At 37.4% G+C, this 144179-nt stretch overlaps 1 protein-coding gene, 2 non-coding genes and 1 pseudogene across 4 annotated transcripts; 2 read left to right on the top strand and 2 right to left on the bottom strand.

Annotated features, from left to right (window-relative positions):
- The first annotated feature begins 39654 nt into the window (after positions 1-39654).
- On the top strand, positions 39655-142007 carry SLC12A2 (solute carrier family 12 member 2). 2 transcript variants are annotated; one of them, XM_043912196.1, is made up of 27 exons: positions 39655-40513; positions 64024-64143; positions 65383-65458; positions 65767-65862; positions 78843-78982; positions 80655-80765; positions 81369-81477; positions 91522-91649; positions 91746-91830; positions 93741-93892; positions 98459-98566; positions 99592-99715; positions 100734-100835; positions 102154-102309; positions 103601-103700; positions 107909-108020; positions 109554-109694; positions 121559-121665; positions 125367-125446; positions 127698-127823; positions 130238-130285; positions 131707-131829; positions 133321-133432; positions 134650-134736; positions 136052-136187; positions 136495-136562; positions 139131-142007. In XM_043912196.1, the coding sequence occupies exons 1-27, from the start codon at positions 39791-39793 to the stop codon at positions 139264-139266; spliced, it is 3606 nt and encodes a 1201-aa protein (XP_043768131.1). In that variant the 5' UTR covers positions 39655-39790; the 3' UTR covers positions 139267-142007. The 2 variants fall into 2 exon arrangements, with proteins under 2 accessions (XP_043768131.1, XP_043768132.1); XM_043912197.1 differs by lacking the exon at positions 130238-130285.
- Positions 95292-95363, bottom strand: LOC122701169. The gene has a single exon (XR_006343006.1). It is a non-coding gene; the product is annotated as a small nucleolar RNA U2-30 (small nucleolar RNA).
- Positions 95513-95592, bottom strand: LOC122701170. The gene has a single exon (XR_006343007.1). It is a non-coding gene; the product is annotated as a small nucleolar RNA U2-19 (small nucleolar RNA).
- On the top strand, positions 109714-116539 carry LOC122699809 (annotated as a pseudogene).
- Positions 142008-144179: the final 2172 nt, after the last annotated feature.

Raw genomic sequence — 144179 nt, 5'->3', positions numbered from 1 at the left:
ATGAGGGATCCCTCGTGACTTAACAAAGAGCCTGTGTGCTGCAGCTAAGACCAGACACAGCCAAATAAATACATAAGTATTTAAAAAATACATATTTTTTAGTATTTTTTTAAGTGAAGATGAGTCCCATGTTTGTAAAACCAAATTCTTTTTGACCTTAAGGAAATGAAACTAGCTTGTTTTCTGATAATAGTTTTTCTATAGTTTTGCTGAGGTTATTGATATTAACCTCATAGTTTTACTATGCAGTCAAGAGTTTATGAAAGGAGAGAGGATATCCTTTGAGTTGAGACTTTAAAAAAAAGTAATAGGTCTGACACAGGAGGCCAGGAGGGGATGGATAATGGTACCATTAGGACTAGTTCTGTGTGACTACCTGATGCTCGTGATAGCAGAATTCAACCTTGGTCCTACGTCCCTGGCACTAGCTTGTTTAGCTGAAATTCTGCCTTGGTCCTGGTTCTCATTCTGCTCCAATACCCCCGAGAGAAATAAGAATCAAGTCCAGCCTGTGCCAGGCTCCTTTACTGAGGTTTGGTATCACCTTTTCCCTTAAAAATGGCAGATCAAAAAGGAAGCCCATTATTTAGGGACAAACCATGCAGATGGTATTTCTGGTTTGTCTCCCAAGGTCAGCTAGCTGCTTTACCTAGAATCCATGTTAAACAGTCTTTACATCAAATCTTCTATACCAAGATGGCGGATCATCAGTCGCTGAGAAGTCAGGCCTCTTCCTAACTTCTCTGCCTTCTGAATAATCTGTTTTATCCCAGTCCTGAGAAGGCCAAATTGTTCAGTTAACAGGACAGGTTTTCAGACTACCCATTGGTTAGCTGGAGAAAATAATATGATATGGGATGAATGGTCAATAGCATAATATAAGAAACTGAGAGTAATCAATATCTTTAAGATCCTATCAAGAAGGAAAATTATATGCAAAATAGCTTCAAACACTGATCAGTAGTAGTTTTCAATTAGAGGCACCTCTGTTTTAAGTTGACTTTTTCAAAATATCTTAAAATTAGGGAGTTAGAGTTACCAAGTTATTTGAATTGTACTGTAAATCACTGGGAAAATTCAGTCTAATTGACTGTAAAACTCCTCAATTATCTTGGTAATTTAGAAAAATTAGTGCTTCCAATCCTGATTTACCCAAATAAGTATGCCCAAATAAGTATGCTTATTGACCTGAATTACTATCTTTTTATTGTAAGTAACATTCTGGTTTGGATTGGCAATCTTTTAAGTGACATTTTAAGGCTTAACCTCTTTATTAGGAGAAAGAAAACTTAAGAAAGAGAACTTTTTAAATCCCTTGCTTTGTAATAGTTGCTAATAAATCAGAAAAAAATCCACAACCACAAAAACTGAGTCTAAAGTTGAGTTTATTCTGACATTTCAATGACAAAATTCTAATTTTCTAGTATGAAAAGATCTAATCAAATGCAAACAAATTGATTTTAAAAGAAGGTAATAATTTATTTAATCAAAAATACTGAAATTATTTGTTTATAATCAAATTTCCCAGCACTGCCAAACTAGCTTTTTTCTTATGAATTTTGTCAGGCTGTTTAGTCAACTAAATGGATATAGGACTTTCCAGGTAGCACTAGTGGTGAAGAACCTGCCTGTCAATGCAGAAAAAGTAAGAAACACAGGTTTGATGCCTGGGTCGGGAAGATCCCCTAGAGGAGGAAATGGCAACCCAATCCAGTATTCTTGCCTGGAGAATCCCACAGACAGAGGAGCCTGGCAGGCTTCAGTTCCAGGGTTGCAAAGAGTCAAACACAACTGGGTGACTGAGCACACACGCACAGAATCTCTGAGGGGTTCTTAACTCTAGAATTCACTCCCCCTGGTGGTCTAACAAATTGTAAACTTACTAGCCTTCAGGGAATGGCATTAAATACTTTCTCCTTGACAACTATGAACACAAAACTAAATAATACTTGCATGTCAAATGACCAACTATAGTTAATTTAAATGCATTTTCATAAATAAGATACAATATTTATTTTTAGAAACTAGTAAATAATTCTAGTTAATATACTTATGAAGTGAAATGAAGTGAAATGGGTAACCTATCCCTTCACCAGGGTATCTTCCTAACCAGGGATCAAACCCAGGTCTCCCACATTACAGGCAGATTCTTTACCAGCTAAGCCATGAGGGAATTGTGTATATTCACAAGGGAATTGTGTATATTCACAAGGGAATTGTAAGCCACAAGGGAATTGTGGTATACTTATACTAATTGTTTAATATCATAATAAATAAAACTTTTATCGACAAATAAAATAGCAATTATCAATTTACAGTAGTAAGTTAATAAGCCTGTTTATACTCCATTGCATTTGTATAGAGAACACCTAACATATTTCTATTGTCATAATGCTTTCCCAAGCAAAGTGAAAAAAATATTTATTTGGTGAATTTAGGTAGCAGAAGAGAACATTTGCAATTTATATGTTTCAAGCCAATTTGAGGAGAAATTACATACCTCCTTCAAGCAATACAACCTAATTTCCAAATCTTCTAACCTATCCTAAACTTAACAAGAATCTTTGTTCCATAGACTTTGTGTGAAAGTTCAGATCATTATCAAATGGCAAAGAGATGATTCTATACTATGCATTCTAAATGCATTTTTCCAACTAACTCATGGGGTGCTATAAATGCTAAGCATTTATAAACAATCAATGACATGAGAGGATTACAAAAACAAAGATAACATTTTTCTGTTTCTCCTCTGAGGGCCAAAAAGCCAAATGAAATGAGAAACATACAGGTCAAAAACAAAACCCTCAAAAACTCCACCTTGATTGACATCCCAGAACATCCATGGGAAACCAGGTAGAAAGTAGGAAAGATAGGGACAGATTTTAGCAGACGTTAATATTTTTGAGTTATCCAATTATTTAGAACAATTGCAATTAATTCCAAGGCAAGTTTAGTACTCAAGAAGAAATTGATTTGGAAAAGGTAGGTTGTGAGTTTAATTGAATATGAGCAAAAATGAATTAAACATCTATATAAGAAATGCTTATCCAGGAATTAAGCAAACTATCTGAGACCTATTAAATGGTTCTGTCTTCCCATAATTTCTCATCTGCTGCTGTTGTCAAGACAGAAAGACTAATTTTCAAATGTTGATAATAACAGCAAATATTTTGGGATGCAAAGAACTTCAGCAGATTAACCTGTTATTCTCACAGTAACCTATTGAGACCTATTCAGACCCCTGGAGTTAGTAAGAAGATAATTTTAAACTAAAGACATTTGAGATTTAACAGATGCAGAAAGAAGCCTGTTCAGAGCTTCTCTTATCGAAAAAAAGGCAGAAATTTCTGGAAGAGAGGTAGCCATAAATCCCCTGTCCATGGGGAGATTTACTGCCCAGAAAAAAGATGGAGAAGACCACCTGCATCAACAAACTTTGTCACAAACTTCCTTACTTCCCCTTTGTCCCCCTAAAAGCCCATTTGTTCTTCCCATAAAGCCTCTTCTCCCCCTTCCCATCCTTATTAACGGTTGGGAAAATCTCATTTTTCTTTATGCTCCCATGTACATAGTTGATTAAAAGCTCTCTTTTCCCTTGGTAATCTGACTTTTATCACTTTAATTCAAATATCCCCAATTATCAAACCCAGGAGGGTAGAGGAAATGTTTCCCTCTGACAAATCCTGTAATGTAAGTAACTTCATCTTCATTGTAGACATCAGAAAACTTAGGGCTCAGGGAGATGAGGAAACTTGCTGAAGTTTGCTGAGCTAAAGGAATCAAGAGTTTAAATACAAGATTATTGCTTCAGAGTACTTATGCTAGTTATCATTTCATTTAATTATTCCTATCGGGTCCAAAGACTCTACCAACCTAAACAAACTGTCAAAACTTAAAAACAATTCTTCCAAAACCCTACCATTGATGTCTTAATTCTGAGTGTTTCAGTATTTACCAGGAGGGACATTATTTGGATGACTGCAAATTTACTCAAATTATGTGGTAAAAATAAAGTACATAAAGCAATTATCTTAATTTTACTTCCTTCACAAGTTTCTAAAATTGGTATGCTTAATTCACGGGAAGAAATTCTTTACATACAATTGGAAAACTGACTCAAGGTGAAAAAATCTAGCAAAAGCAAGACTCCATTGGTCATACGTTACAAGGAGGAAATTGAACGGACAATACACAGGACCTAGAGCAGTCAGAGACCAATGTCTCTGAGGCCCTAGACATGCCCCAACTTTGCAAAGATGAGGAATCTGCCCTAGGGCAGCCATTACTAACAACCATAAAGAAAGGCAGCTAGCCTGGTCACAGAGAAAAAACAGTGGCTCAGAGAATGAGGATTAAAGGAGGTATAACCTGGGGATGTCCCAGGGTTGGGAAAATCCCCTGGAAAAGGAAATGGCAACCCACTCCAGTATATTCTTGCCTGGAAAAACCCATGGACAGAGAAACCTGGTGGGCTATAGTCCACGGAGTTGCAAATACTTAGTGACTTAGTGACTAAACAATAACAAACCTGGGGTGAGAGTCAAAAGGAAGTAGGAAGCCCTGCATCATACAGCAAATTCCCATTGTCTATTTATTTTACATATGGGAACGTATATGTTTCAGTGCTGTTATCTCAGAGGTGCAAAGGCAGAAAGAAAGTTCCTGCAATGGACACAGAAAAGCAAGTAGCCTGCAAAGCACTGAAGCCGATAGCCCCACAGAGCTAATTATGTTACGACAAGCCAGAATAAATATTACTATCTTCCTCCAGTGAAAACAATTGGGATGAACATGGATAGAGTTTCAGGATATTTTTAAGAAAAAAATCAAGTAACAAAACACTATGTACAATATGACACTGTTTCTGTTTTTAAAAATCCATAAAGCATCCAAAGAAGACATATAGGTGGCCAATAGACACATGAAAAGGTGCTCAACAACACTAGTTAGTAGAGAAATGCAAATCAAAACTGCAACTATACCACCTCACACCAATCAAAATGTCTTAAAATAGCAAATGTTGAAGATGTTGTGGAGAAAAGGGAACCCTCCTACACTGTTGGTTGGAATGTAAGTTGGTGCAGCCACTATGGAAAACAGTATGGGGTTCCTCAGAAAACTAAAAATAGAATTACCATATGATCCAGCAATCCCACTCCTGGGCATGTATCCAGGCAAAACTTTAACTAGATATGTGCATTCCTATTTTCACAGCAGTGCTATTCATAATAGCCAAAACATGGAAAACTAAAAGCCCATCAACAGATGAACAGATAAAGAAAATACGGCACATATATACAATGGAATATTATTCAGCCATAAAAAGAGCAAAATAATGCATTTTCAGCAACATGGATGCAGTTAGAGATTATCATACTAAGTAAAGTAAGTCAGAAAGAGAAAGACAAATGCCATTTGACATCACTTACATGTGGAATCTAAAATATGGCACAAATGAACCTGTCTACAAAACACACTCACAGACATAGAGATCAGATGTGTGGTTGCCAAGGGGGCTGGGAGGAGGGGGAGGGATGGACTGGCAGTTTGGGGTTGATAGATGCAAACTATTACATTTAGAATGGATAAACAACAAGGTCCTACTCTTTAACACAGGGAACTGTATCCAATCTCCTGGGGTAAACCATAATGGAAAGGAATATAAAAAAGAGTATATATATATATATGTAAATATGTGGGTGTGGGTGTGTGTATAACCGAGTCAGTTTGCTGTATGACAGAGATTGGCAAAACATTGTAAATGAATTATACTTCAATTTTAAAAAATCTATAAAGTGGTATATATTTCCCAAGCATACATATGAATATCCATCTGTAAAGGCATAATAAAAAGACTGGAAAACTACTGTGGAAATAAACAAATGAGAGTAATCAAAGGATATGTATGCAGGGCTTGCTATATTGAGGGAGTCATTCACCATCACTAATGTTTGGCAGAGGCTGAAAGACAGGCAGGGGAGTGGTAAAAAGAAGTGCTATAGTGGGAAACAGGAAGGCTTTGGGTATTCTGTGATTGGAAGTTGTTGGCATGGAAAGCTAGAGACTGGCTAGCCAGAAGCAGGGGTATCTTAAGTGACTGCTTTAGGGAGCATGTTTTCCTCTTTCTGGTTGGTCCTGAGTTGGAAACTGGCAATCATTGACCTAACTTGCTGAGCTTGTGGTTTGACTTACCAGCTTGGGTGCTAGAGAGAGTGTGTGTCAGTGTTCTGTTGATATATGTGGTCTGGCTCTTGTTCATTCATATATTCAGTCCCTCATTATGCACTAAACTGATATTTTTGGTTACCATTAGCAAGGTGGGAAAGGGGTATGGTCATCAAAGACTAAATTCCTTATCTGTAATGTTTTACTTTTTTTATTAAAAAAATTACTTATTTTTATCTGTATAATTTTTTTAAATCCTGAAGCAAAATGGCAGAAGGACAGTAGCTGTCATTTCTAATGTTTACAACAGCATCGAAGGATTGATGCTTTTGAACTGTGGTGCTGGAGAAAACTCTTGAGAGTCCCTTGGACAGCAAGGAGATCAAACCAGTCACTACTAAAGGAAATCAATCCTGAATATTCATTGGAAGGACTAATGCTGAAGCTGAAGCTCCAATACTTTGGCCACCTGATGTGAAGAACTGACTCATTGGAAAAGACTGAGGCTGGGAAAGATTGAGGGCAAGAGGAGGAAGGGGCAATAGAGGATGAGATGGTTGAATGGCATCACTGACTCAGTGGACATGAGTCTGAGCAAACTCCAAGAGAGAGTGAAGGACAGAGAATCCTGGCATGCTGCCATCCATGGGGTTGCAAAGAGTCAGACACTACTGAATGGCTCAACAACAACAACAGTGGAAGATGGAGCCCATTGATATTGTACTATTGAGAATACTAAGGCACTAGGAAGTTAATTTGCCCAAGATCATACAGTTGATAAATAGCAGAATTTAATTCCACATATATCTGATCCTAAAAGCTACTTTCCATTATGCCATTCTGCTGTTTATGAAAGTAGTTATTCTATCATTAAAAGAGAGAATGGTCATTTAAACCAGCTAGAAAGGGTAAGCATAAGACATGTTGGATTAACACAATATTAGCATCTATGAGTATATTAGACTCTGTCTACCAATATGATATTAGAACTAAGAAATTATTGCTATTCTTTTTAAATTGAATTTATAAGCCTATCATATAACAGCCCTGAATGAATTAACACAAGTCTGATCCTTTGTATTTCCAGAAAGGTAGCTTTGGCTTTTGAAAGAGATAGCATCTAAAATGCAGTTATGGGGGAGGAGCCAAGATGGCAGAGGAATAGGACGGAGAGACCATTTTCTCCCCTACAAATTCATCAAAAGAACAATTGAACGCTGAGCAAACTTCACAAAACAACTTCTGATCGCTAGCTGAGGACATCAGGCGCCCAGAAAAGCAGCCCATTGTCTTTGAAAGGAGGTAGGACAAAATATAAAAGATAAAAAGAGAGACAAAAGAGCTAGGGACGGAGACCCATCCCGGGAAGGGAGTCTTAATAGAGGAAGTTTCCAAACACCAGGAAACCCTCGCACTGGCGGGTCTAGGGGAAGTTTTTGAATCTCGGAGGGCAACCTAACTGGGAGGAAAAATAAATAAAACCCACAGATAATGTGCCTAAAAGCAACTCCCAGCAGAAGAGTACCCCAGACACCCGCATCTGCCACCAGCAAGTGGGGGCGAAATGGAGAGGAGCGGGCGGCATTGCTTAGGGTAAGGACCAGGCCTGAGTGCCCTGAGGACAATCAGAGGGAGCTTTTGTGAGATAGCTACTTAAACTGTGGGATAGCAAAAGAGAGAGAGAAAATTAACCAGCCCAAACACACGAACGCCGGCCGTTCGCGGAACAAAGGGTCTGAGCAAGTCCAGAGAAGAGCTAGCCAGCTGCCGACCGGCCCAGCCCTGCTGGAGGCAGGAGGCAGGGGGGAGGGGAAAGGGGCAAACTTGGCCCCAGAGACGGCATCCCCTACCGCACTGCAAACAGGCCCCCAGTTTCTAATCAAAGACTTCCTGAGATTCTGGATGGTTGACACCGGGAGGGTCGTGGCTAAACACAAGGCGCACGCACCCGACTGTTGCGGGCGGAAACTGAGGCTGGGGCCGCAGAGGAGAGAAGGCACACCACACCCGGGGAGAGTGCGCCCGTCAAGCTCCTGGCTGCCTGAGCTGCTTGGGCCGGGGAAGGCACGAAATGCATGCCCAACCGAGTCCGCGCTTTTGTGGAACACCCGAAAACTGGAACCACACGCAACGCAGGGCACGCTCCATATAGAGCAGCCGGGAGCCTGAGCAGTGTGGACAGGGAAAGCAGTGCCCCTCCCTCCCTGCAGCGTGATGGAACTAGCAAACTTGAACAAGAGACCACCTCTGCCCGCCTGTGTCAGGGCAGAAATTAGGCACTGAAGAGACCGGCAAACAGAAGCCAAATAAACAAAGGGAACCGCTTCAGAAGGGACCGGTGCAACAGATTAAAATCCCTGTAGATAACACTGACTACACCGGAAGGGGCCTATAGATATCGAGAAGTGTAAGCTGGAACGAGGAGCTATCTGAAACTGAACCAAACCCACACTGACCGCAACAGCTCCAGAGAAATTCCTAGATATATTTTTACCTTTTTTTTAATTAAAAAAAAACTTTTTTTCTATTCTTTTCTTTTTTATTTTTTCTCTTTTATTTTCTTTTAAAATTCCCTATTACTCCCCCATTACTCCTTAACTTTCATTTTCATATATTTTTATAATTTTTTTAATTAGGAAAAAATTTTTTTTCTTGTTTTTTTTTCTTTTCTTTTCTTTTTTCTTTCTCTTATTTTCTTTTAAACTCCTCTATTACTCCTCTACTACTCCTTAGTTTTCATCTTCATTTCACTATAACCTTGCAAAAACAAAAAAAAAAAAGAGAAGCCCTATTTTTAAACAGAACTTCATATATATTTCTAAAATTTTTTGTGTTTTTGTTTTTGTTTTTAATATTGTATTTTTAAGAGTCTAACCTCTACTCTGGATTTTTAGTCTTTGTTTTTCAGTACGTGATATAAATTTTGGACATTTAAGAATCCAATATTCAGTTCCCCTTTTTATTCAGGAGTGTGTTGATTACTCTCTCCCACTTTTGACTCTCCGTTTTCTACCTCAGAACACCTCTATTTCCTCCTTTCCCCTTCTCTTCCCAATCCAATTCTGTGAATCTTTGTGGGTGTCTGGGCTATGGAGAACACTTTGGGAACAGACAACTGCGTAGATCTGTCTCTCTCCTCTTGAGTCCCCCTTTTTCTCCTCCTGCTCATCTCTATCTCCCTCCTCCCTCTCCTCTTTTTCATGTAACTCTGTGAACCTCTCTGGGTGTCCCTCACGGTGGAGAATCTTTTCACCATTAACCTAGAAGTTTTATTATCAGTGCGGTATAGTTGGAGAAGTCTTGCGACTACTGGAAGAATAAAACTGAAATCCAGAGGCAGGAGACTTAGGCCCAAAACCTGAGAACACCAGAAAACTCCTGACTACATGGAACATTAAGTAATAAGAGACCATCCAAAAGCCTCTATACCTACACTGAAACCAACCACCACCCAAGAGCCAGTAAGTTTCAGAGCAAGATATACCACGCAAATTCTCCAGCAACGCAGGAACATAGCCCTGAGCGTCAACATACAGGCTGCCCAAAGTCACACCTAACACACAGACCCATCTCAAAACTCATTACTGGACACTCCATTGCACTCCAGAGAGAAGAAATCCAGTTCCACGCACCAGAACAACGACGCAAGCTTCTCTAACCAGGAAACCTTGAAAAGCCAGTCATCCAACACCACCGACTGGGTGAAACCTCCACAATAAAAAGGAACCACAGACCTCCAGAATACAGAAAGCCCACTCCAGACACAGCAATCTAAACAAGATGAAAAGGCAGAGAAATACCCAACAGGTAAAGGAACATGAAAAATGCCCACCAAGTCAAACAAAAGAGGAGGAGATAGGGAATCTACCTGAAAAATAATTTAGAATGATGATGATAATAAAAATGATCCAAAATCTTGAAAACAAAATGGAGTTACAGATAAATAGCCTGGAGACAAATATTGAGAAGATGCAAGAAATGTTTGATAAAGACCTAGAAGAAATAAAAAAGAGTCAATTAAAAATGAATAATGCAATAAATGAGATCAAAAACACTCTGGAGGGAACCAAGAGTAGAATAACAGAGACAGAAGATAGGATAAGTGAGGTAGAAGATAAAATGGTGGAAATAAATGAAGCAGAGAGGAAAAAAGAAAAAAGAATCAAAAGAAATGAGGACAACCTCAGGGACCTCTGGGACAATGTGAAACGCCCCAACATTTGAATCATAGGAGTCCCAGAAGAAGAAGACAAAAGAAAGCCCATGAGAAAATACTCGAGGAGATAATAGCTGAAAACTTCCCTAAAATGGGGAAGGAAATAGCCACCCAAGTCCAAGAAACCCAGAGAGTCCCAAACAGGATAAACCCAAGGCGAAACACCCCAAGACACATATTAATCAAATTAACAAAGATCAAACACAAAGAACAAATACTAAAAGCAGCAAGGGAGAAACAACAAATAACACACAAAGGGATTCCCATAAGGATAACAGCTGATCTATCAATAGAAACCCTCCAGGCCAGAAGGGAATGGCAGGACATACTGAAAGTAATGAAAGAGAATAACCTACAACCTAGATTACTGTACCCAGCAAGGATCTCATTCAGATATGAAGGAGAATTCAAAAGCTTTACAGATAAGCAAAAGCTGAGAGAATTCAGCACCACCAAACCAGCTCTTCAACAAATGCTAAAGGATCTTCTCTAGACAGGAAACACAGAAAGGTTGTATAAACGTGAACCCAAAACAACAAAGTAAATGGCAACACGACCATACCTATCAATAATTACCTTAAATGTAAATGGGTTGAATGCCCCAACCAAAAGACAAAGACTGGCTGAATGGATACAAAAACAAGACCCCTATATATGCTGTCTACAAGAGACCCACCTCAAAACAATGGACACATACAGACTAAAAGTGAAGGACTGGAAAAAAATATTTCACACAAACGGAGACCAAAAGAAAGGAGGAGTCGCAATACTCATATCAGATAAAACAGACTTTCAAATAAAGGCTGTGAAAAGAGACAAAGAAGGACACTACATAATGATCAAAGGATCAATCCAAGAAGAAGATATTACAATTATAAATATATATGCACCCAACATAGGAGCACCACAATATGTAAGGCAAACGCTAACAAGTATGAAAGAGGAAATTAATAGTAACACAATAATAATGGCAGACTTTAATATCCCTCTCACAACTATGGATAGATCAACTAAACAGAAAATTAACACGGAAACACAAACTTTAAATGACACAATGGACCAGCTAGACCTAATTGATATCTATAGGACATTTCACCCCAAAACAATCAACTTCACCTTTTTCTCAAGTGCACACAGAACCTTCTCCAGAATAGATCACATCCTGGGCCATAAATCTAGTCTTGGTAAATTCAAAAAAACTGAAATCATTCCAGTCATCTTTTCTGACCACAGTGCAGTAAGATTAGATCTCAATTAAAGGAAAAAAATTATTAAAAATTCAAACATATGGAGGCTAAATAACCTTCTGAATAACCAACAAATCATAGAAGAAATCAAAAAAGAAATCAAAATATGCATAGAAATGAATGAAGATGAAAACACAACAACCCAAAACCTATGGGACACTGTAAAAGCAGTGCTAAGGGGAAGGTTCATAGCATTACAGGCTTACCTCAAGAAACAAGAAAAAAGTCAAATAAATAGCCTAAGTCTACACCTAAAGCAACTAAAGAAGGAAGAAATGAAGAACCCCAGGGTTAGTAGAAGGAAAGAAATCTTAAAAATGAGGGCAGAAATAAATGCAAAAGAAACTAAAGAGACCATAGCAAAAATCAACAAAGCTAAAAGCTGGTTTTTTGAAAAAATAAACAAACTTGACAAACCATTAGCAAGACTCATTAAGAAACAAAGGGAGAAGAACCAAATTAACAAAATTAGAAATGAAAATGGAGAGATCACAACAGACAACACTGAAATACAAAGGATCATAGGAGACTACTACCAGCAGCTCTATGACAATAAAATGGACAACTTGGAAGAAATGGACAAATTCTTAGAAAAGTATAATTTTCCAAAACTGAACCAGAAAGAAATAGAAGATCTTAACAGACCCATCACAAGCAAGGAAATCGAAACTGTCATCAAAAATCTTCCAGCAAACAAAAGCCCAGGACCAGATGGCTTCACAGCTGAATTCTACCAAAAATTTAGAGAAGAGCTAACACCTATCTTACTCAAACTCGTCCAGAAAATTGCAGAAGAAGGTAAACTTCCAAACTCATTCTATGAGGCTACCATCACCCTAATTCCAAAACCAGACAAAGATGCCACAAAAAAAGAAAACTACAGGCCAATATCACTGATGAACATAGATGCAAAAATCCTTAACAAAATTCTAGCAAACAGAATCCAACAACATATTAAAACAATCATACACCATGACCAAGTGGGCTTTATCCCAGGAATGCAAGGGTTCTTTAATATCCGCAAATCAATCAATGTAATACACCACATTAACAAATTGAAAGATAAAAACCATATGATTATCTCAATAGATGCAGAGAAAGCCTTTGACAAAATTCAACACCCATTTATGATTAAAACTCTCCAGAAAGCAGGAATAGAAGGAACATACCTCAACATAATAAAAGCTATATATGACAAACCCACAGGAAGCATTACCCTCAATGGTGAAAAATTGAAAGCATTTCCCCTAAAATCAGGAACAAGACAAGGGTGCCCACTCTCACCACTACTATTCAACATAGTGTTGGAAGTTTTGGCCACAGCAATCAGAGCAGAGAAAGAAGTAAAAGGAATCCAGATAGGAAAAGAAGAAGTGAAACTCTCACTGTTTGCAGATGACATGATCCTCTACATAGAAAACCCTAAAGACTCTACCAGAAAATTACTAGAGCTAATCAACGAATATAGTAAAGTTGCAGGATATAAAATTAACACACAGAAATCCCTTGCATTCCTATACACTAACAATGAGAAAACAGAAAGAGAAATTATGGAAACAATACCATTCACCATTGCAACAAAAAGAATAAAATACTTAGGAGTATATCTACCTAAAGAAACAAAAGACCTATACATAGAAAACAATAAAACACTGATGAAGGAAATCTGACACAAACAGATGGAGAAACATACCGTGTTCATGGATTGGAAGAATCAATATTGTCAAAATGGCTATTCTACCCAAAGCAATCTATAGATTCAATGCAATCCCTATCAAGCTACCAATGGTATTTTTCACAGAACTAGAACAAATAATTTCACAATTTGTATGGAAATACAAAAAACCTCAAATAGCCAAAGTAATCTTGAGAAAGAAGAATGGAACTGGAGGAATCAACCTGCCTGACTTCAGACTCTACTACAAAGCCACAGTCATCAAGACAGTATGTTACTGGCACAAAGACAGAAGTATAGATCAATGGAACAGAATAGAAAGCCCAGAGATAAATCCACGAACCTATGGACACCTTATCTTCGACAAAGGAGGCAAGGATATACAATGGAAAAAAGACAACCTCTTTAACAAGTGGTGCTGGGAAAACTGGTCAACCACTTGTAAAAGAATGAAACTAGAACACTTTCTAACACCATACACAAAAATAAACTCAAAATGGATTAAAGATCTAAATGTAAGACCAGAAACTACAAAACTCCTAGAGGGGAACATAGGCAAAACACTCTCCGACATATCACAGCAGGATCCTCTATGACCCACCTCCAAGAATATTGGAAATAAAAGCAAAAATAAACAAATGGGACCTAATGAAACTTAAAAGCTTTTGCACAACAAAGGAAACTATAAGTAAGAAAAGACAACCCTCAGATTGGGAGAAAATAATAGCAAACGAAGAAACAGACAAAGGATTAATCTCAAAAATATACAACTAACTCCTGCAGCTCAATTCCAGAAAAATAAATGACCCAATCTAAAAAATGGGCCAAAGAACTAAACAGACATTTCTCCAAAGAAGACATGCAGATGGCTAACAAACACATGAAAAGATGCTCAACATCACTCATTATCAGAGAAATGCAAATCAAAACCTCAATGAGGTACCATTACATGCCAGTCAGGATGGCTGCTATCCAAAAGTCTACAAGCAATAAATGCTGGAGAGGGTGTGGAGAAAAGGGAACCCTCTTACACTGTTGGTGGGAATGCAAACTAGTACAGCCGCTATGGAGAACAGTGTGGAGATTTCTTAAAAAACTGGAAATAGAACTGCCATATGACCTAGCAATCCCACTTCTGGGCATACACACCGAGGAAACCAGATCTGAAAGAGATACGTGCACCCCAGTGTTCATCGCAGCACTGTTTATAATAGCCAGGACATGGAAGCAACCTAGATGCCCATCAGCAGATGAATGGATAAGGAAGCTGTGGTACATATACACCATGGAATATTACTTAGCCATTAAAAAGAATGCATTTGAATCAGTCCTAATGAGATGGATGAAGCTGGAGCCCATTATACAGAGTGAAGTAAGCCAGAAAGATAAAGAACATTACAGCATACTAACACATATATATGGAATTTAGAAAGATGGTAATGATAACCCTATATGCAAAACAGAAAAAGAGACATAGATGTACAGAACAGACTTTTGGACTCTGTGGGAGAAGGCGAGGGTGGGATGTTTCAAGAGAACAGCATCGAAACATGTATATTATCTATGATGAAACAGATCACCAGCCCAGGTTGGATGCGTGAAATAAGTGCTTGGGCCTGGTGCACTGGGAAGACCCAGAGGGATCAGGTAGAGAGGGAGGTGGGAGGGGGGATCAGGATGGGGGATACATGTAAATCCATGGCTGATTCATGTCAATGTATGACAAAAACCACTACAATATTGTAAAGTAATTAGCCTCCAACTAATAAAAATAAATGAAAAAAAAAAAAAAAGAGGAAAACAACATCCTGTTTTTCCATCATCTCTTTTGGTTACAATGGAACTCACTTAGCCAACAACAAAAAAGTAAGTTGAAAAAAAAAAAAAGTAAGTTGAATGAAAAATAAATAAATAAAATGCAGTTATAACTAGGGAAAATATAGGATGGGATAGTATGAGGCTTTTATATCTTCAGAGAATTGCATTCAGAGCAAACCTTATCACCTCTATTGCTGCTAAAATGGCATATGCCCATTTCTCCTCTAGGAGATGCTAATGATTCCACTTCCTATAGGTTTAAAGCAGAATGTGAACCAGTTGACTGTTTTTCAATGCTAATGTAGCTAACCTAACTTCATCAAGTTGATTTAGAGCTATAATTATAAATGTGTTATATTTACCTCTGGCTGAAGGAGTGCCAAGGGCTTCTTCAGTGGTTCAGCAGGTAAAGAATCTGGGTGCAGTGCCAGAGACACAGGAGATGCACGTTCATTCACTGGGTTGGGAAGATCCCCCGGAGGAGGAAACAGCAACCCACTCCAGTGTTCTTGCATGTGACTGAGCACATAAGGAGTGCAAACTAAACCGAACTCTTCTTTTTCTTTAAATCTTATTGGGATCACAGGTTATGATGACCTATGAATATTTAAAGTAATTTTTATATCAAGTAACTATAGTACTCACATGAGACTACAGATGTGTAAGTATTTTTGCTATTTTTCTGCCTTGAATATTACCTCAATGATTTACACAATAATCTAGTAGTTTTACATTGAAAAGCACATTGCAATCATCTGAAGAGCTTAAAAAACAATATCACTGCCTCGCTCCTCTACATCACCACCTCTTACCCAAGAAATTCTGATTGAATTGGTAGCCTGGCTGGCTACAGTCCTTAGGATCGCAAAGAGTTGGGCATGACTGAGCAACCAACACTTCACTTCAGGGTATCTGCATAGCTATTTTTTTAAAACTCAACAAGCAATTCTAACCTGCAGCATGAGTTGAAAAGCACTGCTATAGACTGTGAAAATTAATAAATAGAAAACATAATTAAAATAGTCAGGAGGCCAGAAGAGGGAGCTCTCTGAGCCACCAGGGAAGTCTCCTAGGAAGCTAGCAGAGACCAACTCTTCCCGCCTGGCAGGAGCCCAGCCAATGAGAGACTGTCACAACTCAGCCATTAAAAAGTCACTATACTTTCAACTCTCAGTTCCTCCAGCAGACCCTTTGTTCACAACAACCCTTCCAACTTTCTTTCTCCGCTTAAAAGAATTCCCCTCTCCTTGTACTTGTGTAGAGCATACCAAGGTCATAGACCTCAAATAGAAATTCTTTTGCTGATCCCAAATAAAGCCATTCTTGCTGGAGAAGTAACGGGCAGTTTGTTTTAGGTCAGTAAGACCAAGACTGTTGTAATGCAAAGGATTTCATGATGCAGTTGTTCAGTGTGTTCGTCAGCATCCATCCCTTTGGGGAATGATAGTCTCCTCTGATATGAGGTCCTAGCAAGTTTGACTTTACCCCTATCCACCCACAGCAGTCCTAGTGATGTGCATACAACCCAGTTCAAAGTGATCCAGCCCATGTCGGAGACCACCCTAAAAAGTTAATGTCAGTAGGTAAGAAATGTCAATATTGGAAAGGGAGTATATCAAGGCTGTACATTGTCACCCTGCTTCATTCAGTTCAGTTCAGTCACTCAGTTGTGTCTGACTCTTTGCAACCCCATGGACTGCAGCACACCAGAGCTCCCTGTTCATCACCAACTCCCGGAGTTTACCCAAACTCATGTCTATTGAGTTGGTGATGCCTTGCAACCACCTCATCCTCTGTCATCCCTTTCTCCTCCTGCCTTCAATCTTTCCCAGCATCAGGGTCTTTTCCAATGAGTCAGTTATTCCCATCAGGTGGCCAAAGTGTTGGAGCTTCCACTTCAGCATCAGTCCTTCCAATGAATATTCAGGATTGATTTCCTTTAGTATTGACTAGTTTGATATCCTTGCAGTCCAAGGGACTCTCAAGAGTTTTCTCCAGCACCACAGTTCAAAAGCATCAATTTTTCGGTGCTCAGCTTTCTTTATAGTCCAACTCTCACATCCATACATGACTACTGGAAAAACTATAGCTTTGACTGGACAGACCTTTGTTGGCAAAGTAATGTCTCTGCTTTTTAATATGCACTCTAGGTTTCTCGTAGCTTTTCTCTCAAGTAGCAAACATCTAATTTCATGGCTGTAGTCACCATCTGCAGTGATTTTGGAGCCCCCCAAAATAAAGTCTGTCACTGTTTCCATTGTTTCCCCATCTACCTACCAGGAAGTGAAGGGACTAGATGCCACAATTGTAGTTTTTTGAATGTTGAGTTCTAAGCCAGCTTTTTCACTCTCCTCTTTCACTTTCATCAAAAGGCTCTTTAGTTCCTCTTCACTTTCTGCCACAAGAGTGATGTCACCTGCTTATCTGAGGTTATTGATATTTCTCCCGGCAATCCCGATTCCAGCTTGTGCTTCATCCAGCCCGGCATTTTGCATGATGTACTATACACATAAGTTAAGCAGGGTGACAATATACAGCCTTGACATACTCCTTTCCCAATTTGGAACCAGTCTGTTGTTCCATGTTGTTCCATGTTGAGTTCTAATTGTTTCTTCTTGACCTGTATATAGATTTCTCAGGAGGCAGGTCAGGTGGTCTGGTATTCCCATCTCGAAGAATTTTCCACAGTTTGTTGTGATCCACACAGTCAAAAGTTTTGGAGTAGTCAATAAAGCAGAAGTAGATTTTTTTTCTGGAATTCTCTTGCTTTTTCTATGATCCAACAGATGTTGGCAATTTGATCTCTGGTTCCTCTGCCTTTCCTAAGTCACACTGCTTACTTAACTTGTATGCAGATTACATCATGCAAGATCCTGGACTGGATGAATCACAAGCTGGAATCAAGATTGTAAAGAGAAATATCAACAACCTCAGATATGCAGATGACACCACTCAAATGGCATAAAGCGAAGAACTACAGTGCCTCTTGATGAAGGTGAAAGAGGAGAGTAAAAAAGCTGACTAAATGGCAGAAAGTGAAGAAGAAGCAAAGACCGTCTTGATGAAGATGAAAGAGGAGTGAAAAACCTGGCTTAAAACTCAACATTCAAAAAACTAAGATTATGGCATCTGGTCCCATCAATTCATGGAAAATGGATGGGGAAAAAATGGAAATACTGGCAGATTTTATTTTCTTGGGCTCTAAAATCACTGTAGAGGGTGACTGCAGTCATGAAATTAAAACACTTGCTCCTTCGAAGAAAAGCTACAACAAACTGAGACAGAGTATTAAAAAGCAGAGACATCACTTTGCTGACAAAGGTCCATAAAGTCAAAGCTATGGTTTTTCCAGTAGTCATGTACGGATGTGAGAGCTGAACCACAGAAAAGGCTGAGTGCTGAAGAATTGATGCTTTTGAACTGTGGTGCTGGAGAAGACTCTTGAGATTCCTTAGACTGCAAGGAGATCAAGCCAGTCAATCCTAAAGGAAAACAACCCTGAAACTGAAGCTCCAATACTTTGGCCACTTGATTTGAAGAGCCAACTGATTGGAAAAAACCCTGATGCTGGGAAAGATAAATGGCAGGAAGAGTAAGGGGTGACAGGGGACAAGACAGATGGTTGGATGCCATCACCAACTCAATGAATATGAGTTTGAGCAAACTCCGGGAGACAGGGAAGGACAGGGAAGCCAAGTGTTCTGCAGTCCATGGGGTCTCAGAGTCAAACACAACCTAGATACTGAACAACAAAAAGAGTAACAACGGGAAAGGTGTTTTTCCTCTACTCACCTTAGGTTTAATGGCTGCAGTTTAACTGACAAAAGGGAGATTAACAAGAGGAAAACAAACAGAAGTTTATTAACACATGCATTGCACATACTTCCGAGAGTTCAGTGATTAAAAAAAAAATGACTTCAGAGGGGTGTTTAAAAGTGGGGCACTTATATCTCCTTAAAAAAAAATTTTTTTATAGAGAAATGACAGGACAAAGGAAAGGGTTTTCAGCTTCTAAAGGGAGCAAGTGTTGGAAGGTAAGTATTAATATTAGGAGGAAACTAATGCTGCCAAGCCTTGACTAGATGGACCTTTGTTGGCAAAGTAATGTCTCTGCTTTTTAATATGCTATCTAGGTTGGTCATAACTTTCCTTCCAAGGAGTAAGCGTCTTTTAATTTCATGGCTGCAATCACCATCTGCAGCGATTTTGGAGCCCCCAAAAATAAAGTCAGCCACTGTTTCCACTGTTTCCCCATCTATTTGCCATGAAGTGATGAGACCAGATGCCATGATCTTAGTTTTCTGAATGTTAAGCAAACTTTTTCCCTCTCCTCTTTCACTTTCATCAAGAGGCCTTTAGTTCCTCTTCACTTTCTGCCATAAGGGTGGTGTCATCTGCATATCTGAGGTTATTGATATTTCTCCCAGCAATCTTGATTCCAGCTTGGGCTTCTTTCAGCTCAGCATTTCTCATGATGTACCCTGCATATAAGTTAAATAAGCAGGGTGACAATAAGTTAAATAAACAGCCTTGAGGTACTCCTTTTCCTATTTGGAACCAGTGTGTTGTTCAATGTCCAGTTCTAACTGTTGCTTCCTGACCTGCATATAGGTTTCTCAAGAGTGAGAGTTGGACAGTGAACAAAGCTGAGCGCCAAAGAATTGATGCTTTTAAACTGTGGTGTTGGAGAAAACTCTTGAGAGTCCCTTGGACTGCAAGGAGATCCAACCAGTCCATCCTAAAGGAGATCAGTCCTGGGTGTTCACTGGAAGGACTGATGCTGAAGCTGAAACTCCAATACTTTGGCCACCTCATGCGAAGAGTTGACTCATTGGAAAAGACCCTGATACTGGGAGGGATTGGGGGCAGGAGGAGAAGGGGACGACAGAGGATGAGATGGCTGAATGGCATCACCGGCTCAACGGACATGAGTTTGAGTAAACTCTGGGAGTCGGTGATGGACAGGGAGGCCTGGCATTCTGCGATTCATGGGGTCACAAAGAGTCGGACACAACTGAGCGACTGAACTGAACTGAACTGACCGCTGCCAAGCAGGGCCCTGTGGGACTCCTGGGCACAGCAGCCTTTTTGTCCCCCATTTCTAAACCTCCATGACCCTCTCTCAGTTCCATAGGGCAGTTCAGTTGCTAATAAAAGGAGGAACAGAAACAAAACCAAGATTAAAGAACCAGAGAGGCTCATCAAAATTAGGAAACTAGACCACCTAAGACCCTGCACACATCCTAATCTTGTCAGCAACCCCACCCTTATGAAACTTTGCAGAAGAAAGAGTCTTATTGTCATACTCCTGTTTATTATAACCTTTCTCTGCTCACCAGTGAGGGGGGCAGAGCTCTTGAGGCGCTAGCCTACTGTATTTCCCCTTTGACTGGTAAAGCAATAAAGCCACTCTTTCCTTCTCCTCCATAATGGTCTCCATGTTTCTGTTCTGGTGCAGAGAGAACCAAGATTTTGGCAACACTAATGGAAGATAAGGGCCAGTTGGTAAGGAATGTTATGTAGGTTCCTCTGGTGCCATCCCAGGGCTGATTGGAGTCTAGAGTTATTTCCAATGACTAAGAATTGTTCTGCCCTTTGTGTTATAGACCAGGAACCATGTGTCTGTTTTTTCTCAATTACTTTCAGCTCAAAATAATCCACATGCCAGAGTGGCACATTTTAGGGTGGTACACTCTGAACCCTTTCAGAAATCCTCTTCTGTGACTCTAGTTGTAAGGACAACCTCAGGAATGATTCATACCATCTTTATTACTGCATGGAAGTAATCATTCACCAATAGAAGAGAAGTGACGCTAACATACAAAGAGAAAAAAATATAGAGGTGAAGAAAGCACTTTTTCTTTTAGTAAATATTTACTTATTATGCTATTGGCTGGTTGTGAAAATGAGCAAGGACCCCAAGGTCCTTGCTTCCTGTGTCCTCCGTCTGCCTTTTGTCTGTGGAAAAACTTTAACCAATGAGTAAGTTTAATCAGAGAAGTGAGAAAATGAAGAGACAGAGGGAAACAGTTCAGGAGGATTAAATTATAATAGTTTGGTTATTAAGCATGGCCTTCCTGGGTAGCTCAGCTGGTAAAGAATCATCCTACAATGCAGGAGATCTCGGTTCCATTCCTGAGTTGAAAAGTTCCCCTGGAAAAGGAATAGGCCACTCACTCCAGTATTTTGGGGTTTCCCTGGTGGCTCAGATGGTAAAGAATATGCCTGCAATGCAGGAGACCTGGGTTCGATCCCTGGATTGGGAAGACCCCCTGGAGGAGGGCATGGCAACTCACTCCAATATTTTTGCCTGGAGAATCTTCATGGACAGAGGAGCCTGGCCAGAGGGTACAGTCCACGGGGTCACAAAGAGTCGGACATGATTGAGCAACTAAGCATAGCACAGCACAGTTATTAAGCATAGTTAATGATCTTTAGTTCCTTCTCAAGGGCTTCAGATAATATTCTGAGCCATATCCTGTGAGCTGTTTTCTGGATACTAAAACCCCCACCAAGTGGAAGATATTAACTACATGATGACCACACTAGCCATGACATTAGCTGCCACAATTCCAGGAACTGGCCTCAAGGAAATGGGAAAAAACTGACTTTGGAACTAAAGATTAATTGTACTTAAAACAATCAACAAGACAGGGGTCAGACCACTGGTGACTAATTTTAAGATGAGTGTCAGGGATTTCCCTGGTGGTCCAGTAGTTAAGACTCCACACTCCTAATGCCTAGTGCATGGGTTTGATCCCTGGTCAGGGAACTAAAATCCAATATGCAGCATGACATGGCCAAAAGAAAAGATGACAATCAGAGTTGACCATGCTGTTTCTGCATGTAGCCCCCTCCCTCTGTCTATAAAAGCTCTTGCCTGCTGCTTGTCAGTGGTGAGGAGTCAGCCTTTGGACAGGAGTCTGCCCTCCCTGCCAGTTGCTGGATTCCAAAATAAAGAAAACTTTCCTTTCCACCAACCTTGCCTCTTTATTGCCTTTCGAAAAGCAAGCAGCCAGACTCCACTTCTGATTACAGGGATAGGTGACTGATAATAAGCTCCTGGATCCATCATTAGAGTTTCTATTAAATGTTCTATAGAATTAACTTATTTCATGCCAGTTTGAGTTGACAGTCTATTGCTTGAAACCAAAACTGCTTCCCCCCAATATAATATGCAGTTAACATTTTTGCAACATCAGAACCATATTTTGAAGTCATGGAATAGATGACTCCCCTCCTCTGACTTCCAATCATGGTTTTAAAATCTTTTTGTGTGTGAAACAGAACAGCCTTATTGCTGATTGTAGAAAGTTTTAGTGCTCTGGATAGAGGATCTGATCAGTCATAATAACATTCCCTTGAGCCAAAGCCTAATTCAGAGCAATGCCCTGCTACTGCTGCTAAGTCACGTCAGTCGTGTCCGACTCTGTGCGACCCCATAGACGGCAGCCCACCAGGCTCCCCCGTCCCCAGGATTCTCCAGGCAAGAATACTGGAGTGGGTTGCCATTTCCTTCTCCAATGCATGAAAGTGAAAAATGAAAGTGAAGTCGCTCAGTCGTGTCCGACTCCATGGACTGCAACCTACCAGGCACCTCCGTCCATGGGATTTTCCAGGCAAGAGTACTGGAGTGGGGTGTCATTGCCTTCTCCGGAGCAATGCCCTAACTCTCTTCAAATCCATAAAGGCTGGAAAAGGTGAGGAAGCTGCTGCAGGAAAAAAGTTTGAAGCTAGCAGAGGTTGGTTCATGGGGTTTAAACTTAGAAGCTGTCTCCATAACATCAAAGTGCAAGGTGAAGCAACCAGTGCAGGTGTATTAACAGAAGCTACAGTATGTTAACCAGAAGATCTAGCTAAGATAATGACACTTGGCTACACTACACAACAGATTTTCATTGCAGAAGATGCCAGCTAGGACTCTTATAGCTAGAGAGGGGACGTCAATACCTGACTTCAAAGTTTCAGAGGATAGGCTGACTGCTGCCAGCGCCTAATATGTGACCTAAGTGGAAGCCAGGGCTCATTGACCATCCTGAAAACCCTAGGGCCTCTAAGAATAGGAAAATATTTGTAACACATAACAGACAAAAAGTTAATTTCTTTAACATAGTTAGTTTTACAAATCACTAATGAAATCAAGCATGATCATATGGGGACTGCCTGGACACAAAAGCCTTCCCTTTTTCCTCTTTTTCTCATTTATAGGAAAAAAGATCTGAACTGACTGTGGCTCAGATCATGAATTCCTTACTGCAAAATTCAGACTCAAAGAAAGTAGAAAAAACCACTAGGCTGTTCAGACATGACCTAAATCAAATCCCTTACGATTATACATTGGAAATTACAAATAGATTCAAGGGATTAGATCTGATAGAGAGATTTGTAACACTGTATAGGAGGTGGTGAGCAAAACCACCCCCAAGAAAAAGAAATGCACAAAGGCAAAATGGCTGTCTGAGGAGGCCTTACAAAAGCTGAGGGAAGAAGAGAAGTGAAAGGCAAAGGAGAAAAGGAAAGATATACTCATCTGAAAGCAAAGTTCCAAAGAATAGCAAGGAGAGAATAGAAAGCCTTCCTAAGGGAACAATAAAAAGAAATAGAAAACAATAGAGTGGGAGAGACTAGAGATCTCTTCAAGAAAATTAGAGATACCAAGGGAAGATTTACTGCAAAGATGGGCACAATAAAAGACAGAAATGGTATGGACCTAACAGAAGCAGAAGATACTAAGAAGAGGTGGCAAGAATACAGAGAAGAACTGTATGAAAAAGATCTTCACGACCCAGATAACCACCTGGAGCCAGACATCCTGGAATCAGGATGTCAAGTGGGCCTTAGGAAGCATCACTATGAACAAACCTAGTGGAGGTGATGGAAATCCAGCTGAGTTACTTCAGATTCTAAGATGATGCTGTGAAAGTGCTACACTCAATATCGCAGCAAATTTGGAAAACTCAGCAGTGGGCACAGGACTGGAAAAGTTCAGTTTTCCAGTCCCAAAGCATGCTCAAACTACCACACAATTGCGCTCATTTCACATGCTAGCAAGGTCATGCTCAAAATCCTTCAAGCTAGGTTTCAATGGAAGCTTCAGAGGCAGCTGCGCGGTACTGAAGTGGCAGCTATGCGGCGCTGGAGCTGCTATGAGGAGATACCCTACATCCAAGGTCAAAGGAGAAGCCCCAGCAAGATGATAGAAGGGGCGAATTCGCGTTTAGAATCACACCCCATTCCCACCAGAGATGCTCAGAGGGCTCAAACAAATCTTGTGCACACCAGAGACCCTACAGACACTGAGGCAGACTGCATTTGAGTGTCTCCTGTGGAGGTACGGGTCAGCAGTGGACTGCCGCAGGGCCAGGAGCTCTGGTTGCGGCAGACTTGAGTATGACATACGCCCTTTTTGAGGTCGCCATTAACCCCACCACAGAACTGCCAGAACTTACACAGGACTGGGAAATAGACTCTTGGAGGGCACAAGCAGAGGCTTGTGTGCACCAGGACCCAGGAGAAAGGGACAGTGACCCCACAAGGGACTGACCCAGACTTGCCTGGGAGTGTCCAGGCGCCTCCAGTGGAGGTGTGGGTCAGCGGCGGCCCGCGGCAGGGCTGGGGGTGCTGAATGTAGCAGTACATGCATGGGGCCTTTTGAAGGAGGCAGCCATTATCTTCACTACCTCCACCATAGTTATGACCTTCCCTGGTGGCTCAGACGGTAAAGTGTCTGTCTACCATGCAGGAGACCCGGATTTGATCCTTGGGTTGGGAAGATCCCCTGGAGAAGGAAATGGCAGCCCACTCCAGTACTCTTGCCTGGAAAATCCCATGGATGGAGGAGCCTGGTGGGCTACAGTCCATGGGGTCGCAAAGAGTCGGACATGACTGAGCGACTCCACCACCACCAAGTAACAGGGAGGGAACAAAACTTCACCCATCAACAGAATATTGGATTGAAGATTTACTGAGCATGGCCCAGCCCATCAGAACAAGACCCAGTTTCCCCCTCAGTCAGTCTCCCCCATCAGGAAGCTTTCATAAGCCTCTTAGCCTTCTCCATCAGAGGGCAGACAGACTAAAAACCTCAATCACAGAAAACTAACCAATCTGATCCCATGGACCACAGCTTTGTCTAACTCAATGAAACTATGAGCCATGCCATGTAGGGCCACCCAAGACGGACTGGTCATGGTGGAGAGTTCTGACAAAATGTGGTCCACTGGAGAAGGGAATGGCAAACTACTTCAGTATTCTTGTCTTGAGAACCCCATGAGCAGTATGAAAAGACAAAAAGATATGGCACTGAAAGATGAACACCCCAGGTTGGGAGGTGCCCAATATGCTACTGGAGATCAGTGGAGAAATAACTCCAGAAAGAATGAAGAGACGGAGCCAAAGCAAAAACAACACCCAGTTGTGGATGTGACTGGTAATAGAAGCAAAGTTGGATGCTGTAAAGAGCAATATTGCATAGGAACCTGGAATGTTAGGTCCATGAATCAAGGCAAATTGGAAGTGGTCAAACAGGAGATGGCAAGAGTGAACATCGACATTTTAGGAATCAGTGAACTAAAATGGACTGGAATGGATGAATTTACCTCAGATGACCATTATATCTACTACTGTGGGCAAGAATCCCTTAGAAGAAATTGAGTAACCATCATAGTCAGCGAAAGAGTCTGAAATGCAGTACTTGGATGCAATCTCAAAAACAACAGAATGATCTCTGTTCATTTCCAAGGCAAACCATTCAATATCACAGTAATCCAAGTCTATGCCCCAACCAGTAACACTGAAGAAGCTAAAGTTGAACGATTCTATGAAAACTTACAAGACGTTCTAGAATTAACACCCCAAAAAGATGTTCTTTTCATTATAGGGGACTGGAATGCAAAAGTAGGAAGTCAAGAAACACCTGGAATAACAGGCAAATTTGGCCTTGGAGTACAGAATGAAGCAGGGCAAAGGCTAATCGAGTTTTGCCAAGAGAATGCACTGGTCATAGCTCATCTCATGGACTGCAGCACACCAGGCTTCCCTGTCCATCACCAGTTTCCAGAGTTTACTCAAACTCACATTCATTGAGACGGTGATGCCATCCAACCATCTCATCCTCTGTCATCCCCTTCTACTCCCACCTTCAGTCTTCTCTAGCATCAGGGTCTTTTCTAATGAGTCAGTTTTACTCATCAGGTGGCCAAAGTATTGGAGTTTCAGCTTCAGTATCAGTCCTTCCAATGACTATTCAGGATGGACTGGTTGGATCTCCTTGCAGTCCAAGGACTCTCAAGAGTCTTCTCCAACACCACAGTTCAAAAGCATCAATTCTTTGGTGCTCAGCTTTCTTCCAACTCTCACATCCATACATGACTACTAGAAAAGCCATAGCTTTAACTAGACGGATCTTTATTGGTAAAGTAATGTCTCTGCTTTTTAACATGCTATCTCGGTTGGTTATAGCTTTTCTTCCAAGGGGCAAGCATCTTTTAATTTCATGGTTGTAGTCACCATCTGTCTGTAGTCACAGATGTAGTCACATCTGTAGTCACAATCAGTCACAGTGATTTTGGAGCCCCCAAAAACAGTCTCTCACTGTTTCCATTGTTCCCCCATCTATTTGCCATGAAGTGATGGGACCTGATGCCATGATCTTAGTTTTCTGAATGTTGAGTTTTGAGCCAACTTTTTCACTCTCCTCTTTCACTTTCATTAAAAGACTCTTCTTCTTTGAAGTTCTTCGCTTTCTGCCATAAGTGTGGTATCATCTGCATATCTGAGGTTATTGATATTTCTCCCAGCAATCTTGATTCCAGCTTGTGCTTCATCCAGTCCAGCATTTCTCATGACGTACTCTGCATATACAAACAAAGCTAGTGGAGGTGATGGAATTCCAGCTGAGCTCTTTCAAATCCTAAAAGATGATGCTGTGAAAGTGTTGCACTTAATATGCCAGCAAATTTGGAAAACTCAGCACTGGCCACAGGATTAGAAAAGGTCAGTTTTCATTCCAATCCCAAAGACAGGCAATGCCAAAGAATGCTCAAACTACTGCACAATTGCACTCATCTCACACGCTAGGAAAGTAATGCTCAAAATTCTCCAAGCCAGGCTTCAACAGTACATGAATCGTGAATTTCCAGATGCTCAAGCTGAATTTAGAAAAGGTAGAGGAACCAGAGATCAATTGCCAACATCCGCTGGATCACTGAAAAAGCGAGACAGTTCCAGAAAAACATCTACTTCTGCTTTATTGACTATGCTAAAGCCTTTGACTGTGTGGATCACAACAAACTGTGGAAAATTCTTCAAGAGATGAGAATAACAAACCACCTGACCCGCCTCCTGAGAAATCTGTATGCAGGTCAAGAAGCAACAGTTAGAACTCTGCACGGAACAACAGATTGGTTCCAAATCGGGAAAGGAGTACTTAATAAACCTTTCTCTGCTCCAAATGAAAACGTTCCCATTTTTTGGCCTCACAGTGCATTGGGCACAGGAACTTGTGCTCAGCAATACTAAGAGAAAAAAAAAAAAAATGCAGCTATCTAATACAAAAACAGGCAAAGGATATTAACAGGCAGTTGAAAGAAAAACAAACAGGATCATGTGCTTAACTTCACTCATAATTAAGTAAATGCACACCAAAACAAATTATGCTTTTCGATGACCAGAAAAGCAAGCATAAATTATTCTGCTAATGCACAAGGCTGGCAAATAACAGGTGATGGAAACGTAAATTGATACAACATTTGGAGGGCAATTTTGCAACATCTATCAGAATTTAAAATGCTTGTACACTGTGAAGTGTAAGTCTACAGCTAAGATTTCATCCAGTGAGCAAATTCTCAAAAATTACAAAGCATATGTTTCCATATGTTTACTGATCCATCACTGGTAATAATAAAAACCTGGGGACTTCCCTGGTGGTCCAGAGGTTAACACTCTGTGCTTTCAACTCAGGGGGCTCCAGTTCAATCACTGGTCAGGGAACTAAGATTCCTCATGCCACACAGCATGGCCAAAAGAAAAAGAAACCCTGCACATGACCTAAATACCCATCCATTAGTCTGCCTGGTTAAATACATTATTATATACCCAATCAGTTCAACATTATTTAGTACTGCAAATTAAGAATTATATAATACGTGCTGTTAAAAGAATGGAATCATGCATGCTGTTAAATAAATAAAGTGAACAAAAACAAAGAACACCATGTGCATTATCATCCATATATATAAGGAGAAATATATTCAAACATTTTCCCAGGAAGCATACAAAAGAAACTGTTAATTAGGCAGTCAGTTAAGGCAGAACTTTAGGGAGAGGAATTGGTAGAGACTTCTTCATTTTATGACTTTTGCTTAATTTAAACTTTTATTTTACCATATATATTAACCTACATTATAGATTTATGCTATATTATATAGTGTATTTGATATTTATTTATACATTATATTATACATTACATGAATTTATCATTGATAAATTATATATTGTATATTAATACTAGATAATTTATAATACAATAAATATTTTATATAACATATTATCCATATTGAGATACCTTTCAAAATCATGACTGAGAAAGGATGGGTTTCCATCCTTTCTAGATGGTATTTTAAAATTTATTTTATAGTAAAATACAATACCATAATCAGCTTGTTTTCGTCTCTCAAGAAACTTTTAGCAAACATATGAAGATATGATAAAGAATCTTAAAAATAATACCATTCTTTGTACAAGAACTTGGAAAACAGTCTGCCATTTATGGTTTGTCACCATCTACTGAAGATGAAGGACACACCCTTTGAATGAGCAATAGTCTCCTAAATACAGACTCTACAGAAATATATACACATATTCACCAAAACACATGTACTAAGATGTTCACAAGAAAAATGTTCCCAATAGCAAAAACAGAAACTGACCTAGAAACCACCAAAATATTCATTAACAGTGGAATGGCTACATCAGTTGTGATAAAGCCATTTAAGGCAAAGCTGTAATGTTGTGAAAATAAATGCACCACAACCCATCAGCAAGGATCAACTGTACAAACAAAGGATGAAAAGGGCTGAGATACAAAAGCAACATGCAGTGTGACTCCATTTATACTATGCTTAGGGTGTACACAGACAGGAAAACCAAGGAAGCCGTCTGGGAGCGGGACAGAAGGCTTGTAAGCTGGAAGGGGCACACTTGGGGGCTTCTGGAGACCTGACAGTGTTGTGTGACCTAGACTGTGATTTATACAGATATTTGCTTTGTCATCTTTATCAAAACTTACACATGTGCTTAAATGCTTCCCCATATCTATGTTATATACCATAATACAAACTACAAAAATTAAACAAAGCACCTGATAGCATTCTGCGTCAAAGCCATAGTTTACACAAACCAATATTCTATCTATGATACCAAAGGGTATATTATGCTAGTTTCCAAGGAGTCATCTTTTGGGCTAGCAGGATGAGTTCTAAGATTTGGGCATTTGTAACCCCAAAATAAAGTACAGAGAAACAGGATATCAAACTGTGTCCAAACCATATAGTAAAAATCAGCTCCAGTACTGAGTATATTTAGAATAAATGAGAAGATGGAACTTCAGACCATTTTTCATTGTTAGATCTTTAATAGTTATTCCTATCTATACAGACCATTACTTTTCAAGAATATAGTATTTCTTGAAGAATTTACTACATAAATTTCAAGTCCTCTTAAATAATACTATTAATATATTCTTCCTATCATCATCGCTCATATCTACCTACCCTGCAAAAAAGGAATCTGACAGCTGAACAAAAGAAGTATATGAGGCATGTCAAGAGGCTTAAAGTCATCTAACTGAAAGAAAATCTCTTTTCTACTTAAGCTCCACATTCAAACACCTGTTGGTGGTGATGGTGAAGGAAGAGGAAGATAAGCTTTGAATTGCTATGGTACACACAGACACACACACACACACAATCTCACACACACCACCATTTTCTATGGGGAACCCCCGCACAAAATGTTAGTGGTATATTTCATTTTCACTTAATATTTGTTGGTACATTTTCAGTTCCATGTTCAACATAATTACTATTCTAATAGGGTGTTTTACAAGCCTGCAAAATGCAGATTTCTACCCACTGGCAGGACTCGTCATCACAGGGAATTCCAGCTCCATGGGTTTTTAGCTGACCACATCGATTGCCCAGTAAATGGTGACATTTTCTAACCTCCTATGCAGAGCCAAGTGTCTAAATTTTGGCCAATAAGATGCAAACATGTGAGTATGTGTGTATTAGTGTGTGTGTGTGTTTAAGGAAGTTGCTTGTTTTCCACTCTCTTGTTCTCTCTTCACACTGAATAGAAAAAAGCAAGAGAAGAAGTAACTGCCTCTGACCCAGAGATGACAGTTCCTGATGAGAATGGCAGAGCTACCTGATCATCTTGAGACACATTTCTGGACTGTTGTCTGAGTAAAAGCTAAATGTTTATCTTATTTCTGCACTGTAATTTGAGGATACTGTTAAAGTAGATTTTAATATAAAAGCCAAAATAAATTATTTGTAGTGGTGCAGGGTAAAGCATCTGCCTACAGTGTAGGAGACAAAGGTTCAATCCCTGGGTTGGGAAGATCCCCTGGAGAAGGGCATGGCACCCCACTCCCATATTCTTGCCAGGAGAATTCCATGGACAGAGGAGCCTGGTGGGCTACAGTCCATGGCGTTACAAGAGTTGGACACACCTGAGCCTGCACAGGCTAAATGAATATGAATTTCACTTTAGACACATCTGGCAACATGCTAACTGGTAAGAATAACAAAAATTAGGCAGTATAAATTAAATCACTGCCTTATATCAAACAAAAATAAATGTGATAAGGAGAGCAAACATAAAACTTTAACCTGAAACATATTTACATATTAATTTTATGTACATGGTCTGGTAATGGCAAGTTTCTCTCTAAGTGTTATAAAAAAGGTAAAAATCACAGAGGAAGAAATTGAGATACTTAACTCCAGCCAATTTTAAAAATAATTCCACGTCAACACTAGGTTGAACAAAACTACAATGCAACTGATAAACTGAAGAGAACCAAGTTAGTTTAAGGTATGTGTCTGTGATATCTAAAAACTCCTAAAATCGGTAAGTAAAAGACATTGGGAAAATGGCAAGGAACATTGTATTAATACTGATTCTTGTTTGCAAGCCATGGGAACCAACACTGGTTAACTTAAAAGAGTTCATTACTGGGAGGACATAGGAAAACTAAAAGGAAAGAGAATTGGATGCAGAAAGGACAAGAGAAGCAGTTCCAGAGGAACTACAACAGTCTTCTCTGAGTGCTATCACTGGAATAAAAGGACAGCTCCCTGGAGACATTTTGAGATGGAAGATGATGGTTTCCTGGTGACTGCTTTCAGGAGATAACGCCTGAAAGGAAATGAGGTGAGATTGGGCAGAGGGAGAAGCCAACTCAAGCTGCGGATGCAGCTGAAGCCTCAGCCAACCCCACGGGGTGCCCCTGAGAGGAGCCCCAAGGAGAGGCAAGGGCCTTTGTTTGGCCCTTTCCTCCAGTCCAGCCTCGGGCTGTCCACAGGTAAGGCAGTTGTGTATAGTTAAGGAGGCAGTGACGTACGAGCAGCTACTAGACACAGCAGCGGACTTATTTTCTGACTTTGCACCACACCACACAAAATTCAAAACTCTTAGAAGAAACAGACTGGCACACTTGGTCATGTGCTCACAGTTTGACTGGAGCAGTCAAGGTCCTCTAATACTCTGCCCTTCTAAAACTGCACAGAGAGGCCACACAACCCCCCACCAAAAAAGCCATTTGTACGCTCTTACCAAAACAAGGCAGAGTGGAAGACAGACTCCCAGGATACAGCCACCGTCTGTTATAGATATCAATGGGCAATTCAGGAATAATGATATATAAATGACTGGTAGGTTTTAAAAAGTTCACCCTCACTAGCAACTGATGATCTGAAAATTAAGCCTTGCAAATGACAGTGATAGGGCTTCCCAGGTGGCTTTATTCGTAAAGAACCTGCCGGCCAATGCAGAAGACATGAGAGATGCAGGTTCGATTCCTGGGTTGGGAAGATCCACTGCAAGAGGGCATGGCAACCTACTCCAGTATTCTTGCCTGGAGAATTCCACGGACAGAGGAGCCTGGCAGGCTATAGTCCATGGGGTCACAGAGTTGGACACCACTGAAGCAACTTAGCACAACGAGAGTGACAAAGATTAAAAAGGAGCTTTCTCAGAATTTCTAAGGGTGGTGGGAGACAGGCATTCAAATACAATGCTAACAGAAGAATAAAACTGTATAACCTTCCTGAAAATCAATTTTGCAATGGATGCCAAAAATTTTTAAAAATGCATCTATTCTGCAATTGCACTTCTAGGAATTTAGCCTAAGGAAATAACCAATTATAAAAAAAGTTAAATGCACAAAAAGATATTTAATGCAGCACTGCTTGCTATATGTATGAAGGAAGTAAACTAAACATTTAGAATAGGTTGTAGAGTCAGTAAATTATGGAAAATCCAAATGATGCAATATGATGAAGCCATTAGGAATCAATTGGTTGTGAGATAATTATATATACAGAGAGATGGTCAGGTTATGGTAAGTTTTAAAAATTACAAAACAAAATACATAATAAATCTTCTTGTAGTATCAAAAACCAAAAGGTAAATGCTATTTTAGTGTGATGGCATTACAGATATTATTTCCCAAATCTGTAACAGAAAAAGACAGCTTACATGACACTCAAAAATTATTTAAAAGCCTCTCAAAATCAAAACAAAAAGCAAAATTTAAAAACTGAAGTAGGACACACCCTCCAAAAAAGATACAATTGAAAAGTTTAGCCTTGGAACCATTTTTTAAATTTCAATAAAACATTAAATGTTTCAAATATTTAATGTTTATACATATTAGGACTTACAATGTATCAGGCACTGTCCTATAAACCTTCTAGATAGTCATTCACATAATCCTCATAACTCTATGAGTTAGGTACCATTATTATCCATATTTTACAGATGAAGAAACTGAGGCACACACATCCCACTAGCTACAGGACTAGCAACTAGTGAAGATGAGACTCAAATCCAGGTAGTCTGACTATGGAGACCATTATTGTAATCACTTGGCTATTTTGTAAAAGTATTTACTTGAGAAATTTTAATATTTGATAGCAATCTTGTACTCTTTTGCAAATGTTCACTGCCTGAAGCATTCGAGGTAAATCACTGCAGACAAACAGCTTTTCAACAGAAAATCTGAGTGAAGGTGATGTCCTTGATTAGTTTTATGACAAACACATGTGTAGATGGACATAAGGAAGGAGAAAAGACAGATTACGTTTATTTTAAATGAACTTATCAGGAATTTACTGTTTGGATAAGAAAAACATAAAAGATTTCAATTCAATAAAATCTTGGGCTACCTTTTTTGAAAGATATAATTTACAAATACTAATTTAAATGTTATTGAGATAAAAAGCACAGTCAGATTTTGATTGATGTTTAACTCTATCACTGCCTTTAAGATCTTAATATATATTTGGACTTCCCTGGTGGTCCAGTGGATCAGGGATCTGCATGCCAATGCAGGGGAAACAGGTTAGATCCCTGCTTTGAGAAGGTATCACATGCCTTGAGGCAACTAAGCTCGTGTGCCGTAACTACTGAATGCACGTCCTGCAACTACTGAAGCCCACGTGTCCAAAGCCAATGCTCCGCAGCAAGACAAGCCACTGACACGAGAGGTCAATCACCACAATGAAGAGAAGCCGCCTCTCGCTGCAGCTAGAGAAAGCCCGCGCAGCAATGAAGACACAGTACAGCCAAAAATAAATAAATACAATTTTTAAAAAAATTCTATATTTTTAAAAAAGAACATCATTGGACTTACATAAGAAAATTGTAACACAGCATGCACAAGCTTCTCTAGGAAGCCTTTTTCCATAATAATCACTTTATTTCTCAAGAAAAATACTATTGACCTAATCTGTATGTTGATTGCTAGCTAGTAAAAAAGGGAAATCATAACCAGGCAAAATGTGAACACAACTAGCTAAAACTCACTCTTAAAAAAAAAGAAAAAAGATAAATAAAACGGTGACTTTAAAGGCTCTACATGGTTTTATACCTTACATCTTCTGTTGCTGTAAGATATGAAGAGTTGTAGGTCTAACATAATTTTTATCTCCTTCCAGGACATTTTAGCAGTTGTGAAATGAGAGGCTTGGAACAACATCCTAAGTTCCTTCTAGTCCTAAAATTCGAAGTACATTCAATATACAGTTCTAAAGACATTTATACATACCTTGGCCAGACTGACTTGCTGGTGAAAGGGGAAGATGAACAAAATGCCTTGGTTATTCCTCCATCATGGTCCTTACAACGAGTTTGTTCTCAGTTAGTCTCTAAATTGACAACCAGTATATCTCATAAATGTTTGCGAACAGCAAACTACAGAAGACCTCTCCTGACAATGTCTCTACATGTTTCACATGCATACTTTGATTCTATCTCCTGGAGGCCTTGCTCCCTCTCTCATCACCCCCTCATCATGTTGGCTAACACGTCACTAAATTCAATGTATAATTCACCTTTAACCTTTCTCCACCTCATGGCCCATTTAACACAGCTGATCCTACTTTGAAAATCCGGTTTTCTTTTCATGTCTTAGGTCACTTCTCCTTTAAGTTAGTCATCAAATGTTGGAATCACACAAGTCTGGGCCTTGGGCCTTCTTTTAAACTTTATATCTATGCTGTTTTATATGGAAGGCACTAGGCCATGCGACTATTTAATAAACTAAAGTTAATAAAACAAAAAATTCAATTCTTTAGTTGCCCGAGGCATTTCAAGGGCTCAAAAACCACAAGTGGCTCATTGTATTGGGAGACACTGAAATAGAATGTTTCTGATATTCTATCACACAGTGTTGCTCTATACCATCTCCCTGAGTGGCTGTATTTATGCCCATGTTGTCAGTTACTATCATCTATTTGCAGAAAAATCTTCACATTTATACTCTTGTACAAACTTCTTTTTTGAGCAAAAGACCAACGTGGCCAAACACTTCCTTAATTTTCCACTTGGATATCTCAAAGCCCAAAATGCCCCAGACCAGATTTCTCAAGTTCATCTTCAAACCTAGCTTTAGAATGTTCTTCCTAATGTCACTGCCATCTAATTCCAGGTGAACTAGTTTGAAAACTCAAGCTATCCTCTATTTTTCCTCATTCCTTCAATCCATTTCCAAGTCCTCTGCATTATCTCTTAAGTACCATATCTCTCAAAATTTCCCCCTTCCTCGTTTTTCTGCACCCCTCCATAGTCCTTACTCCTATAGCTTGACTAGTGGAGACATTTCCCTGAATTTAAATCTTGACTGAGTGACCTCAGGCAAATTTCTTAAACTCCTCCTTAACCAAGTTCTTCATCTGTAAAAATACGGATAATACTATGATATTCTTCATAGTGTTGTTGTAAGGATTGAATAAGATTATGAATGTAGATCTTAGCATAGTATACAGGACATAAATTGTATCCTGTCTTTCCATACTTACTCTTGCTCCTCTCCAATCTTCTGCCCACAATATAACTAGAGAGACTTTTAGTAAATGTAAACCTGATCATTTGCCCCCTCAATCTCCCTGGAAATCCAGTTGATAGGTTTTATAGGTCTTTTGGAATAGACCTCTTTTATCACACTTGTCCCTTAATCCCTTTGCTTTGACCAAAGTGGTCATATTCATTCCAAGAAGGCTTTTGCTCATGATATTTCCCTTTTCTGAAACCGCCATGAAAGTTAAAATTTTATTCTAATCATCCTTCAGACCTCACTGAACAGCCACTCCTACTTAAGTTTGATCCCTCTCTTTTGCATTCTCATTATACCATATTTCTCTCTGTCCCAAAACTTCTCAGTTTGCAATCACACATTTATATGAGTGGCTACTATTTATTATTACTATACATTTCTTTGTTTGCTTCATCAGACATGTTATATTGAACTTCTGATATCCTCCAACTCAAGTCTGCTACATTCACCATCTTCTTCATCTCAGAAAATCGCAACACCATTTTTCTAGTTGCTCAGGCCAAAAGTCTTGAACTCTCTTCACTACTTCATATCCATCAGTATATTCTATTGCCTCCACACAGTCTGACCCCTTTCCTCCCATTCCCACTGCTCCACACAGTGGCCAAAACCACAATATAACTTCCTGGATTGTAGCAATATCTCTTAACATTCGCCTACTGCTCAGTCACTCAGTTGTGTCCAGCTCTTTGCGACCCCTATGGACTGTATAACCCGCCAGGCTCCTCTGTCCATGGGATTCTCCAAGCAAGAATACTGGAGTGGGTTGCCATTTCCTCCTCCAGGGGATCTTCCTGACCCAGGGATCAAACTCAACTCTCTCACATCTCCTGCATAGGCAGGTGGGGTTTTTACCACTAGTGCCACCCACACGTGACCATATTGAAGATACTGCGTTAAGGAGGTGATTAATGTTAAAATGAGTCATAAGGGTGGAGCTCTGCTCAGATAGAAATGGTGCCCTATAGAAGAAGCAACACCAGAGTTCTCTTCCTCTTCCTATGTCTTCACTGAGGTCATAGTGAAAAGGCAGCCCAAACTAACATACCATTCCACTCAAAGTTAAAGTCAAAGAGGTGCTATACAATCCGGTCTTCATGTCCCCAATCCCTAAACTCTGATTTAAATCTCCTTTGATTCTCCTTAACCCTTAAATGGCTTCAGCCACATCCACCTACATGCAATTCCATCAACACTTTGGGCATGCTTTCACCTTCCAACCTTTGCTTCTCCTCTGCCTGGAACACTCTTCTCAAATGTTTGCATCGTTCATCTCCACAGGCAAATGTCACCTTCTCACTGGTGCCATCCTATGAAAAATTTGGTACTCATCTTACACACATATCCTACCCCCTATTTCAGTTCAGTTCACTTGCTCAGCCGTGTCTTGACTCTTTGCAACCCCATGGACTGCAGCATGCCAGGCTTCCCTGTCCATCACCAACTCCCAGAACTTGCTCAAACTCATGTCCGTTGAGTTAATGATGCCATCCAACCATTTCATCCTCTGTCAGTGGTCCCCTTCTCCTTCTGCCTTCAATCTTTCCCAGCATCAGGGTCTTTTCCAGTGAGTAAATTCTTCACATCAGGAGGCCAACTTATTGGAGTTTCTGCTTCAGCATCATAGTAGTATCATAGTAAGCACATAGTAGGTGCTTACTATTTGCTTAAATCAATGAATGCTGAATTCCCATAGCCACCAAATTAGCTCTTTAGCTAAAAGGTACCACAAACACCAGCTACTAAGGCAGCAATCCTGTTGTGGAAACTGTACTGGCACTTGATTGCTCTGGCCTCTGCTAATTTTCTGGTCTTCCCTTGTGGCTCAACTGGTAAAGAATCTGCCTGCAATGTGGGAGACCTGGGTTCAATCCCTGGGTTGTGAAGATCCTCTGGAGAAGGGAAAGGCTACTCACTCCAGTATTCTGGCCTGGAGAATTCCATGAACTATACAGTCCATGGAGTCGCAAAGAGTTGGACACAACTGAGGGATTTTCAGCTTCACTTTCACATAGGTGGCACTAGTGGTAAAGAACCTGCCTGCCAATCCAAGACATAAGAGGCACAGGTTCGAGCCCTGGGTCAGGAAGATCCCCTGGAGAAGACATGGCAATCCACTCCAGTATTCTTGCCTGGAGAATCCCACGGACAGAAGAGCCTGATGTGTTACAGTCCATAGAGTTACAAAGAGTTGGACCTGAAGTTTTCTGCCAATATAACTAAAGCTCATGAGGGATTTAAATTGTGGCTACATGATCCAAGAGTGGTTCCTTCCTCTCTTCCATCTTCACGATAAAGATAATAAACTAAGATGAAAAGTAAATGTCAAATAAAATCATTGATAGGACAATTTTTTGAAAATTGCCTGGTTGCAGCCTTCTTCACAGTATTTCCAAATAGTTCCACAAACTCTGTCTCTCTGATCATGCTTCCAGGATTCAGCAAAGAATGCTTTTTATCTACATAAATAAAATTTTAAATGACATAAAGACACATGAGGAAGAAGTCATTCATGGTTATCTGTTTTTATGTAGGGCTGTGGATAGAATTCATGTTAAAAATGGATTCTCTCTACTGCTAAGAAAGTTATAAAGTTCCCCTACTTTTGACAGAAGAAAAAAATAGGCCTGGACAGGAGAGAGGTACCTTTCTATTTTACTTGAAATAGAATTCTTCATAACCCAAAGCACGTCGAAACTTCCAGGCGAGTGCTCCCGTTAGTTTTTGCTCTCAGTATGTTCATTAAAAAAAAAAACAAAAACTTCAAGTTAAAAATCGTCTTGAAACAATCAGTTATCACAACTAGGCTATCAACTATCACAACAATAAGTTATCACGACGGAGACGAGGCTCCGTTCCCGTCTTGAAACATCACAGCTTTTAAAATGAAGGTGTCATCGTAAGAGTGAACACACCCACTGCATCACCACAGGAATTAGTAACCGATTATGCAAATTAACGCTGCCTGGGGGTAAACGCCTCAAAGACCGTACAGAGGAAATCCTTCCTCCCCCTAGGCTCAGGCCTGGAGTGAGTGAGGGGAGTGGCGGCGGGCCAGATCTCCACGCAGGCCTCGCCCCCGGCACATTTTGCCTAAAACTCCGGAAGCACCTGCGGGATGGACGAGAAAACCGGCCGCATCACCCGCAGGCGCGCTGGGCGGTCAGCGGCTCCAGCATCGCTTCGGGTACCAAGCGCCGCAGGGTAATCAGCCCAGTAGCCCTGCAGCATCTCGCGAGATCTCGCCTTCTGAGCCCCGTACTGCGAGCTCAGAACTTAAAAAAAAAAAAAAAGGCGAGCGGGCGACAGGCCCCGGAGCCGCCTCCGTGGTGGCAGCTGGCGCCTGAGCATCAGCGATCGGCGTGCGCCGAGGCAGGGCCCGCGCGCCCCTTCTCCAGCCGGCTCGGGCTGGGCGCCGTCCGCAGCTGGTCCGCCGTGGCCTGGGTGCCGGCCCACTGACGCGCGGCCCCAGGGGCGGGGAGAAAGGGAGGAGGCCGGGGGCCAGCTCCTCTCCGCCGTAGAGTGGGGCGGGGGAAGGAGGAGGAGGGCGACGGAAGAGGAGGTAGCCGCGCAGAGATCTTCCCGGCGACGGCGGCGGGCGGCCGCTCCCCGATCGCGCTGCTCGTGCTGCCGGAGGCCCGCCTCGGACTGGCCGGACGCGATTCCTGCGTGGAGCCGCGCAGAAGCCGGGACCGGCCGGGAACCGAGGGAGCCTCTGCCGCGCGCCTCTGCCGGTCCGCGGGTGGGCGGGCTGAGGGGCGGAGGAGCCGGGGGCCCCGCCTCCCGCGTGCTGCAGCCGGAGCCGCCACCGCCGCGGCCCCGCCGAGGCTTTAAACAGCGGGGCCCGCCCCGCGCCCGCCACACTCGCGCGCAGACTCGGCCGCCGGAGGCGTTCGTGCCGGCTCGGGCTAGCGGCGGCGAGCGCGCGGCTGGGAGAGCGACTCCCCCACCTGGCGTTGCGGCCGCTACCACCGCCGGCCGCGGGCGCGGAGGGCGTGCAGCCCGCGAGGTCCCCCAGGCTCTCCGGGTCCGCCGGGGGTCGGGCGGCGATGGAACCGGGGCCCACGGCGCCCTCCTCCGGCGCCCCGAGGCTGTCCGGGGTTGGGGAGACGCCTCCAGCCGCCCCGCTGGCCGCCGCCAGGATGGACCTGCCCGGCACAGCCGTGCCCTCAGTGCCGGAGGATGCTGCGGCTGTGAGCCGTGGCGGCGGTGGGGTCCGCGGGGAGGGCGGCCCGGCGGCCGGCGACGGGCTGGGCAGACCCCTGGGGCCCACCCCGAGCCAGAGCCGCTTCCAGGTGGATCTGGTTTCCGAGAATGCCGGGCGGGCGGCGGCTAGCGCTGGAGCGGGAGGCAAGGAGACCCCCGCGGAAGGGAAAGCCAGCGTCGAAAGCGGGCAGGCTAAGGCCAGCGAGGAAGCCAAGGGCCGCTTCCGCGTGAACTTCGTGGACCCGGCTGCCTCTTCGTCGGCGGACGAGAGCGTGTCGGATGCGGCAGGGATCGGAGGCGACGGGCCCAACGTGAGCTTCCAGAACGGCGGGGACACGGTGCTGAGCGAGGGGAGCAGCCTGCACTCGGGCGGCGGCGGCGGCGGCAGTGGGCACCACCAGCATTACTACTATGACACCCACACCAACACCTACTACCTGCGCACCTTCGGCCACAACACTATGGACGCCGTGCCCAGGATCGACCACTATCGGCACACGGCAGCGCAGCTAGGCGAGAAGCTGCTCCGGCCCAGCCTGGCGGAGCTCCACGATGAGTTGGAGAAGGTGAGCTCTCCCGGCCCTCTCTGCAGCCCTCCCCTCCTCCCCAGCCGCTGGTTCGCGCTGACCGCCGGACACAGCCGCCGGCTCTCCACGCGTAAGGCGGCGGGAATGGACGTGCACGACTCGCTGGCATCTCTGGATTCAGCTGTCAAGGGAGAAATTGCAGAGGAATGTAACTTAATCTCTTGAAAGTTTGCAGCGGGTTAGGCTAGTTACGTGATACAGGAGAGGCTGCTTTTAACAACCTTCCCTATCCAGTTTTATATCTAGTTATGCTTTTTTTTTTCTTACCCATACCCACGCTTTAACAATTACCATCCCTCTGAATGACAGTTGTGCTTTTAGGTCCGGAGAAGGGAATGTGCGGGAGGTTTAGTTGAGGACATCTCTCAGCAGAGAATGGAAAGAACCTGCCATCCGTGTCGTTTTTTAAAGGTTGTGTTGTATGGCTTCTGGAGCCCATTAGAGCTCCCAAGAGTAGGAACGTTAGTGTTTGAAGGGAAAGCCTTAGCAGCGTGTGTTTGTGGTCTCTGAATTATTAAAGCTCAGCTCCTGCAGTCTTGAATATGCAAAGATCATAGAAATCTTAAATCTTGGGACAAGCTGTTCCTGATAATGGCATAAATCCACCTTTTATAATGTAAACCTTTTGGAAGAGGGTCACATCAGAAGGGGGGTGGAGTGGGCAGAGTCTAAAAGAGGGAGACGGAGAGAGAAACAGGAGAATTGTTTTTTCTGTGGAGGATGTCTATCTAAAAAACTACAAGGCCTTCTGGGGTCTTGCGTAAGTAGTTACACTTTGTGAACAGAAAGCCATCCCTATAAACTATTGATTTCTGTAATTCTATTTTTTATGACCCCATAAGACTTTTTATTTCTTCAGGGTACAAAATCGTTCTTTTGAGATAACATTAATGCTTTTGAGATTTGATTCATAATTAACTTTTTTTATAACTTGAATTACTTGGAAGTCTGCCTTTACAAGTGTATAATGACTACATTGATGGAATTTGTGAATGCTAAGAGTTAGTAGTACCATGTAGGTTGATGTGATCATAGTGTCGAAAAGTTGAAATGGAAATACAGAAAGTATGTAATTTCTTTTGGATATGATTATTTGATCTCATACAGTCATTTTATATAAGATTTCACCTGTCCCAGTGTTTGAAAATGTGGCCTAACATTCATTGAAATAGTTACTGAGGTCCCAACCCTTACAGTGTATCGATTGTTTAAAAGCCTGGCATCATTTAACTTTGGGTGATACTACCCCTTTCATTCTGTTATGGTGTTTTGTCATTTCAGAAGAAAACATTTTTTCAAAAACACTTATTTTATTCATATTTCTGTTGTTTCTCTCAAATCTATTCTTTTTTTCAAAATTCCTTATGTAGTCCTTATAAAGTAGATTATGTAGCTGGTTTATGAAGCTGGTAATTTACCTTTTCTTAGAGCATTTTTATTATTGAAAATATTATATAGATATTTTCAGGTTTATTTCATCAAAGCCCTTAGTTGAGTAGTAAAACAGTCTATATTTATGCATAAGTCTTACAGGCTTTTTTTTTTTTAATTGAAGGATATTATTAATATACCTTGATCTTGTATGCTTCCTGGGAAAGTTTTTGTTGTTTTAAATTAAATTCTCTAAATAGCAAAGCACTTGTAGTTTTCCCAAAGTTTCAGGGTTTTGTTGAGTGTTTTTGGTCAGCTCACAATGTATGAGAAAGAACACCTGCGTTGTTTAGATGTATAGTAGTTGAAGAAGTAGTTGAAGAAGCCACCTAGCCTGTCAGCCTCAGCTTCCTCATCTTTCAGAGTTATTTTGAAGATTAGAGAAAAAAATGTACACAAAGGCCCTTGCTCGGTACCAGAAAAATAATGATTAGTGCAGTTACTATTTCAGTCTTATATTGGCCCTTCGTAAAGTAAATAGTTAGGAACTTCCCTGGTGGTCCAGTGGTTAGGACTCTGGACTTCCAATGCAGGGGGCAGGACTTCAGTCCCTGGTCAGGGACCTAAGATCCCATATGCTGTGTGCTGCAACAAAAAAATAATAATAATAATAAAAAAATTAAAGTACATAGTTAAACTTTAGGATTTCACTTTTAAGATTCTCTTAATCTCTACAATTTTCGATGAATGTAGTAACTAAAATGTTACGTTCAGAGTTTCATTTGTGCAGCATGTGGTGTAATAAGTTCTTTGTAGTTTTTTACCTTTTACTATTCAGGTTCTTTATGGGCAATGAAAAAGGTTTATTAGGTTAAGTAAGTATAGAACCTCATCTTGAAGATAATTTTGTTTAGAAATTAGCAAATGGATTAAAGAGATTGTCATGTTAAGGAGTACCAATCTGGCCGTAGATAAACCTCTATGGAAGGAGCAGGGTGAGGCAGGGTGAGGCTGATAGTACAGGTTGGCAAGATTCCCAAATGTTGTTCTTCACTTTTTAGATTGACTTTTACTCATTAAAATCTTTTCTACTGCTTGTAGCCCTGGATGAAATCATAGCGCTCAGAATTCTATAGCATTTAATCCTAGCTCTTGATTGACTGTCATGGAGTCTGCTCAGATCACTGAGCTCTTCATTATCTACCATGGATCTAAGTCTGTGCTGGGAACTATGGAAGAATAAAAAAAAGTAAAAGAAAAGCACTCCAGGAACTTGTTAGGGGGAAAGGACTACACTGTCTTCCTATTCTTGAGTTCCTTTCTTTGCCTAGCACTGTGACTTTTTAAAGCATTTTGCCTAAAAATTCAGCTGAAGAGGAATAAATAATCAAGGTGCATCTTGAGTCCTCCATTTACCAAATATTTATTAGGGAGAAGAGTTTCTTAGGCGTAGGTCACATGACTGTGGCACTATGGAACGATGCAGTGATTAGCAAAATAGATACTGACTCTCATACTCTAGTAGGCATACATTAACCAAACAAATAATGTAATTAAATCCCACCCCCGTCGGGTGCTGTGAAAGAGGAGTATAGAACGTTGATGAAGATATAATAGGTCCTAATTTTAGTTAGGTTTGGGGAGGCCTTTTTCACAAAGTTTGACACTGAAGCTGAAACTTAAAGGCTAAGCTGATGATAGAGCAGAACAACATGCCGGGTCAAAGGAACAAAATCTGAAGACAGTGAGAGTGGTGTGTTCAAAGAACTGTAAGGAGGCCAATATAAGATTTATTTATAAAGGTAGTGGAAAGTGATTTTGTGTGACGTAGCAACGTGAACTGTTCTAACATCTTTGGATTGCTGGATGAAGACGGGATTGGCAGGAGGGACAACAGAAGCAGCTTTTGCTGTGGTCTCACCATATATGATAAGGGTTGGGGGCAGAATGAGTGGGATGTACGTGGATTGGATATGGGCATGAAAGAGAAGCTGACTCCTCGGTGTTGGACCTGAGCAGCTGAATACATGGTACTTTGCTTAAGATGGGAAAAGACTGGAGAAGGAACATTGATTTGGGGAGGAAAGAAAGAATGCTTTTTGAGTAGCTTGTAAGACATCTTAGTCCAAGAGTCATTTTGAGGGAGAAGGGGCAGAATATATATGTATATGAAATATATGTGTGTGTGTATGTATACATATGTATGTGTATATGTATTGATGGTCTAAAGTCGTGTATGAAGTTACTTGGGGAAAGTGGGTAGATAAGAGAACAGAAACATGGTCTGACCTTCGACTTGGAGAATGCCTAGAGGTCTACTGGAGATTGTGGAGACACTGGCAAAGGAAATAAAGAAGGAGCTCTTAGGCTGGTGAGAAACAGCCGGGAGAGCATTGTCAGGGAAGCTGAGAGAAAATAATTTTAAAGAGGACAGAAAGTCTTAAAAGCTGATAACAGTAATTGATTTTTTTCAAAAAAGAATAAAACTGACTTAGTGATTCCTGCCCCTACAAAAAGAAATTAAAAACTAGATGGTAAACAAATAAGTATTTGATAGACAGTTTCAGCGTGTATGATAGAAAACATCAAATGTGGAAAAATGTCTCATGTTTCATTAAGCATGTTGGTTTAATGCCTAAGAAATAAGTCTTAGACACATTTTACTCATGATAAAGTATGCTCATAGAACCTGAAGAAATTCCTTAATACCACTGTCATAGAAAGTGGTACAAATGAAATTCACACCCAGGTTTTTTTGACTGTTGCCAGGACATAGTAGCTCCTCTTTCTTATTGTTTCCTCTTCCTCTGTATTCCCTGGACCTGATCTGAGATGGCAGGGATGTTGAGGGGGACATGCTGGGGGTTGCCAACATCACTCTTCTATCTTGACCTGAGAGTGGAATGGTTACATAACTGAAAGAAGAGAGGGGGAATTATTGACTAATGTGACTGTCTCTTTCACTAGGACCTGAGCTCATTCATCTCTGGACAGAGAATAGGCAGTTAATAAAGATTTGTTTGCTGAGTGTATCAGGGTGATCAGTTCCTCCCACTTAATAAGGACTTTAAACAAGTGTAGCTACCACTCTGAAGTGGGGTATGTTGAGTCTTGGACAAAAAATTCCACACACTGCTAATCATATCAGTACAGAGCTTGAGTTTTGGAAGATCACCCAGGAAGAAAAAGAATGGGTCAAATCCCTGGGGATAAGGAGGAGAGTAAGTCCAGGAATGAGTAGAGGTGGGCCCTTGATCAGAAATATTTGTGTGTGGCACAAACTTGGACTGTTTCATGATTTTGGCAGGGGCCCCACCTTATAAGGGCTTCCCTTGTGGCTCAGCTGGTAAAGAATCCGCCTGCAATGTGGGAGACCTGGGTTCGGTCTCTGGGTTGGGAAGATCCCCTGAAGAAGGGAAAGGATACCCACTCCAGTATTCTGGCCTGGAGAATTCAACTGAGCAACTTTTAGTTAGTGACTTAGTGAAGTCACTCAGTCATGTCTGACTCTTTGCAACCCCATGGACTATAGTCTACCAGGCTCCTCCATCCATGGAATTTTCTAGGCAAGAGTACTGGAGTGGGTTGCCATTTCCTTCTCCAGGGGATCTTCCTGACCCAGGGATTGAACCCAGGTCTCCCACATTGCAGGCAGACGCTTTAACCTCTGAGCCACCAGGGACCAGAGCCACCAGAGCTGAAGTCTGGTTTACCCATAAACTGTACACATTCTCCAAGTATACACCAACTGACTGCCTGGGAAGAAGGAAAGATAAATTTAGGGTTTAAAATGTGGCAAAAAATCTGTATACTGCTTTTGTAATCAATGTCTTCATGTGTCTGTGTTCACACATACATTCCTGGTCTTGTTAGGCCAGAGTTTAAAGGACCAAAAGAGAGTTTGTTGGTTCTTATGTGTTGAGTGTGTTCATTTTCACTAATTTTTTTATTACATGTTTCATCTGTGTTTCTAAAGTCTGTGGTACTAATTAGATTGGCTCCATGCTGAAGTGAAGTGAATATGAATTTTTTAGTTATTCCAAGTCTTGATTGAGCACCAGTAATAGCCCTGTTCTGAGTGCTGGGGATACAGCAGTGGGCACAAAAGAACTGTAGAGCTTTCATCTTAGTGGGAGGAGAAGTAAGCCAGTAAGTCCGATGTAACTGCTGTGAAGAAAATGAAAGGTAGATAGATGGTAATGGCTGGGGTGGTGCTGTTTTAGGGGAGTTAGAGAAGCCCTTTCTGACTCATAAGCAGTCACTAGACAGGAGCTAAAGATCAGCCCATGCAAATACCTTGGGTGAAGAGTCGGCAGAGGACTACAAACACCAGGACCTTGAGATAGGCGTGTGCCTGGGGTGTGCTTGACTTGACTGAGAAATAAGGGGACCAACATGACTGGGGTCACTAGCAGGGGCGTGATAGGGGAGGTTGGAACAGTAGTGAGGAGCAACAATGTAGAACCTGGTAGATGGTGATGAAGACTTAGACTTTTACCCTGAGTGATGTAGGAAGTCATGGAAAGCGTTGAGCACAGACTTGACATGATCTGACTTACATTTGTAAAACATCACTCTCATTGCTGTGTGGGGTGTATCCCATAAGCACATAAGAGTGGAAGCTGGGAAACCAGTTAGCAGTGTTTTAGTTACGATGATGATGACTGTTATGAAGGTGATCGTGTTTGATATGGTGACAGGTGTTTAAACGCTGATTATGTTTAAAAGGTGAAATTGTTGAGATTAGCAACTGTTTGAGGAGTTTTCACTTGTTGAGGATTGAGTCAATGTTTATGAAGAGGTGAGAGACTGGTAGGAGCAAGTTTGGTAAGTGGACTCAAGAGTTGGGTTTCATCCTACAAGTTAGTTCTATAATGGGGCAAACACGTAAAATTGCAGCTACTGGTTTGTGAAGTAACAGAACCTAAGAAAATGGGTTTTAATTTCTAGCATAAAAATGTGTTTTTATGAGAACTGGTAGTTTTTCAGAGTATAAGGGAGTGGGGAACTAGTGAGTTGATTCAGCAAAATGAAGGAGTGAGGGATGGACAAGGAAAGCTACTTAACTACCGAAGTTAAAAACATATCAATGGTTTCCCATTAAATATTAAACTTATCATCTGCCATTGGCTTTATTATTCTTCCATTTTCCACTAGAACCTGTAATAGTGCTTTCCTAAAACTATTCAGAAAGATCCATACAGTCAAAGCTATGGTTTTTCCAGTAGTCATGTATGGATGTGAGAATTGGACCATAAAGAAGGGTGAGCCCAAAGAATTGATTCTTTTTGACCTTTGGTGTTGGAGAAGGCTCTTGAGAGCCCCCTGGGCTGCAAGGAGATCAAACCAGTCAATCCCAAAGGAAATCAGTCTTGAATATTCATTGGAAGGACTGATGCTGAAGCTCCAGTACTTTGGCCACCTGATGCAAAGAGCTGACTCATTAGAAAAGACGCTGAAGCCGGGAAAGATTGAAGGCAGGAGCAGAAGGGGATGACCGACAGGATGAAATGGTTGGATGGCGTCACTGACTCAATGGACATGAGTTTGAGCAAGTTCCAGGAGATGGTGAAGGACAGCAAAACCTGGGGTGCTGCTCCCCATGGGGTGGCAAAGAGTCAGACACAACTGAGGGACTGAACAACAACAAAGCTATTCTGGTAAAGAATCTGCCTGCCAAGGTAGGAGACATAAGAGACATGGCTTTGATCCCTGGGTCAGGGAGATCCCCTGGAGAAGGGCATGGACAGAGGAAATTAGAAAATCCCATGGACAGGGGAGCCTGGCAGGCTGTAGTCCATAGGGTCGCACAGAGTCGGACATGACTGAAGCAACTTAGCACAAAGCTGTTATGAAACCTTAAAGCCCAAAGAGAGCTTGGGGACTTCTGATTAGAAGAAGAGGGAGGCCTGAAAAGCGAATGTAGCTTAGTGGAATCTCATCTCTGTGTAGAAGCTGGTTGTGGCTGGTGTAGTCATAGTACCCTTGGACTCAGAAATTTCTCTGCCTGAAATTTTCTCTATGCTGTTCCTGAACACTGACAAACTAGCTGTTTATCTAGAGTAAGCATATTGGAAACCTCTGGGTGGTTCTTTGTTGGGTCGGTGTGAATTGGTGCCTTCAGTGATGTAGTTTCTAACAGAGTTTAGTATGTGCGTCATTTCAGAGCTGTATTGCAGGTAGGTGGCTTGACTGTGCTTTATTAGAGCGAGACTTAAAGGAACTATGAGGATCCTAGCCATCTGCTGTGACATGACTTTTACCCCATCATTTCACCTAAATAGTTCTTGTTAAAAGTCACTGGTGACCTCCTTCATCCTTATCATTAATTGCAGCAAACCCTTTTTCTTAGTAGCATTCAGCCTTCCAGCAGCATTTGATATTCTTGTGAAGTCTTCTTGACACTTCCTTGGCTTCGATAACATCACTCTCTTAATTTTCCTTCTCCCTCTTTGGCTTTTTCAACGCAGAGTCTTCTGCAGTCTCCTTTGTCTCTAAAGTGGCCATCCTTTAGGCTTGGTTCTGGCTTTCTTTCTTCCTTTGTCGTCGTCTCTCTGTATATCACCTTTCTGTATCACCTGTAGGCTAATTACTCCCCAGATTCTGTCTCTAACTAATAATACGCACTTTCTGAGTCCTGGGCATCCAGTGCCTGCTAGACATTTTTGCTTCATGTCTAAAGACAGCCCACGCTCACAAACTTATTTCTCTCCCTCAGCCTCCCAAAACAAAACCACCCAGGCCCTCTTCCAGCGTGTCCTGTGTTTCTGAATGGTACTACCATTTCTCATATTGCACAACTGAGAAGACAGTCATCCCTGACACTTTCCCTTATCTCTCTCTATCCAGGTCATCACCAAGTTCTTTGCATCATCTTTATTTTCTAAATATGATTTTCATCCTCGCTGCTGCCATCCTAGACAACTGCAGCATGTCCCTCTCTGGCAACCTTTTATGGCTTCCTCTTAGTCACTGTGCCGTATCCTTATTGTGCCCAGAGTGATCCTTTTAAAACAAAATTGAGCATGTTATTCCTTGGCTTAAAACTAGCCCTTCATTGTCTAGCTCTGGGCTACATCCTCTTAAATGTTTCAGTTCTTAACAGCAGTATTTTCTTTGGCCATTGGGCCTTTGTAGTATGGAATACGATCCAGGAAATCTTCCTCCTTTCTCCCCCACACCACACTGATAAAACTTTTCAGTCTTAAAGTTTCACTTCAGTCCTTATTTCCTGGGAGAGGAAGCCTTTAACCTCCAGTCTAGGACAAATCTCTTTTCTCTTGGAGCACTTATTTCAATTAGAGGGAGTGTGTTTGTTAAGATGGTTATTTGAGTCAACTTGAGTTGACTTCAAGCTCCATGAGAAGCAGACTGTGTCTGTGGCTGTTTATCATTATGTCCCTACTACATAGCAGATCCTCAGTCACTACATGTTGAATAATAGAACTGTTCTTTATAAATTAATATTGCAAAAGAATCTTAAACTTTTATTTTCCTTATATCGTCATCTAGAATTTCTAAAGGACATTGGACAGCCATCTGGCCCCAGTGTGCACACTTGGGAGTTTACCACATGAAAGAGCTAAGTGATCTACCTGTCCAAAATCATAGGACCCACGACTGGCAGAGACAAGGCTGGAACTTGCAACAACCATCGTAACTCCCAGTTAATTCCAGTGTCCTACAGTTTAATACTATACAAGTTCTTGCTATTTTGGCGGTTTGTTTCTTTTTAAAATACCCATGGCAGTTGTTTTTTAGTTCATTGAATAAAATAAAAAATGTTTGGACTCCTCAGTTTTACAGTGTGAATAGATCTTTTCCCAACAGAAAATTGTTTTCAAAAAATTTTAAGAAAGTTTGTTATAAAAGGACTCAGTAAGTTGTTTTTTTGTGGGGTTTTTTTTTGTTTGTTTTTGTTTTTCTTCGTTTCTTCTTTCTTATCTGTTTCTCCCAAAAGTGGGAGGTAATTTTTATGATCTGGGGTTCTACTTTTCAACACTATAACCACTAGTCACATTTGGCTGTTAAACTAAGTTTAAACTAAAGTTAAAAATGTGTTAACTTGAGCCATATTTTAAGTTCTCAGTACCCACATGTTGGCTGGTGGCTACCATACCGGACAGGGAAGATAGCGTTTCCCTCATCACAGAGAACCTATTAGCCTGTGCTTTCATTTAAATAGTCATCACTAGTTTAAAATTGTTGAACAGTCACTTTTTTCCTAATTTTGCATGAGATCCTTCCTTAAATAAAGTTGTCTAAACACATCAGGCCCTCAATGAAATATTTGTTGAGTCAGTGGACTTTATCTCTTTCTGCATCTTTAATATTGGAAAGTCTGTGAAGAATCTGTTAATATTGTATAAAGTGGTACATTTATTTCCAAAGCACTGTTAACTCACATTTCTGCTTTTAGTCTTCCAGTCTGTCTTTGGAGGAGGTGGGTTTTCAGAAGGTCTTGGAGTAGCAGTTGTATTTTGCAAGGTCGTGGTTTTCCTAAGCACTTAACTAACAGTTGGTGAGGCTGCATCTCTTTGAAACTAGCTGTCTGTCTCCCTTTCCTTTTGTTTGGACCAATGATTCCCAAATTTTAAAAGACTTACCTGGAAAAAAATTATTCCTCCCTCCCAAAGAATATGTCTTAGACAGATTTTGGTTATCATTATGACAGTAGTACCTTGTTGTGGGTTTTTTTTTTTTTTTTTATTGATAGCTGAGTGTCAATTTTGAAACATCCTAGGAATCTAATTATCAAAGATATGGATTTAACCCTTAGATAGGTGTGTTGTTGTTTTTCAGTTGCTCAGTTATGTCCGACTCCTTGCGACCCCGTGGATTGCAGCACGCCAGGCTTCCCTGTCCTTCACCATCTCCCGGAGCTTGCTCAAACTCATGTCCATTGAGTTGGTGATGCCATCCAACCGTTTCATCCTCTGTTGGCCCTTCTCCTCCTGCCCTCAATCTTTTCTAGCATCAGGGACTTTCCAGTGAGTCAGCCCTTCGCATCAGGTGGCCAAAGTACTGGAGCTTCAGCATCAGTCCTTCCAATGAATATTCAGGATTGATTTCCTTTAGGATTGACTGGTTTGATACCCTTGCTGTCCAAGGGACTCTCAAGAATCTTTTCCAGCACCACAGTTCAAAAGCATCAGTTCTTCAGTGCTCAGCCTTCTTTATGGTCCCAACTCTCACATCCATACATGACTACTGGAAAAACCATAGCTTTGACCGTATGGACCTTTTTAGGCAAAGTGACATCTCTGTTTTTTAGTACACGATCTAGGTTTGTTATAGCTTTTCTTTGAAGGAGCAAGCATCTTTTAATTTCATGGCTGCAGTCACCATCTGCAATGACTTTGGAGTCCAAGGAAATAAAGCTTGTCACTGTTTCCATTTTTTTTCCCATCTGTTTGCCATGAAGTGATGGGACCAGATGCCATGATCTTAGAGTTTTTGAATGTTGAGTTTTAAGCCAGCTTTTTCACTCTCCCCTTTCGCCTTCATCAAGATGCTCTTAGTTCCTCTTTCTGTCATCTGATATTTACTTGTTTTCAATTTGTCCTAGTTTTTTTTTCCATACATAGTTAGTTGACTGTGAGGGGTTTAAATCTTGCCCTTTCCACTTAATACTTGCATGATCTTTAGAAAGAGTACTTGCCACCTCAGGTCCTCAATTTTCTTCTACAGAAAATGGGAAAGACGTTAATTCAATAGTGAGAAATAGCATATATTCATCTAAGAAATATATGAACTATTGAGTGCATAATGTGTACCAAATGTAGGTTTTGTTATCGCACATTTCTCCATGTTTATTGCTTTTCTAATACTATATACTTAGGATGTCACTAAGTCACATGTTTATATCCTTGACAACTTCTGGTTCTTCTTCTTTTAAAAATAAAACAATTTGAAATGTAAATGATACAGTTATATCTTCCAGTATCACTTAATAACTTTTCTGGTCCCCTGAATTAAAATGTTCTTTTAAGCTATAGTTTGTTGACATTAGCAGGTTGTGTGGAATTTGAAATGATGTATAAATTAAAGTATTCTTAATGCATTCTGTTGTAACTCAGTCTTGAACAAGACGGGCTGGGTAGAGGACTGAATTCTTTGACTGTAATCAGCAGTTCTGACTTGGTTCATTGTAAAGTCACATGGTCACAGCATCCACTTTTATCTGTGGCACTTGAGTTTTGAGCTCTGCATTAATGCCGCTGGATATTAATAGACCATTGTTAGCCAGAGCAAATTGGATTCCTGTAAAACAATACTTTGTTTTGAGAGCATAGTCTGTATGGGGGGGCATTACACTGAGTACACCAATCACCGACAGCACGGATAGGAAATGTTGGTAGCTTTGGGATGATATAACTGGCTAGTGCTTGGTGAAAAAATGGTTAGAATAAGCCCAGCCACTTTGACATCTGTATTTGCATATGTATGCATCCATTTGTAGATACTGATTTGGCTTTGCTTCATAATATTAATTTTAACACTTTAGCTTACTTTAGTTTTAAGTAGATGCTATTGAAGTATATGAGAAATTTTTATCTAAAGTATCTTTATGAATGCCTTAGTTCAAAAGTTTGTTTTTACAATTTAAATAGCATTTTTTGGGTGAATTTTAACTTCCTGAAGTATAATTTTTTTTTTTAATCAATAATAAGCTGCTTGTAAAGAAAATAGTGAATTCTCTTATACTAACCGTACCCTGAAAGGAAGATTTCCCACTCCTCTTTCTGTCATTAACAATGATTTAATTTGCTTAAATAAAGCCGGGCCCAGAAGTTTTGTTTCTGCTGTGCAATGTAATATTAACCCTTGCTAGCCCTGCTCTAAGTGCTTATCAGTTGCCACTAAAGCAAGCAACACAGGGAGGAAGCTCTCATTTATTAAACACACTTTAAACACTAGAGACAGTACAAAGCATTTCTAGTAGAGTGATCACTTCAGAGCCAGGTTCTTCACACTATCCTGTTGACGTGCTGATGGTAGAGGGTATAATCCTTTAGCATGATTCAGCATGGAGAGCCATATTTGTATGTATAGGTCATGTTTTTGTTTACTCTTCTAAAGGTAATCTTAAACTGTCAATATTATACGAAGCAATACAGTAGAGTCTAGATTAATAATGTTTTGCAGTATTTATGTATTTGTTCAACATCTAGTTATTTAAACTCACCCATGGGCAGTTGCAATAACAGATCACTTGTTTGTTGTCCATAATAATAGCCAAAATTTATCAACCACTTACTTTTAATGTCAGACAATGTACCAAGTAATTAATACATTTTCTTTTTTCACCTTTTAAAGGTCTTTTTAAAATTGTGAAATATAGCAAAGAGAAAACATAAAGCCTCTGTGTAGTTTAATCAAAGAATAGACCAGCACCCCCAGAAGCCCTCTGTGTACCCCACTGTAATCTTCCTGTGCCAAAAGTAACCACAATCCTAACTTAAATGGTGATTAGGGGTCTGGGTCTTGGTCTTTTGTGGTTTTTTTAAATGTCTTTTGTCACCTTTATGTACTCCTGAAGACCATTAGTCTAGCTTTGCCTGCTTTAAAGCTTTATATGGAATCCTATGGTTCTTTTTTATCTGTCATCTTTTGCTCACTGTGTGTATTTATAATTCATTCATTTGTACTCCTGATTATCCTCCATTATATGAAATGCTACTCTTCTGTAGTTGTGGATGTTTGAGGTTGTTTCTGGTCCTTGGCACTTGTTAAGAATGCTGACATGAACATTTTAATATGTGTCCTGCTTCATTTAAGTGTTGTTTATCTATAGGGATATTTCTAGGAGTAGATTTGCTGGATCAAAAGGTATGCATTTTTTTCAGCTTACAAAGATAATGCCCAAACTGTTTTTCCAAAGTTCTGTACCAGTTTATATTCCTACCAGCAGCATGTGAGAGTTTTTTGTGTTCTATACAATCATGTTTTCTCACTTTATCTTCTCAAACGTTGTGGGATAGGTAATACAATCTCCATTTTACAGATGTGGAAACTGAGAGCCAGAACATTAACTTGTCAGAGTTTCACACAGCTAGTGAGTAGCAGAGCTAGGTTTTGAACCTGGATCTGATTCAGGAGCAGGAACATAAAATTTTACTTGTTGCTATTTCAGGACATTATTTGGAAAACGGGGATTGCTCATAAAGGCTCAATATTCATTTTCTGTGTCTTTGATTAAAAATGACAGGAAAGGCTCCATTTTAATGTATTTTGAAGGAGTGGAGGTAGATGCTTCAATAACAAGAGCTGAATAAATAAATTACCAAGTGTGATATATGCTATGAAGAAAATAAAAGGGGCACTGCTGAGAAGAAACTGTATGTTGGGTGATCTGGGAAGGAGGCTACATTTGAGCGAAGACCTAAAGGTTGAGAAGGAGCCAGCCATTTTCAAAGTGTGTTAAAGACAGAGGGAAGAGCAAGCAAAAAGTTCCCCAGGAGGAAATACTTTAAAACCAAAATTTCCACAATAAAGCAGTGTTATATCAAATTAAATATTTTAGTTAGAAGTCTTTCAGTAATTTCCTAACTTTAAAGGATAGGATTTTGAGGATGTACAAAAAACTTGAAGAAAAATTAGTAGAAATAGTAAAGTCTATAATTGTAAAAATACAGAAAATTTACTTCTAAAACAGACTAATATTTACTTTTTCTTCAGTTATGTCAAATCTTGGTATGTGTGGACACAAACCACCAATGATAAACTTCAAGAATTCTGTGTGGATAATTTTATTTTTCAAGCCTTCCAGAAAGGGCATGGATGTGTAGGTGGATCCCAGGGGTCAAGAGGTTGCAATGATAAATCATATATGGGAGGAAAGAACCTAGTATGACCTTAGTTCAGTTCAGTTGCTCAGTCGTGTCCGACTCTTTGCGACCCCATGGACCTCAGCACGCCAGGCTTCCCTGTCCGTCAGCAACTCCCAGAGCCTCCTCAAACTCATGTCCATCATGTCAGTGATGCCATCCAACCATCTCATCCTCTGTCGGCCCCTTCTCCTCCCGGCTTAAGTCTTTCCCAGCATCAGGGTCTTTTCCCAGTGAGTCAGTTCTTCGCATCACGTGGCCAAAGTATTGGAGTTTCAGCTTTAGCATCAGTCCTTCCAATGAATATTCAGGACTGATTTTCTCTAGGACTGACAGGTTGGATCTCCTTGCAGTCCAAGGGACTCTCAAGAGTCTTCTCCAACACCACAGTTCAAAAGCATCAATTCTTCAGCACTCAGCTTTCTTTATAGTCCAACTCTCACATCCATACATGACTACTGGAAAAACCATAGCCTTGACTAGATGGACCTTTGTTGACAAACTAATGTCTGCTTTTTAGTATGCTGTCTAGGTTGGTCATAACTTTCCTTCCAAGGAGCAAGCGTCTTTTAATTTCATGGCTGCAATCACCATCTGCAGTGATTTTGGAGCCCAGAAAAATAAAGTCAGCCACTGTTTCCACTGTTTCCCCATCTATTTACCATGAAGTGATGGGACCAGATGCCATGATCTTAGTTTTCTGAATGTTAAGCCAACTTTTTCCCTCTCCTCTTTCACTTTCATCAAAAGGCTCTTTAGTTCTTTGCTTTCTGCCATAAGGATGGTGTCATCTGCATATCTGAGGTTATTGGTATTTCTCCCGGTAATCTTGATTCCAGTTTGTGCTTCATCGAGCCTGGCATTTTCCTTGATGAACTCTGCATAGAAGTTAAATAAGCAGGGTGACAATATACAGCTTTGATGTGCTCCTTTCCCGATTTGGAACCAGTGTGTTGTTCAATGTCCAGTTCTAACTGTTGCTTCTTGACCTGCATACAGGTTTCTCAAGAGGCAGGTCAGGTGGTCTGGTATCCCCATCTCTTGAAGAATTTTCCACAGTTGTGATCCACACAGTCAAAGGCTTTGGCATAGTCAATAAAGCAGTAGTAGATGTTTTTCTGGAACTCTGTTGCTTTTTCAGTGATCCAGTGGATGTTGGCAATTTGATCTCTGGTTCCTTTGCCTTTTCCAAGCAGCATTTAAAAAATGATTTTGTGATTTTATCTATTTATTTTTGTGTGCTTTGGGTCTTTATTGCTGTGCAGGGTTTTCTTCAGTTGCGGTGAGCGGGGGCTCCTCTGTCTACTAGCAGTGCTTGAGCTGCTCCTTGCAGTGGCTTCTGTAGCTGTGGAGAACAGGCTCTAGGCTAAGTGGGCTTCAGTAGTTGCGGCTCCCAAGCTCTAGAGCACAGGCTTAACAGTTGTGGTGCACAGGCTTAGCTGTTCCAAGGCGAATAGGATCTTCCTGGGTCAGCGATTGAACCCATGTCTCCTGCATTGGCGGGTGGATTCTTTACCACTGAGCCACCAGGGAAGCCCTGACCTAGAGCATTTGATCAAAAGAGGTTGCTAACTTGAGCAGCTAACGTGGTATGGAAAAAGATTATCCTAGGTAACATAGAAACCAAGTGATTGATTGGTCTGTCTTAACTACCCTACCACCATAGCATCCAGAAAAGCTTCCAGAGTTAAAGAACTCATGTAACTATCTTGGGCAATTTCATATTTAAACATTTTACATGCCTTCCAGGTGGGTTCTGTCTGTATACTAGCAATTCTTTCTCATAGGTGGTCCATGCAGCTGTCTGTAGCAGCCTCGCATACACTGTAGACCCTGGGGGAATTTCTGCAGAGCGAAAGAGACTTTTAGAAAATCCCCTCCACTGTCAGGCAGGGCAGAACTACTTCTGTCATTTTTTAGGAGGATTATGTCAGAAACCCTTAGTTTCTCTAGATTGGGAAGCAGAGGAAGGAAGGATGAAGCAAGGTAAGAGTGAAAATAGCTGAGGAATTGGGAAGTATAGTTTCTTAAGTTGGGCAGTTTGTCTATTGTCCTCTTACCCAAAATAGACAGCTTAAAATAATTCACTTTGGCGCTGTCACTGTAGTGTGTGGAATTCTCTCGTTTAGAAGATTCTCTGCATTGCCACCTTAAGAGCTGCATGGCTTGGGGAACCTGTCAAAAGACTGTTTCCACCTTTGTTAGGTGGAGCTTATGTCTATCTCTCAAAGATGTGCTAGTTCAGGGGAAGAGGATGTGTAAACACTTAGGGAAATGTCTGGCACACAGTAGGCTTTCAGTAAATGCTGGCTGTTATAAAAGGAAGCCAGACAGATAATAGGAGTCCAGATATACAAAACCAAATTATTGCCTAACCTACAGATCAATTCATATCCAGAGTCAAACTCTTTAAAAGTCATGGGGGGGACATCATCCTTTTCTCTGTGATATTTTCCATGTGTGTATATAGTTATAGGAAATAATAAGAGAATTGCTCAGAAACAGATATAAGGTGTATTTAACGACTCAGGCAGATTGTTGCACTGTTAAATAGGCTCTTCCTGCTTGTTTTTCATTTAGTACAAATATTAATCTGGAAGAATTTGAAACTTCTGGAATGATTAATGTTTTAGTTCTACTTACACGTGATCACCCTTCATGCTGGGCTTTTGACCTTTTTGGTGGTTGTAGTTAACAGAAATTTTTATCATCGTCTGCCACAACCACATCAATGAATAGATAACTTGATAACCTGAATAAGGATAAGCATTTTTGTGTATTTAAAATTTTCTCTGTTCTCTGGTAGAGCATAGCTACCACCCTACGCATAGAGTCTTCTAAATAGTGTTAGTCGCTCAGTCATGTCCGACTCTGTGACAGCCATGGACTGTAGCCCTCCAGGCTTCTCTGTCCATGGAATTCTCCAGATAAGAATAGTGGAGTGGGTTGCCATTTCCTTCTTCAATCTTCTAAATAAGTAGTTGTTAAATGCATTTGAACTTTTATAGCTTTATATCTGCCCCTGACATTGTTTTCCTGTTCATGTTTTTTTTCCCCTGTGGCTTAAGATTATTTGGTAAGGTTGATTTACTGTCTAAAAAGTCAGATCAGTTGTGTTTAGAATCCAAATATTACTTCATAGATCAAAATGGTGTAACACAGTGTAGTTCCCTAGTCTTTATTTGGCAGGGTAAATGATTCATTAGCCCATATTTTGTGGCAGCCAGAAAGTGATTAGCCAGTACATATAATTTTGTCATGTTGAAAAACTAAAGCAATCTAATATTGTTTCCTGTTGTTCTTTTTTTTTGCAATTTTCATCTTCAATAATTTTAACTTTGTGTGTCTATGTAAATGACTACCCTATCTTATACAACCCTCACATTAACTCTGTAAGTTGGTGTATTAGTTTAATAACTACTTTCTAGTTGCTGAGGTAACACTAATAGAAAATTTTTTTCCTCTAAATAAGTGGACCTTTACACAGAAGCATGCATTCATGAGACCGTAAAACATGATCGAGGTTTAATGCAACATATGTATCAGAGATACAGTGTGGGGACAAAAGGAGAAGGATCCCTAGTTGTAAGAGGAGTTAGGAATGCTCACTGGCATGGACTTCGTCCTCCATGTGGCATGGAGCGTTGGAGCTTCCCAGCAGGTGCCACGAGAGCCGCGCAGTGTGGGCGCTGAGAGCATGTGCAGCCCCGGGGAGACTGCTGCCTTTGCTCTGATGGGGTCAGCTGAATGTGTAATCTCGTCCTTGTTGAGAAGTGGCCAGGCATTGAAAAGCCAGGCCACCTAGGAATAAGTTTTCAGCTAATCCTTTTGAAATGTATTAACTGTGAGTCACACTCTCACATTTCTCACAAGGCACGCAAAGTTAAGTTGCTGTCCTACAGTCAGGTCATATCAGCTGACTTGATAGTCAGGCTCTAGAAGCCTCAACTGCTATATGTGGCTGTGACACATTGATCTTTATTTACAGTTTTGAGACTCCAAGGAGATGGTACACGTAGGCAGGGATTTATTATCCCATTTTACAGATTAGGAAACAAACCATCATAAAAGAGACTGTGACTTGAAAAGAAGCTCCCACCGTTTCTTTGACTGGTTGAGACTCACTGGTAATAGTAGAAAATGCCCTGAATAAAAGATAGAAAGCCTACTTTTCATTTTTAGTCTCTACTATAAAAATATCAATTCTGGGAGTGCTGAAAAGTTCCTAGCATGGTTCTTAATAAAATCAATCAGTAAATATTTGTTTAATGAATGAATGGAAGGATGTGGTTGTAGTTTATGCCCAGAAACTGCTTTTTGCAACTGTAGGATCTTCAAATAACAGAAGAATATCAGGAGTTATTTTAAGGGATTGGAACATTTCCCTCTTCAAAGGGTGTCCATATTTCAGCAGCCTTAAGTCTGTCTGGAAACAATATTTTAGTAGCTATAGACCTCAAGAGATAGTTTGGTACAGCTTTGCTCAGTTCTTTAAAACATCAGTAAAGCAATAAAAACCCAAACATTTCCCCCCCCGCCCCACAAATTAAAAAAAAAGTGTGTAGCTTACTGTCTTTTGCATTCTATGATCTAAAATTGCTGAGCTGAGATACTTTTTACCAAGCCTTTACCAGTTTAATTGTAAAAACAGAATGAATTTGTATAAAAATGAATAGATAGGCAATAGGCTTTGCCCAAAATGTGTTTTATTAGTGTTTTTTAACTGTATTCAAAAGTTGCACTGTCTAGACAGTCTTGATTTTCCTTTGAACAATAATAAGCCCCTTTATTCAACTTTGGAGAAAACATGTGATCATAAATCCTTCTGATCCCTGCACGATCATCTTTCGTGGGTATTCACATCCTTGTCTAGTGATGTCACAAACACCATCTATACTACTTTGTACACTTGAGATGAAAATTTTGTGCACTTAGTAACTGGGATGTCCAAAGAAAGAGAACAATTGTGACATTTTAATGTAATATCTACTTAAAGCATTTGTCAATGAAAAGTGCATTGGCATGCCCATGGTGAGGATATACACAGAAGATAATATTGCACTCTAGGTTACAGAGGCAGTGAGATGGTTTTAATTGTAATTAAACCGTTGGATAAGTATTTTTTCCTAAAGCTTTGTTTTTGTCCATTATTGTAAAAAGAAATGTGGCATCCTAGGTTGTCTCTAAAATACTCAGGAAAATTCTTGTGTTAGGGAAGAAACAGCAAGTCAATTTGGCAAGAAATTTTTTTCTTTTTTTTTCTTACTGAGGAATCATCATTAAACCAACCCCTTGTATTGAAGTAGTATTTTCTCTTAGGTCACACAGAATATGAACTATGACTTCTGATATGTAAAAGATAATTTAAACCAGTGAATTAAAAGACAAGTTAATTTTTGGATATTAGAAACTGAAAAACTGTAAATTCTTAAAGATCAAAGACATGCATTGCAGAATAAATCTAAATTAATTTATATTATAAACAATTTTAATTATTAAGAATTTACTGTATTTCTGATCAAATACCTTTTTTGATATTTAAGTGTTCACTGAAACCTTTAAGAATTAAAAACTAATCCAAAACAGAGAGACTACTTTCCTCTTCTTTTTATTTAGAAAAAAGTTGTTGTTTGTGGTACATCGACGATTTCTTTTTTCCTCATATGGTAAGAGCTAGAGTAGTAAACCTAACGAACTGATCAAGTGACAACATCAGTGTTTACATAGAGGGCTGAAATGCAGAGGGGAGATCTGATCTGAAAATGTATGGGAGTCATCACTTATTACTCGTCACATATAGATGGTGGTTAAAGCTATAGGTCAGGTAAGATGACTATAGGGAAGAAATAGGGTGAAAAAAAGAGATGGTCTAAGACCAAGTGTTGAAGTGACTTCTACCATTTAAATGCAGGGGGTAAGAGGCTGAGAGAGTATGGTATTTCAAAAAATGTTTGAAGAAAGAGGGGTTTGTCAACAGTATCATGAGCTACTTCAAAAGACCTTTGAGCCAGAGACTAAAAAATGTACATTAGATTTATTATATTTGGCAGCAGAGTAGTCTTTGAATGTCTTTAAACTATTTCAGTGTTGTAGCATGGTGAAGCCAGATCAGTGTGCATTGATAAATATACTGTATAGTATTTCAGCAAGTTTAGCTGGGCATTTGGAGGTGGAATGTGCAGTGAATAGCGAAAAGATAACCATGATTAGAGGAGAAAGAATGATCAAGTTGAGGTAGAAATTTGAATATACACGGGAGAGTATCCACAGTGTAAAAATTCTACTTTTCTCTACTCCCTGCAAAGAAATTATGACCATGGAAACCAGAGTTTCCTTTCATTCTTATATTTTTTTGTATCTCAGAAAAAGTGGTCAGTTACTCAGGTTTTCTCTGCCCAAGTTTCTCTCTTCATTTTTTTCCCATAGCTTCTCCCGCTAGCTCTTTATCCCTGGCCCCTCTCCTAAGTTCCAGTCATGAATTTTTTAATAGCCTGATAGAACTCTTTGTTTCATGGCTCCTCAAATTCAGTATGTCCAACTGAATTAATTTTCTTTTCAGACTGACATAATTTACCAGGATCTCTATCTGTTTCATTGAGAAATCCTTGCAGTCACTGTGGGCCTCCCTGTCCGGGTCTTGCATTGTTTCCCCTGCCTCTTCCTCTCTTCCTCACCCTCTTCTTGCTCCCAGTCCTAATCCCTGCTCTGTAGGTCCAGGCTCACAGTGCTACATTTTGAAAGATTATTTCCCCAAATGTATTTAAATTAGTTTGGTCCATCTCATTCAGTATGGTATTATCCAAAAAATCATCTGTTATTTTTGACATTGTATTCATCATATGAAAAACAATAAAAACAAACAAACAAATGAAAAAACAAACCATTGTTTCTCTAAAAATGGTAGATAGATAAAAGATTTTATTTATGTACCTTCTGTCACTGTAATATATAGTCCATAATTGTACATGTGAAATTCTTCTGGTAATAAGATTTGTATATAATAGTGTGTGTGCATGTGTAGATAAAATGCCATACTCAACAGTTTCCTTATTTCTCTGAAACTAATGTATTTATAGAAACAAAATGTGTATTCCACATTGGTTTCCTGTTCTTTTGGAAATTAATATAATTATAAACCCAATTTACTTAAATTTATTGATTTAAATATAAATGACATAATTGATTTTAATTTTTGAATTGTATTTTAAAGATTAATAACACTTTTTAAAGTAGAACTATAATAACATGATAAGGAAGTTAAAAGTTTATTTGGATTAGTCTTTGTTTTAAAATACATTATTCATGCAGAAAAACCTTACTTTGTATTTTAAATATAGTTCATATATAGTGGAAAGTAGTATAATTATTGCTAGATCTTCAACTTTGAGGTAGAATTCTAATAAACACCCACAGCAAAAATTTTGAGATGCCCTCTTGCTTCTGAATTATTAAAGACACCCACATTAGTACTTAGCTTTGGAGAAAGTAGCCTATTAGGTACACACATCTTTAGTTTTCTTTTAATAGAAATGGGAATAGAAAGTCTCTCTTTATTATCATAGGTATTGAATTTTCTTGTAATACTTGCAGGCTATATAATAATTTAAAGTGTTATTTTATAACTGAAGAGCATTAAATATCCTAGAGTGAAATCTAAGGAACTTCTGGCTATTTTAAAGTTAATTGAGTTAAGACATTTTTGTTCTTGTTTTACTTGAATAATGGAACAGTTGAGTCATTAGTTCTCTTTTGGGGGCCAGGCTTGGGGAACTCATCAGTAATGTCCTCCTGTCTAGAACATAAACAACAGTGGAGGTAAAGCCAAAGTGGGTGCTGAGCTACCAGGTCCCTGGTTACATTTTCCCTGTTTGTACATGTTTCCAACATGTTTAGCTGTTACTGGTTTATGTCAAATTCTAAGCGAGAAAGAGGGCTAAAAATAAGGCAGATCCATTGACTGAAATGAGGAGTGACAGTCTGCAGTCTGATAGAGAAGAAGAGGTGAGAAAGATGACCAGATGTAGTCATTGCAACAAGTACTTCATGGCCTAACAATTCTCCTATGTGTATACCCAGGATAAATGAAAAACACATGTAGCTCAATAGTGAAGAATCTGCCTGTCAATGTAACAGACGCAGGTTCAATCCCTGGGTCAGGAAGATCCCCTGGAGAAGGAAATGGCAACCCACTCCAGTACCTTTGCCTGGGAAATCCCATGCACAGAGAAGCCTGGCAGGCTGTAGTCCATGGGGTTGCAAAAGAGTCAGACACAACTTAGCGACTAAACAACAGCAGGTCTTGGTTGACAGCACTTTGAAAAACCATCAGCAACAATGCATTTGAATCTACTTGGCTAACAGAAGTCAAAGAAAAAAAAGGAAGTTTGTTTTATTACATACGTTTCACTCTGTTGTAACACAAAACTTGCTTCAGGTCATTTCTATGAGAAAAATTATATTCAGAATTCTGTAGAGGGTGTAACCACTGAAAAGGATTTTTTTAAAGGAACTATGGACAGGGAAAGAGAATGTAAAGAACAGAAACTAAGAATTATAGAATCAGACGTGAAACATAAAAGCCTTAGAGGGAAACACTTGTGAAATGCACTCTGTCAACCAGTTCATGTATGAATCTGAGAAAAGTTAGGAGAGAGGGAAGAGCACTGAATGAAGTGCTGAGTAAAGACAGGTCAGGATGAACCTTGGGGTCAACAGAGAAGACTGTTCATTGACGACAGAGGAGTTTGGCAGTGTTAACACTGAAATCTCAGATATGGGTTGGATGCACTCAGGCAAGATAAAGTTGTAACTAGAAAGACAAGGTCTGAATTGACCCACCTGGCTAGCCTACACTTAGCAAACAGTATTCTTTGTGTTCTCTGGATACCACCAAAATGTAATTAAAATTTAAAATTATTAAAATGGATTTGCTGTCACAATAAGATTTACAGATTTATAACTCAATGAGTAAGGTTTTCTTCCACTTTATTGATTTACATTTTCGATCCCTGGGTTGGGAAGATCCCCTGGAGAAGGGAAGGGCTACCCACTCCAGTATTCTGGCCTGGAGAATTCCATGGACTGTATAGTCCATGGGGTCGCAAGGAGTCGGACAGGACTGAGTGACTTTCACTTTGAGGTAAAATATTTAGAAACTCTTGGTTCTTGGAATTCTGTACTGTGCCCTCCTTAAACATGGTGAAGTGCGTTCAGTGATGTTTGTTTTATCAAGTGGTTTTACATGTTAAATAATTCTTAAGCATAATTCACATTTCCTCTTATGACCAGGAACCTTTTGAGGATGGCTTTGCAAACGGAGAAGAAAGCACGCCAACCAGAGAGGCTGTGGTCACGTACACTGCGGAGAGTAAAGGAGTGGTGAAGTTTGGCTGGATTAAGGGTGTACTAGTATGTACCTACGAACTTAATTTTAGAGTTACATATTTCTGTTTATTAGAAAATCTTCCTAGTATTATCATGAATTCTCAAATAATGCTTTCTCTTCCTAAAACTGTTTTATCTGGTTTTTACGGAGGACCACATTAATAACTTATACCTCCTTTTCTTCTGGGTATTAAATTGGGTAAAGGAAATATGCTTATTCATTTAATTGAATTATACTTGGTTACCTCTGAATTATATTTTATAACTTCTTATGAATCCCACACATTGTCACTTCTCAGAAATCAAGTATGAAGCTAGTTCATTGATGGGAGCAGCAGAATTAAGGAAACCGGGCAGGCAGCATAGCTGAAATGTGCCTGCTTCCTTTCCTGCTACCAGATTGTCTTTTGAAGAGAAATGTGTAGAAGTTAAGCAGCAGAATATAGGAGAAATATTTATGTTGAGATCACTTCAGTAGACAGGTTTAGGTGATTAAGGTTCAGATTTACTTTTTTTTTTTTTTTTCCTGTGTTTGAATAGGCTCTAAGGATCTAACTAGAGTAGACAGTCTGATTGAGACTTTGGAAGCACTAAATTATAGTTGCATTGACATTTAGGGGAGTAGAAGGAAAATTCCAATTCTAGTCGTAGTTTTACTGTCGAATTGAGTGCATTTTATGCTCTGGGTTGTATCGTTTGCCTAGTCTTAGATCTTAGCATTTCAGAAGACTATATACTATGTATGAACATAATAAATAAAAGTAAAAATAAGTTGGGGATACTGTCTTACAAAGAGTTTTGGTTTCTGAAACATGTGTGAATAGTTAGCATTTGAGTTGACAAATATTACAGAGTATTTAAGGCTACTTAGAGATTATGAAATGAGGATGTTATTAAAGAGTAAGTTAAAAATTAAACTTACTTGGATTGAAAAGGGGGGAACATACACTGCTCTTCTTTAGGACTGAAGTCTTAAAATACTCCTTGTATCTTTTTTGTTCATTTGCTTCTGCTGCTTCAGATAATTTGTGTGTGTACACACACTCATATATTACATCATACTTATACTTCAATTAGCTCACATTGAAGCTCTTACTAAAGCTCTTTTTAAAAATATCTGTTAAAGAAAAGGTTCGGATAAGAGATTTGAAATGACTTTCTGTAGCTTTAAAAAGTATGTTATCCAACTATTGGCTAGTTGAGCATTTACTGTATATTGTATTTAATTTCTTTTCCTCTGTGACTTGGTTTTTTCTCTTCTAGGTACGTTGTATGTTAAACATTTGGGGAGTGATGCTCTTTATTAGATTGTCGTGGATTGTGGGTCAAGCTGGAATAGGTGAGTGAAGTTACATACTGTTGAGTCATTTGAGAATGAGTAGGCAAAGTAACTGAGTGCATGTGTAGGCTCTAAACTTCATAAAATTCAAGCAGTTGGAGTCATTCTAAGCTACATTCTCCTTTGTGTCAGACAGTTGTCTTAATGTCCCTTTTTCTAATTGTAGATTTGATCTAAAATGGGTTAAAAATAAGATAATTTGTAAGTTATAATGTTAATTCAGTATACTTAGACTCATCAGTTCTAGATGTGGCAGGTTTGAATGAGACTAAAAGTATTCTCAAGTTTTCTTTTCTTTTTCCCTAAAGGTCTGTCAGTCATTGTAATAGCAATGGCCACTGTTGTGACAACTATCACAGGATTGTCTACATCAGCAATAGCTACTAATGGATTTGTACGAGGAGGTAAATTCAGTCTTTGCACATCATCATCATTGGGTTACTGACGCTAAATAAACAGATTTTAAAATATTTCTATTTTTTTTTACCTTAAAAACAACATTTTGGGTTCTGTATAGGCAAGAAAGTTGCTGTTGAGCCCTTCTGAAGTAGATCTTGAATATAAAATTTTAAATTGATCCATACACAAACATGTATGCTTCAGATTGTTCAGGTGATCAGATGTCTGGTAGCAAGAACGGAGCTTCTAGCTGGGTTTCTTCTCCATCGAGGCTCCCTTTGTTACCTCCTCCCAGGATTTCACCCTTGGGTTAGTGTTGTGCAGCCTGCGTTCGGTCAGTATTACGCAGGTGTCGCCTCGTTCCTCCCCACTGAAGGAAATGCAGTCAGAGTTCTTTCCTCATGGTCTGACCGCTTGTGTGAGTTAAACCTGGGGCTCTGAATCCATACCCTCAACTCCAGCTATCTTCTGTGGGTACCCTGAAGCCTGTTGTATTGGAGCCCACAAGCTCTGCCTCGTGAGGTTTTACTCTTCCCAGGAAGAATACCCAGGACAGCAGGAGAATGGCTCTGGGACCCCTGAGAACAAGAAGAAAAGAAATCCATTTTCCAAAGCAGATCTCATCATTCAGATGGAGAGGAAGATGCTGAGAGAAAGAAGAGAAGATGTGTACCAGCTCCTATAAATTCATCATAGCAGATCAACTAAGAAAGGCATCTGCCTGTTCCCCATCTGCCTCAACTATTTTACAGATCTGTATTTAACGTTACATGCATACAATTTCTGCTTTATCTGTATTAGTACTTGGAGAAAGAACCAGATTGAGCTTTTCATTTTTTCCACAGTCGTCTTCAGGTATCTTATGTACCAGAGGATTCAGATCACTGTGGCCCTAGGGGAAGCTGGTAGCTCCCCTCAGTACAGTTATGACTATGTGTTGGCTGTTTTATGTGCACATGAAGTTGGGGTCTAAGATGTGGGTATGCCCAAGAGTTAATCAGGCAATACTGAGAGATTCTTGTGCTTGTGTACTGGGTGCCCCATGCTTCATTTCGTTCTGCTACTATTAGGAGATGGAAGTAGAAGGAGAAATTGATGCAGTGTTAGTTATTTGAGAGGATCAGCAAACCATCATTGACTTTCTTCTTGTCTTCAGCCCTTCAAATCTAGGTTGTGAGACTCAAGGGGAGTGGGGCATGGACCCACTGTCAGCACAAACCCCAGACTGTTCTCTGTGAGTCCAGACTTCTGGGAAGTATAGATTTTCCTGCATTGTGACTAAAACGCCACTTCGTGCAGTACTACCAGTAGTTTTCATATATTTTTACAGATACTTCAGAGACTTGTATCTAATCTTCTGTCCTGGGCCACGAACAACATATGAGAATATAGAGTGTGTGAACCTGTGTCCCAACAAAGTACCATGTTGCAGTTTTGTCTGAGTTCCCTCAAAATGTTAAGTCAGTTTACAGAGTAAACTAACTGTAGGGAAAAAAAAAAACAAAACATTGAATTATATAATTTGAAATTCTTCTGTTACCACTTATTCTTAAATGACAAAGTAAATATGTTTGCTGAAATAATGAAACCTATGGGAAAAGAGAAGCCATTAATTTAAAGAAATGACCAAATATTTTGAAGCTTTGCTAGAAGGCATTTATTTTTCATTTAGATCAGTCAGTGATGTTAGAAACTGAGCTGATCTTTTATAGAATATAAGTGAGCTGCATTATCTGCAGTGAAAGTTCCTGGAGATTCTTGCAATGAATGTAAACTCCTTCTCTCTCCTCTATATATGCTTCATAGACTTTGAGATCCCTAACAGAATTTATTTTGGTTTCTTGGTAAAACAGTATTTCCACATGGGAATAAGTAGATATAGGTATAAAACTGGTGAGATAACATTTTATTCTGTATCCATGATTCTACATTAAAAATACCAGTATGAGTCATACAGTTTATCCCAAAAGAATGTATTTCTTAGCTCTCTCCACAAAAACCACCTGTCACAGATGGTCAGCCCAGTACCAATGAGCACCCCTAGTGCCCACATTGTGTATTTTCATTCAAAGGAACCAGGGAACCTTGGAGAAATGATTGATTCCATGTCTGGGTAGGAAATGTACTAGAGAAGTCTAGACATCTTTTCTCATCAGTAAGTGAAGAAGATAACAAAGGCTATTGTTTCATGTTGAAAGGACTGAGGAGCCAACCTGAAAAAGCTAACACTTAACTTTGGATAGTTTGAACAGGAGTACTACTACTAATTATAACTGATTTAAATGAAAGCATAATATATATAATAAAATCCCTAGATTCACAGACATCACACAAACACACAAAGTCTCATTTTTTTACCTTTGTAGAATGCTAGAGAACTAACTTATTTTGAAAATTGATAAAGAATCTAGTGTGAATTTCATTTCTGAATGAAAATTTCCTTACCTCAACTCAGTATAAGCAAGAAATTAATAAGGGATTTATCCTTTAGGTAATTATTCTACAAAATAAGTGAAGAAAAAGAAATTGGAATATGCCAACTCTGTAAACCCTTTGCTTAATAAGAGCGCCTGTGAAGGACTGAATGTGAATCACCTTGGCCTATAGCTCCAGGAAGCATAGAATAGGGAGGGAAAAGAGGAACTTACAAGTGAGACTATAGGATGACAGCAGCAAATGCCAGACTGGGAATCTCTCTGGAACAAGGAATCCTTGTTCAATAAAATTTTGCAGGGAGCAAAAAGATAGAGAGGGGTTATGGTTTAAAACAAACTTTCAGACTTGGTTTATGTATAGATGGAGTTGTCTTTCAGTATTGTGGAGCCAGGGGTGCCTACATTCAATGCCCTCTATCCCAATCACTGAGGACTTAATTTTCACTTCTTCCTTGAAAGGACTGTGTAAGAGGAGATCAGGAGAGCTGGAACTATCTAGAAGGTCGAAGTGCAAAGACTTAGGTAGAGATATAATGGGAATAACAATATCTGCATTGGATGCCCTTTAGCCCAATCACTGAGGACTGAAAGTTGACTATTAAGGGAATTAACAAGAAAATATTTTACTCAAAATATTGCTGATTGTGGTTGCTCTGTTTAATAATTTCATTTTCAAGAGCCCTCTTTTAAACTTGAGCATGTAGTAATTAATATAAACTATTTTGAGGTAGTGTTTGACAGTTTAATTTGTTTTATCATGATTTTTAACTTGATTATTAACAATTTAATTTATTTTATCTTGATTCAGTTAATGGTGTTAAATGAATTATAATATTTTTCTGTATTAATACTGAATAATATTTTATTCTCATTTTATCAAGTGTGTGCTTCCAGCTCCATGGAAGTGTGTGTAATGTGTTGTGTTCTTTATGCCATCAGTCAGTTCAGTTCAGTCAGTCACTCAGTTGTGTCCAACTCTTTGTGACACCATGAATCGCAGCACACCAGGCCTCCCTGTCCATCACCAACTCCCAGAGTTTACGCAGACTCATGTCCATCAAGTCGGTGATGCTATCCAGCCATCTCATCCTCTGTCGTCCCCTTCTCCTCCTGCCCCCCATGCCTCCCAGCATCAGGGTCTTTTCCAATGAGTCAACTCTTCACATGAGGTGGCCAAAGTACTGGAGTCTCAGCTTCAGCATCAGTCCTTCCAATGAACACCCAGGACTGATCTCCTTTAGGATGGACTGGTTGGATCTCCTTGCAGTCCAAGGGACTCTCAAGAGTCTTCTTCAACACCACAGTTCAAAAGCATCAATTCTTTGGCACTCAGCTTTCTTTATAGTCCAACTCTCACATCCATACATGACCACTGGAAAAACCATAGCCTCGACTAGACGGACCTTTGTTGGCAAAGTAATGTCTCTGCTTTTTAATATGCTATCTAGGTTGGTCATAACTTTCCTTCCAAGGAGCAAGTGTCTTTTAATTTCATGGCTGCAGTCACCATCTGCGGTGCTTTTGGAGCCCCCAAAAATAAAGTCTGACACTGTTTCCACTGTTTCCCCATCTATTTGCCATGAAGTGATGGGACCAGATGTCATGATCTTAGTTTTCTGAATGTTCAGCTTTAAGCCAACTTTTTCCCTCTCCTCTTTCACTTTCATCAAGAGGCTTTTTAGTTCCTCTTCACTTTCTGCCATAAGGGTGGTGTCATCTGCATATCTGAGGTTATTGGCATTTCTCCCGGCAATCTTGATTCCAGCATGTGCTTCTTCCAGCCCAGCGTTTCTCATGATGTACTCTGCATATAAGTTAAATAAGCAGGGTGACAATATACAGCCTTGACGGACTCCTTTTCCTATTTGGAACCAGTCTGTTGGTCCATGTCCAGTTCTAACTGTTGCTTCCTGATCTGCTTATAGGTTTCTCAAGAGGCAGGTCAGGTGGTCTAGTATTCCCATCTCTTGAAGAATTTTCCACAGTTTATTGTGATCCACACAGTCAAAGGCTTTGGCATAGACAATAAAGCAGAAATAGATGTTTTTCTGGAACTCTCTTGCTTTTTCCATGATCCAGCAGATGTTGGCAATTTGATCTCTGGTTCCTCTGACTTTTCTAAAACCAGCTTGAACATCTGGAAGTTCACGGTTCACGTATTGCCAAAGCCTGGCTTGGAGAATTTTGAGCATTACTTTACTAGCATGTGAGATGAGTGCAATTGTGCAGTAGTTTGAGCATTCTTTGGGTTTGCCTTTCTTTGGGATTGGAATGAAAACTGACCTTTTCCAGTCCTGTGGCCACTGCTTTATGCCATAGGAGAGATTTAATTACTCTAAGTAGCCTTTACATTGACTTTAACAGTACATTTTAGAGATTAAACAGGTAGAATCTAGAGAAGTATAGTTTTTTTAAAAAATAGAAATTAACTGTCAACCTGTAAAGAAGTGTTATAAAGCAGAGACATTACTTTGTCAACAAAGGTCCGTCTAGTCAAGGCTATGGTTTTTCCAGTGGTCATGAATGGATGTGAGAGTTGGACTGTAAAGAAAGCTGAGTGTCAAAGAATTGATGCTTTTGAACTGTGGTGTTGGAGAAGACTCTTGAGAGTCCCTTGGACTGCAAGGAGATCCAACCAGTCCATCCTAAAGGAGATCAGTCCTGGGTGTTCATTGGAAGGACTGATGCTGAAGCTGAGACTCCAGTACTTTGGCCACCTCATGTGAAGAGCTGACTCATTGGAAAAGACCCTGATGCTGGGAAAGATTGAGGGTAGGAGGAGAAGGGGACGACAGAGGATAAAATGGTTGGATGGCATCACCGACTCAATGGACAGGGGTTTGGGTAAACTCTGGGTTTGGTGATGGACAGGGAGGCCTGGCGTGCTGTGGCTCTTGGGGTCGCAAAGAGTCAGACATGACTGAGCGACTGAACTGAACTGTAAAGAAGTATGCTGTTCTGTGCTTCATCAGTCAGTCGTGTTCAGCTCTTTGTGACCCCATGGACTGCAGACAGCCAGGCTCCGCTTGTCCATGGGAGTTCTCCAGGCAAGAACTGGAGTGGGTTGCCATGCCCTCCTCCAGGGGATTGTCTCAACCCAGGGATCGAACCCAAGTCTCCTGCATTGCAGGCGGATTCTTTACCAGCTGAGCTACCAGGGAAGCCCAGTAAAGAAGTGTAACAGTGTCTGATTATAGCATAAAAATAATATTGAAACATTCAGGGGAAAAAAAGAGTTAGAACTTAGCAAATGCAAGGTCTTTAGTTTCAGTCTTGATTGGATTGTAGTAATAATGAGATGAGGGTACTATTTGAAGCTATTAGCAGCAAGTTAGAGAACCATCTCCTTGGTCCTCTTATTTCCACGGAGTAGAACTAGCACCACCAACTAGCTGATGGAGTCCCCTCTTTCCTTCTCCTCTGGTATACTCCCTGCCCTAGCCATATACACTCATGCAGCCCAGAACTCTTTCCCGCCCTGCAAATCCTGTTGGTGTTCTTGAAAGGTCCTATTTTACAGAGTTTACTTGGACCATGTGCAACAGGTTCTGCAATTCAGATGGTGCTGGCCAGCTTCCACTGTCACTCAGATCTGCATTTCCTAGATTTCACAGGCCAGAGTTTCTTCTGTCCACAGACAATCAATCTCTGAATATCAACTCATTTATGAAATAGAGAACAACCACAGGCAGCCTTTTATAATATGGAGATATAAGTTCTGGTTTTTTATTTATAGTGTATTATATGAACTGAGGGCTTCCCTGTTGGCTTAGAGGTTAAAGCATCTGCCCGCAAAGTGGGAGACCTGGGTTCGATCCCTGGGTCGGGAAGATCCCCTGGAGAAGGAAATTACACTGGAGAAGGAAATCTCCAGTATTCTTGCCTGGAGAATCCCATGGAGGGAGGAGCCTGGTAGGCTACAGTCCATGGGGTTGCAAAGAGTCGGACACGACTGAGTGACTTCACTTTATATGAACTGAGCAATAGAAGGGAACAGTTCATCAACCACTTTATGGTTTGGAGCATTAAAAACAGAGGTCAGTACACTTTCAAATAAAAGCCCAGACTACATCAAATTTCTGATAGGTAGTTCTGAGAATCGAAAATCAGTAGAAACCTACCTTTGTGACTAAGATCAAATGTTTTTATTCCTTGTATTTCAGTTCATCAAACAGATAATTGTTGAGCATGGGTTTTAGATTTTTAACTGTGAACAGGCTCACATTATGTGAGACCGATTGTGTTTCCCCCTGCTACTGTCACTCCCCCCACCCCCCTGTAGATAGCCACTTATTTAGCACCGTTTGTCAACAATCTACTCCATACTGGATTAGTTTTGGTGCTGCTGTTGAAAACCAAATTTTCTGTGTATTGTCTGTTCCATTGATTCATTTATTCTTCACCAGTTATTCCAAGACTACCTTGTTTTGATTGCTTAGCTTTGTAAGTTCTAAGTCTTTAAACTTTGTTCGTTTGCAAAATTGTTTTGACTCTTCTAGGTTCTTTGTATTGCCATATAAAATTTTTGAATTGGCAGTATCAATTTCTCTAAACACAGAAAACCTCTCTGGGACTTTGGGATTTCAGTCTTAAAATTTTGGGGGGGGGGGAAGAATGGTCATGTTAACAATATTGAATCTTCCAGTCTGTAAACATGGTGTGTCTTTCTATTTATTTAGATCTTTGTTTCTGTCAGCAGTGTTGTATATTTTTCAGTATAGAGATATTGCCTGTTTTGTTCAGTTTATCCCTCAGTCATGTTTTTCATCTGGTAAATGGTAATTGTAAATTTCATTTTCCAGATTTTTTAATGACTGTGTATAAATGCGTAGACTTACGTGTCCTGGTTCTGTGACTTTGCTGAACGTAAAGTCATGTCATCTGTGAACAGACATGGTTTATCCCCTTTCTTTTCAATCTGTAGTGTTTTCTTCTCTCCCTCTCTTTTTCCGTCTCCTTCTGTTGTGTCAATCTGTTGAAATAGATAGGGCCTTCAGTACCATGGTGAAGAAGCGGTGAGCATAAACATCCTTGTAGTGTTGCCAGTTTTAGGGGGACTGAGTTGAATATTTAAGATGCTAACTGTGGAGTTCTGGAAGATGTAATCTGTCAGATTGAGACAGTTGTGTTTCTAGGTTGCTGGTAGTATTTATCATGAATGAATGTTGGAATTTTGTTACACTTTTTCTACATCTGTTGAAATGGTTATGTGGTTTTTTTCTCTTATTCTGTTATTATCAAAATTATATGGTATTTTGAATCTCAGTAACCTAGCATTCATGGCATAAACCCCACAAAGATCAAAGATAATATTTGGTCAAAAAATATTATGGTTTCTGCTACTTTTTAGTTGCTAACATTTTGTTAACAACTTTTAAATCTATGAGCATGAGAAATATTTATCTAAAATTTTCTTTTTTTGTAATAATCTGTGTCAGGTTTTGGTATTAGGATTAAGCTCAACTCATAAGGGGTGTTGGCTAGTATTGGTTCTTCCTCAATTTTCTGAAAGAGTTTTTGTAAAATTGATCTTATTTCTTCCTCACTGGTGAAGCTACCTTGGCCTGTGGTTTTGTATGTGTGTGCATGTTACAAATTTAATTTCTTAGGAGTATTTCAATTTAATGTTCCTGTCATAGTTCTGGCAACTTTTTCAAAGAGTTTGTCCATTTTCACCTTAATTGATTTTTCTTTATTCTTTTCTGTACCTGTGGTCTTAACTTTTTTTTTCTACATTAGGCTTTCCTTTTTTTCTGTTTTCTTAAGGCAGAAGCTTAGATCATTGATTTCATATTGTTTACTTTTAATAGAAGTGTCATTTTTTAGAAATATTAGCACTTAAAGCTGTAACTCCTGCTTTAGGTTATCCCGCTAATTTTGATAGATTCTCCTTTCATTATTGTTCAGTTCACAGTACTTTTTAATTTCCCTTGTGATTTGTTCTTTTACTAGTGGGTTACTTAAAAATACATTGCATAATTTAAAACATATTTAGGGGAAGTCCGTACATTTAATTCAGCACTATTGTCAGTAATGCTATCTCATTTCAGTTCTTTGAAATATATAGTGACTTGTTTTATGGCCAGTAATCATATAGCTGTTGATTAACCTAGTCAGAGTTTTGGTTATTGATTTGAAATCTACTGAGAGCTGCAGGGACATGTATCCCCAAATCAATATGTAGTAATAACGGAACCCAGGGTATATAGTATTGTCATTACTTGGCATCTCTGGTGTCTGCTCATTGGTGTCTTCTACACTCAGAAGAGAGGGCATTTTACGACCAAATTTTGAGAGTTCATGAGGACATCTTTTCCGTATTGACTTTCTGTGTTTGCTTGACCAACAGATTTTTTGTAAATAATTATTTTTTCTGTTGTTGGCCTTTAATTCATCATCTTTTTTTTATAGTCTTCAGCTTATTCAATGATAATAAAAAGGCTTATTTAATTTGACATACTGTACTGAATAAACACTCAGAGAGACTTGAGTTTAAGCTCATTTCTTCCCTTACTATATGTGTGACTGTGGTCAAGTTACTTAACCTCTGTAAGCTTGAATTTTCACATATGTAAAATGGGAATGATAATCGTACAGTTGTCCCTTGAATACCACATAGGTTAGAGATGCTGATGACTCCTATGCAGTTGAAAATCCTTGTATAACTTTTGAATTCCCCAAAACTTAACTATAGATTACTGTTGATCGAAAGCCTTGTAGGTTGACATAAACCATCGATTAACACATATTTTGTGTATATGTATTATATACTGTATTCTTACAGTAAAGTAAGCCAGAGAGAATAAAATGTTACAAAGAAAATTCTAGTGAGGAAAAAGTACATTTACAGGACTACTTACTGATGCCATAAGTTTTACATCATCTTTTTACAAGATGGATCATTTGTTAGTACCTGCATTAATATTGTCTTATATGATACAAAACACTGCATATGTTACGTGTATCACTAACACTAGAGATGACATGAAAAGTTCACTTTGCCGTACACCTCAAAGTAAGACATCATGCAGATAAATGTATTCCAACAGAAGTTTCTTAAAAATGTGAGAAATTAAAAAAAACATCTAACAAATGAAAAGATAATGTGAAAAATGGAATTTATATTTATTTACAGGTATAGCAGTTCACACATTGAAAACAAAGAGGCAGCAATATGATTGCTTTATTGTAGCCTAGTATAATGATATGATTGTATCATGGTAGCCTAGCCTCTGCACTAGTGAGTGAATCCTTGTACAATTTTTATGGCATACAGTATTATAGTCATATTCATAGTATAGTATTATAAACACTGTTACTCTTTTAAAAAACCACTTATCTGCAATGACACACAGTTTCTCTAATTACCAAAGAAGGAGGGACGGAGCGCAGCATGTTTTGTATGTTAATTCTCTGAGCAGAAGTAATGTATTAGAAAGAAAATTAATATATTAATTTTGTATTAGGTATCATTCACCTTAAACCTATGTAAAGATAGACTAGTATCCACATACATTTTATGTATTCATGACATACCTAACTTGTTCTTAATTTTTTCTGTATTTCTATACCTTGTGATTCATCTGTGAGTTTTTTCAAATTATCACAAATCTCCAAAAAAAATTTTCAGTATATTTATTGAAAAAAACCTACATAGTAGTGGACTTGCGCATTTCACACCTGTGTTGTTCAAGAGTCATTTGTACTTGATAGAATTAAATAAAATGTGTAATTTTACTTAATTACAAAATAAAAATTTTATTTTTAAGGTGTGTATCACTCTATGTTGATTAGTAAATAGACCAATCTTTCAGAGCAGTAGATCTTTATACTATTTTGTTGCTAAGGAAAAAAAGAGGGGGAGAAAGCTCTTAAAACTGGTTGCCTCAAGGGCACAGGAATAGAAACGAGAATAAATAGGGCGGAGTACTGTTTCTTTTCATCAGGAATTTATAGGAAGATGAGCAGATGCTTTTAAAATATTCTTCATGTGTAACTTATTTTCATAAAAAAAAAGTGAAATCTTCTAAAAAGTAGTGAAACTAGGTCCTAGGTTTTAAGTTTAGGTGTCCCAATTAGTGGAAGATTTTTAAATAGTTTTGAAATATCAGAATTTGTTATTGTATTCATTATTTCCCTTCCAGTTATCTTTACCAATGTTAAATACATCTTAAGATATATATTTTTTCTTATTAGTAATAGAAAGACTTTAAATTTCAGAAAATCAAAACTTTAAACAACTGAATTGTATGCTTTTATAGGTTCTCTTGGTGTATTTCTCATTCTAAAGAATATTATCAACTGTTGAAATACATGAGTGGCTGACTGATTTCAGTTATCCTTTTATTGTGAGTTAATTGTCCTATCTATAAAGTCAGGGTAAATAATACTTGTCTTAATTCATTATTGATATTGAGATTAAATGACATGTTCATTAACTTTAGGCTGCGATAATTATGATATTCTAGGGATTTTCTGTGTGATTAATTATGTGATTTAATATCTTTAACTTTAGCTCTTTGACATAAAAATTGTCATTATATGTAAGTCCATTAGAATTTTTAGTGTTCAAAAGTATTTGGGGAAAATTTTTGTCGTTTCATCTCATTTTAAAAAATGAGACATACTAAATGATCAGGTTGCAGTTCTTTTTCTTCAGAATTTTAAAGATGATAAAAATTATTAATTGGTAAAGTGAATTACTGAGAAAGTTTTTTTTAAATTGGCCTATAGTTATTTTACAGTGTTGTATCTGTGCCTGCTGTACTGTAATGAGGAAGTTTTGGTGGATAGGTTTAAAGTATAGAATATTTTGAGAAACTTGATAAAATTAACCCCCAAACCTATTACAGGTATTTTCAAAATAAAGCTTGCATATTTAGTAATTTATTAAATTGTAGAATCTGTTGTTGCATTTGTCTTCATTATATGGTCTTAAGACTTCCTTAAGGCAGAAAGTGAAGAGAAACTAAAGAACCTCTTTATTGAAAGTGAGAGAGTGAAAAAGCTGGCCTAAAACTCAACATTCGGAAAACTAAGATCATGGCATCCGGTCCCATCACTTCATGGCAAATAGATGGGAAAACAATGGAAACAATGACAGACTTTATTTTCTTGGGTTCCAAAATCACTGCAGATGGTGACTGCAGCTATGAAATTAAAAGACACTTGCTCCTTGGTAAAAAGCTATGATAAAGCTAGACAGCATATTAAAGAGCAGAGACTTTACTTTGCCAACAAAGGTCCATCTAGTCAAAGCTATGGTTTTTCCAGTAGTCATGTATAGATGTGAGAGTTGGACCATAAAGAAGGCTAAGCACCGAAGAACTGATGCTTTTGAACTGTGGCATTGAAGAAGACTGTTGAGAGTCCCTTGGACAGCAAGGAAATCAAACCAGTCAATCCTAAAGGAAGTCAATCTTGAATATTCGTTGGAAGGACTATGCTGAAGCTCCAATACTTTGACCACCTGATGTGAAGAACTGACTCATTAGAAAAGACCCTGATGCTAGGAAAGATTGAAGGCAGGAGGAGAAGGGACAACAGAGGATGAGATGGTTGGATGGCTTCACCAACTCAATGGACATGAGTTTGAGCAAGCTCCAGGAGATGGTAAAGGACAGGGAAGCCTGATGTGCTGCAGTCCATGGGGTCACAAAGAGTCAGACACAACTGAGTGACTGATGGACAAAAAGAATAGAATGTTTCATCAGTGTCTAGAAAAATGTATATAACTTAATGTAACTTCAGTACTATTAAAACTAAGTTTTGATTATGACCTAGAAACCAAAAGTAAATTAGAAATTTAGGAGAGCTTTTAGAGACTTTAGATAAGTATTACACTGACTCAGAATAAAAATACTGATTTAAGTTAGGAAAATACTTGCTTCATGGTGATAGCTTGTTTAATGTCTTTGTCTACTCTGCCATTTAGGCAGGATTTATAATATAAATTAATATAAATCAGTATAAATTTATAATATAAATTATATTAAATATAATATAAATTTATTAATAAATTAATATAAATTAAGTTTTATTATAATAAAACTTTGTCTCTTCAGGATGTCAGTATGTGCTGTTCATTGAGTTTCTTGTGATACCTTCATTTTTCTTTAGTATTCACATTCAGCAAATTACCACACTAAGTAACTGAAATCATGTCAATTATCATTTTAAATGTTATTTAAGATTAAAAATATTACTTAGAAAATCATTGGGAAATGATCTTGATGTCTCTGAATATGAGGAGGAGGCTGTTACCGTTTTCATCTAAGCTTTAGAAAAGAAAGTAGGGATTTAAATAGCAGGATGATTTTTATATTTAATGTGAGGAAAATTTTCTGGATGTTCAGAACCATTATGAATGAAGTGGGTTGTAAAAAATTCTCTCTGGGTGTTTCTTCCTAAAAATATGCTCACCCACTTGCCTATTACTTTAACTGCTGTGTTCACTGGTGGCATGTGTTTGTGAACTCTTGTGTACTGGAAAGGATTATTTGACGTTTAAAATTCTAGCATTAGTACTTGTGTTTTTTTCTTTTCTTTAGGAGGAGCGTATTATTTAATATCTAGAAGTCTAGGGCCAGAATTTGGCGGTGCAATTGGCCTGATCTTTGCTTTTGCCAATGCTGTCGCAGTTGCTATGTATGTGGTCGGATTTGCAGAAACTGTGGTGGAGTTGCTTAAGGTAATTCACCTTTTTCCATTCATTTATTTCCTGGATCTTTATTGAGGATTTACATGCCATTCACCGTGTAAAATGCCAGGAAAGCAGCAAGGAACATAAAACTCATCCTTTAAGAAGTTTAGTGTGAGAGATAGACCAACAAATGTCAGAAAGGGTAACTGCAGGAGGTCTTGACAAACTAGGAGGATCACTTAATTTACCATCCAGGAGTAGGATGGCAGAGGTGTTAAGACAGCATTTTCAAAGGAAGGGAGTCAAGACAGTAGCACCCAGATAGGAGAGGTGAGATACGGTATGAGGGAAATAGGAAGGAAAAGAAAACAGACCTAGAAGGGGTAGAGTATGGTGTGTTATTAAAAAAAAAAAAAAAACACCAAACTGGAAATATTTCACTATGGCTGAAGCACAAAAGTGGCACAAGGTTTAAGATGAGAAGGAAAAAAGAAGGGATCAAGTCAGGAAGGGTCTTGTTTGCTGTTAAACCTGGATTGTATCTTAACTGGAGTTGAGATCCATGATGATCAGATTTGGTGCCTCAAGAAATATGTGACTACAGTGCAGAGAATTGTGAGGGGTCACAATTGGACATGGATACCATTTAAAAGGTTGTAGCTATCCTGGGATGGTGAATATTAAATCAGTGATGAGTGCAGCTGGAGAGATGTATTTGAATGGTTTTTAATAAGTTGAGTAAGTGGACTTGATTGATGGGATGTGGGAAATTAGAGAACAAGAAAGGAGGACTGATTTAGATGGATGGTAATGCCATTTACCATGAGATAGAGAACACAGAACATTTCAGTTTGGGATGTCTAATTTGTTATATGTAAGTCAAGCTGGCCAGGAAGTGGTTGATGATACTGCCCTGGAGTTGAGAAGAGAACTTAGTTGAAAAGAGTAATTAGTATATGTGTAGTTAAAGCAGTAGAACTGAAATAGGATTCAATTTTATTAACTGAGAAGAATCTTGAATGACACCTGTAGTTGTTCATGTTAGGCTGTAACTTCTTATACTGTAGCATATGGTATATTAGGAAGTGTAACACCTGAAAAGCACTGATACTTGCATCGGCATTGACCTTAGCTGCCTAGGCCAAAGGGACAGAGAAAAGGAAGTAAGCAAACAGTTTAATCATTAAGAATTCATAGTCTTTCATTGTTTAATGTAGTATATGTTTTTAATGTCATTATTTTAGCCACAAATAATTTTGTTCTTAGAATGGAATAGTGTGACTTTGGACAGTTGCATGAAAGTGTGTTCTCTCTTTTCCTTATGCAATGGAAGAGGCTGTTGAAAGCTGAATTCACTAACCACAATGAATACAAAATACATTTCTTCTTTGTAACTTTAAAAAAATCCTATTAGTACTACTTAGTCATATTATGATTTTTTTCTTTGCTTGTTAGCAATTCATTTTTTTAAAATTTGAGTCTTTATAAATATAGCAGTATTAATATTTGATCATATTTTTGATGTCTTCAAGTGTTTGACATCGTAATAGTAAACAGTAATTCATTCTTTTTTGCCAGATCTCCCTATTCACTCCTTAAATCGGAATTTATTCAGCTTCTATCTGTGAAGAACTGTGATATCTCTAAAATGTTTCAAAAAGAACTGAAGAATGTAGCTGAAGTAAATAATATTTTTCATTCTATTACTTTCTTTTTGTAGGAACATTCCATACTTATGATAGATGAAATCAATGATATCCGAATTATTGGAGCCGTTACAGTGGTGATCCTTTTAGGTATCTCAGTGGCTGGAATGGAGTGGGAGGCAAAAGTAAGTAACGGCACCATTGGGACCCTGTAAATGCTGAACGTACAGACTTTTAGAGCTTGTGTTTTAGGTATGTTCTAAGGTATGGTAGTACCTTTAGATTTTGAAGGTTCCTAAGTGGCCATTTTCAAAGACGTTTACATATACGGTCATTTCTATTTGGCAAGGTGGGGAGTATTTGGAAATAATACTCATTTATTTAGTAGTTAGTCATTTAAAGAGGTAATCAAACAGTATGTAAGAAAAAAATGAATTACGGGGTATGTCAGAGGGAGTTACTAAAGGTAATATCAGTAGTAGTTTTTTTCTATATTTTAACATTTGTGTTATTTGTTAGCACATCTAACACACACATCTTTAACTCACTTTGGAAATAGTTGGCATGACCCTACTTTTGCTCTCCATTTTCCCTCAATGTATTGAATGTTCTGAGATTGTTCCTTTAACAAAAATTTATTAAGCACCTGCTTTGTGCTTGGCACTGTGTGAGGCTCTGGGAAAACAAGACAGAAATCTTTTCCCTTATGGGAGTTATATTCCAATGGCGCTGAATTGGTATATAGACACAGTATGTTTGATTTTTATTTTTAACGTTTAAAATTTCAGGCTCAGATTGTTCTTTTGGTGATTCTACTACTTGCTATAGCTGATTTCGTCATAGGAACATTTATCCCATTGGAGAGCAAGAAGCCCAAAGGTTTCTTTGGTTATAAGTGTAAGTAAGAAAGAATTTTTTGTTTTAAGGTGCACATTATAGCATTCTAGTGTTAAATAAATTTAGTACATTTTTCATATTTTGTAATGTAATTGAGTTTGGCGTAGTGACTAACACTAATTGACCGTCCAGTTTAGTTTGGTTTCTTTATGTTTATTGTATAATTGGAGTAAAAAAAAAATCACTTTTATTTATATCTTTCATTTTTCATCATTAGCAAAACAAAAGATGATAAAACAGAGAAATCAGTGCTACTGAGGAAAAGTACTTTTGTTCTCATTTGGGGAATTTGTTACTGAAATTGTAACTTCTGTTCTAATGTTGCTTTACCATTCTTTTAGTTGTATTTGAACACAATAGTCTAAAAGTGCCTGAGACTGTGAAAGCAACTAGAAATAGTTTCTTGATGTAATTCTGCAGTTTACATTATTAATTGCGTGAGAATTTTCCAGTTTTCATCTTCCATAACCCTTTTCATTCTGCCTCTTAACTTTCACTGCAGGTATAATTTACGTGTCATTTATTATTTTATAAAATGTCTTTCTGTATCTCCGCCCCACTCCCTCCACCGAGCTGATGTTCTGAACCTGTCTCTTCAAGGCTGAATGAAAGCCAGAAAGAAGAGTTGCAATAGCATCAGAGTTACTTTTCCCTTAGGGTAAAGGGTCTGCCTGTGTTAAATTGACAAAAACTCCTTGTTTTTTTAGTCTCCTGACTCTCAGCAACATTCTATTTGGCTGTCCCATTCTCCTTTGGTGTCAGACACTGTATTCTAGTGAGTTCTTTCCTACCTAATTCTCTGGTCTCTATGTCTTTTATTCCTGTTACCCCTTCTCTTCTTTCATCCTCTAAATGTCAGAGTTGTACAGTGTTGTCCTGGGCCTTCTAACTATATTCTTTCCTTTGGCAATATCTATTCTCAAAGTGCTTTCAAGAGACTGACATGTTCCTATTCCTGGGTCTCTCCTTTAAACTCAAGATATAAGTATATATTCAACTGCTTATTTGATGTCCCTCCTAATTAACCCTTCTTGAACTTCTCCATCCTGATACATGAAAGAAATCAGGATCTCAGTGTTTTCTCCTTGCTCTCTTTCCAGTCCTTCTCTCATCACTATTTTTTTTTTTTTTTTTCCCAGTGGGTTTTGTCATACATTGATATGAATCAGCCATGGATTTACATGTATTCCCAATCCCGATCCCCCCTCCCACCTCCCTCTCCACCCGATCCCTCTGGGTCTTCCCAGTGCACCAGGCTGGAGCACTTGTCTCATGCATCCCACCTGGGCTGGTGATCTGTTTCACCATAGATAGTATACATGCTGTTCTTTTGAAATATCCCACCCTCACATTCTCCCACAGAGTTCAAAAGTCTGTTCTGTATTTCTGTGTCTCTTTTTCTGTTTTGCATATAGGGTTATCGTTATCACCTTTCTAAATTCCATATATATGTGTTAGTATGCTGTAATGTTCTTTATCTTTCTGGCTTACTTCACTCTGTATAATGGGCTCCAGCTTCATCCATCTCATTAGGACTGGTTCAACTGAATTCTTTTTAATGGCTGAGTAATATTCCATGGTGTATATGTACCACAGCTTCCTTATCCATTCATCTGCTGATGGGCATCTAGGTTGCTTCCATGTCCTGGCTATTATAAACAGTGCTGCAATGAACATTGGGGTGCACGTGTCTCTTTCAGATCTGGTTTCCTCAGTGTGTATGCCCAGAAGTGGGATTGCTGGGTCATATGGCAGTTCTATTTCCAGTTTTTTAAGAAATCTCCACACTGTTCTCCATAGCGGCTGTACTAGTTTGCATTCCCACCAACAGTGTAAGAGGGTTCCCTTTTCTCCACACCCTCTCCAGCATTTATTGCTTGTAGACTTTTGGATAGCAGCCATCCTGACTGGCGTGTAATGGTACCTCATTGTGGTTTTGATTTGCATTTCTCTAATAATGAGTGATGTTGAGCATCTTTTCATGTGTTTGTTAGCCATCTGTATGTCTTCTTTGGAGAAATGTCTGTTTAGTTCTTTGGCCCATTTTTTGATTGGGTCATTTATTTTTCTGGAATTGAGCTGCAGGAGTTGCTTGTATATTTTTGAGATTAATCCTTTGTCTGTTGCTTCATTTGCTATTATTTTCTCCCAATCTGAGGGTTGTCTTTTCACCTTGCTTATAGTTTCCTTTGTAGTGCAAAAGCTTTTAAGTTTCATTAAGTCCCATTTGTTTAGTTTTGCTTTTAGTTCCAATATTCTGGGAGGTGGGTCATAGAGGATCTTGCTGTGATTTATGTCGAGAGTGTTTTGCCTATGTTCCCCTCTAGGAGTTTTATAGTTTCTGGTCTTACATTTAGATCTTTAATCCATTTTGAGTTTATTTTTGTGTATGGTGTTAGAAAGTGTTCTAGTTTCATTCTTTTACAAGTGGTTGACCAGTTTTCCCAGCACCACTTGTTAAAGAGGTTGTCTTTTTTCCATTGTATATCCTTGCCTCCTTTGTCAAAGATAAGGTGTCCATAGGTTCGTGGATTTATCTCTGGGCTTTCTATTCTGTTCCATTGATCTATATTTCTGTCTTTGTGCCAGTACCATACTGTCTTGATGACTGTGGCTTTGTAGTAGAGTCTGAAGTCAGGCAGGTTGATTCCTCCAGTTCCATTCTTCTTTCTCAAGATTATTTTGGCTATTCGAGGTTTTTTGTATTTCCATACAAATTGTGAAATTATTTGTTCTAGTTCTGTGAAAAATACCGTTGGTAGCTTGATAGGGATTGCATTGAATCTATAGACTGCTTTCGGTAGAATAGCTATTTTGACAATATTGATTCTTCCAATCCATGAACACGGTATGTTTCTCCATCTGTTTGTGTCCTCTTTGATTTCTTTCATCAGTGTTTTATAGTTTTCTATGTATAGGTCTTTTGTTTCTTTAGGTAGATATACTCCTAAGTATTTTATTCTTTTTGTTGCAATGGTGAATGGTATTGTTTCCTTAATTTCTCTTTCTGTTTTTTCATTGTTAGTATATAGGAATGCAAGGGATTTCTGTGTGTTAATTTTATATCCTGCAACTTTACTATATTCATTGATTAGCTCTAGTAATTTTCTGGTAGAGTCTTTAGGGTTTTCTATATAGAGGATCATGTCATCTGCAAACAGTGAGAGTTTTACTTCTTCTTTTCCTATCTGGATTCCTTTTACTTCTTTTTCTGCTCTGATTGCTGTGGCCAGAACTTCCAACACTATGTTGAATAGTAGTGGTGAGAGTGGGCACCCTTGTCTTGTTCCTGATTTCAGGGGAAATGCCTTCAATTTTTCACCATTGAGGGTGATGCTTGCTGTGGGTTTGTCATATATAGCTTTTATTATGTTGAGGTATGTTCCTTCTATTCCTGCTTTCTGGAGAGTTTTAATCATAAATGAGTGTTGAATTTTGTCAAAGGCTTTCTCTGCATCTATTGAGATAATCATATGGTTTTTATCTTTCAATTTGTTAATGTGGTGTATTACATTGATTGATTTGCGGATATTAAAGAATCCTTGCATTCCTGGGATAAAGCCCACTTGGTCATAGTGTATGATTTTTTTAATATGTTGTTGGATTCTGTTTGCTAGAATTTTGTTAAGGATTTTTGCATCTATGTTCATCAGTGATATTGGCCTGTAGTTTTCTTTTTTTGTGGCATCTTTGTCTGGTTTTGGAATTAGGGTGATGGTGGCCTCATAGAATGAGTTTGGAAGCTTACCTTCATCTGCAATTTTCTGGAAGAGTTTGAGTAAGATAGGTGTTAGCTCCTCTCTAAATTTTTGGTAGAATTCAGCTGTGAAGCCATCTGGTCCTGGGCTTTTGTTTGCTGGAAGATTTTTGATGACAGTTTCGATTTCCTTGCTTGTGATGGGTCTGTTAAGATCTTCTATTTCTTCCTGGTTCAGTTTTGGAAAGTTATACTTTTCTAAGAATTTGTCCATTTCATCCAAGTTGTCCATTTTATTGGCATAGAGCTGCTGGTAGTAGTCTCTTATGATCCTTTGTATTTCAGTGTTGTCTGTTGTGATCTCTCCATTTTCATTTCTAATTTTGTTAATTTGGTTTTTCTCTCTTTGTTTCTTAATGAGTCTTGCTAATGGTTTGTCAAGTTTGTTTATTTTTTCAAAAAACCAGCTTTTAGCTTTGTTGATTTTTGCTATGGTCTCTTTAGTTTCTTTTGCATTTATTTCTGCCCTGATTTTTAAGATTTCTTTCCTTCTGCTAACTCTGGGGTTCTTCATTTCTTCCTTCTCTAATTGCTTTAGGTGTAGAGTTAGGTTATTTATTTGGTTTTTTTCTTGTTTCTTGATGTAAGCCTGTAATGCTATGAACCTTCCCCTTAGCACTGCTTTTACAGTGTCCCATAGGTTTTGGGTTGTTGTGTTTTCATTTTCATTCATTTCTATACATATTTTGATTTCTTTTTTGATTTCTTCTATGATTTGTTGGTTATTCAGAAGCGTGTTATTTAGCCTCCATATGTTTGAAGTTTTAACAATTTTTTTCCTGTAATTGAGATCTAATCTTACTGCACTGTGGTCAGAAAAGATGACTGGAATGATTTCAATTTTTTTGAATTTTCCAAGACCAGATTTATGGCCCAGGATGTGATCTATTCTGGAGAATGTTCCGTGTGCACTTGAGAAAAAGGTGAAGTTGATTGTTTTGGGGTGAAATGTCCTATAGATATCAATTAGGTCTAGCTGGTCCATTGTGTCATTTAAGGTTTGTGTTTCTGTGTTAATTTTCTGTTTAGTTGATCTATCCATAGTTGTGAGTGGGGTATTAAAGTCTCCCACTATTATTGTGTTACTATTAATTTCCTCTTTCATACTCGTTAGCGTTTGCCGTACATATTGCGGTGCTCCTATGTTGGGTGCATATATATTTATAATTGTTATATCTTCTTCTTTGATTGATCCTTTGATCATTATGTAGTGTCCTTCTTTGTCTCTTTTCACATCCTTTATTTGAAAGTCTATTTTATCTGATATGAGTATTGCGACTCCTGCTTTCTTTTGGTCTCCGTTTGCATGAAATATTTTTTTCCAGCCCTTCACTTTTAGTCTGTATGTGTCTCTTGTTTTGAGGTGGGTCTCTTGTAGACAGCATATATAGGGGTCTTGTTTTTGTATCCATTCAGCCAATCTTTGTCTTTTGGTTGGGGCATTCAACCCATTTACATTTAGGGTAATTATTGATAGGTGTGGTCCCGCTGCCATTTACTTTGTTGTTTTGGGTTCACGTTTATACAACCTTTCTGTGTTTCCTGTCTAGAGAAGATCCTTTAGCATTTGTTGAAGAGCTGGTTTGGTGGTGCTGAATTCTCTCAGCTTTTGCTTATCTGTAAAGCTTTTGAATTCTCCTTCATATCTGAATGAGATCCTTGCTGGATACAGTAATCTAGGTTGTAGGTTATTCTCTTTCAGTACTTTCAGTACGTCCTGCCATTCCCTTCTGGCCTGGAGGGTTTCTATTGATAGATCAGCTGTTATCCTTATGGGAATCCCTTTGTGTGTTATTGGTTGTTTCTCCCTTGCTGCTTTTAATATTTGTTCTTTGTGTTTGATCTTTGTTAATTTGATTAATATGTGTCTTGGGGTGTTTCGCCTTGGGTTTATCCTGTTTGGGACTCTCGGGGTTTCTTGGATTTGGGTGGCTATTTCCTTCCCCATTTTAGGGAAGTTTTCAGCTATTATCTCCTCGAGTATTTTCTCATGGCCTTTCTTTTTGTCTTCTTCTTCTGGAAGTCCTATGATTCGAATGTTGGGGCGTTTCACAGTGTCCCAGAGGTCCCTGAGGTTGTCCTCATTTCTTTTGATCCCTTTTTCTTTTTTCCTCTCTGCTTCATTTATTTCCACCATTTTATCTTCTACCTCACTTATCCTATCTTCTGCCTCCGTTATTCTACTCTTGGTTCCCTCCAAAGTGTTTTTGATCTCATTCATTGCATTATTCATTTTTAATTGACTCTTTTTTATTTCTTCTAGGTCTTTATTAAACAGTTCTTGAATCTTTTCAATCTTTGTTTCCAGGCTATTTATCTGTAACTCCATTTTGTTTTCAAGATTTTGGATCATTTTTATTATCATTATTCTAAATTCTTTTTCAGGTAGATTCCCTATCTCCTCCTCTTTTGTTTGACTTGGTGGGCATTTTTCATGTTCCTTTACCTGTTGGGTATTTCTTTGCCTTTTCATCTTGTTTAGATTGCTGTGTCTGGAGTGGGCTTTCTGTATTCTGGAGGTCTGTGGTTCCTTTTTATTGTGGAGGATTAACCCAGTGGGTGGGGTTAGACTATTGGCTTGTCAAGATTTCCTGGTTAGGGGAGCTTGCGTCAGTGTTCTGGTGCGTGGAACTTGATTTCTTCTCTTTGGAGAGCAATGGAGTGCCCAGTAATGAGTTTTGAGATGGGTCTATGTGTTAGGTGTGTCCTTGGGCAGCCTGTATGTTGACGCTCAGGGCTATGTTCCTGCGTTGCTGGAGAATTTGCGTGGTATGTCTTGCTCTAAAACTTATTGGCTCTTGGGTGGTGGTTGGTTTCAGTGTAGGTATGGAGGCTTTTGGACGGTCACTTATTACTTAAAGTTCCATGTAGTCAGGAGTTTTCTCGTGTTCTCAGGTTTTGGGCTTGTCTCCTGCCTCTGGATTTCAGTTTTATTCTTCCTGTAGTCTCAGGACTTCTCCAACTATACAGCCCTGATAATAAAACTTCTAGGTTAATGGCGAAAAGATTCTCCCCCGTTAGGGACACCCAGAGAGGTTCACAGAGTTACATGAAGAAGAGGAGAGGGAGGAGGGAGATAGAGATGAACAGGAGGAGAAAAAGGGGGACTCAAGAGGACAGAGACAGATCTACGCAGCTGTCTGTTCCCAGAGTGTTCTCCGTAGCCCAGTCACCTACAAGGATTCACAGAATTGGATTGGGAAGAGAAGGGGAAAGGAGGAAATAGAGGTGTTCTGAGGTAGAAAACAGAGAGTCAAGATTGGGAGAGAATAATCTTCGGTTTAAAAATAGGGCTTCTTTTCTTTTTTTTTTTTTTTGTAAGATTATAGTGTATTGAAAATGAAAATTAAGGAGTAGTAGAGGAGTACTAGAGGACTTTAAAAGAAATAAGAGAAAAAGAAAAATAGAAAATAGAAGAGAAAAAGGAAAGAAAAAAAAGAAAAAAAAAGAAAAAGAAAAAAGAAAAAAAAAGAAAAAAAAAATTTTTTTTTTCCCCCTAATTAAAAAATCATAAAAGTCTGTGGAAATGAAAGTTAAGGAGTAATGGGGGAGTAATAGGGGATTTTAAAGGAAAATAAAAGAGAAGAAAGAAAAAAGAAAAAAAAGAAAAGAAAAAAAATTAAAAAAAAGAGAAAAAAGTAAAATTATATCTAGGAGTTTCTCTGGAGCTGTTGCGGTCAGTGTGGGTTCGCTCAGTTTCAGATAGCTCCTCGTTCCAGCTTACGCTTCTCGATATCTACAGGCCCCTCCGGTGTAGTCAGCGTTTCCTAGAGGGATTTTAATCTGTTGCACCAGTCCCTTCTGAAGCGGTTCCCTTTGTTTATTTGGCTTCTGTTTGCCGGTCTCTTCAGAGCCTCATTTCCGCCCTGACACAGGCGGGCGGAGGTGGACTCTTATTCAGGTAGCTAGTTCCGTCGCTCTGCGGGGCAGGGAGGGGTTGGCGCTGTGAGGGCAGGCTTGCGCCTCGGGGATGGGCTGGGGCTGCCGGGAGGGGCTGACGCTGCTTTCTCCGTCTGCGCTGCTCAGGCTCCCAGCTGTTCTATATGGAGCGCGCCCCGCGCTGCGCGAGGTTCCAGCCCTCGGGTGTTCCACAAAAGCGCGGAAGGAAAAGCTGCGCCTGCTCTCTGTGCCTTCCCCGTCAGAGCGGTCCAGGCAGCCAGGGGCTTGGTGGGCGCACTCTACCCAGGTGTGGCGCGCCCCCTCCCTTCCGCGGACCCAGACTCAGTTTCCGCTGGCGCCAGTCGGGCTCGCGCGCCTTCCGCCCTCTGCGTCCCCAGCCCCAGTCCCCGCCCGCGCCGGTCGGGTGCCTGCGCCCTGTGTCTCGCCGCGACCTTCCCCTCCCCCGTGCCTCCTGCCTCCGGCGGGGCTGGGCCGGTCCGCAGCCTGCGAGCTCCTCTCTGGACCCTCTCGGTCTCTTTGTTCTGCGAACGGCCGGCAGTGTGTTCCGGCCGGTTAATTTTCTCTCTCTCTTTTGGTCTCCCACAGTTCAAGTTGGCAACTCACAGAAGTTCCCTCCGATTGTCCTCAGGGCACTCGGGCCCGGACCCTACCCCAAGCAATGCCGCCTAAGAGCTCCCGGGACGGATCTCCGTCCTTAGCTCTTTTGTCTCACTTTTTATCTTTTATATTTTGTCCTACCTCCTTTCGAAGACAATGGGCTGCTTTTCTGGGCGCCTGATGACCTCAGCTAGCATTCCGAAGTTGTTTTGCGAAGTTTGCTCTGCGTTCAGTTATTCTTTTGATGAATTTGTAGGAGAGAAAGTGGTCTCCCCGTCCTACTCCTCCGCCATCTTGGCTCCTCCCCCCCCCCATCACTATTATTCTCCCATCACTAGATTAAACCACTACAGTAACCTTCTAATTGGTTCCCCTGCTTCAGTTGCTGATCCTTCAGTCCATTATCTCTGCAGCATCCACATAAGCATTGATCATACCATGTCATTTGCATGATTCTGTGCCCACCTTGGCTTTTCATTATATTGAGTACAAAATCTAAACTCATAAAATTTTGCATGATCTCACCCCTGCTGATCCCTTCCATTTCATTTCATCTCCCCCGTACTGTGAGAGCTTTGCCTTCTTTCAGTTCTTCAAAAGAGCTAAACCTTCTTCCTGCCGTAGGGCCTTTCTATATGTTGTTGGTCATTCCTGCTGTACTCTTTCCTGGAACATCACGTGGCTGATTCCTGCTCTGTAAAGTCTCAACTTAAGTGTTAACTCCTTAGTTGCATCATTTTAGCTTTGTGTAATAAACTCATTGAATTAGATTATCTCTGATTATTTGTCACAACACCCTGTTTCCATTGAGTACTTTTACTGCTGTTTGCAGTGACCTTTTTTTTTTTTTTTTAAACTTATTTGGTAGCTCCCTATTTATACTACAAGGGCTTCCCTTGTAGCTCAGTCGGTAAAGAATCTGCCTGCTATGCATGAGACTTGGGTTCGATTCCTGATCCCCTGGAGAAGGAAATGGCAACCCACTCCAGTATTCTTGCCTGGAGTATCCCATGGACAGAGAAGCCTGGCAGGCTATGGGGTCGCAAGAGTTGGACACAACTTAGCAACTAAACTACAACTACTACTACTATTGATACTTTAAGTTCCATGAAGGTAGCTTGTTGCTATTGGACTTCTCAGGACCTTGAGATACCAGATGGCTCCAATATTGGCACACGGTGTATACTCAGATACGGGATGGATAGATGAGTGGATGGATAGATGACATTTTATTGGTTTTAATTTGAGGACCTATTAGAATAGACGGAAATAGTAGGAACTAGTTGACACTTTCATTATTATTGAAATGGAAAGGATCTTTAGGTAGTTTGTCTTAGCTAAAAATTATCTAAATACCTGATGGATAGCCTCAAAAGTCAAACAGTTCACCCCTAGGAAATAGAGAAAACAGTACAGATAAGTTGGATGTAAGGGGAAAAAAATGGTTCCAGGTTAGTGTGATGTCCTTTTTTTCCTTCTACCTGCTCTCTTGTTTTTTTGACCTCTTGGCCTGTCTTAAGACTCAAGTTAGAGGTATTTCAAACATAATTAGTAAGGTATACAAAATAATAGTGCATGAACCAGATCAAACCACTATTTTGGATGTAAACTGTTTTCCTCATACAAGAAAAGAGGAACACCAGTGCTTGAATTTGAAAATATTCAAGAATTTACCAGTTATTGGAACTGAAGAAAAGTCAGGGATCATAGCTCACCACTTACTCTTAACCTAAAATTTTATGGCCTAATCTGCTATCCATTAATTGCCAAAAATATTTTATTCTCTATAGCTGAAATATTTAATGAGAACTTTGGGCCAGATTTTCGAGACGAAGAGACCTTTTTCTCTGTATTTGCCATCTTTTTTCCTGCTGCAACTGGCATTCTGGCCGGAGCAAATATCTCAGGTGATCTTGCAGTGAGTATTATAAAGTACTTTACTGATTTCATATAAAAATGATATACATATATTTATTTTTAAAGGTAGACTTTAAAAAATGTTTTTGTCTTCTAGGATCCTCAGTCAGCCATACCCAAAGGAACACTCTTAGCCATTTTAATTACTACACTGGTTTACATAGGAATTGCAGTATCTGTAGGTAAATAACCTTACATTTCTCTATGTGTTTCAGTCGTTTAATGGTGTATGTACTATAAATATTCGTTTTCATGACGTTATATTTCTAACTTTTAAATTAAGAACTATTTCAATAAAAAGACATGGAGTTTTGTATTTTATTTCAAAAGTACTTAAGTAAGCTAGTGGTGACTTAATACATGTTGTCTAAGCCACAAAATACTCTATTGTTTCTTGCCTGGGATTTTCATTTAATTATATAGTAAGTTAGAAAGTTATATAAAATCTCATCTGCAGATTCTTAAATTTCACTGAGACATATTTACAGAAAATATAATTCATGTGTAGAAGTAAATGAATTTTACTTTCCAATCTTCACAAATTTTAGCATATTTTTGTTTATGATGGTTATTTTTTTATGTTTTTATATAATCTTACTGTATTAAGATTGTTTCAAGGCCATTATGCAGAACCTGACATTTTTTACCATAAAAAGTTGATTTCAATTAATAGGAGATACTACATTGAATGAAAAGTATTACTAAATTAATGAAAATGATTTTAAACTATTTTAATAAAATGATGGAATCATAATGTTATAGTACTTGAAGAAAGGACTTAAGAGGTCAGCCCGTCTCTAAATCTTTTATGTGTGAGGAAGCCAATTTTGCTGCCAAAAATAAGATAATGGCACTGCCTTTAGAAATTGTTTTCATGACAAAGAGGGTTTTGGTGTTTTTATTTACAAGTAAGTAAGTAAGTAAATAATTTTGAAAGACCAATTTAAGATAGGTTCTTTAACTGAAACATTCTAGTCTAGAAAACAATAACTACCGATTTTACATATAATTTGCATACACTGGCTATAGATGCTGTCTTGTCTTGAATTTATTGTACATTCATGCAATTAAATGCTTTATCCAGAAATCATATTCCTAAAGTATAAGCATTGTGTTTAATGTCTAAATTCTAAAATTCAGGTTTTACAGTTAAAAATTTTAAGCATACTACAAGAATAAATCATAGTCTAGTACTAATCAAAAGAATCACAAACTCCAAATTCATCGACTATAGAATACAGATTTTTCATAGTATTTGATTAATCAGTCTGCTGCAAATCTCAGATACTATATGTTTTCTTTTTTTAATTTTTTAATTTATTTTTTATTGCAGCAGAGTTGATTTACAACGTGGTGTTAATTCCTGCTTTACAGCAAAGTGACTCAGCTGTATGTGGATATACATTATTTTTACTAATCTTTTCCATTATAGTTTATCCTAGGGTATTGAATATAGTTCCCTGTGCTATACAGTAGGACTTTGTTTTTTATTCATTCTACGTGTAATAGCTTACATCTGCTTACCCCAGAGTCCCAGACCATCCCTCCCCAACTCCTCCCACCTTATATTTTTGTATTATCAAGGTGAACTTACTTGATACAAGGTTTAAATAGAATTATATAATTCATTCATGTTTAAATTACTTTTCCTCACAGAAGATTTGATGTTATCTCAAGTCTGATCTTTGGCACATTTTAAATATAAAGTATTCAGAGTATATGAAACTGTTTCTGCCATTTGGAACTTTTTCAACATAGTGTTTCTGTATTTGCTTTAGGACATTTTAATCAAGTAGTACAGGAAATGATTTTGCTAATATATCATTTTCACAGTGATGTTTACAAGATTTTTAAGTGTATACATATACACACTTCATAAGGTTTCATTTCACTGACTCAATACTGGGGACTGTGATGCTTTCCAGATTCTGTTCCAGGTGAAGCTTTCTTAACTGTAATACACCGTATTCTATTCATATTATAAGCAAGTACGTACAGTCAGTACTGTCACTTTCTTTATGGGTATATGTAATTTTGAAATGAAGGTAAATGTTAGCCTGATTATTTGTCCTCATTGTCACTTGTGCTTCAGGTTCTTGTGTTGTTCGGGATGCTACCGGGAACGTCAATGACACCATCGTGACAGAGCTGACAAACTGTACTTCTGCAGCCTGCAAATTAAACTTTGATTTTTCATCTTGTGAAACCAATCCTTGTTCCTATGGCCTAATGAACAACTTCCAGGTGAGCATCAAATTTATATTATACAAATATTCTGTGTTCATCTAGAGGTCAAACTGCTGTCAATTCTACCATTCAGAGTATAGCAAAAACTTAAAACTTTTTGCTATTGCTTTATACTCATATATCAGTGAAGACGGTATGCAGCTAATAGTGCATGCTCAGTCGCTCAGTCATGTCCAACTCTATGCAACTCCAAGGATTTCAGCCTGCCACACTTGCCTGTCCATGGCATTTTCCAGGCAAGAATACTTGAGTGGGTTGCTATTTCCTCCTCCTGGAGACCTTCCCCACCCAGGGATTGAACCAGAGTCTACTGCATTCATAGATGGATTCTTTACCACTGTGCCATCTGGGAAGCCCCATGTAAATAATGGGGCAAACAGAAAAATATAAAAGAATGAAACCTGAGCCTGTTCAGGGGCAAAAGGGCCCCAGAGGGTAACACTTCTCCAATAGGGTATAATAAATGGTAATTATATATAGCATACTGTTTGAGAAAGTACGAAAGCATCTCACACATGGTCATGTACTGGGCCCGTTTCTGGCTCCTCTGTTGTGTCACACTGATGTGTCTGTCCCTCCAACAATGCCATACTTTCTTGAGTACTGTAATTAGATTATCAGTCTTAAAATCAGGTAGCTTGATTCCTCCTGCTTTATTCTTTTCTCAAAATTATTTTAGCTATTTTAGTTCTTTTGCTTTTTCAGGTAAATTTTAGAATAATCTATGTTTATCTACAAAAAAGTGTTGCTGGAATTTTGTTTAGGAAGTGCATTAAACTTGTACATCAGTTTGGGGGGAATTGATAGCTTTACGTGAATACATATATTCTACCATCTAAATAGATCTTCTTTGACTTCCTTCATCATTATTATGTAGTTTTCAGAACATCAGTCCTGTAAATTTTTTGTTAGATTTACACCTAAGTATTTTGTTTTTATTTTTGAGCAATTTAAATACATACTAACTGAAATGAATTCAGCTTTCTGATTTGAGATTTCTTCCTAATTCCTCTATATATAAATGCCCTTTTAAGTATTGATCAGTATCAGCAGTCTTATTTAATTAAATATGGCTAATATAGTGATGCTGTGTTAAACCACCATTGAACAGCAGAATTAAATTATTAATGAATGCTTAAAAGTTTGTGAACTAGTAAACGTGTGAACTCTGTAAAGATTAGTAGTAGTAGTACTAGTTTAGTCGCTAAGTCATGTCCGTCTCTTGCGACCACCCCATAGACTGTGGGCTGCTAGGCTTCTCTGTCCATGGGATTCTCCAGGCAAGGATACCGGAGTGGGTTGCCATTTCCTTCTCCAGGGGATCTTCCCGACCCAGGAATCGAACCTGAGTCTCCTGCATTGCAGGCAGATTCTTTTTTTTTTTTTTTTTTCTTTTTGAGCTCAGATCAAGTGTAGAAACCTTCATAGTTATATAAAGTTCTGCAGTAAAAACTTTTCATCATTGCTCAGAACTGATCAGCCTTTCATACATGTACACCCACAACCAACTCTCACTTACCCACCAATAAGCCCCTTAATTATCCAGTCACCTTTACACACACACCCCCAAACACACACACACACACACACACACCCCTTATTTTAAATTATTTTGCTTCTCAGAACTACAGAGATCATGCATCAGGTACACCGGGTGGTCTTCTGATGCTCAGATTTGGCTACTTTCATCACTGATCCACTTTAGTAAGAGCAGATCTCAGAGAATGCAGGCAGATTCTTTACTGACTGATCTACAAAGGAAGACCCAATAAAGATTAGTACTACTGCTCAAGTATTTGCCAAATACCAGTCCTACTTTTTATTTATTCTATTTTTGTAAAATTTATGAGTTTTAGATAAGATTTATAAGATGAAAAGGAACTACTAGAATTTGGAGGATATTTTGAGAGTTGCTTGATAATTCTCAGGATGCTAGAAAGAAAAAACTCAAAGGTATAGATAGATTCAGGAGATTAACACAAGATATTTTGTGGTAAAGTTATAGAATAGATCTACAAATTCAAAGTGGAAAATAAAAATTCTGCTTCCTTGTGTTTTTCCAGTAATATTTAAACCTAATGAACAGAATAGTTGAGGATTTAATGTATTTCAGGACATTATGTAGAAATATTATGTAGACATTTTATATAGAATCTGTGTAGTTTACATGAAAATTTTTAATGACATTATGTATATTTTCTTTTGTATAGTTTCAAACAATTGGCTGCACTTTCAGTGGTTAAAAATATTGAACTCAATTATGTAATAGATGTTTGTTTTTTCTAGTCACAAGACTAGGCAAAATCGTAGAATGAAAGAAAGTATTCATGTCCAGCTAATTATTCAGGCCAGTTCTGACATTGATATTGTGTATGAAAGGCACAAATGTTGGTCTCTGCCCAGTGACTGAAAATGCCAATCAGATTTCTGTGTTGTTGCCTTAAACTACAAAAGTATGTTGTCTTTATTAAGTCTAAGTATAGGAAGTATGGACTTAATCAAAGTATAGGAGTTTGGTATATGTAAATCTGCTTTTCTAATTTAAGTAAATTTTTTAAAAGTACTTTGTGAAGTGATAGAGAATGGAAAGAAAATTCTGTCAAATTATTAATTGCTTATCACTTGGAGAAATGAAGAATGGTGAATAGAACATTACTGAGGAGCATATAAATGGAGACTCCATCATGAAATCTATATAAAGGCACACTATATACCGCTATTTTGCATATAATTGATAAATATATGCACATATAATTGGGTCACTTTATTGTAAATGTTTCATTTTATTTAGTTTTATATTTCTTATTATATTTCTATATTTTAATGTCCTCAGAAACCTTTGACTCACCATTGTTTAATAAGCAAAGTGTGATGATCATTCACTACTGGTAAAATTTATAATGGATAGATTAACAGTACCTAAATCCATTAAACAGTTCTTCAAAGTCAACTTTATATTTTGACAGATTTTAAAGGTACACAAGGAACAGTGCTATGAAAACCTACCCTACCTACCTACCCTTCATTTGTATTTATTGGTTGTTTATAGGTATAGTATTTTTCTCCTCAAACCAATGGAAATAAATTATAGACATCACAACATGACAGTCAGATTGAAGTATTTAGAACATTCTTTACAAGTGTGGTTGAATTATCCAACCCAAGTAATCCCAGTGTTGATGAAATACTGTTGTCTAAATATATATTCCATATTCATAGTTCCTCACTTCTTCCAATAATGCCCCAGTTCATTTTTCCCTGATCCAGGATTCAGTCTCTTGTCACACATGGCCTTTAGTTGTGTTATTTTAAAATGCTTTAACCTAGAGGAATTCACAGCCTACTTGTTTTTAATCTTTCAAGATGTTGACGTTTTGAAGGGTTCAGGCAAATTACTTTGCATATGCTCCTCAGTTTGGGGTTTATTTTATTGCCTTCTCATCATCTAAGTTAGTGATCTATATTTTTTAAATTTAACTTCCTTATAGGGAAATATTTGAACATGTTCAAAGAGAGAGAAAGCAATCTAATGTACCTGACATACACATTTTCTAGCTTCATCAGTTATTAAAGCGTGGCTAGTGGTGCTTTGTTTATGACCCCCAATTCACAGATTACTTAGAGGCAACTCCTAGACTTAAATCTTTTTGACTGGATATTTCTACTTTTAGCTTAAAAAAATAAGGATTCTTTAAAAACAAACAAAAAACATAACCACGATACCAATCTACTATCTTAACATCAAAAAAAAAAACAACCTTCCTGACAGAAGTGTATCTATCATACCAGTTTGGAGTATTATTGTGCACCTTAGTCTGATTAATTGTCTAGATCTACCTACCAGTTGACTAGAAATAGAGGTGAGAGGAACAAATTAAACAAGGCAGTGGAGATTGTCAGCAAAATCCAGAGCATAGGGCTTCTCTGGGAGAAATAATATAAAATGTAAAGAAAGGATAAATCTGTGGATTGAAAAAGATAAGACAAAACCACTCAATATAAAGTGTAATCCTTTTGTGGATCCTGATTTGAACGAACTATTTTAAAAAGCAAGAAAAGAGAAAGAATTTGGGAACTGTGGATGCAATTGAGTATTTGATGCTGTTAAAGAATTAAGCAGTTTTTAAGATGTGACAGTGACTGTAGTTACAGTTTTTAAAAGTTCTTACCCACTAGAGGTACACACTGAAACATTTATGCATGAAATGCTATCTGGAACATTTATGTGTGAAATGATTTATAATAATGCAAAGATTGGCCTGTTGAAACTGATGCATATTTTGTAGTTTGGCATGCTCTTCTTGCTGCCATTGTGTTCGCCTTTGATGTTGTACAAAATAAAAAGTTTTTTTTTAACATTAATTAAGGGTTGGTGATACATCATTTTCAGAAGTTTGTAATGCATGTAAGTAACCATTATTACTGTGGACTATTGCGTTTGTTATCATATTCTCCCCAGTATTACTATCAGTGTTCTTCATAAGAATAGTAAAGATGTATATAGTGTTGTGGATTTTTTTGAATTGTATATGACTTACTTTTCCATTGTTGTCACTTTTTAAGGTAATGAGCATGGTGTCAGGCTTTGCACCATTAATTTCTGCAGGTATCTTCTCAGCCACTCTTTCTTCTGCATTAGCATCTCTTGTGAGTGCACCCAAAATATTTCAGGTGAGTATTTTCACATTGCAAATTTTATTAAAGAGGTAGGCAAGGTAATATATTTCCAATGGGATTTTTATTATTTTTAAATGATTTATTTACTAATGTCAGCCCTGTGTATTTATATGATACATGCCAACGCATATATCAAGAGTGGCATATTTAATTTTATGCACAGGAATGTCGATATGTATATGTATATAAACAGTTGTGCATTTATCCACTGACAGGGTATAATTTTTGAGTAGTATTTCTGGAAATGGTAATGAGTTTTTGCTTTTTTGACATACTCTGTTAGCATAAATTTTCATGTCTTACCGAGGATGAAAAGTACCACAAATCAAAAGAAGATACTTTATCTTGTTCCTATTAGCATAATGCCAAAATGAGTGTTTTATTTTTATGAATATTTGAATGTCTAGTATGTGCCATACATTATGTTAGGTGCTCAGGATATAATGATAAATAAAACATTATCTCCCTTTAGTGAGCATCAAATAAACAAACAACTGATACTGCATAGAAAGTACTTTTTATTACTAAAACAAATGAAGTATTGATTCTGCAGCTTTGTTCTTAATTTCTTGTTATAATTAATACAGAGAAGTATAGAATATTTCCTAAAACTATTTTCAGTATTGTTTTAAGAAAAGTGATTAAGTTTTATAATTAGGATTTTTATTTGCTCTAAGCCTTAGATTTGGACTTGGTTTTCACATCTATCATACTTCTCAAGCTTCCACACTTCTATATATATGCCTGCTTCTTTGACTTTTTATTCATGTAAGACTGTCATACTGCTGTGGGGTAAAATAGATAAAAACTGCAGTGTATTCTAAATTTCCTGCCTTTCTGATACTGGAAATGTTTGAATCTTCTTTACAATTTGTTGATGATGCAGTATGAGAAGAAAAAAAAGAGGACCAAGAATTAGAAACTTGGGTTCGTTTCCTGATTAACCTGTTGTAACTGTAAGCAGATCTGTATGTCTTATTTCGATGTATTCCATTTTAATGTTTACATTTCTTTATTAGGCTCTATGTAAGGACAACATCTACCCAGCTTTCCAGATGTTTGCTAAAGGTTATGGGAAAAATAATGAACCTCTTCGTGGCTACATCTTAACATTCTTAATTGCACTTGGATTCATCTTAATTGGTTAGTCTGTACATGTGTGCTAATGTAGATTTTGGTGCATTTATAGTATTAACTTTCAACATTGAGTCATTAAGTCATAAGATGTTATTTTGCCTGCTATACTAAGTTTATTTTTAATCAAAGGAAAAGAGTGTTTAGAAAATACTCTAGATAATAGCGTTCATTAAATATTTGCTCAAGCTCATTACCCTCACTGACTACCTATTAGGCTAAAGGGAGCTCCTACGTTCTTATCCCTAAAACAAGTATGATAATAGCATAGGGTAAAGGATTATGGTGTCTTCCATGAAGGTAGAACCTCTGCTGATCTTTTTGGCTCCTTTGCCTCTGATTGTAAGGAAGCTAATGGGTCTTAAAGAACTTTTGGACTTTTGATTATACCATGGAAACTAACTCTCATCTGATGCTTAAAAATGATCTGGTATAGCTACTTTTTGAGAACAGTTTGGCAATTTTTAGTAAAGTTTCCTATGATCCACCAGTTCTTAGAGCTTTGTACCCTGCAGAAACTTGCATATATAAGAATATCTTTAGTGTCATTAATTATAATAGTGAAAAATGGAAACAACTTGAGTGAAACAGCAGAATAATATTCAGCAGTAAAAATGTGAATAAACTTGGTTTTCATATGTTAATATGGATGAATCTCAAAAATAATGAATGTAAAAAAAATCAAATGACCAAATGATAATGTAGTATGATGTAATTTATGTAATTTTTAAAACAGCCAAAACAATGCTCCATAATCCTTGTGAACCATATATGAGTGTAGGAAAACAGTATAACGTCACTGGAAAGAATATTTCAGCTTTGGGAGAGTGAGTCATAAAGGAGGTTTCTACTGTGTATGTAGGATATGATTTAAAGTATATGAAGTATGTGTAGCAAAGTTCATTAAATTTGGGTTGTGGATTTAGGAGCACTATGCATTATCTAAAGGTTTGAAATGATTCATAGTTTTGAAAAGTTACAAAATGTTTAATATGTCTGTTTAATGTGCTTCATGTTTCTTTTGCAGCTGAGTTGAATGTTATTGCTCCAATTATCTCTAACTTCTTCCTTGCATCATATGCACTGATCAATTTTTCAGTGTTTCATGCATCACTTGCAAAATCTCCAGGTGACTTTACATTTTCTTTAAAAGTTTCGTAAATGTGACAGTGTTTGATTTTAGAGAAAATAAAATTTAAATACATTTCAAAAGATGGCATGTGTGGAATTCGTTCACTAATGCTTCATTCTGCCTTTATAGTTGAGTCAAACTGAGTCTTCAGAGATCTTTTTGCAGTTTATTGGTAAACAATGTTTGTTTCTTGCTTCAAATAATTTAAAATAGCATTAATCTCAAATTCTGGCTAACTGTGAAAGAATTATTTTGTTTTTTCCTGTATTTATCAGTTCTAAGAACATTGTTATGATAATAGTACCCTATCCAGGAATACTTTTAACACAATGAGTTCTGTGGAATTCTAATATAAGGGGTCTTTATCAACTGAAAAATTACTCCATATACAGTTTTTATGGGTATTTTGTTATAAACCATGACAACAGTTGGATATCAGAGAAGGAAATGAAGTAACAAAAACACTATTGCTTCTATGGGCCTAGAAGTTTCTCATAACAAGAAAGATAAAACATGGGAACTTAGGACACAAACATCTTAGCTTCAGTTTTTAAGAATATATAGTTTAGAGATGGATGTGGGTGTAGTTATAAAAGGGCAACACAAGGGATTCTTATGTTGAACTTTTCTTTATCTTGACTATTTTAATATCAATATTTTAGCTGTGATATTTTGGTATCATTTTGCAAGATGTTATCACTGGGAGAAATTAGGTAAAGGGTCCCCAGAATCTCTATATTCTTTCTTAAAACTTTGTGTGAATCTGCACTTATCTCAAAATTTAAAGCTTAATTTTTAAAAAAGAATATAAATTTTATCAAAATGAAATGCTTTGCCAAATAGTAAGATATATTTCTGTAGTTTTTCTAGAAAGTAGATGAGGTTTTTTTTTAACAATTCTGAAGAACAATATATTTGAATTGTTTTCTATATTCATTAACATATGGATGTGTCTTGTGCTAAAAACCAGAAAATAAAATCTCATTATTAAGGACTCAACTTGAAACCTAATTTTTTAATCTTCTCTGATCTTTAGCATTCACTGAGTTTAGGTTGATTTGTATTTTTTAGTAAGGACTTTTTGAATAGGGAACTAGTAAGATAGGATAGTGTTGGTGTAAATAGATGTGCCCACTTCATGGCTATCAAGAATCATGACATAATGATCAGTAGTGGTCTATGACTTTACTGTTTAATTAGCTTTACATTTCACATTTAAAGACTTCTCAGTGTGGCAGCCACAGAGAAATTTATTCTGTGCATGCATATGAGGTAGCTGAGTGACTTCTATTTATCTATTTATTTGTTTTGTTAGGGTGGCGTCCTGCATTCAAATACTACAACATGTGGATATCACTTCTTGGAGCGATTCTCTGTTGCATAGTCATGTTTGTCATTAACTGGTGGGCTGCATTGCTAACATACGTGATAGTTCTTGGACTTTACATTTATGTTACCTACAAAAAACCAGGTCAGTAGTCTTCTCTCTTACTATTTAGTATTTCAAGCTAAAAAATGTCTAGACACTCTTTGTACCTTTTCATATCTAAACATCCATCTTTTGTATTTTGCAAAGGCCCTTTGCATAAAACCTAAAATGCTTTATTTCTAAATATATGTAGTTTTAATGAAAAAGTTACTCCAAGACTTTTTATTCTGTGGAATTTCATTCTTACCCATGAGTTAAATTTAATTAATCCTATTTGTAGAAAAATAAAAAATTCATGTAATAAACATTGTTTTACTCAATATGTTTTAAAATTAATCTTTGAAAGGATTTTATGTAAACAGTAGTTTCTATTAGCCTGCTAAGCATTATATGTATTGCCTACTGTGGTTTAGTACCTACTATAATTTGTACCACAGAATCACAAAGTATTAGAACACATAGTATCTTCCCACTAGCTTACTGTGTAGCAAGGAAAATTAGACAGATGTACTTAACTGGGAAATAAAGAGGGAAATAGTTAAAGATTATTTAGAATGTGTAACATTGATAACTGCTGGGTATATCTCCACATAAGCAGATGCTGGGATAGGTTAGTATTAGTCCAGTTATTTAGTGTGATAGCATGTAACAGGAAAGTCTGTTGAAAAAGACTTGAAAAGTTGTGGCCCAATAGAGTAGATTAGGAAGAGATGACAAGAGTAGTTGCAGTGTAGTTATTTTAAACAGTGAGGAAACATTTTGTAATCCAAGTATGAGAGAATGAGGTTTTGGATTAGAATGGTGGCTTTAGAAATGAAATGGACAAAGAAGATATTGTTTTAAATATCTTAGAAACAATTATTTCTCTAATATGCCTATTACGTCTCTATAAAGTAACATGTCTAAAATCATCATTTGTGTTTAGACTGTTTATTCAATAAGAAGTAAAATTTGCCTTGATGTTCAAATAACTTAAACGGTGAAGTACTATAAATAGTACTTTATAACAATCATAGATCTGCCTCTTTCCTTCTTGACCTTTGGTTGTATAAACAATAATTTTTAAATGTTTTCTTTGCAAGACTCATTTAGAGTTGCATGCACAGCATGTCTGCAGCCCTTTCATCTCGTCTTTTCCAAGTTGAATATTTTCTTTAAATGTTAATAATAGCTCAGATTAGCATTGTCTTAATTTCATGCTGTAGACTTGAACTATTGAAATTCCTGAGTACAACAGTTTATTTTAGCAGCTGATTTTTTAAATGTGAAAGCATTGGTTATTGATGACTTGTGATTACCGGTATTATGGTGCATGAACACTGTCCTCTCACAGATGTGAACTGGGGCTCCTCTACACAAGCTCTGACCTACCTGAATGCACTGCAGCATTCAATTCGTCTTTCTGGAGTAGAAGACCACGTGAAAAACTTCAGGTAAGTGATCAGGTAACACAGAAACATTTGTCTTAGATGGCAATCGGTTCTTCATTTATTGTTTAGTAATATTTTCATGTGGTGATATTTCATGAAAAATTATCTAAAAGCATAGAATATTGTTTCTTGTTTGGTTTGATTTGAGCAGTTTATTCAAAAACAAGGTTGAGGCTTCTCAAAATTTTAGAAAGAGGAAAATTATCATTTACCTTATAAAAATGTTACAGAAGTTTTGGAGGTCTCTTTTTGAAGGCTTTTAAATAGGTATCATTAAAGTAAACTTTTTCCCCCCCTCTGTGGCCATTCAAGTTTATAACTATTAAAGATGAAATTCATAAAAATTCTTGTTTCATAATTTTACTAAGGTTGTAAATATTTTCATGTTAGTGGCTTTGTTCTCACTGTGGAACTAGAAATCAGTTTTTGTGATAAAGAATCAATGTCAGAGTAAAGAGCATTCCTTACTACTTCTTTCAATATATTACTTTTTATTTTATCTTAAAGTAGTTTATCAGTCATCAATTTAAAAGCTATTCCTTAATTCAATATGTTTTCTAATAGTTGATGAGATTCAGTTATTAAAGCACTGTTGTAAATCCAAAAGTATTAATTTATTTATATAGATTCTTAAAAATTATAGATAATTGTTAAGTGTAGCTAAAAGTAGGCTTGTTCTTTTTAAAAAATATACCATTAGACAGTCATTCTCCTACTGTTCACGTAAGCCTGGTTCTGAACAGGCAACTCCAGTCATGAGTAATTGCGTCTCATTGGCTTCTGCACAGTAATCACAGGAATAAGTTCCTGTTTTATGTAAAACAAAAGACAAAATCTTTTTAAAAGAAAATTTCAAGAGTGGAAAAGTGCCAGAAAAGAAGTGCTCTACCAAATTTCTCCCAAGAAGAAAAATCTTTGTATTAATATATACTTTTTGTCACTCTTTGAATATCCACCCCCCCTCCACCACTTTGTTTTCTCGAATGAAAGATTCCCATAGACCACAGATCTTCAGTTTTGGAGTAGAAAGAAATAGGGAAAAGAAATGAGAGCCCTGGAAGGAAAACTTGAATTTCAGCACATTTTTTAATGTTTTGAATAGTTAATGCAAAGTATGGCAGAAAATAGAAATCCTTCCTTTGCGTAAAAAGCTGTATCCCAGAACTGAGAGTATGATCAAGAATCAGAATTAACTTGCTGTCAATAAAAAACTGTTCTTTGACTTATTATAGAAATAGGAATTTTTAAAAAAAACTTTTTAAAAAAAGTTTACTCTAACAAGTGTTTTAAAATTCTTATCAGAATTATACATGAACATATTTAAAAGAGGAAAAGCTTACATTTGTTGTGAAAATTAGTTGTCCTACTTCTCATATCCCTATTTCTTTTATGCCACCCGTAACCAATTTCAACTCTTAGCTGAATTGTGTAGTATTTACTTCATATTCCCCAAAAGCATGTTTGTCTTATTGTATTGTTTGATTTTTAATTTTAGGCATTATCTCTCGATTTCTTTCATCCATGCATGCCTATTACACACACACACACCCTTCTCTTTACCCTATGCTCCCAGTATATTTTTGTGTCATTATTTTGATTAGATTAGACTTGATGTTTATATTTGTATGACTTCTAAAGCATAATTCAGAGCTTAGCCTTGTAAATTATGATTGCTTTCTTTTCCTGCACAGGTTTTATGTTTTCTGTGTAGCCAATAAATTGTTTTTCCTGTTTCACTTTCTGTGTATCACTGTCTCAGCCTTCACCAAATTTGCCAAAAGATTTTGTTTTCTTCACTTTGTAGTTTCTGTTTCCTTGAAGTGTCTTTCTTGTCGTTTCCTGCCTTTTTAATTTGGGTTCTTAGACTTAGCCTTGTCTGAAATGTCTGAGATCTGGGGCTGGGGAAGTTCTGCATTGGGGGCGGGGCTGTCACTCAAGCCCTTAATGGAGATTAATGTGATCATGATGGTTCTTTGAGAAATTTAAGTCATCTTAGAAGTTTTCTTTTTTAATTTGATTAGATTTCTCAGAAAAGAATCTTTTAATCTTTGCTTACTGATAAAGTTCTGGCTACCACAGTTCTGAGAGCTAAGTGAGAAGGCAGCTTGGAGATTCCAGTTTCCAGCATATAGCGAATGTTCTCCTAATTTCCTGCTTAAAGTAGTTGCTTATGCCCTCAGCTACTGCTCCCAGACCACAGGCCTCTAACACATAAGCCCTAGCCTAATAGGGTTGGAGAAAGGCAAGGACAGTTGCCCATCATAGTGATGGAAATGACTTGGGTTCATCTAGATGCTTCTTATGCAAACTTTAAATCAGTTCTTATTTTTGTTTCTTTAACACGTTGCCCCTGCCACTTCCAGAGGCACCTACTGCCTGTCCTAGGCATTTTGATGATTCTTAGGTGTAAAATCAGGTGGCTTCACAGTTTTCTCTCATGCTCATTTATCACTTAGCCTTTTCCTGATTTGTCAAATCCTTTATTGTTCTTGCATGTGCTTTCTGGCTTTCAAAATTTCAGTGCAATTGTGTCCTATCCTTTTCTCCATATTTTGGTGACTTAAAAAAAAATCCTATCATACTATGGAGATTTTTAAAGAGGGAGTAAAGATGAAGGCAGATATTCACGCTAGAATAGAATATTCTATTGTAGTAGAGAGAGTCTCTCTACTAGAAGTCTTCCCTAATATACTTTGTTCTATACCTTTTTTTGGTACAATATTATACCCAAATTATGCCTTTGTGGTATGTTGACTAACATGTTTACTGTTTAGTAAAGATAGGGACTACAAGTTCATTTCCCACAGTATGAGGTTATATTAGTAATAGGTTAAACTACCATAACAAAAAGCTGAAAAAACAAAGTGGCTAAACAAGATGGAGATCAGTGTTCTGTGATAGTCCAAAGGTAGATGGATAGTTTATGGCTGCTACATAGATTGGCTGCACTTGGTCACTCAAGTCCCACATTTCTTCCTTTTACCTCATCAGCCTGCCATTCCCTAGGGTATGTTTTTATGTCCATATGGCCAAAGACATCACCAACTCCACAGTCTAGGTCACAGAAAAGGGAAAGAAAGTATGGAGGGTGACCCAGGTTCCTTTTAAAGGATAGGATGAGGAATTAGGAACATCATATGGGCTGGAAATCAGTCATAGGACCACTTTTAGGAAGGCTAAGAAAGGCAGTGTTTAGTTGGGGAGCCATGTAACCTGCTAACGCTCAGATGGAGAGACTGAACTACTAGCAGTCTCTGGGCCTTTAGAAGATGACTTCATGTTTGGTTGCCTCAAATCTGTTCTTCCAGACAGAACTGGCTTTTCAGATGGCTTGCTAAAATTCTGAATCAGTTTTAGTCTTTATTCAGCTTTTCGTGCTTATTTTATGAGTATGGTTAGGAGCTACTAACTAATTTAATAGGTAAGTCAGAATTCTTAGTCTGCTCTTTGTTAAAGTTTAACTATACACATTGTTTTAATGAGTTTTTGTGAATCCGTTTGAATTTATAAAATGGATATGTGAATTTTTTTCCTCAAACAAGATTGATTTTTATTTCTAGTCAATGAAAATCAAGAGTTAAAAATACATGAAAAATCATGTCACTGTCTTATTTTTGGAAAGGCAGTTGAATTAATTTTGGCTTTCAATGTAATGAAATAGAATTAAAACTTTTAGTTCAAATAGAAACCTTTTCCTCACCATAGGTGAACAACATTCATTAAAATTAAGCTAGATTAGGGAAGACTGATGTTACTAAGCAGAAGTGAGTATGATGTGATCAAGCTAAGAAGGAAAGGGACCTGTTCTTTACATGAAGACATGGCCATGTTCTCAGGAAGTTTGTGAACTCTGTGAAAGAATTGTAATGTTTATTACCTTTAGAAGATGAAAAGTTGTTACATGTTTTTAATCGGACATGGTCATTTCTTTCTGTAGTATCTCCCAGAATATTGATGTATATTACATATTAATTTAGGGTATTTGGTATGATGTTTGCTCAAAGAAGGTTTTGTTCTGCATTTCTCATGTACCAAGGAACCCTGGTTATGTCGTCATCTATGAGAATCGTGTAGCCTGTGTCTTGAGGACAGTTCTGTAAAGGAGAGTCTAGTATAACAATGTATTTTTATAGAAGCAACTTGAAATCATGTCCATGTTATCAAAACCTTAAATTTCTCTAATTACATTTCTCCTTTTAATCTTAAATTAGGCCTCAGTGTCTTGTTATGACGGGTGCGCCAAATTCACGCCCAGCTTTACTTCATCTTGTTCACGATTTCACAAAAAATGTTGGCTTGATGATCTGTGGTCATGTGCATATGGTAAGTCCTAGTTTTGTCTTCTGTATTAAAACATTTTTCACTCTTTGTATATCATTTGTAATTTGTGAATCTTTCTAGATTTGAAACAATTTGAGTAGCTCTTAGGAAGCAATATTGCTTTAGCTAAGAAAAACAGCCTACTAAGGAACTAAAAAAAACTAAGGAACCGGAATGGAATTCGGTATGTGTTTTTTTCTTACTGATAAATCTCATAAAGTCCTAAGAACGCTACAGATATTTACTTGTCAGAATAAAGAAGAGGTGGTGGACAAATCATGGCACTGATAAATATTTAGTATCTGGTATGTAAAGAGTAGGGTGAAAGCTGAATTCTTGCCCATTCATTTTAGTTTTATTCATGAGTAAGGAAATTACTAAAAACAGGGGTAAATGTTCATCTGAAAGTAGTTTTGTTTTTGGCCTCTTAGCTAAAATCACTAGATGGATCTTTTCTGCATAAGAAATTGGAGTATTTATTTACCAGATTAACTTACCTCCCAGGCTCTATTGCTCATTTTATTTTGGTATTAGAAATGCATGTTATATGCCCTATGTCCCAGCCCCTGCTAGAGTTAATCTTCAGCTTGTTTAGTAGTAAAATGTGTGTGCAGGGTAGTGGAAGAACACACTGAGACACTGACTCCACTTGGGCCCTGTGGAGTTTCACAGTCTGTCTCCAGGTAGATAGATTCAGATTGGAGTCTTGAGCATAAGAAATTGCACAGAGGCAATTTTTCTACTAATAATGATAAATTGTACTATTCCTTGTCTTGTTTAGTTGCTAAGTCATGTCTGACTCTTTACGACCCCGTGGGCTGTAGCCCACCAGACTCCTCTGTCCATGGGATTTTCTAGGCAAGAATACTGCAGTGGGTTGCCAGTTCCTTCTCCAGTTCCTTGTCTTATTCATGTATAATTAAGGTGAACTTTTAATCTTATTTTTAGATTGTTTTTTCTTAATACATTTTAGGTAAAACCATATACATTTCATGTGTTGCTTACAAGGAATAAAATAGAATTGCAAGTTGAAAAAACTCATTTCCTTTCATATGTAATTGTTCAACAGAAGTACAAAGGGAAAAGTGAATTTATATAGCTAACTTTGACTTTTAATGATATTTCTAGGTTTCTGAGAATTAACTTAGACATTTGAGACAAATGAAAAACAAGATGGGAAACTTTCCATAGAAAAACAGAAGGCTCTTATTTTTCTCTGTGTAAACTCTTCTCCATTTTCAGTCCTTTATAATTTCTCTCATTTACTACTACCAATACTTACTTATTTTTCAAAGTCTGTGTTTCCTTCTCTTTTTCTTTCTGTGCCTTTGTTCCATCAACACTGTCTTTTCATAATCTTTATTGAATATAATTCGCCCATTTGAGAGTAAAATGCTAGCATTATATTTTACTTCCCTTCCACCCCCACTGCCATGTTTAGATGCCCTGTTTAAGCCAAGATAACAGGAAGCTTTTTTATGAAAATGGAATGGATTACCTTTCAGTTAAAGACTTATTAATATTTTTACCTTAAAGGGCCCTCGAAGACAAGCTATGAAAGAGATGTCCATTGATCAAGCTAAATATCAGCGGTGGCTTATTAAAAACAAAATGAAGGCTTTTTATGCTCCAGTACATGCAGATGATTTGAGAGAGGGTGCACAATATTTGATGCAGGTAAATTTCTTACCTCTTTTAAATGATAATGTTTTAATTCTGTGTAAGTGTACAAAATTTTTTTTATTCCAGGTTTCATTATTCACATTAATAAAAATTGTAAACCTTCAACATATCTTTATTACTGTATACCAGTACAGTTTGTGTAAGTTGAGAGTTAAAAGGCCTATAGAAATACTGTGCTGTTAGCTGACAACAAAGAACCTCATTGTGAATTATCTTAGCCTATTTCTGTCCTTTTCCTAAGGTATTTCCCATTCACTCCCTGCTACAACTCACTGGGGTTTTTGGAGAGAGTATTAAGTAATGACAGTCCTTATTTAATTTTTTAAGAAATTTTAATTCCTTATTTTATTTCTCACTATTATTTTACTAGTTCTAAACTTACACTTATCGTAGGCATTGTGTTTGGCATAGTAACCAGAATATAGGATTTGGAATCAATCCTAGGTTTAAATGCTAGCACTGCTACTTCCTTATTATAGATTTTGGATCAAACAAAAAAATTATTTACCTTCTCTGAAACTCAGTTTCCTCAACTCTTAAGGTTGTAGGAAGACAGTGTCGGCCAACTTATTTTTATAGGAACCTCTTTCTTCAAAAGAAAACTTCAAGCAAAAGCCCATTGTTTTGTTTTGCTTTGTTTGAGCTACTTTGTTAAAATAGAGTGGGAGATTCAGAGTACTGTCACTGGGCTTTTTCTATTTTGTGTCTTTTAAAACTTGACAAGCACATGGTTAAGAATAGCCTAGGCAGTCCTCTGAAATAATAAGAGGTGGAAGTAGGATTGCTTTCACAGACATAAAGCCTTATCATAAAACTATACTAATTAAGAAATTGTTGTGTTGAAGTAGGGACAGACATTTCAACTGAGTAGAAACTGAGTCTTTGATAGGAAATTAAATACATGACAGAGATGATACTGAATGGATGAACTGGGAAAATTGATTATGTGAGAAAAAAAAAAATAACAGGTCTTTATAAAGATGAACAAAAAACATTTCCAGGTGAGTTGAAAGACCTAAACAAGAACAGAAAAATTTTTAAGCTTTTAAAAGAAAACAAAATAAATTTTTTATGCTGGACTAGGGAAGAAGTTTTTAAATGAGACACAAAAAGTTGAACTATGAAGAAGAAACCAATTATTTTTTTTAGTTAACATATAAAACTGCTTCTTAAAGAAAGCATGAAAATGAAAAATGAAGCCACAGACCTAAAGGAGAAAACATGTTATCAGCAAAAGAATATGGTCCACAATATATAAAGAAATACTATAAATCAATAAGAGATTTTTTTAAAAGGAGTAAAAGACATGAAAAGAAGAGAAAACCTAAATGACAGAAGTAAAAATTAAAACCATAGTACAGTCTTTAGAGCCTTTTCTGGTGGTGGTAGATTTGAAGTGCTTTAAAGGACCAGACCGTGGGAAGAGGAGACTGGACTGGTGCAAAGAATTTAAGAAGGCCTGCACAAGTTATTTAGAAGAAAAAAGATAATCAGGAGCAAAATAAATTGGATCAGTTTGTCCTTGATTTTTCCCTACTTAAAGGGTGTTCACTTGAAACTGTATTTTACTCAGAGATCAAAGTACTGACACCATGGGAATAAAGGTTCAGCATCCTAGATGTTTCTTTGACATCGCCATTAATAATCAACCTGCTGGAAGAGTTATCTTTGAATTATTTTCTGATGTGTGCCCCAAAACATGCGAGAACTTTCATCGTCTTTGTACAGGTGAAAAGGGGACTGGGAAATCAACTCAGAAGCCATTGTATTATAAAAGTTGTCTCTTTCACCGAGTTGTCAAAGGTTCAAGGTGGTGACTTCAGTGAAGGAAATGGACAAGGAGGGGTATCCATTTAAGGAGGATTATTTGAAGATGAGCATTTTGCTGTTAAACACAATAAAGAATTTCCCTTCAGTGTATCCATGGGAAGGATACAAATGCCTCACAGTTCTTCATAACAACATAAGTAAGCTCATTTAGATGGGTATCATGTTGTTTTTAGCCAAGTGATTTATAGTCAAAAAGTTGTGAGAGAGAGAACACCAGAAAACAGATGCAGCTGGCAAATTATTTGCTGAGATGCAGATACTTAGTTGTGGGGAGCTAGTTTCCAAATCTAAAGAAAACAGAAAGACTACTGAAGAAATCTGACTATCTGGGCCCATCTGTATGTGGTCTTGCTCGGTTCAGTTCAGTCGCTCAGTTGTGTCCAGCTCTGCGACCCCATGGACTGCAGCACGCCAGGCCTCCCTGTCCATCACCAACTCCCAGAGTTTATTCAAACTCATGTCCATTGAGTCAGTGATGCCATCCAACCATCTCATCCTCTGTCATCCCCTTCTCCTCCCGCCTTCAATCTTTCCCAGTATCCGGGTCTTTTCAAATAAGTCAAATCTTCGCATCAGGTGGCCAAAGTATTGGAGTTTCAGCTTCAGCATCAGTCCTTCCAGTGAATATTCAGGACTGATCTCCTTTAGAATGGACTGATTAGATCTCCTTGCAGTCCAAGGGACTCTCAAGAGTCTTCTCCAACACCACAGTTCAAAAGCATCAATTCTTCAGCACTCAGCTTTCTTCACAGTCCAACTCTCACATCCATACATGATTACTGGAAAAACCATAGCCTTGACTAGACGGACCTTTGTTGACAAAGTAATGTCTCTGCTTTTTAATATGCTGTCTGGGTTGGTCATAACTTTTCTTCCAAGGAGTGAAGTGAAGTCGCTCAGTCATGTCCAACTCCTTGCGACCCCATGGACTGTAGCCCACCAGGCTTCTCCCATGGGATTTTCCAGGCAAGAGTACTGGAGTGGGTTGCCATTTCTTGAGTAAGCGTCTTTTAATTTCATGACTGCAGTCACCATCTGCAGTGACTTTGGAGTCCCCAAAAATAAAGTCTGCCACTGTCTCCTCATCTATTTGCCATGAAGTGATGGGACCAGATGCCATGATCTCAGTTTTCTGAATGTTGGGCTTTAAACCAACTTTGTCACTCTCCTCTTTCACTTTCATCAAGAGGCTCTTTAGTTCTTCTTTGCTTTCTGCCATTAAGGGTGGTGTCATCTGCATATCTGAGGTTATTGATATTTCTCCCAGCAATCTTAATTCCAGCTTGTGCTTCATGCAGCCCAGCGTTTCTCATGATGTACTCTGCATATAAGTTAAATAAGCAGGGTGACAATATACAGCCTTGATGTACTCCTTTCCAGATTTGGAACCAATCTGTTGTTCCATGTCCATTTCTAACTGTTGCTTCCTGACCTGCCTACAGATTTCTCAAGAGGCAGGTCCGGTATTCTGGTATTCCCATCTCTTGAAGAATTTTCCACAGTTTGTTGTGATCCACACAGTCCAAGGCTTTGGCATAGTCAATAAAGCAGAAATAGATGTTTTTCTGGAACTCTCTTTTTCCATGACCCAACAGACGTTGGCAATTTGATCTCTGGTTCCTCTGCCTCTTCCAAATCCAGCTTGAACATCTGGAAGTTTACAGTTCTCGTACTGTGGAAGCCTGGCTTGGAGAATTTTGAGCATTACTTTACTAATATGTGAGATGAGTACAGTTGTGTGGTAGTTTGAGCATTCTTTGGGATTGCCTTTCTTAGGGATTGGAATGAAAACTGACCTTTTCCAGTCCTGTGGCCACTGCTGAGTTTTCCAAATTTGCTGGCATATTGAGTGCAGCACTTTCACAGCATCATCTTTTAGGATTTAAAATAGCTCAACTGGAATCCCATCACCTCCACTAGCTTTGTTCATAGTGATGCTTCCTAAGGCCCATTTGACTTCACATTCCAGGATGTCTGGCTCTAGGTGAGTGATCATACCATAGTGATTATCTGGGTCGTGAAAATCTTTTTTGTATAGTTCTGTGTATTCTTGCCACCTCTTTTTTAATCTCTGCTTCTGTTAGGTCAATACCACTTCTGTCCTTTATTGTGCCCATCTTTGCATGAAATGTTCTCTTGGTATCTCTAATTTTCTTGAAGACATCTCTAGTCTTTCCCATTCTGTTGTTTTCCTCTATGTCTTTGCACTGATCACTGAGGAAGGCTTTTTTATCTCTCCTTGCTATTCTTTGGAACTCTGCATTCAAATGGGTATATCTTTCCTTTTCTGCTTTGCTTTTCACTTTTCTTCTCACAGCTATTTGTAAGGCCTCTTCAGACAGCCATTTTGCTTTTTTGCATTTCCTTTTCTTGGGGATGATCTTGATCCCTGTCTCCTGTACAATGTCATGAACCTCCATCCATAGTTCATCAGGCACTCTTTGTCTATCAGATCTAATCCTTTGAATCTGTTTCTCACTTCCACTGTATAATCGTAAGGGATTTGATTTGTGTCATACCTGAATGGTCTAGTGGTTTTCCGTGCTTTCTTCAATTTAAGTCTGAATTTGGCAATAAGGAGTTCATGATCTGAGCCACAGTCAGCTCCCGGTCTTGTTTTTTTTTTTTTTTTCCCTTGGTTTTTTTTTTTTTTTTGCTGATTGTATAGAGCTTCTCCATCTTTGGCTGCAAAGAATATAATCAGTCTGATTTTGGTATTGACCATCTGGTGAGGTCCATGTGTAGAGTCTTCTCTTGTGTTGTTGGAAGAGAGTGGTCTTGCTAAGAAAGACAAAAAGAAAAGGCATAAATCATCCTTTTCCTCTTCTTCACCCAGCAATTCAGATAGATTGAAGCAATTCTCAGTCCTCTTCTGATTCTGAAAGTGCTTCTGAAGAGAAATAAAAAAAAGAAAGAAAGAAGAAACATAGGAAAATTCTCATAAACACAAGAAAGAGAAGAAGCAAAAGAAAAGCAAGAAAAGTGCATCTAGTGAAAGTGAGGCTGAAAATCTTGAATCACCACCCCAGTCTACTGTCTACCCAGAAGAAATCCCTTCAGTACCTGAAAGATTAGGTATCTCATTAGATTCCTAATGAGAAGAAAATTCTCCTAAAGCTGATGAAAAAGAAAGAAAGAACAGGAAGAAAGGGAGAGAATGTAATCTACCTAACTCCCAGCCTGCTTCATACCAGAGGTGACTTTTAGTTACTAAGTCTGGCAGGTAAATTAAAGGAACCAAGACATTAAAGAACCAAGGCATTATTGAACTCCTTCTCGATCCAGATCAAGGGATTGTTTCAGATATAGCAAGACTTCTCCACATTGGAGGCAGGCGATGCAGAGAGCTCAGAGAATGAGAGTATCAAGTGGTGAAAGATGGATTAAAGGGGATAAGAGTGAGTTATATGAAATAACAGAAAATCAAAGAAGCCCAGTTAGAGTAAAAGAGAAAAATAACTGATCATAGGCCATGTGTCTGAGAGTCCAAACAGGAAAAGTAAAAAGGAAAACAAAGTTAAAGACCAGAAATCTAACATCAAAGAGAGAGAAATCAGAAGAAATTGAGAAAAAGATGATAAATATAAAAGAAGGTAAAGAAAAGTGCCATATCGAGAAGGAGTAATAGCAAAGAGAAATCCAAGAGTAAGGAAAGAGACACAAAGCATAATAGACATGAAGAGGATGAAGTCAAGCAAAAGGGATCATGAGAATATTAAAGAAAAATCTGATTCTAAAGGAAAAGATCAGGAAAGAAGTAAAGAGAAGTCTAAACAGAATTCAAAAGCAATGAGCATGATCATAATAAAAATCAGGACAAGGACAGACGTGCACAGGTAGGAGTAGAGAATGTGATATAACTAAAGGCAAAAACAGTACAACTGTAGAACAAAGGAATGTAGCAGAAGTAGGGACAGGAGCAGAAGCCATGGCGAGACCGCAGCAGAAGCAAGGATGTGATACGAGAACAGGAGTAGAGAAGACGAAGGTCATGGAGTTGAGAGAAAAGAGCAACACCTTGGAAGATCAAGAAGTAAAGATAGGAGAAGGAGGAGAGATACAGGGAGCTCCAAGAGAGAAGAAAGTCAAAGCAGAAACAAAGAAAATTACAGAAACCAAGAAAGTAGAAGTAGCTCAAATACTAACAGGGGAAAAAAGCTGATAGAGATCAAAGTCGATTCTCAAAAGTGAAACAAAGTAATCAGGACAATGAACTAAAGTTCTCCACTTTGAAAAATAAGGAGGATGAGAAGACCAGATCCTCAGTGGAAAAAGAAAACCAAAAATCAAAGGGTCAAGAAAATGACCACACACATGATAAAAATAAAAAAAATTGATCATGAATCAAGCCCTGGAACAGAGAAGACAAAAGTGTATGAGTGAGTTATATAAACTTCTTATTTCCATTCTGTCTAAGATTTTAAGTTTTAGAGACTTTCTGATGAATCTCCTTTATGTTGTTTTCTTCTTTTCATTGTTTTGGAGCTATGCTTGTCTTCTTTTTTCCAGTGTGGACTTTATTGAATTGATCTTTTGATAATCTGCAACCTGGATAATTTGTACTGCTAAAGTTTTAATAAACTTAAATGAGAAAAACAAAAAACCATAGTACAGCTTTATTCCATACCTGTCATATTGACCAAAATCACATCTGCCAATACCAAGTGTTCAACATGGTGTAGAGCATTTGGAAATCTTTACACAGCTTTGGTAAATGTGGACTGGACAACCAATTGGGAAAGCAACCTGGGAATATTCTGCATCTTTGAAAGTGTGGATATCCCAAGACATCCCATTCTCAAGTGTATACCACAGAAAAACTTTTACATCTGTGAAGAACGCCACGTTATAAAGGCCATATAAGTTTCATGGCACTCTCATTTGTTACAGTGAAAAGGAAATTAAAGTAACTCAACAACCATCAGTCACATTATTAAAACTGTGGCATAATTATGCAGCAGAATTCCATACAGTGGTCAAAAAGTACTATACATATCAGCAAGGGTAAACCTCAGACAGAAAAGTTAAGGAAATCAGCAAGTTAAAATAAGAACATAAATAATGTGAAGATATAAATGTTTAAAAATATGTAACTTAAAAATTCAAACATATATGCCTAGATAATTGGAATATACAGTAAAAATATAAGGAGATCTTGAAAAGTATTCATAGTGTGCTTATATGTATTCGTCAAGCTTATTAAAGTGAGTGGTGATTATTATTTTATTCACTTTTTGTATGTGAAATATGTAAATATTTCAAACGGAATGCTACCCCTGGTCATAAGGCTGTTTCTAGTGCTTAAAATCTTGCTTACTTTTGTATAATTTATAGGAACACTTTGATAATTACGTTATCTATTTAATAAGTGTTACAAAGTAAATGAAGGAAAATACTTAGAGCAATGTTTCTCAACTTTAGCCTGCATCAGAATCACCTGTTGGACTTCTTAAAACACAGCCCGCCGGGCCCTGTCTTTACAGTGATTCAGTAGGGCTAGGGTGAGGCCCAAGAATTTGCATTTCTAACAGCTTTTCAGGTGATGCTGCTGCTGTTCCAGTCCAGGTACTACACTTTGAGAACCATACCCTCAGGGGTTTTTGTAGTATATATGACAGTTCTGTAAATTTGCCGAGACTGAGGAACTATCCTGCTTGGCATTCTCTTCCACCTAACATGCTCATCCCCGCAGGTCATGACAGTTTCACCAGTGTGGGCAAAGGGAGCATCAGTATCATTCTGAGACTGCCTTATAAACCTGACAAATTGTTCCCCTTACAAAGATGCCCAGGAGATGGTTTATTGCAGTGGCAGGGTGTCTGAGGAACTGTTTTAAAATACCCTTACAAATTGCCTCTTTAGAACTAATCACTGAAATATGAGTATGAGTTGCCACTGAGAGTATTTCTCTTTCCTTTGTACCTTCTCAAAACCCATTACATAAAGTGGCAAATGCCTCTGTCTGTTGGAGGTTTATAATCTTTGTCAAAGTAGTTTGTGCATTGATTTCTTTATACAGTAACTTTTTTATAGTTCTAGAGATGCTCTTTTATATGGGTTTGTTTTATTATACATTCTCATTTTTTTTTCATTTCTTTGTCACTTCGTTTATCAGGTTACTAATTATAATCATAAGCATTTACTTAAAGACTCACTATTTTAAGAGGTAGTCTTGTCAATAGTTTGCTTATGGAGCCCTTTGGCAGTAAGACAGTAACACTGCTAACTTCTTTATTCCCCCCCCCCCTTTTTTTAAGGCAGGAGCCACTTGATTGTTAACTGAGTTTTAAAGTAATTTTAAATTGGTAGAAAATCATTGTTTTTAATGAAAATTCATATTACATCATGATACCCTTTAAATCACATGGATCTCATTCAGTCTTAGTGTAGCTATAATTACCTTTTTTCCTGGGCAAAACTAGCCTAGAATTATCCTATAATATATACTGAGTGTTTCTGAAACCTTTTCTGTTCTTCATCAGCTACATTTTGAGGTAAAAAGCAATTTTTTAAAAAATTTTCTAAAATAAGTAGGTCAAAATAATATTGCCAATAAAAATATTTAAAACTATATATAATTTTATATACCCATATATATACACAATTATACCCATGTCCTATAGCTCCTTTCCATATATATATAATGCCATAATATTAAATTAATTAATAATTTAAAACCATCAGTATTAACTCAACCTTTTAAAAACAAACCATCCAAAACATGAAGCCAAAACTATAATTTTTATCAGTGATTTTTAAAGTAATACAAATCTCATGGCAGTATTTAACTGGATAACCGTGATATTTGGAAATGTTTTCATTTAGTAGCTAAAGACATACTGTTGGGAAAACAGCTGTTCTTCCTGCCACACTAAAAACAGTTACAATGATACAAAGAAAAATATTATAAAAAATTAAATGCACTTCTTGTCAGCAAATTCTGGTGGAAGACATGCAAAAAACATTGCTAACAGTTCAAAGAAATGACAGAGGGAGAGTGTCTTGATTGAAACTAAAGATATTTGTAATAAGCTTCCGATGATTGCATTTTGCTAAATCAGTTTCAATTATGGAAGTTCACGAAGAACTTATTTTCTCTGAGCCAAAAGAAAGATGTTCTAGAGAAGACATATTTTTCAGTAATGTTATTTCTTTATAATACAGGATGTTTTATGGAAACATAAAGTATTACTCCTAACTAAATAGCTACTTTGATTATAATTTACAAAGGATGTAGGATGACTGATAGATGTGAAATTTCTTTACTCAATCATTCAAGAGAAAGTTAATACAATAATGAAGTTGAAAGCATAAGTACAGAGAATACCTCAGGATGTTACTGTTAATGTTATACAAATAAAACCTTTTAATAAGATTGTGCAAAAGTTTGTGATGAGAAAAGGAATAACTGACAGTATTTTGTATCATCAAGAAGCTACCAGTCATCTTGTAGCTTAGTCCTTTTAAAAATCAAAAAACTATAAAATTTGAAGTTACTTCTTGGTTTTCTTTTACCAGAAAAGCAAAACAAAATTATGCTGTGTAGTTAGTGGCCGCCTTGCTACCTAACACTTAGTTTTAAAAAACAAAAATAAGTATTTTTTATCTGTCTCCTAAAGGTAAGTGGCTGTTTATAATTCTGAGTTTAAAAAAATCTTATTTTTTGAAACTTGTACATGAATAGAACATTTTTGAAATGATTGTGAACTTTACATGGGTAGGCTTATTGCTTTTGTTCCCAAGTTATCCAGTCTTTAGGACAGTGGCACATGGTCAACTCTTGATAAGTACTTGAATTAATCTGTAACCAAAAATGATTTAGGTATATCACCTATAAAAACTTAAGTGTGACCCCACAGCACATAAAAACTTAATTCAAAATGAATCTAAGATCCACAGATAAGGGTAAAACCATAAAGCTCTCTGAAGAAAACATAGAGGTAACTCTTCATGATCTTGAATTTGACAACGTATTCTTAAATATGGCACCAAACGCACAGGCAGCAAAACCAAACAGTAGACAAGTTTGACCTCATCACAACTAAAAACTTTTGTGCATCCAAGGACATTATCAAGAAAGTAGAAAGAAAACCTACCAGATGGAAGAAAACCTTTTCACATCATGTATGTGATAAGTCCTAATATCCAAAATGTGTATAAAATTCCAAAGAAACAGAGACAACTCGATTTTAAAAGGGGCAAAGAACTTGAATAAACATTTCTCCAAGAAGATATAAAGATAGCTAATGAGCACATTAAAAAACTCTCAGTATCATTTGTCATTCAGTTTAGTCACTCAGTCGTGTCTGACTCTTTGCGACCCCATGGACTGCAGCACACCAGGCCTCCCTGTCCATCACCAACTCCCACAGTTTACCCAAACTCATGTTCATTGAGTTGGTGATGCCATCCAACCATCTCATCCTCTGTCATCCCCTTCACCTCCCACCTTCTCTTTCCCAGCAGCAGGGTCTTTTCAAATGAGTCAGTTCTTCGCATCAGGTGGCCAAAGTATTGGAGTTTCAGCATCAGTCCTTCCAATGAACACACTAGATTCCAGTGAATCTAGGTTGGTCATAACTTTTCTTCCAAGGAATAAGTGTCTTTTAATTTCATGGCTGCAATCACCATCTGCAGTGATTTTGAAGCCCAAGAAAATAAAGTCTGCCACTGTTTCCGTTGTTTCCCCATCTATTTGCCATGAAGTGATGGGACTGGATGCCATGATCTTAGTTTTCTGAATGCTGAGCTTTAAGCCAACTTTTTCCCTCTCCTCTTTCACTTTCATCAAGAGGCTCTTTAGTTCTTCACTTGGGCAATGCAAAATCAAAGCTACAGTGTGAGATACCATTTTATACTACTAGCTTGTATGTAATTAAGTAAACAAACAAGAAATAACAAGTGTTGCTGAGGATGTAGAGAAACTGGAGCCTTTGCATTGCTGGTGAGAGTGTGAAATGATGCAGCTGCTATGGGAAACAGTTTGGTGGTTACTCAAAAGGTTAAACAAGGAATTACTCTATATCCAACAATTTTACTCCTAGTCATATACCCAAAGAAATTAAAAGCGGGGAGTCAAAGAGATGTTTTTAGGCCAGTGTTTGTTTCAGCATTACAGTAGCCAAAGGTAGAAACAACCTAATTATGTATCAACAGATGAATGGATAAACAAAATATTGTAAATACATAGAATGGAATATTATTCAGCCATAAAAAGGAGAGTTAGTTCTAATAGATGCTGTAACATGGATGAACCTAGAAGACATTATGCTAAATGAAATAAGCCAGGTCCTGGAGGGAGGAAAGAATGGGTAGTTATTACTTAGAGAATTTCTGTTTAGGGTGATGAGAAAGTTTTTTGGAAATAGATAGTGGAGTTGGTTGTACAACATTGTGAATGTGATTAATGCCATTGAATTGTGCATTTTAAAATGGCCAGAATGACAAACTATTTTATTTATCTTTTATGTGTACCCAACCTTGGGAATAGGATTTTCAGTGTGTTTTAAAATGTTATTAAAAAAAAGAAATTAATTGGATTTGGGGACATATTTGTTAAGCACATTGAATTGCAACTCTGCACGAAGTTGCGAGAATAGCTGATGGAATTCTAAACTGTAGCCAACAATGCATGTCTTCAATTTGGACTTCTGATCAGGTTTTAATGGCTGTTATCAATATTTATATAATTGAGGGTATCACTGTATTGTTATGATTTTTATGAAAGGTTAAGTATATTCCATCATCTTTCTCTTACTAAAATCAAAAATTTTAATGTCATAAAATTACAAAAGTTTAGAACTTTTCAGCTGTTTAATTTTGTCTTCTATTTTTATATGTCTAACCGTAAGTAATATGATTTATATAATATGTGTAATTTTTATAAGTATGTATGTATTGCTCAAGAATTTTTACTGATAAGAGTACACAATTTTAAAATGTTTGGAATCTGTCCACTAGGATATTGTCATTTAAAAACCATTTTGTGAATAGCATATCTTTAAAGTTGTATTTTTTATGTGTTTTAGGCTGCTGGTCTTGGGCGTATGAAGCCAAACACACTTGTCCTTGGATTTAAGAAAGATTGGTTGCAAGCAGACATGAGGGATGTAGATATGTATATAAACTTATTTCAGTAAGTATCCTTCTAATTCAGTAATTTAGTTGATTGAGAAAGTACTGATTTTGAAAACTTGCACTGGTTTTTGAAGTTTGTTCTTACATAGTCTCTTCTAGTAAAAGGATAAGAATGAAAATAATCACTTGGAAATTACTTCTACTTCCTTTTTAAAATGCACTTAATATGTTTGGTTTTCTACACCTTTGAGTTTACTGTTCACTTTTCAGTGGTACTGCCAATGAAGTTTATAAGATAGCTTAGTTTTGATTTACATCAATTTACAGGTTGTCTAATGAGTTCTTATCCTTTTGTTACTTTGTCTTTCTGATATTACTCTAGCCATGTTGTTATTAATTTTTGCATATATATCTGTTTACTATATTACAAATATGTTTTGAAACTGAATTATTTAATAAAAAGAATAAAATTTTTTATTTTGTCAGATTTTTTTTTTCCATTTATTTTTATTAGTTGGAGGCTAATTACTTTACAATATTGTAGTGGTTTTTGTCATACATTGACATGAATCAGCCATGGAATTACATGTATTCCCCATCCTGATCCCCCCTCCCACCTCCCTCTCCACCCAATTCCTCTAGGTCTTCCCAGTGCACCAGGCCCGAGCACTTGTCTCATGCATCCAGCCTGGGCTGGTGATCTGTTTCACCCTAGATAATATACATGTTTCGATACTGTTCTCTCAAAACATCCCACCCTCACCTTCTCCCACAGAGTCCAAAAGTCTGTTCTGTACATCTGTATCTCTTTTTCTGTTTTGCATGTAGGGTTATCATTACCATCTTTCTAAATTCCATATATATGCGTTAGTATACTGTATTGGTCTTTATCTTTCTGGCTTACTTCACTCTGTATAATGGGCTCCAATTTCATCCATCTCATTAGAACTGATTCAAATGAATTCTTTTTAATGGCTGAGTAATATTCCATGGTGTATATGTACCACAGCTTCCTTATCCATTCATCTGCTGATGGGCATCTAGGTTGCTTCCATGTCCTCGCTATTATAAATAGTGCTGTGATGAACATTGGGGTTCATGTGTCTCTTAAAAGCACTTTCTTTTTCTATAATAGTATTCCTAGTATTTATTTAGCAAATCTGTTTGTCTCGTCCACATGAGCATAAGGATTCCCTCTCCCTACATCATAGTTGATTGAAGAGTAGCTGCTTCTTGTCATAGCTGCTGATGAAATAGAACAGTTCACTGTTTCTTCATAAAAATTTTCATTTTAAAGAAAAATTTATATCTGGCAAAATAACTCTTAAGACCAGATTCACATCCTATTTCCCTGTGAATTTTTGTCTGTTTATCCTTAACTAACTGGAGCTGTTTCCCTTCCCAGAGCTCCTATTGTGTCTATTGATAGAACCATATAATTATTTGCCTGTGTCACATATGATATTTTTGTTTTTGTAGCTGCCTTGAAACATTTATGTGGAAGTACCCAGATCTTATACTTTATTTTTATAAATCTCTTTGTACTGATTATTAAAACATGCTGTAGATAAGATTTCCCAAGTAACTGTTAAGTGGTTTTAGTAAAATTCAAGCTCTGCTGGTTTGTCAGAGGTTGTGACTGCTCTTTGGGTTTGTTACTTGTTTATAAACAGCATTTCATTCTCCTTTCCTTATCCTGTGGTCTGTACTTTGTGTACATAGGGATCAGGGAAAGAAGGACAGTATGAAAGAAATAATCCATCATGTGGGCCTTGAGCCAGGGAGTATGCTTTTTTTCTTTGAAGATGTAAGACCAGTGAGATGGAGTAGTTATCCTAGAAGACAGAAAAAGGGACATTTTTGCAAATAATCATTCATTATTTGCTGTGTTTGTAATAACGGGAGCACTGAAAGAAGGGAGTCTTACCTGACACTGATCTTGCAGGAACTGAAGTGAATTTTTGCTCTGAAAGTCAGATATTATATGTCAGGCAACAGTTTAAAAATAGGTCAAATATTGCCCTCTGGTTTCTGGAACTATAGAAGTTGATGGCTGTTTGAAAGCAGTGATACTGCTTACTCTTTTATCTTGAGACACTTATGTTCTGACTATGATTTGAAATACCTGGAACAGTTGAGGTATACTTTATTTACTTTGTATGTATTAACAGTATGGAGGGTGTGAAACTGCAAATCAATTTCTATAGCTTAAAGAAATTATATAGATTATAGAAATTTCTATATGTTATAGCAAAAACATTCAGCTGTTTTAATCTGAAGTAAACTTAGAGCTATATTCCTTGAATTTTCTTAAAGGAAATAGATTTTGGTTCAATTACTTTATTAACTATTTAAAAAAATACTTGTAGTTATTTCTTTTCTAATAATTAATTAGATCTTTGACAGTAGAGCTGAGAATGTCTATCAATTTTTTCTCCAGTGAATCTCTTTTGACCTTGTTTAAAATTCAACCAAGGAGAAATGAGGTCAAAATTGTCTCCCTGTGATTTAAAACAACAATGACAAGAGACCTTTTACAATGACATATTCATCAATAAGAGCAAAAATTTGATCATTTCATTAGTTTTCTTTTTGTTATGTCTAGTTATATAGGTTACCATATCATTTTTATATGCATATTATAAATATTGGTTACTTGTGTAATTAAAGATAATAACTAGAGAAAAGCCAGCTGCCATTGGGATTCCCTCATAGTTCAGTTGGTAAAGAATCCACCTGCAATACAGAGACCCCGGTTCAATTCCTGGGTCGGGAAGATGCCCTGGAGAATGAATAGGCTACCCACTCCAGTATTCTTGGGCTTCCCTTGTGGCTCAGCTGGTAAAGAATCCCCCTGCAATGTGGGAGACCTGGGTTTGATCCCTGCGTTGGGAAGATCCCCTGGAGAAGGGAAAGGCTACCCACTCCAGTATTCTGGCCTGGAGAATTCCATGGACTATATAGTCCATGGGGTCACAAAGAGTCGGACACGACTGAATGACTTTCACTTTCACTCCAGGGAACAATCAGTTTTGCCATTAGAAATTTTTTCAGTAGCTTTAACAGCTTAGGTCTACATGATTTATGATGTTAACAAAGTTTTCAGAATTTAAGTCTGGTTTTAGAGTTGTCTTTGAGGTTTTAATGTATTTTACCTGTATATAAGATGCTCCTGTTTTTGTTTTTAAAAAATTAAAAGGGCATATCAATACATGTCTGCAAATGCATATATAATCTTAGGACCACTTTTAAACCAGTTTTGTAAAAGTTTTTAAATTACTTGAAAAATACCCTTCTCCTTTCATAAGTGATAAGGGATCCCTTCATACTATATAACCTGGTCTCATTCTCAGAAGCTGTCCTCTTTGCCTTCACATATTTCTCTTGGCTTTAAATGTATAAACCTAAATTATATATGATGGGATTACTGAAAGTTTTTTTTTCCCCCATAATTTTAGTTTGTTTCTGATAGATTGAACTATAGTTACTGCTTTAGACCACTACTGTAGGTAAAATGTCAATACTATAAAGAGCTATACTTAGGAAGATTTTAGAGGTATTACACAAAAAGGGGATGGGAAACAGTATAGGTTTTGAAAGTAACATATGATATCACCATAATTTTCAAAGCATATTTGAAAAATCAGATATTTAAACCTGAAAGTGATTTTAGAGATTGTCAACTATTGCCTTCATTTTATAGAGAAGGAGACTGAAATTTTTGTGATTTAAAAAATTGCTATTCTTTTCATGTTACAGTGATGCTTTTGATATACAATATGGAGTAGTAGTTATCCGCCTACAGGAAGGTCTGGATATATCTCATCTTCAAGGACAAGGTAAATCTTGTTTGAGATAAGATATATGTATATATTAATGTATACTTAAGATATATTCTTAAGTCTATCTTAAGAATAGAAATTACTTTGTTAGAAAAACATCCTTCAGTACTTTTAATATTTACCATCTAATCTGTGTCATATACTTACTATATGTCATTTAAAGATCTGTTTGGCACCACCAGAGTTTGTATTTTCTCTTTGTACCAATCTGGATAAAAGCTAGTAATTATTAATAGAATACAATTCAAATTGTAAGTTTAAGAGAAACAAATGTTAGCTATGATTGTAGTTCGGCCAGATTTATAAAAATACATGATAAATAAAATAATCAGAGGAAAACATTTTAGACCTTTTCATGTTTATGAAAAGTATACTTTGTATATAGAGGCATATTATTAATGAAAGACTTTTTCTTCAGAGAAGACCCTATAAATATTTCTTAAACTTTCTCATTTTGAAATAATTGTAGATTCACAAAAATATGTGCACCCTTCATCCACTTTCCCCTAATAGTAACATCTTATACTCCATTTTATCTTCAGTCAACATCAAAACCAGGATATTGACATTGGGACAATTTGCATACCTTACTCAGATTTCACCACTTTTATATACACGTTTGTGCACACAAGCACATGTGTAGTTCTGGTTTCACTCGTCACGTTTGTTTCTTGTAAGATACAGAGCTGTTCCATCACCACAAAGATCTCTTGTACAACTGCTTTACACCTTCTATCATATTCTTTCCCTAGTCTTTAACCCCTGACACCCTAATCTCCTCTCAAGCTATATAATTTTTCAAGCATTAAAAATTTTTTTCATTAAACTTAAAACCTGTTAAAGTATACTTAGCATTTTTACCAACTTTATAAAAATTATGGAAAATTCTATACCCTCTAATGCTTTCCTGCGTAGTTTAAAAAATACTATAAGCTTAAGAAAATTTGCATATCTAATATTTACCCTTATCAATTAATTAACGAGCTCACCAAAATTAGCTAAGCCTAAATAGCTGAGAGCCATGTAATGAACTTTTGTCTTCTGTTTATGTATTTAAACTGTTTTAATCCTCCCACTCCCCCCACCATTTTAAGGGTATTGTGCAGTTCTGAAAGGAATGCTTTGAGGTCTTTATCCATGTAACACAAAAGTATGGCCTGCTGAAAATGCATTTTCTTACTCCGGAGTAGGCCTTGCAAAATACTATTTTCATTCTCTCTTGCTCTCACCGTAATTTTGATTTAGGATACCTGTTAACTCTGCATGATTATTACTAGTGTTCCATTTCACTCTCAAAAATATCAGTTTGGCTAATAAATTATATATTCAAGTGTTAATAATCATTATGAGGATTGTTTTGAAACCCTTGTTATTTTTCATTAAGATCTGGAAACAGGAATTTGCTTTAGCACAGGGCTTAAGAGCACAAGCTGTGGAGTCAGATATGCTTTAATAATTTCCAGCCTTTTCTCTTAGTAGTTTTGTAGCCAGGCCAAATTTGCTGGCTTTTGAGCCTCAGTTTTCTCATCTTTATTGATAGGATTATTGTGAAGATTAAATAGGAGATACTGACTGATACCCTCTTAGCACAGTGCCAGCACCTAGGCTTATATACTTCCTGTTTTTATTTCTCTTTTGCATGCATATCAGTGATGAGGACTATGGATAGAGGATCAATTTCATATCATGTTTGTCTTTATGATAAATATTTTATTGTGGAAGCTATATGTTTGCTAACCCCTTCCTGAAAAGCAGAAAATGAAAAAAGAACTTTAAAAATAAAGAGATAGCACGTTTACCATGAGCTAAGGAAAAAACTCTATTCCTTAGTTGTAGTTCTACAGTCATGGGTATAATTTTTGACTGTTGTCTATCATCTTATATGTATATCAACATTTCTCACATTCTACATTTTTTTACATGTGTAAATGACTTTGAAATTAGAGTTGATTCACATTTTATACATCATTCTTTTGTCTACCATATTATGTTCTATAAAACTCACTCATTACTGATTCTCATCACCTAATTAAAATGTCTGACGATTGTGGCTGAATATAATTTAGTTGAATGGTCATTTCAAAATGGATTATCACATATATAAATTATAAAAGAAATAATTTATTATGAACTCATCATTATCTCATAATAAACTCTGCCTAACATTGTCATTAAATTGATGTTACACTGTGATGCCCTCTTTGATTGAAAGATTTAGAAAACATTTTGAATACTTTTATGTCTACAGAAGAATTACTGTCATCGCAAGAGAAATCTCCTGGAGTAAAGGATGTGGTACTAAGTGTGGAGTATAGTAAAAAATCAGATTTAGATACTTCTAAACCATCCAGTGAGAAATCCATTACACATAAAGGTAATTTTTATTAAACAAGAAATTTTATTAATGGTTTAATTTTAGAAGAAATGGTTTTTATTATATGGAATGTCTGACAAAGTAACTATTTTTCAAATATGTACTTTTCATTTCTACTTGCTCAGGTGAAAGTTATGCCTTTCAAAAATGGCTCCAAATAATTATTTTTAAGGCATTGAGTAGCTCATAGAATAGAAACCATGCAAGTTAATTAAATACTAATATGCTCTTGAATGTTTTAGTTTATACTTAATTTTACTTTGAAGCATAGGTTAAAGCTGAGTTTGGAAAGAAACTTGGTAGTTTTGGAGTAATGTGTATACAGTATATGATAACACTGAAAGGAATGAGGCTTATAAGATTAGTTTATCTGATTTTTTTGGTTAATCAAGATATTTTAATACCAGAGGTTTTGTTTATGTACTGAGATAGCCAGAATATTTATACATCTATTGTACCTAGTATTGTTCAGGTAAAACAGTGTAATAAAAAATCAGTTTAATCTCCTCCCAAGAAACAAGCTATTTATGTTTAGTTGCTGAACTCTCTGAGTCATAACTATAGACATAAATACCCCTGGTGGCTAAGCCAGGGTGTAAGCCACCAAAAAAAACCTTCCAAATCTCCTGAGACTTCAGGATGATTCCATCCGTAAATCTCTGTCATGTCTATGAGAAGGAAAAAGGAATGACTTCCAAATCTTACTCTCCCACCCTCACTCTCCTACCTCTGTTCAGTCTAGTATCTCCATCTGTTCTACTCCCAGCTGACATGCAACAAGAAAAATCTGCACTGTAAATCATCAAACCATATCATATTTTTGATTCCTATAAAATAATTACCATTCTTTTTCTGAAATTGATTACCATGGAAATTTGATAACCTAACTCTGAAATCTCTTCTAGATCATTTAGAAGCATTAATGCTGCTTTTTCTTTCCTCCTTATTTGTTTGCTTAGAGTAGTGATAGTTGATAGTTCAGTTGTGACCCATTTTCCGTATCAGTTCTTTGCTGGCTTTTTTTTTTTTTTTCCTGTTTCACCTCAAAATTCTATAAACTGATTCTGCTAACTCTTAAACGTTCCTGCATTTATTTTTAGTTTATGGTATACATTCTTTCATTTTCTCTTACTTTTTTGTTGTTGTTCCCCTTTTCTCTTGCTTCAAAACAGATCTTTTCTTTATGGGAATCTGTTAGGAATTAATAGGTAAAGCTGTGACAGGAGAAGTAATATTTATCAGTCATCTACTGTTCCTTTCACACTGTAGTAGATGTTATCCTTACTTTAGCTCATTAATGTGTGTCATAATCTTATGAAAGTCATCATTTTTATAGAGTAGGGAACTAGGTCAGTACATTTCTGCTCATCTTTTTCTTTTGAAAAGTTTATATAAAAAGCCTGCAGAATTATAAACATTCTGTTATTGTTATTATATTTTGTATGTCTATCTTATTGAGGCCTGCTGTATGCAGAGGGACAGAAAGAGTACCCTTTGAATACAGGTTTTATGATAGGCACTGAGCTCAGTGCATTAACGCTTGCAATATAACAACCTTAAGAGGTAGGTATTGTTCAACCTTTTAACAAATGAGGAAAGTGAGGCATTAAGTAATTACTTCAAGGTCACACCACTAGAAAAAGGTTTAGAGGTAATCTTGGAATACTGGGAGTCTGACTCAAGAGCCCGTCACTGTAGTGTACTCTTCTTTCCTGTCCAAGTTGGGAATTTTATGTGCCTTAAACAAATAGTACAGCTTATATTAAGAAAAAAAGTTTAGGTTAAGAAAAATATTAATCCCAGGAAATATTTATAGATATATAAATATAAATGGACTGGTATATGCTACATATATGCATATACACACACACACATATATATGTATATACAAATTTTTGTATTTGAAAAATCACTCCTGTATAACCTGGCATTTTATATAAACCAAAAGACTCTTGTCTTTGATCAAATTCCTTAATATTTCAAGTGGTAATTAATTTTTACAAAAACCAAATATCTGTGCTTCTAAAATTACTTGTCAGCCATTTGCAAATGATGCAGTGGCATGTTTGACTGCAACATCAATTTTTTAATATCATGTTTCTACTCTATAAGCCATAGCAACTGGTTTCAAGTTTGCCAGTTTAAGAGCTTAAAAGAATTCTAAAGTTTTTGCCAGTTTTACAGGAATAAGCTTTAGGGGCGGGTGTTACTCAGTGCCCTGTTGGAGAATCTAACATACGTTTGCTTTTTCAATCCTCAACACTCAGTGTAGAAAATATCCTCAGTCTTAATTATTTTTCACACTGTTTCTTCATACTGTGTTTGCTTATAAATGTGTTCTAGTTACATTTTTCATTATTTAATTAATAAAAAGGCAATTAACTTATATTTTGTGTTTCTTAAACATAATCTAGATGAGGAAGAGGATGGCAAGACTCCAACTCAACCACTGTTGAAAAAAGGCAGGCATTTTTCATCATTTTATTTTAATCTCTTTTCTCATACTGTTAATTCTTTAACTCCAATTTTATTATTTTCTTTCTTTACCTTGGTTTTTATTTTCATGGTGAGGTGATGTTACAGTTATTTATTAAATGCAGATGAGAAAAATAATGACTGGTCCAAATAAAGCATTAAATCATCCCAGGAAAAGGTGATATATCAAAAACAAATTCTTTTAAATCATAGTAGCATTTCAGGAATATTCAAATCCTGAAAGTCAGTATTTTAATTTTATAATTTAAACTGCATGGTTTAGATGATAAGTAGAGACACTGAAATAGGTTTATTTACAGTGTCACTTGCATTCTTTACCATCAGTTGTACCCAGCCAAGTCCTTAATTTTGATACTAATATATTTCTTATTTCAAAAATTATAATATTTCTCACAGTCCTGCTGCGTTTGGGAGATACAGTCATGTCAACGTACATGAATTTTATGAGAAGGAGATAGAGGTGAGAGTTATGGAGCAGTGTGGTTTGGTAGCCATATTATTTCATCATGCAGTCATTCGTCATGTTTGCATACATCATGGCAGCATGAAACGTGAATGATAAGACATTCTTTAGAAGTGATCAGATTTCTTTCTGTGGATTTATGCTTTTAAAATTTGGTATAGGGATTTCATTATAGTCATTTGCTTGCTCACAGTTAGTGCTGATTTTTTTCTCCCTTTTTAATTCCTAGGGTTATAAATGAGAATTCCCTTGGCAAGTTGTTCTTTAGACCTGCAGCAAATGGGTGCTCTTCCTGGGAGTTCCCACATTCTTTTTGTGGTTCACAGAAAGATGTGCTTATATGGCTTTAGAATTGGGCATCACATATTGAGGGGACAAGACTTAGGTAAAGATGAGGGAGTTTTTCCTTCTTCAGTGAAACAGTGAGAGGTTTTCCTGTGATAACTGCATGATTGTATTGATATGTCTCCCACTTCTTTCTGTCTTTTATATTACAGATAAAAACATTTATTTTAACTATTTTTGAGCTTTAAATTATTGATAAACCAAATTACAAAAGAAATATGTTCATGGAACAGGCATAAACTTACTTTGCCCAGTCAGCCTAAAACAGCTTTTCAAAAGTCAAAATCTCACAGTTATAATTTTATTTGCTGGTTTTTGTGATTCTCTTTCATTCAGAATGCTTCAAAATATTAGAAATTAGGCAAGGTAATTTGGATGAATATAGATGTAATTATCTATAGCCATTTAAAAGTATGTTTAAATTATAAGCAACTAATTGTGTTGTGAAGAATGCCATGTATATAATTGTCTACATTATAAACATCTGAATATACAAAAGTTAGGGAACTAAAAGAAGTTAGCAAGATATACTTTAACATTTACCTCTCTTATATCTTATTTTTCTGCTTAATCCTTCAGAATCCAAAGGCCCTGCTGTGCCTTTAAATGTAGCTGACCAAAAGCTTCTTGAAGCTAGTACACAATTTCAGAAAAAACAGGGAAAGAATACTATTGACGTCTGGTGGCTTTTTGATGATGGAGGTAAGGTTGCTAACCTATTTTTTTTTTTAACAAGTTTGAATTTTTTGAGGTTGTGGGGTTGGTATTAGGAAATAGCATGTACTCTTTACTCACTGACCCATTCCCATTAGGCCAGCATTCCCCAAAGCATTAGGATTAGTTCCAGAATCAGGCGTCACACTTAGTTGTCATATCTCTTCAGTATCCTTTGGTTTGAAAGTTGCTCAGCCCTTCCTTGAGCTTCATGACTTTAAAATTTTTAAAAAAACATTAGACCATTTTGTAGAATGTCACTCGATTTGAAGTGCTGTTTAATGATTCATTATAATTAGTTTCAAATTATGTATTTTGGGTAGAAATATCACAAGAGTGATGCTATGCCTTCTGTCTGCATCTTATCAGGTGGCTCATGATGTTGATTTGTCTCATCACTGGTGAAAGTAGCTTTGACCTTTGAGTAAGGTGGCCTTCACTATGTTTATATACTGAAAAGCTATTATTGCCGCCTTTTATAATTACAGGTATTTGGGGCATGGGCAATTTCTTTGAAACTGTGTAAATATTCTATTGTTGTGATTTTTGCCACCATCTTGAGCATCCATTGATATTTCCACCTGAATTTATTCTTGCTGTTGTTGTTGTGTGTATGTGGTTTCCAAATGATGATTTTTCCAATCCCATCATTTCTTCCTTGTTTATTCATTTTATCTGGTGTTTAACTGTAAAGAAGAGCTTTCTCTTCACTTCTATCTGTGTGGACTTAACAGTCTCCAATTTTATTCAGTGGGTTAGCATTTTTCATTTTTATAATTTATTTTGATGTCCCAGATTTGAGCAGCAGTATCCTCTTTAGGCTAATTTCTGTGTCCATTTGTTATGTCCCGATCATTCTTTATTGTATGATAAAATATGATGTTCCAGGCTCAATTTTGTACTTTACCTGCACCAGCACTTGAATGACCCTTTATCCAAAGAGCTTTGATTCCTTTCAGTGAAGAACGGTATTTAGAAACATAGGTCAGAACATCAGACATGCCCGTTTCTAGCACGGTGTCACTGCTCCCATGCCCTCTCAGTGGACAGATGTAGGAAACACACACAACACTTACTTGTACATACGTGTGTAGATTGAAACCACTTCCATTGCCAGCACTGCAGGGTTTGCTCCAGCTTCTCCCTTTTCATGTTTCTCATTGTTGAGAAACATGACTCCCATTAGCTTCAGTGAACATTCTTTTTCTCAGTCCTGATATAACAAATCTCCCTACTCTGCAAGGCCAGTACCTCATTTTTTGCTTTCATGACATGGGCCCTGTCTTCACTGGACCTCCCTCCTTATTCAGGTCTGCCAAGTGGATTTTTGACTGAATCATTACAGGCAGGACAGAAAGAAAATGTTTGTTGTATACTGAGGTGTGGTAAAGGAGTTTTTAGCAGCTAACTTGAATTAAAACTTTTTAATTGAGAAATCAATGTTAAATATAAATGATCTGTTCTATTTTTATGACTCAGGTTTGACTTTACTGATACCTTATCTTCTGACTACCAAGAAAAAGTGGAAAGACTGTAAGATCAGAGTATTCATTGGTGGAAAGATAAATAGAATAGACCATGACCGAAGAGCGTAAGTCTGTTTCAAACTGACGAGCTTCTATCTAGTAGTTTTCATTATTTCAATATCGGTTTGGTAGGGTAACAATTAGACAGTACAGAAAATGTCAGTAATGTTGCTCTGTTCTGTAGTGAAGTTGAAGAGTCTAAAGTAAAACTTAATTCTCTTTAATTTAGCCTTAATGTTCAAGTTTAGATTCTTGGTTTTACTCACATGTAATATTTTTAATATGTTGACATTCTAGAACATCTTTAAATACTTGTAGCATAGAAGCATTAATCAGCCTTTTATGAAAAAAAATTAGGGTAAAAAGTGCACAAAAGTTACATATTAATATATGTATTATACTTTTCAGACTTCTAGACAACAGAAATGCATGCTGGCATTGTCCATTCTCTCATTTCTGTCTGTCCTGTCACACAATTCTAGTACTGGTTTCAGTGCTTCTCTAAGTACCCTCTGTCTCATTTCTGACCATTTCATAATATATTGTACATACTGCTCCCAATTTCACGTTTGGAAAGAAAAGCTTTGATCATGTGATGCCTCTGCCCCAAGGATTTTTAACTTCTTCTCTGTCACATACCATAGAAAGCCTGTGTGACAGTCAGGGCCCTTTATAGTCTGTCTTGTTTCCTTTCTGTCTTTATCTCCTGTTCCCCCAAATATGCCTTATACTTCAGTTTAATTTCTGCACCCACCCCAAACATACATATGATTTCAGACTTTTACTTCTTTACCTTCTCTCATCTCTCTACTACAAATAGTTCTTCACTAGCCTCCCTTCTCTGTTAAAATAACTCCATTCTTTAAAACCTAGTACTTATTGTCACCTTCCTCATAAGCCTTCCCTGTTTCTTTCTAGTTGTTACAAATAACTGTATACCAGTTTTTATTGAAATCCATGTACTTACTAATACAAATTAACTAAAATTAAAAAACTAGGCGCCATTCAAATTTAATTATTGTCTTCCTCTGTCCATTGGATACTAAGGAAAAATTCAGAGAATTTAAAAGAATACAACACAAGTTTCTACTCAGAGAATTTAGATGTCTACTTTGTGAATGAGTAGTATAAGTTAAGTCAGATTGATTTTGCTCAGCACCTGATATACTTTTCCTGTAAATCATTCTTTTCCTATAAATCATATGGAGTCAGCCCTAAATAGAATAAAAATATTTCTATATATAGCCTTCACGTATCTCAGTGCTATTCACTTTTGTTCTAGGATGGCTACTTTGCTCAGCAAGTTCCGGATAGACTTCTCTGATATCATGGTCTTAGGAGATATCAATACTAAACCAAAGAAAGAAAAGTAAGTTATTAGTTATTATTAAAAGTATATTTTTAAATTATTATTAAAAGCAAGTTATGAGTTATATTAAAATATAAATTATTTTGTGTAAATTTCTGATTCTTTTATGGATGACCTACTCAGACACTGTAATAGATCATTTAACTTAATTACCTGGGGGTTTTGCCTGCTTTTAGTTACATGTGAAGTCAACATTTTTTTAAGCTAGCAGATAACTGACTGACATTGCAGATATTGAAGTAAGTCCAAAGTGTTTTCGATAATTAGAGAAAAATTTAATTACTGATTTACAAGCAATTTCTGAAAATCGTTAGTGCCACAGAAGTTCTAAGTGGTTCTTTAAATTTCCATTGTTCATTATGACCACTCAATCCCTATTCCACATGTGTGTTACTTTCCACTATTTTATTACCAAAATGAGAAAAAAAAATCTAAGAATCTGCCTATAGTTACTGCATTCAGAATTTATAAGAGTTAAGCAAAAGTAGATTTCATGGAATATCCTACTAAAAATGGTATATGGAAGTTGTTATAATTATATGTGTTTATACTACTGTACATAATTTCAGTTACTCTCAGTTTTATGTTGAGTATATGATGAAGTTGGAAAAAAGAATTCATTTTAAGTAGAAAACAATAAGGTATACTTTGTAAGGTTGTAGTCATGGAGACTGTTTTTTCTCATAGAATTATATATACTAGGAGCTTTGTATGAGACTGATATTGAAAAATACAATTTTCACATTCATAGGGGGTTAGAATGCTATTCATGTTCTTTTACCATCTTTTGTCCTATTAAGTATCTTTGGATCTAGAGCTTAATTCTGCATGTTCTTAAATGTTTAATATCTCCCTTTTCCTCCCTTCAAAATGTTCTAGTACCTTTTCTTACACTGCTTTTATTCAGTGATACTGGAACTGGGAAAGTGATTGAGTGTTTTCAGTAAGGGAGTAACACAATTTGACTTATCTTTCATGGGTATCATTTTGGCTAATGTGATGAAATTTATTTAGGTTGAGGGAAGTGGGCATAGGAACAGGGACTGATACAAGGAAATCTGCATTAGCAGTTAAAATTGCAATTCTCTTACTATGACTATGGTTCTAAATTTCTAATCAGTTAGAGAAACTAGTGATTGCTATTTTCAAAATAAATTGCCAGAGTTAGGGTAAGGAAAGGAGCACAACAACTGGAAAACACTAACTTCTGAAGTTTATAATTACATTACCTTTTCAAGTTATAATTTAATGTTTAAGATCTTAACTGTTAAGTAATTCAACATAGGTTAACTGTCTGTATTCTTTTTTTTTTAAGTATTGTAGCTTTTGATGAAATGATTGAGCCATACAGACTTCATGAAGATGATAAAGAACAAGATATTGCAGATAAAATGAAAGAAGATGAACCATGGCGAATAACAGATAATGAGCTTGAACTTTATAAGACCAAGGTATTCTTTCTCTCCTGCTTCCTTTTCATTAATATTCCTTGTGGTTTTTTTAGAAAATACTTAAGAAATAAATATCAAGAACTATAGTTGGTTATGAAAAGAACTAGTTGTGTAAACTAAATCTACTTTAAGTTGTACTTATATTTGGATAGGCAAAGCACTGATTTTTCTTTTTTTTTAAGTTTGGGAATGGATATTTTTATTATACCAAAATTGATTTTGGGCTTTTTTTTATCTATAGTTTTATGTACCAGGGAAAATTCCAGTTTTTGAAAGGACTAAGAATGACTGTTATGTTTCATTTCAGACATACCGGCAGATCAGGTTAAATGAATTATTAAAGGAACATTCAAACACAGCTAATATCATTGTCATGTAAGTAAGACCTATACTAAGATTTTCTTGGGTGTCCATTTTATGATTATTCAATTAGGATTCATTTCTTCTACCAAAAATATATCTATAACCATAATAAATTAGTGGTTATGAGAGAAAAACAAACTTTTTTAATATACTTTGCTTTAAGCATATGAAGAAATCATTTAAGATAGGAAAGATAAGCAAAAATATTAACCTTAAGCTTGTATAAATCTAAATAATTCCTTATCATAATAGCTTATTCTGGGATTTCTTTCCTTTATGCTTTTTCCCACTTTTAAAAAATTCCTTAGCTTTGGAAATACCACAGCATAACCATCAACATTTGTCGGGTAACAAGGCTGCAAGTTAAAATTTGGTTGCTAGACAGTTCTTCATAGAAATAATTCCATCAAGTTGGGTCAAGGATTAAATTTAAAACATGGTTCCTATCTGAATTCCCACTCCCAAGTTCCCACATACAAAATGTCATATAGACACAATGTCTTTGCATTGAATATAGATACTTATGCTCGCTCTGGCTTTTCCTTCACTAAACCAGGTTACCTTGATCTTTATTGAACCCAAATTTTCTAAGTCCTGGAGCCTGATCCTTATATAGGTAAACAAGCCTCAGATCTCTGGAAGCATATCAAATTATGAAACTAAGTAATACCAAAAGATTGCTATTTTGACTAACAACAAATATTTAATACACCAGGAAATTTCAAGTTTTGTTTATGGTTACCAAATATCTGTAATGGAAGTCACTAAAACATAGGAATCTAGAGAAAAACACTCTATGGAGCAACTGGACACACTTTCACTACCTACAAATGAAAATGAAACCTCAGAGATAGGTACAAGAAATTGAACATTAATATGTAGAATTAATTATGTTTGAGTTTCATTCATCCGTATGTAGTTACCACTATCAAAATTCAGATAGAAATATCTCTTTCTCCTAAAACAATTTTAAGGAGAGATTTGAGGTTTAATTTTAGATACTAACTCAGCAGTGGCCACAGGACTGGAAAAGGTCAGTTTTCATTCCAGTCCCAAAGAAAGGCAGTGCCAAAGAATGTTCAAACTACCACACAATTGCACTCATTTCCAATGCTAGCAAAGTAATGCTCAAAATTCTCCAAGCTCTAGGCTTCAACAGTATGTGAACCAAGAACTTCCAGGTGTTCAGGCTGGATTTAGAAAAGGCAGAGGAACCAGATATCAAATTGCCAACATCCACTGGGTCATAAAAAAGGCAAGAAAATTCCAGAGAAACATCTGCTTTATGGACTATGCTAAAGCATTTGACTGTGTGGATCACAACAAACTGAGGAAAATTCTTCAAGAGATGGGAGTACTAGACCACCTTACCTACCTCCTGAGAAACCCGTATGCAGGTTGAGTATCAACAGTTAGAACCAGACATGGAACAATGGACTGGTTCCAAATTGGGAAAGGAGTGCATCAAGGCTGTATATTGTCACCCTGCTTTTTTAACTTATATGCAGAGTACATCATGTGAAATGCCAGGCTGGATGAAGCACAAGCTGGAATCAAGATTGCTGGGAGAAATATCAGTAACTTCAGATATGCAGATGACACTACCCTTGTGGCGGAAAGTGAAGAAGAACTAAAGAGCCTTCTGATGAAGGTGAAAGAGGAGAGTGAAAAAGCTGGCTTAAAACTCAACATTCGGAAAACTAAGATCATGCCATCCAGTCTCATCACTTCATGATGAATAGATGGGGAAACAATGGTAACCCTGACAGATTTCATTTTCTTGGGCTCCAAAATCATTGTAGATGGTGATTGCACCCATGAAGTTAAAAGACCCTTGCTCTTTGGAAGAAAAGCTATGACTAACCTACACAACATATTAAAAAGCAGAGACATTACTTTGCCAACAAAGGTCCGTATAGTCAACTACTATAAAAAACTACTATAAAAAAAACTACTGGTTTTTCCAGTAGTTATGTATGGATGTGAGAGTTGGACCATAAAGAAGGCTAAGCACCGAAGAATTGATGCTTTTGAACTGTGGTGTTGGAGAAGACTCTTGAGAGTCCTTTGGACTGCAAGGAGATCAAATCAGTCAGTCCTAAAGGAAATCAATCCGAAATATTCATTGGCAGGCCTGATGGTGAAGCTAAAACTCCAATACTTTGGCCACCTGATGCAAAGAACTGACTCATTAGAAAAGACCCTGGTACTGGGAAAGATTGAAGGCGGGAGAAGGGGATGACAAAGGATGAGATGGTTGGATGGCATCCCCGACTCAACGGATATGAGTTTGAGCAAGCTGTGGGAGTTGGTGAAGGACAGGGAAGCAGTACATGGGGTCACAAAGAGTCAGACACGATTTAGCGACTGAACAACAAAAATTTGCTATTCTTAAGATATTTTGTAAGAAATACTTTGTTCAAACTTGAAAAAAAAGGGGGAATATATGGTATAGTAGTTGTTACAGCATATACTGTAACTATAGTAATTTTTAGTTACTATTACTGTGACTTATAGTTTTTATCATTTTATTCTTAGCTTAAATACATTGTTTAATTTCCTGTTTTTTTTGATAACCAGGAGTCTCCCAGTTGCACGAAAAGGTGCTGTGTCTAGTGCTCTCTACATGGCATGGTTAGAAGCTCTATCCAAGGACCTGCCACCAATTCTCCTAGTCCGTGGGAATCATCAGAGTGTCCTTACCTTCTATTCTTAAGTGTTTTATCTACACAGTGGACAGCCCTCCAGACGGTACTTCAGTGCCTAGTGAAGTAACTATCACTGAAATCTTCAACATCACAATGGCGAACTGTGACTTTTTTTCCACTATTTCATTAATTTGAAAGCACACAGGGAAGTTGCTCCATTGATCAGTGTATGGAGACTTCAGTTTTAGTCAATTCTGTATTTCAGTCTCAGTGATTGATGATTCCTTGTTGGACTGAAGCTTGTGAGAGTAAAGTTTTTCCTTTGCTACTTGAATAGCAATAAAGGGGTGTTATTTTTTGATTGATGAAAGGAGTACAAAAAGCCTTTAGCCTTGAGGTGCCTTCTGAAATTAACCAAATTTCATCCATATATCCTCTTTTATAAATTTATAGAATGTCAAACTTTGCCTTCAGCTATTTTTATTTCTAATCTTTTCCACCTTAAAATGGACACCACTTTTCTTTTTCCATTGACCAATTAGTGTTGAGTACTGTATGTTTTCTATTACTTTTGTAAATGTGTTTGTTAGATATTTAAGGCGAGAATTAGGGCAAGTTAATGAAAGTCAAGGAAAAAAATGAGAACCGAAAAGTGACCCCAAGGTTAGGTTTGCATTAGGATGTATAATTGTAGATCTAGAAAAAAAGGCCCAATAAACCTTTTTTTAAAACCTCTAATTGGCTGTTATTTATATATTTTTTGATTATTATTTCTTGAAACCTTAGGGGAGGTTGAAGATTTATCGAGTACTTCTATATACCATCCTGAAAAATCACGTATTGTCATTCTTTAAACAAAATCTTTAAGGTCATTTATATTTATTAGAAGAAAGATCTGTCCTAATTTAGAGTTTTCCTCAAATCTGAGGGACTTTTACAAAATGCTAAAAGATTTTTCTGGTTAAAATTAGACAAAGCATTGTCATTTAATAGAATATTTCAGTAAATATATGGAATATCACTATATCATCCTTTTTATACATCATTAAAATATTTAATGTTTCATCAAATGGTTAAATGGACCACTGGTTTCTTAGTGAAATGTTTTTAGGCTTAATTCATTCAACTGTCAAGTACATAGTCTTAATTAATATACTCAGGTTTGAACAGATTATTCTGGACATTTAAATTTAATCCATTCTTAATACTTTAAAACTTTTGTGTTAAGAAAAACTGCCAGTTTGTGCTTTTGAAAAGTCTGTTTTGACATCATAGTCTACTAGTACAATTTTGACAGTGCGTATGTACTGTTACTAAAAGCTTTATATGCAATTATTAATGTGAAGTTTTTTTTGTTTTTTATTCAAGGAAGGATTTCCTAGAAACATTTCAAGGGATTATATGTCTACATATCTGTATGTGTGTGTGTGTATATGTATATGCATACACATATGCATATGTGTATTTATAATGACATGATGGTTTTTTGCATTTTAAAGTGATCAAGATTTATCATATTAAATTTTTTGTTTCAGTTATGAGTTCAGAGATTGAAAGACAGGTTTCATGGAGAACAAATGTGATTACTGGAAGGGCATGTAACTTCACACAGTTATCATTCAGTTAGGAAATGGAGAATGTTTCATCTAAAGTACTGTTCAATGTGTTCACTGGTGTAAGTTTCACTGGTGAAGAATTTATGTAGGTGTTCATGAATCTCGATAAAAATCTGTAAAATTACTACTGTTGTTCAGTAGTGCAATATCTTTGCTGCATGAGTATGAACTAAGTTAATATCATAACAGATCTGACAGTAATTTTAAATTCAGAATGTTAAGAGAATGAGGTAATTGTTTTCCTAAAAACTTTTTTCTGTGTTATAACTCACACCATTTTACCATTTTTTGGAGGTTTTGTAGGTTTTGTAGTGTTTAAGAGGAAAGACAATAGAAATGTCATATTCAGTAAACAATATCATGTCTCAACTTTTTAAATGGATAATAGGGCATAAGTGAGTGCTGCTATCTTGAAATGTGCACAGGTACACTTACGTTTTCTTTTTTTTTAAGTTTTTCCCATTCAGGAAAACCTCGTTGTGATCTGTACTGCAGGAACCAAATGTCATGCATCATACATATGTGTATAAAGTACATAAAATATATCTAAATATACATAATGGGGGAGGGTAATATTGTCTGTGAAATAATGTAAGAAGCTTTTCACTTAAAAATAAATGCATTACTTTTACTTAACACTAGATACCAGGTCAAATTTTTCAAGGTTGTTTTTGTGCTCTGCTAAATTTCAACAAGTAATTCTTAGAAATGTTAGCTAGTGTTGAAGCTATTCTATTTTATTTATGCTGAATTTGATTATTTTAATGCCAAAAATTTTAAGTTCTAATCATTGGTGATAACTTGGAAATAAACAGTTATGCAATGGCATATGACCGCTCATTATTTCTCTAGGTAAAAATTCAGTGGGTTTAGAGAATGGTGGTGTTAAGCTGATTATTAACAGTTAATTAAATCACATATTTATTTGTCACATTATTTCATTTGTATTTTAGGTTTCCTTTTACATTCTTTTTTTATGCTTTTCTGACATTACATATTTTTAAAGACTATGGAAAAATAATTTAAAGATTTGAGCTCTGGTGGATGTTTACTAAGTTTGAAAATGTAATATTTTGATAATACTGTACTATAACTGTCACACAAATGCTTTTCTAATGTTTTAACGTTGAGTATTGCAGTTGCTGCTTTGTACAGAGGTTACTGCAATAAAGGAAGTAGATTCATTAAAACAATTTAATGTCTATTCATTTTATCCATTTTATAAATCTATGTAAACTTTGTGATTTTTACCTCATTTATACAACTTATTTCATGGATGTCTTGAGTTTTTTAAAATGGCTTTTACCCTACTATTCATGGTTTGGAAAAGTTGTTTGAAGTTGTTCACTATCCTTAAACCTTTGGATAATCACTAATTTTCTTGACAGATTGAGCTTATTCAGACACAACTCATTTTGATATTTTGTAAATCATTTAACTTTTCTAATTCTGCTTTATTTGACTTTTGGTTAAATCATGTGTTTATGAGTGACGAAAGTAGAATATTAAAATGGATTCACAGTCTCTTGAGTATAACCTGATTCATTTCTTCCGAAGATTTTTGGCAAAGCTAATTTAGTTTTACAAAGCATTTTCACTTTACTATTTGAACATTACAGTAGGTGTATTATATGTGCAGGACAGCAGTTTCTCTCTCTTCTACTCTTGAGAAAGTAGCTTGGAGAACTGTAGCGAGTTTCCCAAGATCATGTGATAAATCAACAAAGGATGCTGGTCTAGGGCACAGATCTTTCATCTTCATGCATATCACCATTTTGCAGTCACTGCTGCCTGATCAATAACTTATTACTGGTTTAGAATAGTCATTTCCAAACTACTCATACTTACCTGCCCAGGAAGTTTGTGCTCAGGTAATACAAATTACAGTTACAAGTGTATATGGCCACAGGCTACCTAATAGATCTGAAACAAATGTCTAAGTGTCCATTATATGATCTTTGCTTTTTGCTTATTCCTCAATAAGCTGCTATTCAGGTTTACTCACTTCTTTGTGGAATAGGAGGGAAGGTTAAGAGAGAACTGAAAGGCAGCTGTGATTGTGGCATTTACTATCAGAGCATCCAGTGATTTTCAAAACAGGAATGTAATTAAGTCTTTGAGCCAGCAGAGTTTTTTGTTTTTATTTGGGGAATAAAAGATAAATGCTTTGTTATGCTTCTGTCTTTGTTTATGTGTCAACAGGATGTTTATAGGATTAGAGGAAATAGATGATAACTATTTGGGTAAACAAGTAGTTAAAACATCAAAATAATGGTTAAAACAGCACAAGTCTTAGGATATACTTATCAGAAAATACTGTTTAGCTAGTTCAGAGAGTAGGTACATAAAAGGTGTTGGTGGATTAACCAATCAGACATACTTTTGCTTCCCTGGTGGCTCAGAAGTTAAAGCATCTGCCCGCAATGCGGGAGACCCGGGTTCAATCCCTGGGTCGGGAAGATCCCCTGGAGAAGGAAATGGCAACCCACTCCAGTATTCTTGCCTGGAGAATCCCATGGACAGAGGAGCCTGGTAGGCTACAGTCTACGGGGTCGCAGAGAGTCGGACATGACTGAGTGACTTCACTTTCACTGAAATACCTGAAGAGCTCAGTCTCATTGCTCTTTATAGAACTGGAAGCAATGGTCATAGACCTATTTTACCTGTGGCATAGGAGTTTCAGGTAGGCCGTTAAATGGCAGCATTAAGGAGAACTTCAGCCCATTTTTTTTTCCTGTTGAAACTACCACTGAATTTTGTGTTGGACAAGGTTACTACTATCTTAGAGGAAAATGTGAATGTGTCTGAATTTGTCTCCTCCTGCAGCCTTGTGGCTGTTTTCCTCAGATCAGGAGCTCATTCCCACAAATAATAGTTTACACATATCCTCTGTTCCTCTTTTCTATCACATGAATGCCAGTTAGCAAGATATTCCATCCAAAACTACAAGTGAAAAAGAAATTTTCTGATCCACGTGAAATGCAAAAACAGACACCTCAGACTCAGTACTTGTCAGAATTTCATTAGAATACTGCTAAATAAGCTTTGAAGGTAAAGAACTGTGGAGAGTTTATTCTAGAAACGTTAATTGAGTTTCTAGATAATTTCATATCCAGTTTATACCTAAGAACAGACAAACCAAGGCAGTGTGTTTTGATTTATATATAGTACACATAAGGCATATAACAACTACTGCTATAAGGTATGTTTGCTCTTTTACATTCTAAATAAAATTAAGTCCCAAGTAAGCCATTTTTAAAGGAGGTCATCATAGTTTGAAAAGGAGCAAGTTTTAGGAGTTTGTCTGTATGACCAATATAACACAGGTTACTTTTATTTCAAGCGCACATGTTTGCTTAAGCCAT

The sequence above is a fragment of the Cervus elaphus genome, chromosome 9 (genome assembly GCF_910594005.1).
Source record: "Cervus elaphus chromosome 9, mCerEla1.1, whole genome shotgun sequence".
NCBI lineage: Eukaryota > Metazoa > Chordata > Mammalia > Artiodactyla > Cervidae > Cervus > Cervus elaphus.
Note: the sequence above shows the minus strand (reverse complement) of the source record. Positions and strands in the feature narration are given on the sequence as shown.

What these genes read in the sequence shown, in the direction of transcription:
- SLC12A2 (XM_043912196.1), top strand. Translation starts at nt 39,791, where the DNA reads ATGGAACCGGGGCCCACGGCGCCCTCCTCCGGCGCCCCGAGGCTGTCC. An exon ending in TGTTACCTACAAAAAACCAG is followed by an intron (nt 102,310 to 103,600) that starts GTCAGTAGTCTT and finishes GTCCTCTCACAG; the next exon opens with ATGTGAACTGGGGCTCCTCT. An exon ending in TCAACCACTGTTGAAAAAAG is followed by an intron (nt 130,286 to 131,706) that starts GCAGGCATTTTT and finishes TTAATCCTTCAG; the next exon opens with AATCCAAAGGCCCTGCTGTG.